The 141,396-nt window shown below is 32.1% G+C and overlaps 15 protein-coding genes, 2 long non-coding RNA genes, 4 other non-coding genes and 1 pseudogene across 27 annotated transcripts; 11 read left to right on the plus strand and 11 right to left on the minus strand.

Moving 5' to 3' along the window:
* Window positions 1–4,093: 4,093 nt before the first annotated feature.
* LOC121223350 (AP-2 complex subunit mu) lies at window positions 4,094–9,053 on the minus strand. Its single transcript, XM_041104634.1, has 13 exons — window positions 8,693–9,053; window positions 8,345–8,522; window positions 8,136–8,226; window positions 7,337–7,431; window positions 7,090–7,179; window positions 6,959–7,007; window positions 6,745–6,883; window positions 6,440–6,556; window positions 5,969–6,059; window positions 5,745–5,887; window positions 5,342–5,456; window positions 4,654–4,698; window positions 4,094–4,572 (listed from the first exon to the last, which is right to left on the minus strand). Exons 1-13 carry the CDS (start codon window positions 8,773–8,775, stop codon window positions 4,492–4,494), a joined length of 1,317 nt encoding a protein of 438 aa, XP_040960568.1. The 5' UTR covers window positions 8,776–9,053; the 3' UTR covers window positions 4,094–4,491.
* An 8,316-nt stretch (window positions 9,054–17,369) lies between these two features.
* Window positions 17,370–20,509, minus strand: LOC121223352 (plant intracellular Ras-group-related LRR protein 5). The gene is made up of 3 exons (XM_041104643.1): window positions 19,953–20,509; window positions 17,802–18,718; window positions 17,370–17,722 (listed from the first exon to the last, which is right to left on the minus strand). The coding sequence occupies exons 1-3, from the start codon at window positions 20,419–20,421 to the stop codon at window positions 17,585–17,587; spliced, it is 1,524 nt and encodes a 507-aa protein (XP_040960577.1). The 5' UTR covers window positions 20,422–20,509; the 3' UTR covers window positions 17,370–17,584.
* Window positions 20,510–24,882: 4,373 nt separating this feature from the next.
* Window positions 24,883–28,280, plus strand: LOC107933729 (MND1-interacting protein 1). The gene is made up of 3 exons (XM_016866007.2): window positions 24,883–25,171; window positions 25,321–26,974; window positions 27,574–28,280. Exons 2-3 carry the CDS (start codon window positions 25,346–25,348, stop codon window positions 28,081–28,083), a joined length of 2,139 nt encoding a protein of 712 aa, XP_016721496.2. The 5' UTR covers window positions 24,883–25,171; window positions 25,321–25,345; the 3' UTR covers window positions 28,084–28,280.
* A 203-nt stretch (window positions 28,281–28,483) lies between these two features.
* On the minus strand, window positions 28,484–28,555 carry TRNAC-GCA (transfer RNA cysteine (anticodon GCA)). Its single transcript has one exon. It is a non-coding gene; the product is annotated as a tRNA-Cys (tRNA).
* A 1,006-nt stretch (window positions 28,556–29,561) lies between these two features.
* Window positions 29,562–32,746, minus strand: LOC121202828 (NAC domain-containing protein 71). 2 transcript variants are annotated; one of them, XM_041104648.1, is made up of 5 exons: window positions 32,671–32,746; window positions 32,067–32,198; window positions 31,160–31,431; window positions 30,210–30,530; window positions 29,562–30,121 (listed from the first exon to the last, which is right to left on the minus strand). In XM_041104648.1, exons 1-5 carry the CDS (start codon window positions 32,705–32,707, stop codon window positions 29,885–29,887), a joined length of 999 nt encoding a protein of 332 aa, XP_040960582.1. In that variant the 5' UTR covers window positions 32,708–32,746; the 3' UTR covers window positions 29,562–29,884. The 2 variants fall into 2 exon arrangements, with proteins under 2 accessions (XP_040960582.1, XP_040960583.1); XM_041104649.1 differs by lacking the exon at window positions 32,671–32,746 and having other exon boundaries at window positions 32,067–32,570.
* An 8,505-nt stretch (window positions 32,747–41,251) lies between these two features.
* On the minus strand, window positions 41,252–44,223 carry LOC121223356 (uncharacterized). Its single transcript, XM_041104650.1, has 7 exons — window positions 43,906–44,223; window positions 42,885–43,017; window positions 42,676–42,746; window positions 42,509–42,587; window positions 42,313–42,422; window positions 41,575–41,639; window positions 41,252–41,480 (listed from the first exon to the last, which is right to left on the minus strand). Exons 1-7 carry the CDS (start codon window positions 44,026–44,028, stop codon window positions 41,387–41,389), a joined length of 675 nt encoding a protein of 224 aa, XP_040960584.1. The 5' UTR covers window positions 44,029–44,223; the 3' UTR covers window positions 41,252–41,386.
* A 1,779-nt stretch (window positions 44,224–46,002) lies between these two features.
* On the plus strand, window positions 46,003–47,799 carry LOC121223358 (glycine cleavage system H protein, mitochondrial). Its single transcript, XM_041104657.1, has 4 exons — window positions 46,003–46,334; window positions 46,416–46,504; window positions 47,182–47,352; window positions 47,541–47,799. Exons 1-4 carry the CDS (start codon window positions 46,226–46,228, stop codon window positions 47,667–47,669), a joined length of 498 nt encoding a protein of 165 aa, XP_040960591.1. The 5' UTR covers window positions 46,003–46,225; the 3' UTR covers window positions 47,670–47,799.
* A 1,324-nt stretch (window positions 47,800–49,123) lies between these two features.
* LOC121223361 (uncharacterized) lies at window positions 49,124–50,192 on the minus strand. Its single transcript, XR_005920712.1, has 2 exons — window positions 50,074–50,192; window positions 49,124–49,573 (listed from the first exon to the last, which is right to left on the minus strand). It is a non-coding gene; the product is annotated as an uncharacterized lncRNA (long non-coding RNA).
* Window positions 50,193–52,429: 2,237 nt separating this feature from the next.
* LOC121223059 (uncharacterized) lies at window positions 52,430–53,883 on the minus strand. The gene is made up of 3 exons (XM_041103998.1): window positions 53,823–53,883; window positions 53,249–53,592; window positions 52,430–52,859 (listed from the first exon to the last, which is right to left on the minus strand). The coding sequence occupies exons 1-3, from the start codon at window positions 53,881–53,883 to the stop codon at window positions 52,770–52,772; spliced, it is 495 nt and encodes a 164-aa protein (XP_040959932.1). The 3' UTR covers window positions 52,430–52,769.
* Window positions 53,884–68,098: 14,215 nt separating this feature from the next.
* Window positions 68,099–71,950, plus strand: LOC121223362 (protein NRT1/ PTR FAMILY 7.3). Of its 3 annotated transcripts, none has more exons than XM_041104666.1 (5): window positions 68,099–68,178; window positions 68,317–68,434; window positions 69,047–69,264; window positions 69,896–70,458; window positions 71,015–71,950. In XM_041104666.1, the coding sequence occupies exons 1-5, from the start codon at window positions 68,164–68,166 to the stop codon at window positions 71,889–71,891; spliced, it is 1,791 nt and encodes a 596-aa protein (XP_040960600.1). In that variant the 5' UTR covers window positions 68,099–68,163; the 3' UTR covers window positions 71,892–71,950. The 3 variants fall into 3 exon arrangements, with proteins under 3 accessions (XP_040960600.1, XP_040960594.1, XP_040960596.1); XM_041104660.1 differs by having other exon boundaries at window positions 68,106–68,190; window positions 68,314–68,434; XM_041104662.1 differs by having other exon boundaries at window positions 68,106–68,190.
* A 3,548-nt stretch (window positions 71,951–75,498) lies between these two features.
* LOC121223372 (uncharacterized) lies at window positions 75,499–77,829 on the plus strand. Of its 2 annotated transcripts, none has more exons than XR_005920716.1 (2): window positions 75,499–75,612; window positions 77,429–77,829. It is a non-coding gene; the product is annotated as an uncharacterized lncRNA (long non-coding RNA). The 2 variants fall into 2 exon arrangements; XR_005920715.1 differs by having other exon boundaries at window positions 75,505–75,792.
* LOC121225482 (small nucleolar RNA U61) lies at window positions 75,564–75,644 on the plus strand. The gene has a single exon (XR_005923344.1). It is a non-coding gene; the product is annotated as a small nucleolar RNA U61 (small nucleolar RNA).
* On the plus strand, window positions 75,725–75,803 carry LOC121225487 (small nucleolar RNA snoR14). The gene has a single exon (XR_005923366.1). It is a non-coding gene; the product is annotated as a small nucleolar RNA snoR14 (small nucleolar RNA).
* LOC121225469 (small nucleolar RNA Z101) lies at window positions 75,862–75,958 on the plus strand. Its single transcript, XR_005923341.1, has one exon. It is a non-coding gene; the product is annotated as a small nucleolar RNA Z101 (small nucleolar RNA).
* Window positions 77,830–78,623: 794 nt separating the features above from the next.
* LOC121223366 (two-component response regulator-like APRR2) lies at window positions 78,624–83,711 on the minus strand. Of its 3 annotated transcripts, none has more exons than XM_041104682.1 (12): window positions 83,473–83,711; window positions 82,628–82,810; window positions 81,747–81,826; window positions 81,465–81,531; window positions 81,318–81,364; window positions 81,074–81,151; window positions 80,459–80,965; window positions 80,236–80,376; window positions 79,840–80,097; window positions 79,661–79,729; window positions 79,484–79,558; window positions 78,624–79,011 (listed from the first exon to the last, which is right to left on the minus strand). In XM_041104682.1, the coding sequence occupies exons 2-12, from the start codon at window positions 82,755–82,757 to the stop codon at window positions 78,850–78,852; spliced, it is 1,614 nt and encodes a 537-aa protein (XP_040960616.1). In that variant the 5' UTR covers window positions 82,758–82,810; window positions 83,473–83,711; the 3' UTR covers window positions 78,624–78,849. The 3 variants fall into 3 exon arrangements, with proteins under 3 accessions (XP_040960616.1, XP_040960606.1, XP_040960613.1); XM_041104672.1 differs by having other exon boundaries at window positions 81,747–81,829; window positions 83,473–83,663; XM_041104679.1 differs by having other exon boundaries at window positions 83,394–83,636.
* Window positions 83,712–89,067: 5,356 nt separating this feature from the next.
* LOC121223060 (uncharacterized) lies at window positions 89,068–89,858 on the plus strand. The gene is made up of 2 exons (XM_041104007.1): window positions 89,068–89,285; window positions 89,348–89,858. Exons 1-2 carry the CDS (start codon window positions 89,068–89,070, stop codon window positions 89,856–89,858), a joined length of 729 nt encoding a protein of 242 aa, XP_040959941.1.
* Window positions 89,859–98,701: 8,843 nt separating this feature from the next.
* LOC107933734 (probable methyltransferase PMT2) lies at window positions 98,702–105,662 on the minus strand (annotated as a pseudogene).
* Window positions 105,663–106,717: 1,055 nt separating this feature from the next.
* Window positions 106,718–109,652, plus strand: LOC121223376 (vacuolar protein sorting-associated protein 55 homolog). The gene is made up of 5 exons (XM_041104698.1): window positions 106,718–106,869; window positions 107,315–107,445; window positions 107,988–108,027; window positions 109,110–109,194; window positions 109,281–109,652. The coding sequence occupies exons 2-5, from the start codon at window positions 107,347–107,349 to the stop codon at window positions 109,471–109,473; spliced, it is 417 nt and encodes a 138-aa protein (XP_040960632.1). The 5' UTR covers window positions 106,718–106,869; window positions 107,315–107,346; the 3' UTR covers window positions 109,474–109,652.
* Window positions 109,653–110,477: 825 nt separating this feature from the next.
* LOC121223375 (transcription factor MAMYB) lies at window positions 110,478–111,718 on the minus strand. Its single transcript, XM_041104692.1, has one exon. The coding sequence runs from the start codon at window positions 111,604–111,606 to the stop codon at window positions 110,680–110,682; it is 927 nt and encodes a 308-aa protein (XP_040960626.1). The 5' UTR covers window positions 111,607–111,718; the 3' UTR covers window positions 110,478–110,679.
* A 1,468-nt stretch (window positions 111,719–113,186) lies between these two features.
* LOC121223377 (nuclear intron maturase 2, mitochondrial) lies at window positions 113,187–115,459 on the plus strand. Its single transcript, XM_041104705.1, has one exon. The coding sequence runs from the start codon at window positions 113,187–113,189 to the stop codon at window positions 115,362–115,364; it is 2,178 nt and encodes a 725-aa protein (XP_040960639.1). The 3' UTR covers window positions 115,365–115,459.
* A 686-nt stretch (window positions 115,460–116,145) lies between these two features.
* LOC107933694 (putative invertase inhibitor) lies at window positions 116,146–116,980 on the minus strand. Its single transcript, XM_016865972.2, has one exon. The coding sequence runs from the start codon at window positions 116,808–116,810 to the stop codon at window positions 116,274–116,276; it is 537 nt and encodes a 178-aa protein (XP_016721461.2). The 5' UTR covers window positions 116,811–116,980; the 3' UTR covers window positions 116,146–116,273.
* A 12,002-nt stretch (window positions 116,981–128,982) lies between these two features.
* On the plus strand, window positions 128,983–138,802 carry LOC107933728 (regulator of nonsense transcripts 1 homolog). Its single transcript, XM_016866006.2, has 29 exons — window positions 128,983–129,692; window positions 130,876–131,127; window positions 131,200–131,370; window positions 131,480–131,530; window positions 131,655–131,747; window positions 131,890–131,985; window positions 132,166–132,216; window positions 132,294–132,412; window positions 132,967–133,075; window positions 133,181–133,303; window positions 133,382–133,453; window positions 133,561–133,632; window positions 133,718–133,784; window positions 134,007–134,149; window positions 134,228–134,299; window positions 134,393–134,521; window positions 134,622–134,777; window positions 134,942–135,055; window positions 135,156–135,254; window positions 135,352–135,429; window positions 135,708–135,842; window positions 135,973–136,047; window positions 136,194–136,311; window positions 136,498–136,859; window positions 136,953–137,009; window positions 137,092–137,163; window positions 137,529–137,660; window positions 137,741–137,860; window positions 138,073–138,802. The coding sequence occupies exons 1-29, from the start codon at window positions 129,174–129,176 to the stop codon at window positions 138,202–138,204; spliced, it is 3,789 nt and encodes a 1,262-aa protein (XP_016721495.2). The 5' UTR covers window positions 128,983–129,173; the 3' UTR covers window positions 138,205–138,802.
* The last annotated feature ends 2,594 nt before the right edge of the window (window positions 138,803–141,396 follow it).

Below are 141,396 nucleotides of genomic sequence, written 5' to 3' on the forward strand. Positions count from 1 at the left end.
CGGGCAACACCAAGCAATCCATCATCAGTTATTAATTACTCAAAATTTTCTCGAAAATAGATGGTACATATATGATGTTATGGATTTGATGTTGTGTTATGGCTAGATAAATGAACCATTTATATAATTGTGAAAATGGGGATTTTGAGGTTTAGATAAAAATATGATAATTGGGAGTGAAAGTGAAAGATTTAGTGTTTGACAAGTTCCGGTTGAATAGGCGAAGCAACGGCTAGAGAGAGGGAACAAACGAGGGAATTTTTACAAGCAAAGCAAAGGGGAAAAGGTAGATTAAATAAGATCAAAATGTGCCATTAAGTCTTATACTTTGGGATAATTTTCGATTTAGTCCCCATACTTAAAAAGTCTTGACTTTTCCGTTTAAAAAACCTAATCACCGATAGTACGAAGCAGCGCTTAAGCCCCCTATTGCTATCTCAAAAACAGGGCTCAATCCCTGCGGTTGTCATTCCCTTTCCTCATTTGTAATTTGTACCAAAAAAACCTAGTTTAATCATTAAGACCTTTAGTATTTTCAATCAAAATTTACCTATTTGGTATGTTGATCAGGTTACTTTCATATAGCGTGACATATAATTGATGAAAAATAAATACTTAAATTAATAAATTTTGAAAAAAAAATACTAATAATATTAATGATTAGGCTAAGATTTTTAAATAAGAAATAATAGTATTTAATTTTTAACTTTTTGAGGATTAAATCTTAAAATTTGTTAAAATACAAGGACTAATGACAATTTTTAACCATTAAAGAATTGTACTTATGTACCTTGTATTTTATTGGTTTTTAGGTATTAGATTTGAATGATTGAATTCGGATAAAGGAATTGGAATGTGACCCGTCGTTTAGACCAAATGTCACACTCAATTACCGATTAGTGTGGAATGGCCCTGAAGTTAGAATGTAGTACGTGGAAATAATTATGCTTAGACATGTGCATTCATGGGTCTGTTTTGATTTTGAATTGAATTAATTTGTGTGGATTACGTTAAATTTTTTAAATCATTTTAAGTTTATTTTGGATTTAAGTAATTTTAGGTTTGATAAATTTGTGAATTTGTTTTTTTATCAAATTATTTCAGAGTTAGATTATTTTAGGTTACTTATTTTAAGTAATTTTGGTTTTGGATATTTTTGTGTTTAATTTTTTTTTAATAATCGAATTGAGTTGAAATATACCATAATTAATTATATCGAATTTTTAAATTCGGATCAAAATTAACAAATCTACTTGTGGGGAATGAGCAGTAGGATTAGAACTTAAAACACCCAAAATATGGAAAGAATTTTATTTTTCAATTGAAAACCATATGAAGCCGATGATGAAACATAGGTCAAAGACCTCAAATGTTGTTGATGGAGAACAGTATGTGTTGTATAGCCTACCTTCAAGTTTGAGGTTTTAACCTAAACATCATCATTCACTTAAGCATGAGGATTATAACCCAAAAATCTTTAAACTTTCATATATGTATTGTATCAATTCTATGTACTTTGTTAGGTTTAAATTTGTTGGCTTTGCCTAAAGGATGGAAATTGAAAAAGTCGTATACAGATTGCATTGCGCATTTGGACTTGGTGGCACGAGACCGAATTTGATTTCAGCATTGTAGTGTGGGATTAATCCATTTCTTATAGTGAATCTTAATGTCATTGGAGAGGGGTCATGAATTTCAAAATTGATAGTGTGTTGCAATTGGTTTTGAGACATAAATGTTTACTGTAAGGTGGAACAAGTTCAAATCTTGTTGTTCAGATTAGCTAAAATGTCAACATGACATGGATAAAGGTATGAAATGTGTGAAGGATTCATTGGACAATGCCTTTTGTAACTAATAGGAGAAGGAAAGTAGAGACGAAAACAAAAACGTGATTTAATATGTAAAATGTAAAATGGATTCCTGCATTTCTAGGATTCTTTCGTACATTTAAATATAAAATCCGCACAATTTATGATTTAAGTGGATAATACCTTTCAAGTGAATCACAACATTTGATATTAGACTAATTCTAATGTACTAGCAATGTACCATTAAAGATGGTAACCCTCAATCATTGGATTGGAGAGAATATTATGATCCTAGAGAAGAATTATGAATCTCATTTTAATCGCATATTAAAATTGATCTTTGTTGTACCCTTACCCCTTAGAAACACTCCTTGGTACAACATAAATGAAAGTCCCCACTTGTCCCTTTGGGACATTCCCTTAAAAACGCTCTTCGACTTAATATTCATGTGGGCCCCACTCATTAATTTGTATCTCTAACTCTAAGTACCATGTCCCATTTGAAGTGATTAGCACATTCATTCATCACTTTACCTAAACTTATAATGTCAAACCACTTGATCACTTGCTTCTCACTCACTAATAAGAACTTAACACGTGACACCTCAATATTGCAACTAAGAGTATTAATTCACATTCTTGAAAAAGAGAGACTAGTCTCTCTTTTCTCTCTCCTTAGACGTCATCCTTCTTCAACCTCCTCCAATAACCGCCTTCGCCTTGTCCTAAATTAAGTGAATCACCCATCCTCACCTTCTTTTCTGCCTCGTTAGATTCACACATCAACAATCTTATCATAATTCTATCCAATGAACTAAAATGATGAGATTTAGTAAATTAAAACAGAGAATACTTAAAGAATCAACGGACTGTTCAACAACCCACATCTGTCATGGAACAGTAATTAGTAAGCAATATGTATGTTATCGAATGGTGGCTTCCGAAATGGTGGTGCTGTTGACACCTTTCTCCCGAACACTAATCACATTCAAAGTGCTTATTGGAGTCACATAGATATGAATGAAAATTAAAGAGTTACTCGGCCTGCAATACAAGACTTGTTTTAACTCAAAACAGCTAAAATTGTGTGGACCATTCTGTTTTAATAAATATTATCGAAGTCTTTAAAACCAAGTAGAAGGAAACAAGCCAAAACACAGCAATGGGAACAACCCAGCGGGCCACCGCCCGTACTCGACCAAGACCCACTTCACCACATACTTTTGCACGGCACGAAGCCAGACGAACAGCCGTACCCAATTAGCAGTGCCTAACCAAGCCACAGCTATTTACACGCACACTAACAACAGATCGGAGGCCCTGTAATTAGATTTAAAGTATTTTTGTTGAATAATGTGATGTACTTAGAGTGATATTTAATTATTGTCACTAGACTGACTTCTTTTGGATTATAATTTTTCCTTATTGAACTTCCAGTCCGGTGATCAAGGGATTTTCACCTCATAAAACTCATCCGGATAAAGGTCTAGACTGTTAAGCTCAAGTTTGAGCTCAATACTTTGCTCAAGCTCGATTAAATTTGTTTACTAATTTTTATACTTAAAGCTTGAACTTGATCTCAACTCGATAATCTTAGAGTTTATAATGTATATTAACAGAAATAGCAAAATTTAATAGGATAAAAATATGAAAAACTTGATAAGGCTCGTAAGTCGTTCGAGTCAAGTATTACTAAGCTCGAATTCAGCTGAATCAATAACTCAAGCTCAACTCAATAATTACTAAATCAAGTTCAAAATTTTCCGAGTCAAATTCGAGTAGCTTACGAGGACTAATATCTCATTAACATCCCTTCACCAGGTTCGAGTATCCAAGAAAGTAGTTGGAAGCAAAGTTGTTGGCTGATCGAGCCGAGAACCAACCAAAGTACCAATCTGAAAAAAATCAAACCAGTTGACTTGCAAACCGATTAAACTGATGATTAAACTAATTTTTTATTTTTATGAATATTTTAATGATTCATTTAAAAAAAAATATTTCTCCATTATGCTGGATCGTAACGGTATGTAAAGATTATTCCTTTTAACTGTGCCTTTTTATATTATTTACTATAATAATTCAAATCACATGAACTAAACACAAAATCACCTAAAATTCTAAAAACTAGAATTTAACTCCACCCAAATTAACCCAATCTGACCTACCAAAAATTCAGTGTGATAGATGTGATGGTTGTGTCATCTTTGACACTTAGAAACAATACTTGAGGGCTACTTGCCTGACTTCCTGAAATACAGATGCAAATATCATAACAATAAACCTTAAAAGTCAAAACCAATTTCAACAAGGTTTCCAATAGCAAATATGCCATTTAAAAACAATGACGTATCATTTAGAACAAAATGTGTGTTCCAATATGCAAACAATAAAGCATTGTACTATAATGGCACATTTTGTTCTAAATAAGGTTAGCCTTTACAAGAAAACAACATAAACCAAATAGTCACTTGAAATAAACATATTAACAAAAACACTACAAGGCGAAAAAATTGCCAAATAATTCAAGAAACCAGAGCAAAAGGATGGCTGCATGCTTTAAGTTGGAAATTGAGGCTTATTCACCTTACCATCACGGAAAAATACATGCAATTGGTAGCAAGTGAACACACTCTTCACTATTCAAGTTCGCTGATACGAGCCAATGGTGAATCCCGTGTTTCTAGCTCCTGATCTCATATGAGCCAGCCTTGGTAATATAGCGAACCCACTCGACTGTGTTATACCCCCTCTTCTCCCACACCTGCAAAACAAGGATAATTTCAACATCAAAAGACTGCCTAAAAGAATCACATATGCATTCAGAATACATAAGAATGCTTACTTTAAGAAACCGGACCCGTAAACCAGAGGCTGTAAACATCGGAACCTGAGACAAGAATGCAAATACATTACAGATGTATTTTGCTTTTCTATATGCATGCTAACGTGTCAATAAACCATTGCTTAAGTTACCCGAAACTAATATTCTTTGCCATTTTCGTGAAATACAAACAACAAATAGAACCTTAAATTGATTCTTTACGCATATAGATCATCCAACTATATTCCAAGTGCGAATCTCACACCCCCCCCCCCCCTTTCAAAATTCTCAATTTTCTGCACATCTAGAATATCATGAAATTCAAAGCACCAACCAAGTAATATTTTTTTTTGGGTAAACTACATTAGTAGTCACCCAACTACGGCTTTTTTTTTCTTTTTTGGTCACCCAACTATAAAAAATTATAAAATGGTCACTTAACTATTCAATTTTGTCCTTGGATTTTTGGGTGTTTCCATTTTTACTTTAGCCAGCTGGTGACCAGAAAAGACAAAATTGAATAGTTGGATGACTATTTTGTAACTTTACAAGGTTGGGTGACCAAAAAAGAAATTTACTAATAGTTGGGTGACCCCTACCATAGTTTACCCTATTTTTTCTACATTTTCAAAGAAAAGATATTGTGATGAAACAGAGCAAAAGTGACTTAAAAAATATTAATTAGTAAAATGGTATTTAATTGAGGCACCTGAAATTCCATCTGAATTGGTGGCTTTGTCCAAGACTTCTTTTCTGCCATGGTGGAAATTAACTCAACTTCTGCACTCAAGGTTGGCTCTGTTTGTCCGGGGAATTTTCTTATCCTAAAAAGTCGGATGAAAATGACATTAAACAATTACTGAACTTAATCTAAAGATAAACCAAAAGTAGAGTGAATCTACGACTACAAAGGATAAATTCATTGGGCTATATTGTCAATCAGATAGGTGCAGGGTCCAAGATCAGAGTTGTGGATAGTGGCATAGTGCTGCAACACAAACAAAGCTTTTGGTTCATCCATCTTAGGATGAGAAGAAAAGCCAGCAACCAGATTCTTGATATTAATGTAGCATTTGGAAAACATGCACCAGTTAACAAACTAGAATACTTACTTCCATACCAAGCAATCAATAGCCGCATTGTACTTTGCTCGACCTGATGTTACTTGGAAACTTGTCTTTGCTGTTTGTTTAGGGACAGGAATTTTGACAACAACTCCAAGAGCAAACATTTTTGCTCCAAAGACACTTTTAACCTGAAATATTCTAAGAAATAAGCCAATAACAGAATCATGAACTTCCAAGTATAGCCAATATCAAAATGTATGATTACAAACCTTAACATTTACTTCCATCCGTGTTCGACCAAGTTCCTTGATTGTTGGTAATACCCGAAAAGGAAGATTAACTCCCTCAGTGATACGGTACCTATGCATTCATCAATTCAAAAGAAAATTGAACAAGCATATACAAACAAATAATATATTGTAGAATCATTGGAAAACTGAGACAGTTCATCACCATAAAGCATTAAGTCATTCATTTTCACAATATATCTCCCAGTTTCTAGGTTCTAACGGCACCTATGGGTAACAGAAGCATTCTAACAACACAATCAGAATGCAGATTGGTAGTCTAAGAAGCAAGAAATAAAATAAAATTTTAGCTATAACAGAAGTTGCATACTATATAACATAAACCACAAAATAAAGTAACAAAACTTGGCTACAACTGAAGTTGCATACCATATAAGTGAACTTAAACCTCAAAGTAAATAAGTAAATAAAGGAAAAGACTCCTAAGCTTACTTCATTAATTCAAATTCACCATCTGGTGGCACAAAACTAACAGTCTTTTCAGAGTTGAATCTTGTAAGATTCACACATTGATGGAAAGTAACATCGTCCAGCTCAATAGTCTTGCCACTGCAATATGTAGCATTGTTAGATATGGAAATTATTAACAAACTTACATGCAAATGCAATATAAGCTCACATGAAAGATCAAAACTTCATCACAAAAATTGCAAAATGGGCCAGAAAGAAGACAATAAGATGGTATATTAACAAAGTAAGGAAGCATAAGATGCAATGTTAATGCAAGTAGAAGTCACCTTTTAGCAGGACGGGATTTCATTTGTGATTCTTTCTCAAGCCCAATTTTATCATTCAAGCCCAATTTCAGATCAGGCATTCCAGAGAGGAAGCACTTCATAAGAATCTTGCCAGTAACATCACAACGGAGAACGCTGCCTGGAATCACCAAATGGTTAATTTTCAGCAAAACAGACACCAACAAACAGAACCAGTTTCAAAACTATTACCAACCTTTTGAAGACATAAGTAGGTTTACACTTTCCACAATGTCTAGAAACACCTGAAACAAACAGATGTTAAACTATAGGAACCACCACATCCTAGAGAAAAAGGAATTTGACAGAACTCAGAAGCAAGATTACCTCATTCTTTTTATAAACAAGTCCCTCTCTTCGCCAGCCAACAGCTCCTGTAACTTGTAATGTTGCATTCGGGATAGGCTTATCTGAAGCCTATTAATTTGTTACACATGGAAAATCAAACGGTAAGAGAATGCAACTTTTCATTAAAATTAAAGCACAAAAAAAACCCTACAGCTGGAAAACAAGTATTGTTTACATACACCAAACCTCAACAAAAATAATCTGTAATGCATTAAATACAACAAACCTTGGATGAAAAGGGGGACCGCACTCCTTCTTGAGTAATGTAAAGCTTTAAAATTTCAGGAGAAAGATTTTGAGGGTAGCCAAAGTCCATAATTTCTGCAAAAAAATTACAGAAATCAAACATTTTATCATTCAAATAACATTTGAACCCTAAGTTAACTATTTTCTTCATCCTCCCTCTTTGCAGATGAAATGCCTAAAAATGAATGCCCGGTATAGAAGTTAAGAAACAAACTATATCACTTATTAATTGCCAGTTAATTAATCAGTTGAGCCTGCAAGGAATCAGACGCGGACAGTAATGGAGGCCTCAGGAGGCCCTCCCCCCCCCCCAAAAAAAAAATTTGGAAAATTTCATTTTTCCCTTGAAAATTTTAATTTGGCCCCCAATTTTATTCTTTAAATTTTCATTATGCCTTTTTTTTTGAAAATTTTAATTAAACTCTTATAATTTTTTCTGAAATTCTCATTGATCTCACAAAATTTTAATTAGACCCCAAAATTTTTTTGAAAAAAATATCTCATTGAACTCCTAAAATTTTTGAAAATTTTAGTTACCCCCACCCCTAAACTTAGTCCCAAGATCTGCCATTGCAAGGAATACTCATGTTTCAGTTGCTACCACTAGTATTATGTCAATTCAGCTTCCTATCACAGTCCCTAACACCAGGAATCAAGAATAAAAGGTAAGTAGCGAATGCCAATACAGCACTGCAATAGAACATTAACTGAACACAGAAGTAAACAAACAAGAAGATGAATGTGAAATGAATAAAATTCAGCTTTTAATGAATACATACCATCCAACAATTCATAAATCAGAACGAAATTATTTCGAATAGCATCTTCATCGAAGGCACCACCAAAATAAGATTTGAACATAGAAACAGCCTGCAAAAGGAGCAAAAATACCGGCATCAACTACGAATTGAACATTTTGAAAGCGGAATATAAGGTAAATCTGTTGTATATAAATAAAAAGGAACAATATGAATGACTCTTTGACTACCTCAACAACAAATTTGAAAGCACAAGCCACATTAGCATTACTGCTAACAACAATTACGACGTATACATTGCTGATTCTCATGTAAAAGAACGAGCAACCTCCAATCTGTCGCACAGGACATGTACCGAGTTCTTTCGTTTGCATAATATGCATCCGAAAAGCATCAACCATATTTCCTCTACATGAAGTAAATTACACGAATCAAACACAAAAAAAGAAACCTACAAAGCTCACTCAAACATCGTAAATACGGAAATTTAAAAACACAGCTAAAATAATTCTATCTACAGAAAGCTTATAGTAGCTCGAACTGAAGGAAAAGAGACAGAGGCAGAGAGATAGTGTTACCCGACATCGTCACGATAGAGACGATTAATGAGGACATCACCGCGGAGATTCAAGAAGTAGATGGCGGAAGCAGCCACCGGCATCTTCGATCCAGCGGATCGCCGCCGCACGTTAAATGAGATGAAATGGATCGACGGTGGTGGAAACAGGTGGCGGAGACGGATCTGGAGAAATAAGGACGCTGGCGTTCAAATTTTTTTGGTTTGGTGATTCAAAGCATTGGTGAATCAGAGAATTACAGAGATTGAGTTTTTTCAGATTTTAAAGAGAAAAAAAAGTTAAGTTCGCTGTTTGAGAGATTGATAATTTTGATATTTGATTTTGGCACTGTTTTGCTAACCCGATTAGATGGACCGGAAATGGATTAAGATATTAGTTTAGAATAAAGAGTTAGATAAGTTGATTTAAGAATTGGTTGAACCTTTATATTTTAATGTTTTTAATTTTTTTAAATAATTTATTTAATTGAATTAGATGAACCAATCGAATTATCAATCAGTCAATTAATGGTCTAACCGGTTTAGTCACTGATTCGATTTTGAAAACTTTGAATGTTTTCGTAAATTTTTCTATATAGTTTTTTTAGGAAACCTCCGCATCCAATGTATTGCTAAATTTCGATATTTATAATTGTCGAGTTCCATTTAAAATATATAAATTGTAAATTGTAACAATATAATTTAATTTTCTAATGGTTGTGGATAATCTAATTAAACTTTTTAGTTTTTCATAAAAATCAGAACAAAACTCCATTTGATTTATAGATTCTGTAAAAGCTCAAATTTGACCGAGCTGAAAACTAAATAAATAAATAAATAAATTGTTTATTTAACAGTCCAAGTCCATGTTACAAAGCCCAAACAGTGGGCCCAAAATCAAATATTTCAGACCCATTAACCCGGTTACTACCCAGCAGACCTAAAACTACCCAACAGACCCATTTACACCCTTAACCCAAACAAAATACCAATAAACCAAACCCAAATCAGAAATGGCCCAAAAGCCCAAGTAACTTTAAGGAAACAGGAAACCCTAGGGTTTCCTGAGGATTACAGCGCCGCAGCAGCTTCTAGAAGCCTTGGGGAGTGTCTGTTGAATTCCCCAAAATCGAGGCCATTAATGAGCCTTCTCAGCACAGTCTGGACGACTCCTCAGCTACCAATCAGCGCCTCACCGACACCACCGCCAGACTTCAGGCCTCCATCAACGCCAGCGACCCTTCCATTACCGGATTTTTCGCGAGCACCTGCAAAGAAAGGAAAGAAACACAGCAGATACGAAAAACAAAAAAAGGAAACTAAAATAAAAAGATTTCAGTAGATCACAGACAAGAAATGGAAAGAAAATTTCTTTCCCAGATTATTTAATAACAGTAGTGGCTATAAAAGTCCGAAATCAAACAGTGTAAAGAAGGGACCGAATTTTTTTTACAGAATAAAAATATACTTACAGATATTCATTCAGAGAAATACAAACAGTTTCTAAGAGGTGATTTAATCGTGTACCTTGTTCTTATTTTAGCATGCATATATAAATTGTTTTAAGCATAAATCGTTGAGGTTTTAAAAAGGAAAGAAAGTTACCTGTATTACGCTTGAAGAGGGGAGAGTTTTTAACCCTCCGATCACCGGGCGTGGCGGCGCGTAGGCGCGTGGGAACTGATGGACGAAGATTCCACAGAGCCCCGATCACCGGCCTCTAGTCCCCTTCAGAGGATTCTTTGTTTTTTTTCGTAAAAAGATATTCCAAATGATTTTTAGGCTTTAGTTTTGGCTTATATAGCCTTAACAAAACGACACCGTTTTAGCTTAGTCTGATAAGCTTAAAACGACGACGTTTTGAAGCCTCAAGATCCGCGTGTTGACCCGATTACCCGGGGAGGATCCGCGTGTTTTTAAGAATTGGGCTAATTGCTCATTTGGTCCACCTGTTTTTTATTATTCATAATTTCATTAATATTTATTTATAATTTATCCCTACTGTTTCAATTTCGTTTCAATTTAACCCTCACAGTGTTTTAAAACCACATTGAGGAAACGATGTCGTTTTGGGAATAGGGAAATTTTCCCAATAAGTCCCTTTTGTTTTGCGCGCGTTTTAATTAAGGCCTTAATCCATTTTTATTTCTTTTAAATTTGCCCGATAATTTTACTGAACTTTCAATTTAGCCCTATATTATATATATATATATATGTTTTTTTTACCTTATTTTTATATTGTACATTATAAAATTATTTTACTATATATATTATTATTATTTATTATATCTTATTGTTCACAAACTATTATTATTATTTTACATTATTATTTTATATTATTATTATTATATCTTACTTGTATTATATATTTATTAATTATCTATATACATTGTTCTTACATATATATTTTCGTTATTTTATATTATATCAATTATATTTCTTATTTCCTATATATATATTTCTTATATTTTATTATACGACATTTGTTGTATTTTTATTCTATATTACTTTTTTTTGGCTTATATATCATATATTATCTATTATATTATTTATGTTATTCATTATATTATTTAAAATTTTAAAATTTGTAAATTAAATTATATTTTTAGCTCATATTATACACATATTAAATTATTAGTTATTTATTTATTATGTATTATTTTAAAATGATATTTTCATGTCATGTGTTATTTTATAAATTCTTTTACATACTTTTATTATATATATATTTTTAAACCCAATATATTTATTATTCTTTTATAAATATTTTGTTATTATGCTTTATATATTGTATAGCAAATACTATTTTAAGATTATTATTAAATATTATGTCTTTATTTATGTACACTTTGTTAATAATAACTCATTTCATTTTATATATATATATTGCATATATCATGTGTTATATATTATCTTATCTTTATTATTTGACCTTACCTTTCATGAACATGTACATTAATATTGTAGTACTCTTTTTTGTATGTCATGCATTATTTTATTATTTTTTGTATATCATGCATTATTTAATTATTACTTTGTATATATATATATCTTTGTATGCATATTGTTAATATTTGCTATGAATATATGATTTTTATATATATGTATCTAACGCACGATCTTTATATTATTGTCACCATTCTGTTTAAATGCATGTATTATTTACCTACAACAATAATATGTTATTATGTATGATTTATAATATAATACAATTCATAACACATCATTTTTTTAAAAATAAGGCCCCAAAGTTTAAAAAAAAACATAAAGGCAATGCTTTGTGTTCGGAAATTTCGAGAAAGTAGTGCCCTAACTTATTGGGTTGCAACTTTTCTCGTTAAGTTCGAATAATCTAGTACCCTTCTTAGTTTTTAAATGTTTGCAAAATGTGAGCAACTGTCTTGGGATTGCAAAGCAATATGTCCTAACTTATTGGATATAGCGTTTTGTTGTTTCGAGATAGGGATTTCTAAAAAGCTAACTTAGTATCAATACGTTGATACAAGTGAACTCTAATTTTCAAAAAAAAATTAAAAACATTCTAAAAAGGATTGCATTTTAAAATTTTTGAATCTCCGACATTAAAGACACTTGATAATTAATTGGGTACCAATCTTTGGGCATTACGAGGGTGCTAACCCTTCCTCGTACGTAACTGACTCCCGAACCCGTTTTCTGATTCCGTAGACCAAAACTAATGATTTTAAAACAAAATGTTTTAAAGGTGATCCAATCACACCTAAAAAGATTGGTGGCGACTCCTGTTTTCGTTTTTAAAGTCGATCCCCATTTTCCAAAACTCGATTTAAAGATGGTTTCGACAGATTCAATCATTGATGTAAAGATCATTTCAATATTTTTTATAAATTAGTTCTAGTTGCAGACTCAACTTCGGGCAACTAATCTCTCCTTACTTGTTCGGTAATCAAGAGGCAACTCATTTAAAATTACTTCTCTAATTGATAAATAATCTCGTAACACAACGCTCAAGATTTAATTTACCGACAACATTAAAAATTAGAAAGACCTAATTTTAACCAATAAACTCAGCTCAACAGGGTTCATTGAAGCTAGATCATACACCCACACAACATAAACGTAAACTATAATATAAACTAGTTATGTAGTTTGTCACTAGTATTAAAATAAATTAAAAAATTACAGATTTAATTATCCTAATTGACTCGGCAACCACTCTAAGCAATTGAGCACTAGTCACATATTCAATAAACTTGAGCAGTTGTAATTAAAACAGAATATGCATGAATACCAAAGAACAAAATAAATTTCATGAATTTATTAAATCAAATTTCGATAAAACCTTTGATTAGATAATAGAATTTAGAAGCCCATAAAATAAAGAAAACAAAATAAAACTAAAAATGACTATGTCTAAGTCTCCCCTAATTTTAACCTAACAATGTCAAACTTCCATGCCATTTTCGATGTCTTCCTGACAATTTTTGGGCCCAAGCCATGAAATAAATTTGGTTAGATCGTTTAATTCCTTTCCAATCAATATATTATGGGCCTAAAAAAGGGGTTTGTGGCTCAAGTTAAGGTCAAAATACTGAAGTTAACACACTTATCATCTTCTCTTGTGGCTCAAGCTCGCAATAATATGAGAATAAATGTGTATGATGATGGAACAATTCATCAGTTAACGCAAGTTGGTTTCTATTACACTAGCTAAATTATGAAAGTTATTTTCGTGTTGTCATTCAAATTCGCTCTAATTGAATGACAGAGATTCGAGATTTAAATGTTTATCTCCAATGCAGCAAAGTGACGATGGCATTTGAAGATGTAGCATAGTTGATGGGGCTTTCAATGGGTTGGTGTTTAGTATCAGAATGTTTTAAGCACAATCTAATCAAGTTCTTTATCAAGTGTTTGAGACATATACCAACATTATGTTTGATTTCTAAAGGCTTCAAACTAAGTTAAAATGGTTCAAGATCCCTTCGAGCATCTCTCACATAATCCAACATCCAAAGATATTGAACATCATGCTAGAGCGTATACTATTCAGTTGATTGAAAGTGTGTTGGTGTTAGAAAAGTTTGAAAACTTAGTTCATACTATATATATCTCATTGTTATCTAATTTCCAGACGACTAATACATACAATTGAGAATTTTGTCATTTTAGCCTTCTTATACACGATGCTATATAAGGCGTGTAGAGTAGGAAATGAAGAAGTAAATGACTACTTTGTAATTCCACAATTGTGAAGATGGTTTCGACTTTCGTGATTTAAATTTATTTCTTCAGAGAACTTAAGTTTTCCTTGTGTCAAAAAGGTTTAGAAACATATGTTATAAAATCTATTACATTCTAAACATTTTATATTTATACTAACATTTTATATTTTAATAGGTGGTCCAAGTATTGTGACCATACAATTTACTAGAAAGACAATTTCTTACCGATACAAATATCTATTATGAACAAAAAAAAATACAAACAACAATATTGCAGCCATAATATTGCTGAAGGCAAGTGCACATAGGCATGTTTTTAACGTATATGCAACTTGCTTATATGTTTTTCCTGCATCAAGTGGCATCAAGTTGATCAAGTATCCCAACAATTTGGGATGGTCTATTCCTGTAGATCAGAGAATAACTAAATATCATTTCATAGATTTGTGTTCAAGGTCGCAGCATAATTAGGCCATTAGATTTATTGTGCACATCACATGTTGGGTTAATCATCTCCAAAATAGGCCGTAGGCTACATAGATTAGGGATGGTAATTTTGAAACATCCATTATTTATATTGAATAGTCTAAGGCTGACAGTAAACCATATATATCTATCGAGACAGGCTCATGTACATCAAATTCAATGTCTAATTTCACACGTCAAAGGAGGAACATGGAAGCGCAAGCTCAAATGCCACGGGAGGAAAAATTGGAGGAGGGGAGAATCAACAACCGCATTGTGACATAGGTGTGCCCATTAAATTTTCTATTGAAGTTGGAGAACATAGGCATGGTCGAGGCATAGGCGTGTTTATGCTGAAGTTGCACCAACTATCGTACCGTACCAGATGAATGTCTCAACTTTGTGAGTCTACAAGTTAATCTTGAATTTGTTCAAATCATGGATGAAGATTCGATACACCAACTAGATAAACAATGATATTTTTATTATTATGTTGTATTACTTCAACTAGATAATTTTATATATGAATATTACTTTGATTAAATTATTATCTAATGCACTAATAGTGGAAAGAAAAATTTTCTACTAATTTTTTTTAAATATAACTCAAAGGATTTGGATGCAAATCAACTGTTCTTTTAGTAATAAATATTATTAAGCCAAAATAGTTAAATTACATGTTTCTTAATCAAGTAAAACAAACCAAAATCATAGAAAAAGATGAACATTGGTGCTTTTTCAAATCCATGACCAATCAATAAGATTAGAGATTTTTGCGTACGTTGTCTTGAGTATTCCATGCTCCCAATAAACATGCTTTGCTTGATTTGATATTTCATAATTAAAAATAACAATAATTTGACTAGTCATGGAAAATATGATTTAAAAAATGCATGCACTTTAAGATCGTTTTGTTGTATTATATATATAATAGAACCGAATTACAAAAATAAATTAAAATTGATAAAAAAAATCTGCATTTTCATGATTTTGGAAAAATAATTACTTTCGTATTTGATCCATCAAGTTAAAAAAATTTAGTGGTCGGACGTAAAAAAAGATCGATAAGCCTAGTTTAAGTAGTTCGAGATGTGACCAAAAACTCTAACAAGCATAGTAGTTTTTTGTGCCTATCGAACGGAATGAGTGGCTATATAAAATGAAACATGAGGAGATGGTAAGGATGTTGGAGGTTAGAGGAATCAAGTTGCTGAACTAAGCTTATGAATTTTCAGGTCTCGCTGGGGTGAATTATACGAGTGACTAAAAGATTTTTCATGTCGGTGTTCCTTTTCAAAGCTATGTTTCATTTGCCTCTCCATTCGTTCTTTTGTAAGCCCTTGAAGGAAAATGGGATATGGTGGGCTTCTTATGCTGGATCCCCGTTTGCTTCTTTATTGGTTGTTGCGAGTAAGGCGAGCCTCCAACACTTTACGTCTGTCGCAACATTTATGAGCGCTCCATATCAAACATAGTAGACTCGTGAGACTTTTGAAGTGTTGACTCTGTCGAGAGCTCAAGCTAGAAGTAAGCTTCCCTCAACAGAGTTCATTATAATTTAGTAATTTACTACTGATGATAGTATAACTGCATTGGCATATTTACAGTAATTTTTCACAAAAAAAATTAATGATGTCAACTATTATCTTACGACCTTTTTAATCGAAAAAATAGAAGGATTTAATTTTTAACTTTTTTTTAAACATAAAGACTAAATTTCAAACTTAATTGAGGTCGAAGGGCAGATGAAAAAATTTGACATTTTTTTAATAAAGTTGAATAAATGGATATTTAAGTTAAATTTAGACCCGAGAAATGGTGGCTTATGCTTGAATGCTTCATGTTCTATAATTTCTAAAGTCAACTTTTTCATTAATATTAATTAATAAAGTTGGATTCCATATTTAATTAGGGCCTGAAAATTAAGTTTATACTTAATTCCAAAAATTAGGCACCAATTTAAAATTATTTAATTTAATTGTCATTATAAGGTTATTTTTTTACTAAATTCGAAGACAAAAATCATACATGATTTAGAGCATATTTTTTTTATTTTCTTTTTTTATGATAAATTTTAATATGGATAAATTAATTCAGATTGTAAAAATTTCAAGAAATTTTAGTTTGAGTCAATTTAAATTCAGATTATTTTAATTTCAAGTTCGACGTTCAAATTTAAAGTTCGATTTTTTAAATTGAATCATTAATCTGTTTAAATTTTATACTTTTCCGAAATATTTTAAATTAAATCATTCAACTTTATATCAATTCCAAATCCTATGAATTTTTTTGAGTTTAACAATAATGAAAAAAAAAAGGAGAGGAAAAGGGGTTTATCCACAAAATTCTAGCTCAAATTCCACATTTGAGAAACCAGCTAAATTGTTGAAATCAACTTGATTAATTAAAACCGACAGTTTTTTTTCCCTTGAGAAAACAACAAAGCTATTTAATTAGTCAACTTTTGATTTTGATTAAATTAACATAATCTTCATAAGATATTGTTGCCAAATAATATTGTTTATACACTATATTATGTATATGGCAATTGTTTTGAAGTTCTTTTCATGCTGTTCTGGGATTTTTTTTTAATCACAGTGTAGAAGTATATGAAAATGAAGTGTGTTTTAATTATTAATTTAATTGCATTATAGAATCTGTCAATTCTTATCCGAAATTGAAAAGTCCATTGTATCAATCTAAATTTAAAATATGACATAACTCGTTTGATCATAAAAAGTTATCAACTCAAACTTGTTTAATTATTATTTGAATAAGAAATTACGTGAATCCAAAATTACTCGAATCTTCAAAGGACTTGAATCTAGAGGTGAATCTAAAAAAGATAATTATAAATTTTGGAGAGATCAAAATATGATTTTATCATTTATTAATTTATAATTCATCATTTTAAGGGACTAAAAAGATGTTATCGTATTAGTCCACTTAAATTCATATCTATCCGAATAAAAAATGATCTGATTAACAATTTTGAATGACATGCATTTGAAATAACTCGGAAAAAAGTAATGCTTTCTAACTTTGAGTTGAATTATAACAAAATAAATTACAAAGTCTACACAAAGATTTGAAATCATCCCACAAATAATATACAAGTAATATATCTCATGTTGTAAGCAAATCTTAGAAAAGAAATCGAACACCTTGAGCTAGAGCTATGTAGAGCACATATACATATACATATATATAAATTGATAAAATGTTTTATAGTAAGAATTCACTTGCTACATGTCCTCGGTATTCACAGTCCGAGATCGTCGAAAAATTGACCGGAACCCGAAATAAAAACTCTTCTTTTTCTTTGATGATGGAGATTTGATATCTCTTTTAGCAACAAGGTCACCCATGAATTCAACAACAGCCTAAAATGTACAAAAGAAGTTGAATGAGTTTAAACTAGCAAGATCAATTCAAGATTATATAGTAATGAAATTAGCATACCTTAGCACCTAATTTGATTACTTCTCTTGATGGAACTTCCAATGGAGTCTCATCGGCATGAAGAACTCTCAATTTCGATAAGAATCGGAAAGAATCGGGTAAAACTCTGATCTGATTGTCACTTATATCTAACTCTTCGAGCATCTCGAGGTTTCCAATCGATCTCGGCAAGGCTCTAAGGTCCGCAAAGTTCTTCCCAACTTTCAATTTTCTTAGACTTATTGCAAAACAAAGGGTCTCAGGGATGGATTCAATCTCATTGAAGCCAACATCAAGCTCTTTTAAATTTGAAAGGTTTCCCATTGTTGTTGGCAACCCTTTGATCCTATTATAGTGTGCTGTAAGTATCTCCAAGCATTCAAGCTTTCCGATCGCCTCAGGCAACGCCTTTATCCTATTAAAATCCAACCTCAACACCAATAATGATGAGCAATTTCCAATTGTGTATGGAAGTTCTTCAAGTTCATTTGTTTCAACAATTAGTCTCATCAAAGAAGTCAAGTCACCAATTGTATCTGGCAAATGAGTGAAGTTGTTTGAACTCAAATCGAGATTCATGAGGTTCTTCAAGTTCCCGAACGAAGCAGGTAATGAACTTAATCGATTTGCATGGAGATCAAGCTCTAGCAGGTTGACAAGTTCCCCAATTCCATCAGGAAGGTTTATGAGTTGGTTTGAGTGAAGATCGAGCTTTTTCAATGCTCGAAGCCCTTCGATAGAAGGTGGCAACGCCATTATTCGATTTTCGGATAAATCTAGTTCGGCCACACCGTTTAATTTCCCAATTGAAACAGGTAACCATTCCATTTGGTCCATCAACTTGGCCTTAAGATCAAGAACTATTGCTCCCATTTTTGCAGTGTTTTCAATAAGGGTTGCTGTCTTCATTAGGTTTAGTTTTTCACTACTATCTTCACCTACAAAAATACACCAAAAGCATTTGCTTAGGACTACATTACACTTTCCTATTTCTTATCGTATTGGAGATCATAAAATCCAATAAAGTGACAAATGACTTGAGTTGCTTGAGTTCTTATTGACATGATATTACTATAGATTCATAATAAGTAATAACTCCTTTGATTTCATCATCTAATAACATGAGGCCAAGATTTTTAGAACAAGACTAGTGGTTGAATTGGTCAGACCACCAATTCACTGGTTCGATCAATTTATACAGTTTAATTAAATAAATTTATAAAAATTTATAAAAATAAAAATATATTAAAAAATTAGTTGAATCAATTTTTAGCCCAATTCAATTGTTCTTTACCAATTTGTGAATCAATCGGTTTAATACCTCTTTCCAAACCAGTACCCCGCCTAATTCTCAATCCGGTCCAATTCAAACAACCATGCATGTAACAATAAAAAGAAGAAAAGAAACTTGTTACACCTCATTAAGTCCCCCCAAGAGTCACACCTCGAATAGTCAGAGAGGATTCTCACTGAAGATCCCTTGTGAAGACCCTCCTCAATTAGCAACTTGACCGGCAAGCAAACGCATTCATTAACTACCATATCAAGTCTCAACCATCATGTTCTATCCGAGATGACTCAAATTACATCATATCGTCACCTTACCTAGACCTATAGAGTTGTGCCACTTGATTTTGATCTATCAATATTGATTTGCCACATGACACCTCGGGACAATGGACAATCAACATAAATAAGATTGAGAGCCTAACATGGGTGAATTTAAGGGAGACAAGCAGTAGGGTCTTTGCCTCCTTCAAATAGAAAATTACTATCTAAAATCCTGATAAAAATAATTAAATTAAAAATTAAATTCTAATAAATTACACTTTAACCTCTAAAAAAAAGTTATATTTAATATTTTTTAAAATAATCATAAATTAATACGTTATAAAATTATATTTTAATTTCTCAAAATTTTATTATTCCATTTTAACCCAAAAAGATTTCTAAATTCGCTCATGGAGCCTAAGGAAAGGATCAAGAAATTATCTACTTCAATCCTTTCTCAACCTTCCTTTACAGCTCCAACCACCTCCTTCATCAGACAGAGTGAACTGACCATCGTCACCATCATCAGACAGAGTGAACTGACCATCGTCACCACCCTCTCTTCCGTGTATCAACAAAATTAATTTCCACATCAAACAAACAAAAAAAAAAAGACTTTACCTGAGTTGCAAGAAGCCTTTGTAGAAGAACTTGTAACCAAACTATCATCACTAATCACAGTTTCTCCATCAAATCCCCACACTTTCTCTTCCAAGTTATCCCCAGAAACCAATAAAGAAGCCCTTTGAAGCAACCCATCAAAGGTCTCAAACATGTCATCAACTTCAACCAAGTAAAGGGCTTCTTTCTTTTGTTCATGGCTTTGAAACAACACCATGGTTTTCCTCACTTGTTGTAGAATAGACAAGAGTTCATCAGGGACACCTTCAAGGGGTTGGTGGTGGTGTTGGTCTTTAGAGATAGCTTCAAGCTTGGTTTTTTCTTCATTATCTGCAGTTTGTAGAACAGTCTTGGCTGCTTCAACTTCTTCAATGGAAGGTCTTGGTGGAAGTGATTTGTAAAGTCTCATGATTTCTTGTATTGTTTCTATGAAAGCTGGTGATGGGTCTTGTTTTGACTTCAAAGCCATGGCTATGGTGGGTTTTTTTCCTGGGGGTGACAAGGAAATGGTTTGTTTAGAAAAGATTTTGAAGTTTCAACAAGGGACAAAGCAATTTGTTTTTGGCCTATGAGATTTGTAATATATATTTTTAATTTCACCCGATTTTTTATTTCGTCACACTTTTTTTTAACAAGTCACTTTGAAATTAATCACCTTTATCACCTGAAATTTAAAAAAAAAAATAGTTGACACAATATGGATAAAAAATATTATATAATATATATTTATAAAAACATTATATTAAAAATAAATTAAAGTCTCACTTGATTTAAATTGATTTTATGTAAAACATAAATTGATTTTATGTAAAAGATAAAAAATAGTTTTTAAAAATATTTATTAATTTTTACTAATAATATTTAATTTGATTCTTATAATTGTTGTAACACCCCAAACCCGGCCTGAAAGTTTAAGCCGAACTTGGATGAGTTACACTAACGCATTGAAAACTGATTCCTTTTCGGAATTTTAACTTTGAAAACCAGAAATTTGTTTTTGTCGGTTCAGGTGATTTTATAGTTTCATGTTAAAAATTGACTGATACGGACGGAATTATCAAAAGGAAAGCAAGGCAAATCCAAAGACAATTTACAAACCCAAATGATCAATTCACAGTTATTACAGTGTAAGACAATCTGAGCTCCCGTATGCCGTCTGATCCTAAATTCGATGTTTTCCTAAACAGATGAAGGTAAGACAAATGGTGAGTTGCCAATCACCGCGTATAACCAAACTCAATACAATTAAGCAGAGCATACTATATAAATTGTAGTAACGCAAAGAACTTAAGAGCAGTTGTATAACTAGTACGGACAAATCTAGAGTATCACAGAGATTGATCAAATGTGGTACAACAATACAAAGCAAAAACATAATAGAACAGAACAAAATAAATCATACAGTACAAAATCGAATATAGCATAATAGATCTTATTCACTTAGATTCAAACATAGCAGACATACGTACAGGTCACAAATAGTCCATCATCAGGCCATCAGATAGTCCTCATACAATCAAATTCAGAACATAAATACACTGTGGAGGTTAGTGCTCGTGTTGGGCAACACTCACCACCTCAAAAATAACATTTGGATTCTATTCATATGCCACACGGCCTGGACATGCCCATGTCCTTGCCTGTGTGGCTCACACGGCCTGACACACGCACATGTTGTCTGCTCGTGTGGTTCTAAATCGTAAACAGTGAGTTACACGGCCTGGGCACACGCCAATATCCTTACCCGTGTGGCTCACACGGCCTGGGCACACGTCCATGTCTTTGGCCGTGTGGTTCTAAAGCGTAAACAATGAGTTACACGGCCTGGACACACACCCATTTCCTTGCCTGTGTGGCATACACTGCCTGGGTGCCCATTTCCTTGCCCGTGTGGCTCACACGGCCTGGGTACACGCCCATGTCCCTGATCGTGTGGTTCTAAAGTGTAAACAGTGAGTTACACGACTTAGACACACGTCCATGTCCTTGCCCGTGTAGGTCACACAGCCTAGGCACACGCCCATTTGCTAAAACTCCACCGACCACCAGTAGTTTTTCTTGGAAAGATGACGATGTTTGTCATTTGCTAAAACTCCACCGGTCACCAGTAGTTTTTCTTGGAAAGTGGGTGGCTCTTCGTCAACTTCTTAATTTGTTTTTATTTTGAGAATATTTCAGAATAATAAATAATTTCACGAGTCAATTTGGACATGTGTTGTCTTAAGTTTTATATGTTTTTTTGTTTTTTTTTCTATTATTTAATAAGTCTTCAATTTTAGAAATTTTTTCTGCTCTTGTAGCACAGTTTTCAGTCTTACTTATGTATGTAATATTAGTTTTACAAGTGATTTTAGGAATGGTTTTGTTGTCATCCTCTATAGTTTGGTGAGTACTCGATTCTTTTGTCGATTTTTACTCTCTGCTTTGGACCATCCGAGGCTGATTTCCTTATCGTGTTAAGTGCTTGTAATCACTTCAGATATGTCGTGCTTGAGTTGTGATAAAGCCAATTGTCAACGTGTCATAATGTTCCATTGATGCTAAGATTAAAGCCTTTACTATGTTGATGGAGCTTGTCATTCTCCATCTACGACAAGTGTTTGCTATTTTTCCCCCTAAATTGTATGGTTCTATTTATTGAATGAATTAATGAATTTACCTTTCAAAACAAAAAAAAAACAAAACCATCCATCCTATCAAAGTAATTTATTTTATTTTTCACCGCATAGTGTGTTAAGATCTAGTATGCTATATATAAGTGATGGATATCAATACCAACTTTTTGAAAAACAAGTGTAAAGTGTTTTGTTAGTAGGCCACATTGCCTAGAAACAAAAGACAAAGCACTTATGAGTTTATATAAAACCCGTATTCCACATTGCTTAGAAAAACAACAATAGTAGGACCTTAGGTCTATATAAAGACCTATGTTATAGGTATTATTTGCACTAAACTAAATATTAAATTTTTTATTTGGTTCTTTAAATTCATCATTTATTTTTATTTGGTTCTTTAAATTAGTTTAGTGGTGTCAAAAACCTGAGTGTTCTAAATAAGTCAATTTCATTTCGATCTCCAATCTATTCAACCCCAACTCAAAAATGACTAGAACTTGAATTTTTCCCTTATATTGAAACAATTGGAGCGCGAAATAATCGAAACAAGTAACTTGAAATGATTCAAACTCAAAATGATTAAAAACTAAAATAGCCTAAATCGATAATAAATCTACTTAAAAAGCTTAAGTCTCGAACTCAAAATAACATGAACTCAAAATGATCAAATCTTGAAATGATCTGAATGCAATGATACGGGTTGCGCGCGGACCAAGATCGAGTTGCCAAGTCACGAGAAACTTCTACGAAAGATCCTAGACGAACAGATCTGAAATCAAAAACAAAGATTAAGATTAAACCGAATCAGATTTGAATTTAAAATTCCCAAATTCAATTAAAAGAGCAGCAAGAAGAAAAGAAATAGAATCAATGAATCAAACGAAATTGAGAAGAAAGAAAAGATGCGAATCTGCCAAGGAATTGATTCGGCCAAGAATGCCCAATTTCCAGCAAACAATTGATTCCCAAATTGAAAGAAATCCAATCGGCCAAACCCTAGGAATTGGGGATTTTTTGGTTCGAATGGGTGCTGCCAATAGGAGAACAACTTAAACGATGAGATCTTGAGTTTAATCAATGCTGGAAAACAAACAAGAACAGCAAAATATTAGATGAGAAATCGGCACAAGTATAAGCAAAGAAAAGTAAAGAAAGAAATCGAAAACAGCAAGAATTAAAGGATAAGTCCTAAAGATCCTTGAAATCCATAAAGATTTCACAAATCTCTTCAAACGGCTCTAATCTCCCCTCCAAAGAATATAGATGGCAAGAAGAAGGTTGAAGATGGCTCCCACAATCAAAAGATTGTTAAAACAACTTCTAAAGAAAGCTCAAGAGAGAATTCTTGGAGAAAACCCCAAAGAAAATTCTGCACTCTAACAAACTGAAATTTAATGTATTGAATGATAATAAGATCTTTTTACAAAGGGTGGCTGGCCAATGCTTATATAGGCCTCCAACAAATCCTAATCTCACAAGTAACTAATAAAAATTAAACCTAATTAATAAAATAACAAGGTAAATTCGGCCATGCACTTATATGGGCTTTGGGCCGAATTTTACATGTAATGCTCCTAAAGATTAAAAATTAAATTAAACAAGTAAGATGTTTACAAATTGGGCCCTTTGACATTTTGGCCTGATTTTCAACTAAGTATGAAGAAATTTCTTGATTGGGTTGGATTTTGGTTATTGGGCCTCGCCTTCAAGAATTTGGGCTCGTGATCCATCTCCTACCAAAATTGGGTCGTTGACGCTCGTAATGGAGATCCAATGCGTTTTGGCTGCAAGATTTGGTTTCTTGGACCAAGATTTCCAAGATTTGAAATCTTGATTTTCTTGATTCTTAAAATCTCTTCGAACAGCAAAATTGGGCCAAGATTCGGTTTCTTGATTTTCTTGAAAACAAGAAAGTGAATCTTGATTTTCTTGTTCTCTCGTGTATGCATCTAAGGCCTTGCTAACAAGCTCTTGAATGGTCCCATTTAGTTTGGACCGCATTTGTCGGGCCTTTGATCTCGTTATTGGGCCTTGTGGCAATGTGAGCCCATCACGTTCTTGAACTTGGATTGGGTCTTTATGACTCGTATCACATACTAACTTAAAAGATTCCATCCCAAAACAAAATGAAACTAGATTAATCTAATCCAAAACTAACTCAATCCATCCAATTAATAGTACTGCTACAGGCTTATTACTAAATGTATATATGTAGGCTTTATTAAGTTTAGGGTTTTAGGCTTAACCCCTCCTAGTTAGGAAAATTATCCCCCAAAGGAAGTCAAATAACAAAGAATGCAAAAAGGCCACATCTTTGAGCACACCCCAAAAGGCCGAAATTGCAAAAACAATTGGCCCAAACCTTACATCCCCAACCACAAATGTCTCGCAATTTTTCCATTGTCACACCCACACAAAGAAAAGGCTAAACAAAATATCAGAACGTTGGTGCTGCCGATTATATACTAATACCATCATCCCTTACATAAATTTTACTACTAATAAGCGTTGCAGATATCATTCTTCCCCAAATTCCCCTTTTCCTCTCTTTCTCTTCAACACTGAAACAAAAAACAAAACAAACCCGTCTTTCACCAAATCCCTGTAAGTCTCTTCTTAATTTCCCTTTTGATTCTTGCATTTGATTTTTGCTCTCATTTTGATCTTTCTGTCATAATTAATTCTGGGTTTTGATTATTTTTTCTGTTTTGGTTTTCTTTTGTTAAATTCTTAATTTTCTTTTTATTGAATAGGCCAAAGAGGCAAAAACATAAACAGATGGGGTGCACTGTAAGAGAAAAACATAGGTCTACCCGGAGGACCCGATCGGTGAAACCCGATACCGATCATCCTTGTTGTGTTATTGATAAAGACTCAGTGTCTAAATCCATACTTGAATCGGGTCTCAAGTCGTTGAGTTACCATCTGAGTCTAAACGATTCAACCCAAAGCCCTAATCCTAATCATAATAATAGCAATACCAATTTTGACGATCATGGTTTGGGGTATTGTACTGAGGAGCAATTAGAGGAATTTTTATTGAAAAACCTGGAATTTTTATATAATGAAGCTATATCTAAGCTTGTATCGTTAGGTTATGATGAGGATGTAGCTTTAAAGGCGATTTTGAGAAATGGGCATTGTTATGGTGGAATGGATGTGTTGACTAATATATTGCATAATTCATTGGCTTATTTGAATAGTAGTTGTGGTAGTAGTAAAGGGAGTAATTCGGAGGAAGCTGAGCTCGGGTTTCCAGATTTAAGGCAATTGCAGGAGTATTCGCTTGCCGGTATGGTTTGTTTGTTGCAACAAGTTAGGCCACATTTAAGTAAAGGTGATGCTATGTGGTGTTTACTTATGAGTGATCTTCATGTTGGTAAGGCTAGTACTATGGAAATTCCGTCACTTCCTCCACCTGCAAATGGGTGTAGTCCGGTTTCGACCAACATGGATAGCGTTGGTAATAATGGGGTTAGTGTTGTGTCACCGGCATTATGTAGGTTTCATGGTGGTTGGGGGTTTGGGAACGGAGGGGCAGAGTTCCCAGTAAATGGGTTCTTTTCCAATGGCACAGAAATGACTTTGCAAAGGGAAATTGAGTGTCCCGAGAGGTTTAATCTTTCACCTTCGATGAAGTCTTTGTTGAAAAGGAATGTTGCAATGTTTGCTGCTAGTTTTAGGGCTAACTCAAAACAATTGCAAGCACAAAATCATGCGTTGCCTAGTGGGGATGCCCCTTTGGCTGTTGCTGGGAGTGAAGTTCCAGCTGAGAAAGCTGAAGAATCACAAAATTTGAAGAGCCAAGATGGGGTTAATTCGGTATTGAGTAAATTTCTTGATTTGAATATCGATGAGAATTGGGAACATGTTGGGGAAGATAAAAAAGGCGAAATGATAATTTCTTTGCTTCATCAGATTAAGGATCTCGAGAAGCAAGTGAAAGAGAGGAAGGAATGGGCTCACCAGAAGGCAATGCAAGCTGCAAGAAAGCTTAGTAGTGATCTTACAGAGCTTAAAATGCTGAGAATGGAGAGGGAGGAGATGATGCAGAAGAAGAAAGGGAAACACACAATAGAGGACTCGACCATGAAGAGACTGTCGGAGATGGAGAATGCTTTGAAGAAAGCTAGTGGACAGGTGGACCGGGCAAATGCTGCTGTGAGACGGCTTGAGACAGAGAATGCGGAAATCAGAGCTGAGATGGAAGCTTCTAAATTAAGTGCATCTGAATCAGTCACAACCTGTCTCGAGGTTGCAAAAAGGGAGAAAAAATGCCTGAAGAAGCTTTTAGCTTGGGAGAAACAGAAAACTAAGTTGCAGGAAGAGATTGCTGATGAAAAGGAGAAGATTAAAGAACTGCAACGATGCTTAGCTCGAGTAGAACAAGATCAGAAAGAAACCGAGGTACATAAGCTGTCTTCTTTTGGCACTGTTTATAAATTATTTAACTGCATTAGTTTATCGAAAGGTCATATACTCATAGTTTAGGTAACAAGCAAATGATACTGTTAGAAGCTAGAATTCACATTCTGTTGTTCTGTCTCCCTCGTATTCCTTTTGTTTTAGCTCTTCTATATGGAGCATTTCCACATTCTGGATGCTCACTTGAAAATTTGAAGTGGAATATGAGTTTAACTGTGATGTTAATCTGTTGGAAAGAACAAGACTCGATATTTTGGGTCGAAAAAATTTCCAAACCAAGAAGGTACCTTACCTTAAAAGCACTCAAGGCATGCTTAATTTGTAGAGGCACTATCTGATTGTGGACCTACCAAGATATATTTATGATTCACCTTTTATTTCGCCTTGGATTTTTGGGTTTTCGTTTTTTTATTTGTATGGGGCAGTCATTTTATGTTAAAATTTTTGTCCCATGTTTTTCTCAACTCCGGTGGTAAGCCGGTCTGTGCTTATAATCTCATTATATTTAATGTGTTTGTGTGTTCTGCATCTCCCAATTTCGAGAATGTAGCAATTATGTTGTGCAATCTTCTTTTTTTCAGTCAAAGTGGAAAGAGGAGCTAAAGGCCAAAGAACTAGCCTTAGCTCAATTAGAGCAAGAACGACGCTCCAAAGAAGCAGCTGAAGCAAGCAATAAAAGAAAGCTTGAGGCTTTACGTTTGAAGATAGAGATAGACTTTCAGCGCCATAAAGACGATCATCAACGACTCGAGCAAGAGCTTTCCCGTCTGAAACAATCAACCGACTTAAATCATCAATCAGATAATTTACTCACAGGAAAATCAGAGGGAGCAAAACCGCAAGGAGAAACAATCGCTAGGTTACTTCACGAATTAGATAAACAACAAGATTCTTCCGAGAACAATGTCAATGGTGATAGAGAATGCATAATATGTTCAAAAGATGAAGTCTCTGTTGTTTTCCTTCCTTGTGCACATCAGGTTCTATGTGCTAATTGCAACAATGATTACGGGAAGAAAGGCAAAGCTACTTGTCCTTGTTGCCGAGTGCCGATTGAACAAAGAATTCGGGTTTTTGGTGCTACTTCATAGTTGCAGTTTGATTTAAAGAAAAAAAAAAGACACTATGCTGCAAACTTTCAGCATTAGTATTTATGCAGTTTTCTTCATCTAAGCAAACCAGCTAGACTGCTGCTGGCTTTTTTACATATATACTTGCCTTAAAAACTAAACATTGCCACTGGTAATTCCAATGGTATGTATTTAAATAAAATATCAATCTTGTCTCATTTGTCTCATGCTTTTCGGCCTTAAAAATAAGTTTAAAAAAACTCATATTTCTTATCGTTGCCATCACGTTGAAACCATGAATCAAGCGAGGGGTTTCTCATGTCTTCTTGTATATACTTTCTTTGCTCTAAAATCCCAAGTCCTTAAGTGATGAAAATCATCTCTATGTCTGCAATAACACGTAAATGGAATAACCATTAAAAGGGCCCAACCGGGTTCGAACCGGTGACCTCTTGATCTGCAGTCAAATGCTCTACCACTGAGCTATGGACCCTTTTGTTTATAGGAGCTTTAAATAATTTGTTTATACAAGTTTCTAAAAGTGAAATTTCATGAACCACAAAATCAAGTGTTATTTGGTGATAGCTAGTGGCCAAGGGACAACTAAAGCTATAGGGGGAAGGGAATCTAACTATAGAGAATATTTGCTTTCTGCTTCATAAAAAGAGTTTAGGGATATATTATTAGGCCTTCTAAGAAAGGATTCTGGTGTTGGTCTTTTTGTTAGATAATTAACCCAAATTTTAATTAGTTTTTAATTTAGATTTTTGGAATAATTTGTATTCATTAAATATTATTTGTTGATTAAGTTTATATTAGATAAGAAATTTTATTTCGTGGTCAAGTAATTGATTTTATAAATAGAGCTGTTGCAACACAAATGTTGGGGTGGTTTGTTGTGGCAGTTCACATCATAAGGGTGTGGAAAGACATTGAAAATGATGATTTTAAGGGTCTAGTAAGCTTGGAAAGCTCTTTATGAAAGATTTGGCAGAGCTACAACATAAGTCATAGAGCTTCTCTTTCTTTTTTTGATGGAAATGACTTTTATAAAGAAGAGAACATTTGACGTAAGTCTCACTAGAATGATGCCTTATTATATATAAGGTGGTTGTAGAAGCATTGGTGCTTCATTAGGATATGATGAAGTGATTGATGTTACGCAGTACATGGGAATGGGCTGAAATACGAGTTTTTATGGGAAAGATTTTGTAAGGATGTGAAAAAGGGTTTGGTAAAACACCGGAGTATTGAAATTAATGGGTATTCCATTTGTTTTTAGCGCTATGAGCGTAGAAACTATCTAGGGCTTGAATTACGTTTTTGTTTATTGAGTGTTTGAATTACAATAGATTTTTCTTCATCTCTAGTTTTGAGCAACCAAAATCAAATCACGTTAAATACTGTCTCTTGTGTCTAATATATTTCATGTTACTCTCGCATTGATTACGATTTTTATTATTGGTTATAAAAGAAAAATAACTTAATTCTTTGTAATTAAAAAGAGCAAAATGTTGAAGAGATTTCTTGCTTCAACTATATTATTGCTTGAAGTATTAAATTGGAAGATGATCATAAGACAAAACAAACCCATGGTGGACAATCTTTAGAAGTGATTACCACCATGAGTTCATTTAAAAACCAAAGACACAACAATCTTAATGGAGCATAATGGCAATACAAGGGGTTGTTGCCCAAGAACCAACATTAAAAAGGCTGTTGTCTTAAGAGTCCCCTTCTAACATTAAGACAAAACAGGTACTCTCATTAGCTTGAAAACAAGAGCTACTATGGTCATTTGCTTCCTTTTCTCAAAATGGGCTCATATGTTTAATGAACCAATTTGGCCATACCCTTCGTTATCATAGAAGTCCATGTTATTTGCATGTCCTGAGTACAGACCAAGATCATCGACGTCGTGCTCGATTTCCCCAAAATTCGAGTACAATGTACTAGGGGAGAAATTGCTGTGTTCATATTGTTGCCGTGGGGTCAATGTGCTTGGAAACTCATATTGTGGGAAGTATTGAGCTGCTGTTTCACATATTTGTGGGTAATCCTAACCATAAGCCAATGGGAATTGTTAGATAAAGAGAAAGAAATTTCAGTTCCATTTTATTTCTTTCTTCAGAATAAATTATGTCTACCTTTGAAGAATCAAGAATTAGATCAGGAGAGAGCCAAACATTGGCTACATCGATATTGACTGAAATGGGTTCGAATGGTTGTAATTGTGTGACTTCATGAGGGGGAGAAGTGATAGGGCTTGAATAATGACTCTCACTGTTGGGGTAACATGTTTGACACGAAATGTCACCAGAAGTGCTTAAAGGCTCGTTGCAGGTCCAGGTCGACGTGAGTTCCGTATTTATTGACCTGGTTTTGACCCTTCTGGCTCTCAATTCTCCATTAGTGTCAGTCGCCTTTGATTCGTTCCTTTTCATGACACGGCACAAGGCATAAGCACCCTGAAGAGGAATATCAAAATGATTGCTTATAAACATTTTAATTCTAGCCTAAATTCAAGAATTTGACTTAAATAATTAGAATCTAAATCCGACCCAAGTTGCTTTTATCATAAAAAGCCAATAATGTCATGTCCCACCTTAACCCCAATTGACCTTAACCCAAAGTTGATCAAAACAAAAAATAATCTAAATTTGGAGTAACTCAAACTCAAATGATCATAACACAAAGTGACTTGAATTTAAAATGATCCAAACTCATAATGAACCGATCTGAAAAAAACTCAAATTGACCTATACCCAAAACTTATCCAAACCCAAAATGACATGAACCTAATTAACTTTAATTCAAAATAACTAGAAAAGTTTAAAAATCCAAACTAATTCCATCCAATTGAATAATCTAAAAACCCAAAAATAACTTAAACTTGAAATACTTCGAATCTGAGATAAACTTAAATCTAAAATTTGACTCGAATTTAAAATTGACCCAAACACAAAATGGTCCAAACTAACATGATTTAGATTGACATGACCGAAAAAAAATAGTCCAATTAACACAAGTCTAATTGATTATATATAATTGTTGTAATGTACAGAAATGCAAAGGCAAACAATCATGGAAAACCAACCTGATTAGCTGATGTTTCAGGCTGATCAGAGAGTCGATACTCATGCATAACCCAATCAGTTCGATCCCCTAAAGGGGCACGTCCCTGGTAGAAAACCAGTGTCTTACGGTACCCGCTTACTGCCGATTGGCACACTACGTTCCTGTCCTTCCCCGTCGCTTTCCAATATCCGGCCTTGGTGGCACGGTTTGTTCTCGACCCGTTCGGGTACTTTCGATCCCTGGGGCAGAAAAAAAACCATTCCAAGTCTCGTTTTGGAAGGAACGACTTCTCTGCAAACCAAATACCAAAATGGCAGCAATATCAATTTAGATGTTAAAACTTTTGTAATCGCCCTTTTATTATAGTAAAATTATCACTTTCCCGCATTTGATTGGCCTAAACCGCATTTAATAGAAATAGTCAAGGGACTAATGTGATAGATAAAATGACTGAAAAATAATTAAAAGACTAAATTGAGAATTTCACTATAATACAAGTGGCAAAACATGTATTAAACATTTCAAATATTATAAAAAATCCATGTAGCCTAGAACTTATTGAAAAATATAACCCATCCCGTGGATAGTAGAATTTGAAATCAATTATATAACCAATCCCGATTTAATTATAAAAAAGTTTAATAATCTAAGCTTGAAAATCTAAGCTTGAAATAACCAAACTTACAATGATAAAAAATTATAATGACCCAAAATCCTGAAATTCAAATTTTCAAATTTAGAAAAGCTTGAACTTCAAATTAATTAAAATTTAAAATGACTCGAATCTTAACATTTATACGAAGTTAAAATTAATTTGAATTTTTCTTTTTAAACTTTAATTGATTCAATTTAAGTTAACTCGACTCAATGACTCAATACCAATCTGACTCGATAAGTCTAAAATAAAATAGTGATTAAAAAAGTACCTGGTAAGTCCCAAGGATCAAACTTATACAGATCAATAACGGGAATGACTTCGAGCTCAATTTCAAGCCCTTCAGTTTTTCTTTTGAGGTAATATCCAATCAATTCTTCATCAGTAGGATGAAAACGAAAACCTGGTGGCAATGATGGCCCTCCCATTATCTCAATGTTACTTAAATTTCTTTATCTAATTACACAATCGCAATGAAACAAGAAAATAATGAAATTTGGTTCTTAAGTTTCAATCCTATAAGTATTAAAAATCTGGAAAATCCAGAAGTAATAGCTTTTAACAACACTAGTTCCTTTGTCATACAATTTCAACAATGGCAAAATCATTGTCTTTGAAAAATAAAAGATTAATAATTTGAAGCTATACCCAGAAACCAAAAATAATTGATACCCTTCGAAGGAAAATTCATGGTTTTTTTTTTCTTTCTTTCTTTCTTTTTTACTATGAATTCAAGAAAAAATTGATAAAAAAAAACTGATGAAGAAGTGAAAGTAAAGTAGAAATCGAGGTTTATGGGATGTGTATTATATAGTGATTAAATGAAGTTATAAGTCAACAAGTCCAAGAACAAAAAGAAAAGAAAAACAACACACCGAAAGTTGCAGAGGTTGCTTGTCTGAAGCTGACCATGAAATTCCACAGGTTTTGGACCCACCAACACGAAACTCATTCACACTTAACCAGTAACTTCCTGCGATGTTAAATTGTGAACCTTTGCCATGATTGTTTGTAAATATCAAATCTCACCATTTTCAAAATAGATAATCTACACTTAATATCACTAAATTATTAATAAGTTTACATTTTAATCACTCAGTTTTTAAAAAGTTACAAAATAGTCATTAAATTATTTGAAAATTTTTGTTTAAATCACCGTGGTATTAAAATCGTTGTTATATGGCCTTCTCTGTTCGCACCACTTATAAAAATTGAAAGTTCCATTTTTTTGTTTTCTACAATTGAAAGTTCCATTTTTTTCTTCTCTTCTACAATTGAAAGTTTTTTTTAAGAAACGGTTTTGAATATCACGAATCTTCGAATCAAAACCCAAACAATTTTCTTGTCTAATCTCCAACATTGATCGTTAGGTTGACCTGAATCTAAGGTATATTATTCTACTTGTCAATGAGTATTAATTTACCATACCAATTATCGAATTGTCACTTAAAGTTCGATAGTCACATTAAAAAGAAAACTTAATAACCGAGTGACATAGATAAAAGCTTTTAAGTTATTCAGTAACTTAAATAAAAATTTTTAAATAATTCAATGATTATTTTATAATTTTTGAAGATATAGGAGTGTAACTTACCCTTTATTTAAAGAAAATAAATTATTTGTAAAAGAAAAAAGAAAATAAATGGAGAATAGTAGTCAGAGGAAAGGAGCGTAGAGGGGGGGAATTTGGGTTTTCTTGGGCTAAGCTCCTTCCATTGCATCTTGAGTCAGACAAAACACTTTTTGCTTTTGTTTTATGTGGTTGTTTATGTCATCTAGACATGTAATGCCCCACTTCTATAAAGAAAACATTAATAATAATAAAAGAAACTCTCAAAAGAGCTTACCAAGTTTTTTGCAACTTTTTTTGGGATGTCCAAATACACTTTTAGTGGAAGCTCAATTATTTTTTGATTGAATGTCCCAATTTGCAAAATTACCCATTGAGAGTTGAAAATATGTAAAGGGCACTAACTTAATTCCCAACTTAATGGGGGCCAACTAATTGAATTTACTTTAGCCATATGGTTGATGTATAACTTTTCTAAATTAAAAAAAAATTATCAATTGTTTTAAAATTAAAATATCTTCCTTGTATTTTATTTTTTATGAAGATCAATTCTTTCAAAATTTCTTAGTTATTTTTATCATTTTTAATGTTGGAATCTAAGTTCGTGTGAGCATACAATATATCTTATCATTATACTCAATATTTATTAGTAGTAAAGATATTTTTAAAAATTAATTGTTATATTAAATGATATAATTGATAAATTTATCTATTATTTATAACGGTTAAATATTCTCATTTGCATTTTGCCTTTGTATTTTAATTTGTATAATGTAGTTTTCTTACTATTATGTATTAATTCAAATTACTAAAAAAGTTAAAAAGAAATTCATGAGTAAATTGATGTGAAACTTTTTTAAAATGTCAAATCATGAGGTTAAGCTGATTTTTTTAATGAAACATTAGTGAAAATAATTATTTTAGTATAAAAGGATGTGGGTAAGGACATTGTTGTCAATATAAGAGGATGTGGTTCAGGTGTATTAAAGCACATTATTCTCTTATTTATGGGTTGGGAGGAGCCATAGGTAGTTCTAGGCATTGTGTCAAAAAAAACAAATACGGTCAAAACCTATAAAGTAAATATTCAAAAAAAATAACTTTTAATAATCATAATTTTACCTTTTAAATGACACAAGAAATCTTGGGTTACGACTTTTTTAAATCATATTAGCTGACTAACCTAATTTTTAAATAATATTAGTAATTTGGATTAATTCATAGCATCAATAATAGGATGAATAAATTATACTGAATAAAATATAAATATTAAATTTATATTTATATTTAAATCGAATATAGTATAAAGAAGGAAATTATAATTTGATTGTCCTTTAGCCCTTTTTGTGAACAGTGTGGTAAGTCACATGAGTCTGCCATACATGTTGTGAGGGATTGTGATCTTGCTCAATTGGTGTGGAAACACGTGTTACCAAGGAATGTTTGGAATGTTTTTTTCAATCTTGATATTAGGAAATAGGTACATTGGAATGTCTTGAATAAAGGGCAGATTATTGTTGATGGTGGGGATTGGGAGGCTCTCTTCTCGATAGTAACTTGGTTCATTTGGAAGAACCGTAATGAGTTTATTTTTACAAGTGCTAGTAGGAGCAGCCATGAACTCGTCACATTGGCACTTGCTTCGACAAAATCGTGTGAGTATAGTACTAAGTTGACTCAATTAGTTTGCTCGTCTAGAACTGATCAAAAATGGCAGCGTCCCGAGGTAGGTTGGGTCAAGATTAATGTTGATGGCTCTGTTATGACAAGTTATACCAAAGCAGCGTTAGGAGGTACTGTTTGAGACTGGAATAGGAAGTGGCTGATGGGGTTTAACATGGTAACAGGGATGGATGAAATATTCATGAGTGAGGCACGAGCGATTGTTGAAGGGATGAAACTGGCTTGGTTGAATGGGTACAAACAGGTGGAGATTAATTGTGATAATGATTAATTGTGATAATGCGATGCTTGCTGAGACTATTTGTAATGGATTCGCATCAATTAGCAATATTGAAGAAGTCCGGTTAATTCATGAATGGTATAAGAAGGATTGGAAAGTGAAGTTTAGGCATGTAGGGCGAGAGAGTAATAAGGTCGCTGATTGGCTGGCAAAGGCGGCAATAGGGAGAATTAACCAGCTAGTCCGGTTTCCAAATCCACCAAATTTCGTAATTCAACTACTTGAAAGGATAGTAATGTTCACTCATATGAAGGAAGCTCGTCCGTTGTTTCTTCCTAGTTAATAGGAATGTCTTCTTTTTACCAAAAAAAAATTATAATTTGATTTTTACAATACATCACATGAAAATAAATTTAAAAATACACTTTAATAAAGGAAGTAGTTAGTAGGACATTTTGCTTTTCATATTGAGGGAAAAGAATGAAACGAACACAAAGTTGAGTTCATACTTTTCTAATCCATACTTGAACTTGAAGTAGTGTTTTCTATTTTTCTTAATTTTTTAAGAGAAATTGGGGATTTGGAGGGGCATAACGATTAATTAATTAAATGTTATAGATTATTAGTCTTTTTTGTGTTGTAAACTTTGAACTATTTTTTATTGCTTTTATAAAAGAGTTAACTAACAAGTATTGCACTTCTACGATGAAGTTTCTAAAGGTAATATTATAAGTGTTTGTTTAAGAAGTATGCAATTGATAAGCCGGAGGAGCCCTTCTCTTGGATGGTACAAGTTGAATATTGATGACGCGCATAAACCAATAATGGGTATGATCGCTTGTGGAGGAGTTATACGAGATTGAAATGAAAATTGGATTATCGGATTTTCGAGATTCATTAGATCCTATTTGGCATTGGAAGTGAAACTTTAGGGTGTTGCTGCAGGCCTTTGGCTTGCTTGGTGGAATGGCCAAAGGAGAGTTATTATTGAATTGGATAATATTGACGTTGTTAATGTGTTGATCAGTAGTGCTAAGGTTGGGGAGCATAACTTGGGTCAGGAAGCTCATATGTACATGAAGAAGGAATGAGAGGTGATTATACAACACGTATATAGGGAAGGCAATAAGCTTGTTGATGGCTTAGCTTCGATGGCTTGAGGTCAACCGTTGCAATGTTTCATCTTTTACTTTCCACTTGATGCAGTTTTTTATTTACTATATGTTGTTGCTCATGATTTTGTAACACCAAGAATGGTGTCTGCTTAATATTTGTTTTATTTTCTCTTTGATGAAAAAAAAAATCTAACAAGTATTGCGAACTCCTACGATTGATTGATCTGGTTGTTAAGAGTAAGTGATGTGATGCATTTGGGCATCTCCCTTTTGACGTAATATGTGCGTGTGGGTATGGTCCTACTAGGGATGTGTGGGTACTAACTCTTTAATTGTACATTATCAAAAAAAAAATATTACTTATTATGATAAGGCACATTACACTTTTAAGAAAATAATGTAAGTCCAAACTTTGAAAATGAGAAGCAACCATAAACCTTGAATATAGATTGCAAAACCAACATAAACTATACTAAAAATAAGAAATAAACAATTGAAAAAAAAAAGAGAAAGGTTAAGCTTTCACATTTTTAATGGTTGGTGAAGGAAATAAAAGGCTACTTTGTTACTCGCAATAATGACTAAAACAAACAACCCAAAAGAGAGAGTTGCAAGTTAAGAATACCATTCACTTTGTCAAATTAATCAGCATGCAAAGGTTTAATTATCCTAATCTTGTAATCTGATAAACATTATATAACACAATTTAAGGCTAAAATATAGTGGTTATTGTGTGTAGTACAATGATTGGTAAACGCTATAAAATTTCAAGATTATAATCTTTAATTGATATACAATTAAATCATCAAATTATTATTTCTTAGAAAGATATTTCTTAGAAAGATGAAAACGAATATGTAAAGACGTGGGGGACATGCATTATGTTGATAGGGAATCAACTTAGCCTTGATTTCCTCCGTGCTCGACTTTAGATTTATTGACACAACGCATATTCTTTTTAAGAAAATTTTCAAAAGGTTATTTATTTAAAGTTGATAGACATTTTAATGGGTTGGTATTATTCTCTGTTAAGATTTTGTTTTTCGATTTTGTGAAAAGTATGAGTATTTAAGGTGACAAGTTCAACATAGCACTTGATCAAGTGGTAGTATACTTGTCCGTTAATGCCATTTAAGAGCATGGACGTAAATCCTACAAAGCTTGGAAACTCACATCTCCTTGGTAAGTTGCCATAAAATGTTTGTTTTAGGTAATCCTACGTGTCGTCTACCTTTTTCTAATAATCAATCATTAAAAGAAGAAGCAAATTTGATAAGGGTAATTTAGTAAAATGTATTTTTAAGTAATCTTACGTGTTGTAATCAAATAAAATAATTTTATATTTCAGCCAAATGAACCATATAAGGTAATGTAACATACCCAATAATATATTAAATAATCTTACATTTCGATAATACTATTACCAAAAGTAATCATTCCTTGGATCAAATGTCATGTTAATTCTCGCGGTTTTATTTTAGCATTGTATTCAGTAAATGTGTATATACAATAAACCTCAATGATACTGCGAAACTTAGTAATCAACTATATTTTGTATTAACGAGACTAATTTATTGATGATTTATAAATATAAATTTTGATTTTGATTTAATTATACATATTTTAAAAAAATTAATTAATCTACATCTCAAGTAATATAATTATTTATATATTTAAATAATGTCATGTAAGTAATAATATTGGTGATTTTATGAAACTTTAATTAAAATTTCATTTATTCAATTTTGCAATACACTAGAACCAAGAGAAGACAGAAAAAAAGCAGATCCTCGCCTAGTAGTAATGATTTCAAAACCATGAACACAAAGTTTGTGGGCGTAAATGAATTCTAAAGCTAAATTGACCTAAGGAAAAAAGGAAGACAATGTATTGATGTTAATTGCAATTTGACCCTAATTATTTATGATGAGTTTCGATCTCCTTAAAATAATTTTTTAAATTAGATAGAGAGTTTACACGTTTATATATGGTAAAACTCAAATTTAAGATTTCAAAATTCACAATACTTTAATCGAGTCAAAATCACGTCCTATCAAATATAAATTTAAAATTATAGGAAATTGGAAAGGTAATGTGAGAAGAGACTCACTTTTTTAGCCTTTTGTCTTTTGCTTTCGGCTCTTCCCAAAATCAACATTTCTAATGTGTTGTTGTGACACAATGCCTTTGTTTGTATCTTTGAGCCAAACACAAAGCAAAAACATTGAAAGAGAGTTTGTATGACTTTGATGAATGGAAACAAGATTTCCAAATATCTTGTGTTCAATTCATACATTATCACTAATCATCATGTCTTCCAATAATACCATGGTGATTGCTCCCTATATTGACATATCGATTGTATTTATATATATATAAATGACAAATTGAATTAGTTGGAATCTTTTGTAGTTATCGAAAATTGTTTATAAGATTTTGGTCAAAATATGCATGCAGGTTCTATATTTGAACGAGGAAAATTATGCTCAAAATCATTAAATTATTAGTAAGTCTATATTTTGATAATTCAACTTCAAAAAGTTATAAAAATGGTTATTAAATTATTCGAAATTTTTTTATTTAAGTCATTGTACTTTTAGAATCGTTGCTCTATGACTTTAAACAAAAGTTATAAAAATGCTTATACTAATCAAAAGCCCTCCTTCCCTTCTCTTTTACAATTCAATTGGTTTTCATGAAATAACTTTAAACATCACGAATCTGCGAATCAAAATTTAAACAACTTTCTTCTCTAATTTTCGACACTAACTATCAGATCGACTTGGGTCTAAGGCATGTTCTTCTACTAATTGATGGGTATTGATCCACTATATCGATCGTCGAATCATCGCTTGGTGCTACCTAGCCAAACTTGAAAAAAATTAACACCCTAGTAACTTAAATAAAAACTTTCAAATAGTTCAGTGACTTAAATGAAAACTTTCGAATAATTCAATGACCATTTTGTAACTTTTTGAAGTTAATTAACTAAAACATAAATTTATTGATAGTTTTGTGAATTAGGCATAATTTACTCAAAATATTAAAACTCTAAATTCTCATGCTTTTTCTATTAAAAAAAATTAGTTTAACCTTGGATATTGAAATTATGATTCAATATGAGATGACTTGCGAAACATGATGTAATAGTTACTTGAGGCGGAATGATTAATTATTGTACTAACCAAGTAAAAAGTTATCAAGTCAATGTCTTTATGAAAAGATGAAAAGACATAAACATCTTTGCATATCTCATTAATAGTTCTAAAATTGTGGTTTGGATTTTAATTCAATTATATTATTGATATTATAATAATTTTAAAAATATAAGTTTAAATGTATTTATGTATATAATTTCTGTTTCTTTAAAAATTAAAAAATTATCAATTGAGTTTTAGTTTGATTGGTATAAGTATTGTTATTAATGCAGGTATGCGTGGGTTCGAATGTGTTAAAACTCATTATCCTTCTCCATTGTGTCAAAAAGAACCAGATATAATCAAATCTTATAATGAGATTGTTCAAAATTTTTTTACGTAGTTTAGATATTATATAAAGCCATAATGATAAATTTAGCTCCTAAACGTTTATATCCATTATCAATTTGGCCCTTATTCTTTTTTTTGAACTAAATTTGACCATTAACTTTTTAAAAAATAAATAAATTTTGCCATCAACCTTTAAGAAAAAAGTCAATAAAACGTTAAAATTTTAAATATGGCTGCTTGTATAGCTATTCACATTTACTTCATTCTAGTTTTATGTACTTTTTATATTTTTTAAATTTTAAATATTTTATAATTATTAAATTGTTTGTTGATGTGATATATAAGATAAATAATATCATGTCAGTATAAAATATACGTAGACCGTCACACGAGTTGTCGTGTCAACATTGTTAAAAAATTAATATTTTCGTTAAAAAAATAATCTAACTCTTTTTAACCTCCACCAAATACTATTCCCCAATTAAGGCTCATAAGATAAACAAGTCTAACTTTGAACTCTTTTCCAAATTAAGACATAACCTCTCACCAATTCACCATTATCAAATATGTTTTCTAAATTAAATAATTAAATAAAATTGAATATTTTGAATATTCTAACTAAAATATCTGGATTATACCAATTAAGTTCTTCTATAGTCCTAGTAATTAATTTAGGTGTTAAATGCTAGTTCCAGCATATTTAAAACATGTGAATTAAATTATAAACACATGAGTACCTTTCACATGAACAATTTTAGTCTCACGTGCTAAAAGAAATTGGGTAAAAGACTAATTTTTTAAACAACAAATTGGATTCAAATTGTCAAAGTAGCAAGTATACATATATTTATAATTTAATTCACGTGTTTAAAAATGCTCCACTTCAGATTTAATTTAATATTTAATGTTAAATTGATGATTAGGCTAACGAAAATACTTGATTTGGTTTATAATTTAATGTGTGATTTGGTTTATAATTTAATGTGTGTATGTTTATCTAAGATGATATATTTTACAAAAATGTGTAAATATTTTGAGTTGGAATAATTACAATGTATTAAGAATTTTAAGAATTAATATATTGTTTTCAACGGTGCTAGAATCAAATCAAATTGATTGATTGGATAGAATCAAATTAATTGATTAGATTAAATTGATTGATCGATTCTTCGCCTAATTATTTTGATTTTAGCCCAAATAAAAAATTTTAAAAAAAATTAAAATTAAATTAATTGATTGAATTGAAAATAGATAGATTTAGATTTAGATTTTTTTAATTTCTTGTTTTTACCCGTCATAGATTCTTGTACCATCTACAAATTTAAAATTTAATCTCTATACTTTTATTTTAGAAATTCAATCTCTATTTTTCAGATCTAATTGATAACATTGTTAAATTCTTTTCATCATACCAAACACTCTTTAAAGAACAATGTTGAATTTTTTACAATTTCGTGTTGTCGAAGGAGGACAAGACATATTTACGACGTAATCGTTTTGATAATCGATACATACTCAAAATTGACCTGTCCTTATGTCCCTATCTATTGCATCTGCATTGAGTGTACCAGGAAGCTCCCTAAAATCTTCATTGAAGATGGAATATGCACTGCAAATATAATTGGAAGGGAAACCATTAGTTGCCATACAAAAAATCATTATATACTTTTACATACCTTAATTGATAGAATCGAGACGATTACCTGACATCACCAGGTTGTCGCCGTCCTAGATTTAGGAAAATTAAACAAAAGCCGGTACCGAGTATCTGACCAAACAAGAGGTAAACGAAAATATGAACATCTTTCGTAACAAAAATCATCTTTGATGCTCAAAGCATATTTTACATGTGAATATGTGATAAATTGCTAGATAAAAGCATCATGGAAGTCGAGTTGGATTGCATTTTACCTCATTTATTCAAAAAATGGACAAATTAATCCATGTATGTTAGATCAAATAGCGAATTGATCATTTTTGTTAAAAATTTCATCTATTTCTATTGTTAAAAACTAACACAGTTGACGGAATAACTAAATAGTTACACGTAGAATGTTACTGTACCTTATGCTGACATACAAGGATCATTTTCTAATAGTAGAACCTATTTGCTATTTGATATAAAGTACAGGAACTAATTTGCCAATTTTTTTAGAAGAAGGGGGCAAAATACAATCTGACTGCCAGTACAACTACTTCCATGATACTTTTACCTAAATTGCCTATGTCTTCCAACAATCTTAGCCCTCATCTCCGATTTCACATTGCTACTCGTTTCATATAAAGTACGGACTGAAAATAATATAATCTTCTAATACCGAAAAATTAAAAGATATCAACGAAAAGCTCTATTTCCATACCAGCCCCACTTCCCGACACGAAAAAGAGTATACTTCCAACATGCATAAACAATAGTACTGAAGAACCAAAAGCCAACTTACATATAATGGTCCAAGATCCAATTTATGAGCAATAGGTGCTAGTGTAAACCATAATATAATAAGAGCCCACGCCTTAAGACCAAGAGAAAATATTGCCATCAAAACGATATCTATAAAACAACATATAAGACACGGTCAACAAGTGAACTTGTTATTTGGAAAACAGAACAACAGCTCGATTTAAGTTGATGCTTACCGTGAAGCTTCATTCTGTTACGTAAAAAAGAGTAAAGCTTCTTCTTCCACTGGCTTGTTGATTGTGGGAGCTGAAATTTCTGTTCAAGAATTGAGGAAAAACAAAATTACCGGTTTATCGAAGTGGTATCCAAGATCAGGTTAAAGATGATGCTGATTCAGTCATACCAAATCTTCATCATCGTCATCAATATCAAGTCCAACTGGTGCTTTTGGCTTGACAGCAACGATGAGGTAATCTAGAAAATTGGTACATAATGCCCTATATATCAATTGCTAAACACTAAATCGGACCATTAGACAGAAATATATAGAGCCGTGGACAATAATAACAGAGATAAATAGTTGCAATAGAAATGAAATGAAGAAATTTATACCACCATCATTGAATCGCACATAAATGTCATCTTCATCTTCATGATCATGTAATACCATTCCTTGTAAGATAAGCTTCAAATTCTCAACCGGTAAATGATTCTTTCGAGCTATCAATTTTCTCAAATCAAGAACCTACTTGATAGAAATACAAGCACATCATATACGCATAGTGGTACTAAAATTTTTTATCAATTTTATTTTATAGAGAGAAAAGTCAAGTTTGAACCCTAGAGATGACATTATTTGGAGAGGCAACTATAGACCTTAAAACAGATATAAAGGATAACAGTTCTTTATAAACGTGAAGCAAAGAAATCACTTCACAATCTATGATGGAAAATTAAAATTACAATCAAATTCTGTGTAGGGCTGGTAAAAGTACCATGGAGTCCCTGTATTAGAAATCAAATAGCATTTTGCTCCCTTTACTAAAAAAAGAAGCAAATTAGCCCCTGTAAGTTAGATTAAAAAGCAAATTGGTCATTTTTGTTAAAACTTTCATCCATACGTAGTTGATGGAATAACTGGATAGTCACACCTGATGTGCTACACATACCTCATGCTGATATACATGGACCAATTTTTAACAAAACAGAAGAACCAGTTTATTCATTGATCTAACTTATGCGGACTAATTTGCCCATTTCCTTCGGTAAAGGGGAAAAATGCAATTAGACTAGTACCTTAATTTCCGAGCTGCATCCACAAGAACTCAAAATACATAGAGGTACATGTAAAGTTCCTATTCATTCTATAACTACACATTGTAAGATTACAATCATATAAACAAATCGCAAGAACTATAAACAAAGATCAAAGGCTACAATAGTTCAATCAACCACAGAAATCACTCAAATTCTTATCTTAGCCATGATTCTCTACACTGACACTTACAATTTTGTTCACAAACAAAAGTACATACTTTGAGTATACATAAAAACACAATCAAAACAACATGCAAAAGATTTAAACATGGAAAGAAAAAACACAAAAGGCAAAAATTAATAGAAGGAAACATACTTTGATGGAAGAAGGGACATGAAGGCGAGAAGGACGAGCAGGACCAATGGTTTTAACAGTAATTTCCACCATATTTTCATGTTTTCCACTGGTTTCTTCTTCTACAATCTCTTCCATCTCCATATCATTAGCTGATCTGTGATGGGTATGAATAAATTTAAAAAAGAGTCAAAGACCCATTTTTTTTTTCCTCTCTGAGGCTCACAGCTTTGACCTTTTTTGCTAATGTTTTTTTTTTCCCTTAAAAGTTTTGGTCGCCTCTGCGATAAAGAGTGAAAGCCTGAAACTTGAAAACTTCCCCAAATACCTGATCTGTACACCGAATTTGACCCACCCGACCCGTATCATATGTACGGGTTTCTAACCCAAAAGGACAATTACATGGTAAAAGTACTATATTAGTACCTGTACTATATATTGGATTTCACTTTGGTCCATTTACTAAAAAAAATAGACAAATTAGTCCTTGTATATTTGATGAAAGAGAAAAATAATCCCTCTCTTAAAATTGTATTTTTAGATATTTATTTTGGTATTTTATATGTAAAGCATAATAATAAATTTAGCCCTTAACCGTTATTATATTTATTTATTTTGGCTCTTACTCTTTTTATTTGAAGCAAATTGATCATCAACATTGTACTTTACAACATATAAAATCTAAAAACACATAAAAAATTTTAAAACCATAAATAAAAATTATAATTCCAAAAATTATAAAATATAAATAAATCTATAAAATTAAAACGAACAGAATCCTAAACATTTAAATCAAAATTTTAATAATTTTTTTAATTCAAACACATTTAAAAATATAAAAGACAACTCATGCTTGAATATCATGAACCCAATGTGAATAGAATAAAAAATTATCCGAGCCCGTAATGACTCTACTTGAAAAATTCAAGTCTAAAACTTAAATCACTTAAACCTAATACAATTTATATCTAAACATAACCCGAGCTTGAAATAATTAAAACTTAAAATTAACTTCAAATGTAAAATGATCAAACTCGAAAAATCTAAATAACTTAGAAATTTTTAAAACTCAAAACTAACTTGGTTGCTGTAAAAAAATTCTAAGTATAAGCATCTATAAGATTATATTTTTCATTAAAAATCAGAACTAAGTTGGGTATGAATAATTTGAGTTCAAATATTTGTTCTACAAAAAATAATTTTAATTAATTAATTTAATTAAATTGTCATAATAGCATAAGGAAAAAGTGTAGTGGCGTATATAATTCAAAGAATTTTTAATAATGAATGGAACACAATTACATATACAGATATCCATGATTCGAGTCGAATTGAATTGATACTCGGTTTTAAAAAAATTTCTAAATCTACGTCTAAGCTTAACTTAACTTGACTTATCAAAAAACTTATATTATTGTTAAAAAATTAATAAATATATTTTTATAATTAAATTTAAATATAAAATATTTTAAAAAATCATTTTATTTACAGTTGGGTTGGCTTATAGATATATAATTTTTGTTTAAGTCCGACCCAAATTAATTTGAATCAACCGACTCATAAAAATCTCTAATTTACATTTTTTGGATTTATTTGATTTTTTAAAAAAACCTTATTCAATTATGTGCAGTTCACAGGTTAAGTTTTAAAAACTATTATTGTTTTTAATTAGGAAAAATCAATATTTAAGTTCTAAATTTAGCAATAACTTTTATATTGGGTTTAAATTTTTTTTGGTCTAAATTAATTTATAAATTTAATAATGGTTCTCATATTGGAGTCTGAACTAACATAATTATTCTTACATTGGTTTTAAATTTTTTATTCAAATCAGTCCCTAAACTTAGCAATTGCTCCTATATTATAGCTTAAACTTTAAGATTTTTAAGAAAATATAAAGAACTAACTTGATAAAAAAAATTCAAACTCAATATGGGAACAGAGACAAAATTCAAACCCAAAAATGATTTAACCCTTTAAATTAATATCTATAAAAAAATATTATCATTAACCGTAAATTTTTTTTAACTTCACAAACAGAATTAACAAATGGTATTCTTAATTATTTTTTAAATCCGTTTATGTAATTAAAAATATACCGCAAGTATAACAAAAAGTAATCCATATATATGTGTGTATAATATATGATATTATATCTTTTTGTAAGAAATGGCCTTGGGATGAGGCTTTCGTTGCCCACCATTCATTCAAGATAATACCTGCAGTGTAACCAGAAACCATAAACAAAAGCACTATCACTCTCTTTATTTCATTGCCCCCCCCCCCCTTACAGATTCGCAGCCCATAAACAAAGAAATCAAAAGACAAATAGCCAATAACAATGGCACTCAGAATGTGGGCTTCTTCCACAGCCAATGCACTCAAAATCTCTTGTTCCTCCAAACCTAATGTTTCCCTTGCTTTTTCACTCTCTAGATGCTTTTCCACTGGTACTTACTTGTACCACTCTTTTTGTTTACTGTTTTTATATAAGGACTGTGATGTGGATAAAATTTGTTGAATTTTTGCAGTTTTGGATGGGCTGAAGTATGCTAATTCACATGAATGGGTGAAGCATGAAGGTCCTGTGGCTACCATTGGCATCACTGACCATGCTCAGGTATATTTGGATATCATATCCTTTTCTCCTTATCCGAAACGATATCTCTTTTATATAATTCCCTGTGTGGCACATTTAATGCAGCATACGGTCGAGTTGGTTTTAAATCAAGTTAATTTGGATATAGTAAATTTTTAGTTCAGCTAAGGTTTGAATCTTCTAGTTCCACTTATTTTGGGTTTAGGTAACTTTTTAGAGATTAATATCTATTTTATCATATACTAATTTATGATTTTATATTTTTAAAGTATTTTCATTTTAAAGGATTAAAATATAATTTTACCGCATATAAAATTTTAATTTCATATGAGATTAAAAAGTAATTTTTATTTATTTTGAAGAGGCCACCGTCCCTGCCTGCACATTGTATTCATCTTTGGTTTTAAATCAAATTAATTTGGATATAGTAAAATTTTGGGTCAGCTAAGGTCGGAATTATTAGAATCTATAGAGTAAGTTTCTAGTTTGGTTTATTTCGGATTTAGGACATTTTGAATATTGGTCATTCATGTTTTTCAGTAAAATTTTTTATATTATTCTGAATTTGAATTATTTTTTATTTGGATTATTTTTAAACTCGAATTGAATTGATTCAAAATACATTAAATTTAAATTTGAATTAATCAAACCGAATTTTCAAGTTATTAACATAAGATTATTTTTTTGTGCTCTAAAAGGACCATCTTGGAGAAGTAGTGTTTGTGGAGTTGCCTGAACCAGGTGGCTCAGTGAGCCAAGGAAAAGGGTTTGGAGCAGTGGAAAGTGTTAAAGCAACAAGTGATGTCAATTCCCCAATCTCCGGCGAAGTCGTGGAGGTTAACTCCAAACTGTCCGAAACTCCGGGCCTGGTATAATTAAACTCTCTCATTTCTACTATAAGTGCTTTCCTCTTAACCCCAACTCTTGACCTAGTATCACTAGGTGTTCATTCCAAAACTTTTTTTGGGGTTCGAATTACATGATAATTCTATGTGTGTGAGTTGACAATAATTTATTATTTTATAAACTCAATTTTAACTTCTTTTTTATGTTGAAGATCAACTCGAGCCCATATGAAGATGGATGGATGATCAAAGTGAAGCCAAGCAGTCCATCAGAGTTAGAATCATTGATGGGTCCAAAGGAATACACCAAATTCTGTGAGGAAGAAGATGCTTCACACTAAGAAACCATTGTACCCTTATTTTCAAACCTTGTGTTCAAGAAATAAGGTTTATTGCAATCTTAATTTTATGTCTATTTATCATAACATCTTCCTTCCCCTCTTTCTAGTAATGAAATCTTTGTTTCACTTATTTTATAGTAACACTAAAATGAACAAGAAGATGATTGTTTATTTTGTGGTTAGAACTTGCAATTCGGCGGGTCAATTGATCTTGGATTGAGTTAGATAGGTTCAAAAATTGACTTTGTATGATTAAATCCAGTTGAATTGGGGTTAGGTTTAAGTTGATCTCTAAGAATTTAATTTTGCTTTTAGGATACAACAAGTCTTGACGTCTTCACATGATACTAGAAGTGTTTTTGAGTTGAGCTGACCTAAACAATGGGGTTTCTAGACATTGTATTTGCCCAAGCCCAACTGAAAACATGGACTTATCTTTTTGTCCAAGCTTGGACCTATATAAAATAGGGTAATTTGAGCTTAGGATCGGGTTAGGTTTAAAAAATTCAACCCAAAGCTAGATGTAAATTGAAAATAAGCCTACATTTTTACCCAAATCTATGCATAGTACACTAAAATAAACAAGAAGAAGATTGTTTGCTTTGTAGTTACAACTCCCAACTGGACATGTCGGTATGAATTTTAAATGTTAACTTTTTATAATTAAATTAGGTTAAATTAGGGCTAAGTTTGAATTGATCGAGTTGAACTATAAAAATTAATAAACAAGAAGCGTGAAACAAATTTTTTTTTTGAAATTTTAATATAACAAGTCATAAACGGTACATGTTTTTTTTTTTTTGCAATAGTGTCTGTGTCTCTATCTTTGGATATATAAATAACCATGGGCTAATCATGGAAACTCAATTGATTTAAATTCAAACATCTAACATATATAAACTTTTTAACAAAATGTCTAGTATATTTCCTCTTGCTTAAATAGGTAAGTCCAAGCTCGAAACTTATTTAACTCGGTTCAAGTAATCACTTTTAAACATAATTAAAAAAAAATCAACACAATCACAATTGGAATGACAAAGTTATATGTTGATATCGAAGATTATGGTTCAAACCTTGTTAACCTTGTCTCAAGGTTGGACTTATATTTTTAGTTAAACTAAGTATGAAAATGAACCGAAACTATAATAAAAAAGAGTCTGATTTTTTGTTAATAAATCAAAATTTCATAAAAAAATCTGATTTTTTTTTCATTCTTAATTTTTTATCGATTTCAACTAATTCTTTTCCAATTATACTTATGCACGATTGAATCATCAAACCAACTAATTTCCAATCCAAATCTAATCTGATTTTTTTAAATACATATTTTTGGGGTTCCAATTTAGTTTCACATTTGCTTAAATGGAACAAATCAATCTCAGCTCTTACAACCTATCAAACAAATTCAGGAACATTACTGTCACCTTGCAATAAGAACCAAGTGACTAGGAAAGTACAAACAAAGAAAATTATATATCTTTCACTTCAATCACAACATGGTTTGTACAAAAAATGTGTTTACTTATTTACACTTACATGGAAAGAATTATTGCAAAACATACCAACAATAGGCATGTTAATGTTATAAAATTTGTCCCATTACAATTTGAGTCTTCATTGACCAACATGGGTACCAAGCAGGATTGGGGGCTCTTGAACATCAGGAGAATGGTCATAGGATATAGAAATCAATTCAGACCTACACTTTTCAGTTCCATCAGTCTTTGCACCATCTATGTTTCGAGATGCATGATCCGTATTTGGGGACATATCTGGTGCCGTATACGATATAGCGATAAGTGACTCGCGAGTTTGCTCGATGGGAACCTCGTTAGACGGTCCTTTACTATCCATATTGGCATCAATTTGTCTCCTCCAATACAAGACCCAGAGTTTAATCTGAGCTGAAGAATCATCCACCATTACCATTAAATTGTTTTGAATAAAAATGTACCAACACATAATAAAACAAATGGTGAATATAATTGATCAAATTAGTCTCTCTACTATTAAAAGAATCAATTTAGTCCCTATACTACTAAAAAGAATCAATTAAAACTAAATTGAAATTGAGTCAACATTTACTATTTAAAAAATTATCATTTACTGTTTATAAGAGTTAATATTTTAAAAGTTTTTATTGTTCTATAAATGAAATTTTTTATTTGGAATTGAATTACAATTGAAAAAAGTAATTTTCAAGACTTATTTAACTCTTTCTAATAATATAAAAACTAGATTGATTTATTAAATAATAGATGAGTTAATTTGATCTAGTCCTGTAATATACAAACTTCCTAGAGCAAAATTTGTAAAAAAATCCAGCTATATTGAAAAAAAGAAGATAAAATTGAAATATATTGAAAAAAGGAACATGGGTTTAAATGGAAGGAAATGGCCATACCTAAAATCCCGTCAAGGTTTCAAATTTGTAGTAAGCAAGACATCACCTCCATCCCTAATTGCTTAATTTTATTTTCCAATCCCATAGCCTAAAATATAGATTTTCGATTGGCTAAAATTGTCATGAATTGTATAAAGAAAAAGAGGCTCAAAGGATTTAGGAAGAAAATTGAGAGAAAGAGAACGAAAGAATGCTTTTTTTTGCCGATTCCTTAGGATTTTCCGATTAACCATAGATAAAAGACAATTAAAGGATTAATCAATAACACAAATTTTTTTTTTACAAAGAGTAAAGCAAGGTTGAAAACGAGCAAATAAAAACCAAAAGATTAAATAAAGAAACAATGGATTAAGATGTTTATAGGCGTGCCTATTTGCAGGTTTTAACTTTTTAGAAATCTTCTCATGTCGTAGGTTTTAATTTCTCAGAAATCTTCTCATGTTTTAAGTAACTATTTCACATTTACGTAATTTTTTACATAACTTAATTTCTCTATTTTAAGTAATTCAATAGGTTAATCAGTCAAGTATGTCCTTGTGAATTGTAATTTGTATTTCTTTCTCAATGGTTTAGATTAATTACTTTTTTATCAAACGGTTCATGTTCTTCTAACTGCATGGCAAGCAGGGGTGAAACTAAAAAAAAAAATTTGGGGTCGGAATTAAATTGTCTATTTTACGATAGTGAAAATATAATTTTACCATCTTAATAGCCTATATATTTAAAATTTTTAAAGGATTAAATCAAATTTTTACCATTTTTTGGAAAGACAAAGTACAATTTTATCATTATTAATTTAAATTTTTATAATCTATAAAGGACCCAAATAGAATTTTTTTTCATTTTAGGAGGATTCAAGACCCCTACCAACCTTCTAAATTTGCCACGGATGGAAAGCTCATTTTAATGAGCTCTTTTCAAAATTTCCTATGATATAAATATCATCAAAACTTATATAACATAAATTATTAATATATTAAAATTCATATGAATGTACCAATAAGTAGTTGAGTAGGGAAAATGCATATTTGAACTTTGAAAATAACATTATTAAAAGGAATAATCACGAATTTCGAATATAAACAATAAAATAAAAATAGAGAATATAAAAAAAACAAATTCATATGAATATACAACACCATAAATATAATTATAAAAAAAGCATAAGAATAAAGAAATTAACATGTCTAGATGTTCATGAGTATGATGATGAACCATTCAAATTAACGGCCATGGCCATGACTTGCTTGTGCAGCATCTGGAGGTGGTTTAACGTGGATTAGGTTTCTTCGAATCTCTTCATTGACTTTCGTTCCTACAATTATACTCAAAAAAACAAGATCATTGAAGAACCCAAAACAGAAATATTTTTGAAGTTATAAGTATCTATAGTTGTTTTAGTGAATTAGTATTATGGGTTAATTAGACATCAATTCAGTTATTAAATTATTAAATTGTCCTCTCTTATTAGCATATGTGTTCACTTAATTCGGGTCCAACACTTAAAATATCCTTTCATATATAGATTAATTTTTATTTTTATGAGAGTGTTTTTATCTTTTTATAAAAAATGTCAATAAAAATTTAATCATAATGGGATTAATTTGGACTACAACACCATAACTAAAGCATTCATTGATTTCTATATAAATTTTTAATAAATATATCTATTATATAAATATTTTTCATTCAAGTCGTGACTATACTAGAAATCTAATAATTATATATATAATTACAATTACAATTGATATCAAAACATATTCAAATCTAAACTGAACAAAAATTAAATAAAAATAAATTTGAAGAGAATCCAAAAATGATTTACGTGCTATTCAACAAGTTTCAACTTTATTATTAAACAAGACTTCATTGGGAAAAAGAAAAAACTACTAATAGTAATTAAGAAGGAGGTTTCGTATACACTTACCGAATAAACGACTGTTTGTGGTTGAAATTGGAGGCGATAGTAGTGAAAATGATAGGAAGAAAACAAGTATAGAAAGCACAAGTGATTTCATAAAGGGCATGTTTGGTTGCCGAGAAACTGATTTCTAGGCAGAAGCAAATGGCAGCTTTGAACAAATGGGGTTGTGGTTTTGGTACTAAGTTTGGTAATGGTTATAAATAGCTGCTTATCATGTAAGAATTTTTGTTCTTGGGTTTCACATGTTATCGTCGAAGATCCACTTAAGTTTTTCTTTTCGTTAAAATGTGTTATAAATTTATGTTATTTTCTAAATTTAAATTTAAACTTTTGTAATTTTATTTTTAAGGATTTAGTTTTTTTTATATTTTAAATTTTAATATTTAAGTTTATTATAACATTAAATTATCTCATATGGGTCGTTTTTATTTTAGTTAGTTCAAAATAGAAATTCATCAGATTGGTCTAGACACTCCACGGTTAAATAGTAACGAAAGACTAACGGTGCTTTTTCACATTAGTCATTCTAAAATTAGGATAAACTACCTATTAGTCACTCTAAATACGGGTCATTCCTATTATTTAACGATGTAGTTGTAGAACCCATATTTTGCCCAGGCCTTAAAATAAATAAACCAAATTTTGAAAAAAAAATAAAAAAAATCAAAATGCCCATTAAAAGTCCATTTACAAACAAAGCTACCAACCCAATTACAACCCAAAAATTAAAACCTAAAAGAAGCCCAAAAGCTTAGAAACCCTAGCCCACAACCTATTTTCGGAAATTAGAAACTCTAGCCGCAAGCCTCAACCACCCACTTCCAACCACTACCAAGTGGCACATACCTCCACCACCGTTTGCCTGCCATACAAGAAGAAGAAAAGATAACAAATATATATAATAAAGTTTGTACATGGCTATAATGGCCATCCTAGAACCGATAGTACATGGCTATAATGGAACCGATAGTACATGGCTATAATGGCCATACTAGAACCGATAGTAGGGGGGATCGATGGTATTTTGAGGAAGAATCGATTGATTTTTGGAGAGAAGAGATTGTATTAAGGGGGGTTGTATTACGGAGATTTTCGGGAGAAATCAAAAGGAGAAAACAAGTTCAAAAGGTGTTTGTCCTTATTTTTATTTTTGATCTTCTTTCTATTCGTTCATTTTATCTATTTTACAAATATTTTGACACAAAAAAAAACTTGAAAAATAAAAAAAAGGAAAAGAGGGAAGGAACTTACCGGTGTTCGGTTTTCCAACATTGTGGACGACCGAGGAAGCCACCGCCAAGGATCGGTGGCCGGAATCCGAATGGATTCTTGAATTTTATGGTGTTTCTCATTAATTTTTGAAGGTTTTTGGGTTGTTTTAACCCCAAATCCGGGCTCTACTCGAGAAGAGAATCGAAAAAGGGCCTCGGAAGATTTTTCGCCCACCGTGGACGGCGGCGCCGCCGTCGGTGGCCGGTGACCGGCGTGACGGTTGATGGCCGGTCCGATGACCGGAGGAGGGGAAGGGTTGAGAGAGTCGAGAGCCTTCTCTTTATTTTGAAAAATGAATGTAGGATGGAAAGGTGGTGTTTTAACTCTTTTTTTGTTGTTTTTTTTTTCTTAAAAAAGAAAGGATTTTTTTATGATAAAAAAAAAGAGAAAATAAAGTATGGTTTTAATTAATAATAAAAATAAAATAGTATGGGGGAATGGTTTTAATTAATAATGAAAACAAAATAGTATGGGGAATAGTTTTAATTAATAATAAAACAAAGTAGCATGGGGGGAGTGGAATCAACTTTTTGCTTGGGACCATGCATGTTACCTTTAATTGGGTAATTTGCGCAATTGGTCCCCTCTTTTGTGTTAGCCTTCAATCGGGCCATATTTAAGTTTTATATTATTTTAAATTGGCCCTGCAGTCTGTGTGCTATTACAATTTGCCCCTTTTGCGCGGTATTTTAAGATTTGGGGCATTTTTAATTTTAGATCTCGGACATTTATACGCAATTAATTTTAGCCCAAAGTTCTGTTTCAATAATTTGTTTTACTTGTAAGTTATCTCTTGGATTTTGTTTCTTCTCTCAATTAAGTTTCAGTTATTCTTTTTAGAATAAACATGTTTCTACATATTATTTTGATTTCATACTTTTGTAATTATTATTTTTCTCTTTTCTTTTTTTCACGTGCATACCTGTTTATATGAAATACCTTTATATTATTATTACTACTATATGTATATATTTATAATATTACTAACAGTTTATTTTTTACATTATTATGTATATACCATGTAAATATTTTAATATTATATTATGTATACATTATATATATCTTTTAATATTGTATTTTTATTGTTTTGCATATGCCCTAATATTATATCGTTTATATATTTTTTCTATTTCCCATATTATCTTACTTTATATATTTTTTAACTATATCATGTATATGCTACTACTATATATCTATTTATGTAGTATTATTAATAGTTGTTTCTAATATTATGATTATTTCTAATATGTATATATTATGTATTTACCTTCAATATTATATATCGTATATTTCTAATACTATTACGTTATTACTACTATTACACTATTATTATATTTTTACCCATTACTCTTTAAATACACTTGTTTTACCTTTTACTCTTCACTCACTCTATATATTGTTTACTTATCTATATATTCACATACATATATATAATTTCACACATCATTCCAAAATTTTTATTTGTATTATTACTATTAATATTATTATTATCTTCACTATACTATCATTCTTTAGTCTTACATAATGATTGTTTATTTATTACTAGTTTTTTTTTAATCTCGAATATTTCCTAGCTTATTTGTTATTATCTTTTTATTCGTTTTATTCATTTATTTGTTACCTCGAAATAAGATTTTTTGCAAATAAGACAATGCTTGGTGTTTGGAAATTTCGAGAAAGCAGTGCCCTAACTTATTGGGTTGCCACTTTTCTCGTTGAATTCGAATAATTAAGTACCCTTCTAAGTTTTTTTAGAGGTTTTCTAAATGCAAGCCACTATCTTGGAATTTCAAAGCAATATGTCCTAACTTATTGGATATAGCGTTTTGCTGTTTCGAGATAAGAATTTCAAAAAAGGGATAACTTAATGTCAATACTTTGACGCTAGTGAATCCCAATTTTCAAAGTTAAAATATTTTAAAGAGGACTACATCTTAAATTTTTTTTCTTTCGACATCAAAGACATTTGATAATCAATTAGGTACCAATTTTTGGGCGTTACGAGGGTGCTAATCCTTCCTCGTACGTAACCGACTCCCGAACCCGTTCTTTTATTTCGTGGACCAAAACTAATGATTTTAAAACAAAATGTTTTAAAGGTGATCCAATCACACCTAAAAAGATTGGTGGCGACTCCCGTTTTTGTTTTTTAAAATCGATTCCCATTTTCCAAAACTCAATTTGAAAATGGTTTTGACAATAGTGATCTATTTGATCAATTTCTTTAACATCACGAAGAAGGGTGAATATTTTTTCAAAAACTGTGTTTTTTAAGTCAACTATTTTCTTCTTCCACTTGCATTTATTAGGTATGGTAGCATATCATATTTAATTCCACCAATTACGGCTCCCTTTGAATTGTATTGAATAATTCAATTCAATGTATTTCACAATTTTTATGCTGAATTGTACCATGATTTGTTGTTTGGGAAAAAACATCAATGCTGTTTGTTTACCTAACTGATGTCTTATTTCCACTTATGGTACAAGGCTCTAGTTGGTTCACTAAGTCATCAATTTGTCAAATTCATCATTTATTTTTAATTGCGTGTATTGATTTTTTTCATAATAATAAATGTCTTAAATGAATAATATTTTCATATTACAGTAAAGTCAATTTTGATATCTTAAAATTTTAATTGATATATTTTAATTGTTATTTTTTTGTTAAGTGTCTCTTACTATTGAGTTATGTTTGTTGGTATAATAAGTCGTAAAAAGTCTTCATGTTTGCGCTTCGTTCCACCTATGATATTTAAACTAATGGTGGAGCAAAAAAACTTAGTTTACAACCATTTAAAATAATAGTTTCGTTTTAACTTTTGTTAAAATAGAAGCTTGGCAGAACTAGAGAGTTTGCACAATCGGTCAAAAACCGTGAATTAAATAGATAATAAAGAGAGAATCAACACAGTATATTTGTTAACACCATTCAGAGTCTCCAATTCTACTCTCTGGAGCATTGCTCAAAGAATAGTTTTATTTAACAATCCATCCAGTACAACTCTTAATTTAAGCAAATATAATCATAGCCCTAAAATTAAACTCAAATTATTACAAATCACTCTCCCTAAATACCTCATGTTACATATAATATCTCTCCATAAAGAACCTCTAAACAAGGAGTGTCTAAAACACCCAAAATGGTTGAAAGAAAAAAGTCGATCAATCAACCTATTTATAAGCTATTCTCCAACGTGATAAGCGGCCAAGAGATAAGAACTTATTACTAACTTAAATGCTGATAATTATCTTCATAAATTAGCTGAAAAATATTCAAATAAATCTCTTTATAGAACAACTTACATCAACTCCAAAACTCTTAAAACATAAGGATAGGATAAAGATAAACATAAGTATATTTATCACTTCAAACTTCCTTTGTCCTCCAAGTCAATCGAATGATTAAACATGATATTTGGCACAAAATGCTTCTTAATTTGAGGAAAGACCATGATCTTTTAAGCCCAAGTTCTTGGTACTGAATATGGCCCAAAAGCTGTATCAACTTTGAGTAGAGCCTTTGAAGTAGAATGTCAATTGGACAAGTTAAATTTCAGATAAAAATTTGAATTTTTGGTTGTTTTAAGTTTGGATTGTTTCTAATTTGGATTATTTGAAGCTTAGGTCATTTAGTTTCAAGGTTCGAGCATTTCATGTTAGATCATTTCGAATTATTTTTTTTGATATTGCATAATTAGAAGGTTGGTACTTACATATACATATGGTAAGGACATACACCACTAACACACATTACTTCCAAAGGAAGCTGCTCAAATAAAGGTCTATCTCTTGCCCCTTCAAAGGCTCAAACTCGGATGGGTTCTATTAGTGAATATCTCTTAACCATCAGACCAAACACGAAAGTTCATTTCAAATTATTTTAAATTTTGATCATTTTAAAATTTCGATCAATTCAAATTTAAATTAAACATGTCTAGATTATTAATTTTTTTTATTATAATAAATCAAATTGATTCAAAATCCAAAGTTCAAAGTTAAACTTCTTCGAATATTCTTGAAAGAACTATTTGAAAGGAAACAACTTGGAACACAAACTAATTAATTTTCATAGGTAGGACATAGATTCTATATTTTTTATTTTCTGTTTGTTTGATTTAAGATTCCAATTCTTACATTAATTAAAAAAAACCATGTTTTTACTTCTTATAATAAATAAAACTCAGATTCCTGCTGCTAGACAAAGTCTGCATATTTACCCGAATATATAAGATTCCCAACAACAATTAATTCCCTTTCCAATAATAACATCATTTAACATAAAGGTTTTTTTGATAATTTATGACACCCAATGGAGGTTGGCTCAGTGCTTATATCATATAAGTTGGTGGATATCGAGTCAGCTACTTATTTGTAATGTTGTTTTATGATAATATGCCATTGTTCTTACATCAACGGCAGGACTGTTTGGGTCACCACTGCCTTCTGTTTTTTTTTTTTAATTATTACAGGGAGGATCAGGCTTAAATAATCAAAGGTGACTTGGCACACAGTCAATTTTGTTTCATTGTCCCATTACACTGTACTATTTTGCTTGGAGGGCACAGTATTGAACCTATTATGAACCTTCAAGGAAATTAGCTGTTTCACCCCATTGTTCTGAATTTTAAAACTTGATATAATCAATTTGAATACGAATTCAATTCATATTTTTACCATTAAAAGTTAATAATTCCAACATGTCTAGCTTTGATATAAAAATGATTTGAATTTGAAATGATCTAAATCTAAAATATTTAAATTTAAAATGACTCAATCAAGTAATTTAAAATGATCCTAATTTGAGTGTCAAATTGAATGAAAACACGCAAAATGATCCTACTAAACTTTGATGGGTACTCAGATAGTTTGAATTCAAAATGGTTTAAACTCGAGATGATCCAAACTTGAAATAACACGAAATAACCCAAAATGACCACAACTTGAGTGCCAAATAAAATGAAAAAACTGAAATGACCCCACTGAACTCCGAATGGCACTTAGATTACCTAAATCCAAAATGTTTTGATCTTGAAATGACATGAACCCAAAATAATCCAAACTCGAAATGACTTGAACAAGTAACCCAAATGACCCCTACTACAGTGCCAAATTGAATGACAAAACTTGAAATGACCTATTGAATTTCGACTGGCACACGGATGATCACTTGGGTCCAAAATGGTCTAAACTTGAAATGACATGAACCCAAAATGATTCAATCTCAAAATGACTCGAATAAGCAACCCAAAATAACCCCAAATCAAGTGCTAAATTAAATGACAAAACTCGAAAGACCTCATTCAACTTCGACTGGCACCCAAATGAACTACATCCAAAATTATTTGAATTCAAAAAAATACAAACACAAAATAATCCTCACTAAAACTAACCCAAATTAATATTTTTCAAAAAAGTTAAAATCGAATTCACCCAACTCAACGCCTCAATTCACTATAATATATGTAGAACACATGATTTCTCTCATGTTTTGTCCATTTGTTATAGGCCTGCTTTTGGCAATTTCTAGGGATTGGTCTAAAACCCTAAGTTTTAATTTAACTTCATTGTGGTTTTCTTCATCACCACAATTACTTAAAGTGAATGAACCAAAAAAAAAAAACTTAAAAGTGGAATGTGAAAGTGAAAAGTTAGTATATACAAAAGAAAAGAATATATGGATGAATGTAGACGATTTGATTGATCATATTAATGAAACCCACTTAAATTAAATATAATGAATTAAGATGTTAATTAGCCACTTTGTCTTCTTCAATAGTCTACTTCACCTCCACATATTTTGATCGTTTTCTGTAGGTAATTGGGAAGGTGATTGTCTATAATAAAGTGAAGAGATAAAAGTAAGAGATAGAAAAGTTATGAGAAGTGTTTTTTTTTTCTTAATTTTCTCTGATGTATATGCTTTGCATTAACATTGACTTGCCACACTAAACATAATATTTTATATTATATAAATTTTAGAGTTATTTTTTTCCTCTTAAATGATGAGAAATTATGAGTACTTTAATTAAGTTTTAAGTACATAGTTTTTTTTATTAATGGATATAGATTTTTTTAGCGCAAAAATTTCACTGGCATGATCAAACATTTAAAAAGTGTTTGGTATGATTGAAAAGTTTTAACTTTTTAAGGAATTAATGTTTGGTATATAAAAAAAGTGTTTATTTTACTTGGAATGTAATATTCGCTTGAGAGTTATTTTTCCACGAATAATAGAAAGTGGTTCCTTGATAATTGGTGGGAAAGTTAATTTTCTATATAGATAGAAAGTTAAAAAAAATAATATAGTAAGATAAAATTACCCTTATTTTGACTTGAGATATTAATTTCTTCAAGTTAAAAAAATAATGATTATCTTTGTTAATGCACTTTTGAATTAGGAGCTTGGAAGATGAGTGTATCTGTAAGAAGGGCAAAAGGTGAGTTGTGAGGAAGTCGAAGTTGGCAATCTGATTGCTCTCTGATGCACTTAAGCCAGTGAATGATTCATGGTTATGGAATGATTGCTATTTGATAGGTGGTGCGTTTATTTCCGGTTAGTATAAAAATAATAGTGACGGTGAGATTAAATATCCTAACAATATTGTAACGTGAGACAAAAAATAAGCTAAACGTACCGCACCTAATCGTTCATCCAAAGCCACCCTTAATTGATGAGAATGTTGATTGTACATTGATATCTACAAAATCCTTCCAAATCTTAAGGACACGGGTATGTTTATTGTCTGAGTTACAATTGGAGATTCATATGTTGGAAAGCTTCATGTGATTTAGAGGCTAGAATTAATCTTATTCCGCTATCTATATAACATAAGCTAGGTATGGATAATTGTAAGCCTACTCTCATTACTCTTCAGTTAACTTATCAAACTTTAGTCTATCCAATCGGAGTAATTGACAATGTTTTAGTAAAGGTCGAAAAATTTATTTTGCCTACTAACTTTGTAGTTTTAGACTATGAAGCTAACCCTAATATGCCTTTGAGCATAGGATGAATATTTTAGCAACTTCTAAAACTCAAATTGATGTCGAGAAAGGTGAGCTTAGAATGCAAATTGAGAATGAAGTTGAGTGTTAATGAACGGGGTTTTTAAGCTAATAACATTTTAGTTTGTGATGAGCACGATACTTTGGATATATACTTATTGACGAAGTTATTCGGTGAGCACTTTAGATGATAATTAATCTTTCTCGACTAATGAAATTTTTGAGCTCCAATTGTAGGAAAAAGAAGCAGTCAAAAAGAGACTTGATGTTTTGGTTGAAGAATAAGAGACGCGTGGAAATTTAGCCTAACTTCAACGAAGGAGAATTTTGGTGGTGTTACTTATGAGCCACCTTGTTGAAAAAATTAAGGTCATCGAGCGACAACGTTAAAACTAGTGCTTCCAACTAGGCAATTTCAGAATTAAATTTGTTATTACAAGGATTTTACTTCTGATTTGTTTTTATTTAACCATTTTGTGTGTTTAGTTTTAATTTTTGTTTTTATTCTATATTTGAATTTGATGGGTGTAAAGATGAGAGCATTGATGCTAAGCAGACTAAAAGAGGTGAATTTAGACTCATCATAAGTTCGCGACTTGGCCAAAATGTGAAAATGAAAAAAAATTGGCCTAAGGTCGTTGCATTATTAGGTGGTATCTTGGCATGAATTCCAAGGTCGTGGCATGGAAACAGGAGGTAGGGGCAAAGGGACGCCGTGACATCAAGGCGCCATCAACAACCCCTTGGGTTAGAAGACTGCGATGCCAAATATAAATGTTGCAACTTAGATGTAATTTTGTAAATTGAGTTTTAGTTCAATTAATAATAATATTATTATAATAATTAAAAGAATGTAGTTTAGAGTAACTTTTTCGTTTCACCTTTGATTTAAGCTGCTTCCACTTATTACTAATAAATAATTTTTTCCTAAAAAACTATGATTGTTTTAACCATAATTATCGAACAATATTATTAGGATAGGTAATTATTTTAGTGATTGAAAAACTGTTTAGTAATTGAATTTGAGTGTAATTATTTAAAATTACATAAGTTGACATGTTTGAATAAACATTGTAATTAATAGATCTTAAGTGTAATTAGAATACTTCATGATACATAATACATATGACGATTTGATTTTAATTTTTGTTACTTGTTTAAAAATTATTTTTATCAAACTAATAATTTTTATAGTAATTAGTATTTTTTTTAAAATATAAATTATGTAGCTATGTAATTACAATTTATATTACTAAATATAACATAGGAAATTACGATGTAATTACACTTTGTTAGTCAAACACATCTAAAAAATTACAATCTTTTATAATTAAAAAAAATGCAATTACTACTCTAAGAATTACAATATAATATCAATCATGTCTATTTGTTTATAGTGTGGTATGAGCTAAATAATAATAGTAATACATTTCAAGCCTAAAATCATGCATACTAAACCTCCATCCAAGTGGCTAAGTCAAGTCAGCTATATTATTTGTTAACTTTAAAGCAAAAATAGGAATCATATTCATACTTATATTATAATATATGCGTATATAACAGTGATAATTTTATAGCTTTATGGTGCAAGCTGTATTCAAATAAACGATATTGCATGCGCTCACTTTAGTGGTCGAAATATTTTAATTCAATCTTTAAAATATTAATCTCGTATCATTAATTTTTTTTTCAATTTAATTATTAATTTAGATGTTAATTGTCAATTCAAATTTGATACAAATTATTTTTAAAACATGTAAATTAAACCGTGAACATATATGAGCCTATTGACTGACCAACTTTGATAAGAATTTTGACTGTTATAACATCAATCACAACATCATTCTTATGAGTGAGAAAAGAGAAAAAATAAGGAAGATTGTCAAAATCCGCAGTTATATGATTTGCCATTTCCTTCTCTAATTTATCAAGTAATGGGAAGCCAAAAGAAAGTCACAACTATTAAATACTATTTGACGGCAGATGAGCTGAAATATTTTGTCAAGTTCTTTGTTGGAAGTCATGTTAATGACGTACTACCACCATTTGCACTAGCGAAACCAAGTGAGAATCATGAGAAATTTGAGTTACATGATGTGCTCACAACTGCTGCAATATAGTCTCTGAATGCTATTCAAGAGGCACACTCTTGCTCATCTTCAAAAGGAGCTTAATTTCTTGAATACTTAGCATCATCACATCAAATAGTAGAACCTTGAAGTCTTTTACTATATACAAGACCTTCGAAAGGAGTTTCCATAAATAAAAGGGGAGTAGATATATGTTGTTGGTAAGGGGAGTTGTTGCTTAGGACTTGATAAACGGCATAATAGTTTTTAATTAATTTGTTCAAATTCGATCTGAATATGAATTATTTAGATTATCTATTAATATAAATTGTTTTCTTGCATTATGATTCAACTATATAACGTAACTTAATATTAGTTAAATATTAGATAATCAATAAGTTAATTTTTTCTTACTTTTTACTTTGCATGTAAAAATCATTGATATTATATAAAAAATATTAATGTAAATAATAAAATTTTATTGAATCAATCTTTTTGCAAAATTATTAATATATTTGATGATATCACTACACTAAAGATATTAGATCCTAACAAATAGAATAAAGGTTAATTATGAGTCTTGTGAATGGAAAATATTGTACTGATAAAGGGTGGACTTGGATGAGCAATGGTGTACTTTTAGCTTACTTTTTCTCTTTTGCTATAGTATCGCTATAGTATCTAATCTTATCGTCACAGTTGTTTTTACACTAACTGTAAGTAAATGAATTGCCCATCAAAATTCAACCTAAGATACATATGATGAACTGATAAATTTTCGATTTAGCGACTTTTAGCTTGAGCATGCAACATTACAATTATTGAAAAAGGACCCAATAGGTTAGGCCATTGTTCCCGGCTAGTGGCAAAGAGACATGATCTATCTTGAGGAAGATTATAATATTAGTGATTCGTTTTTTGTTTATAAATACCCCACCATCATGATCTAATTTCCATCATACAAATGAAATCAAATATTATTATCGCCCACAAATTCAACAAAGTTTTTTTCCTTTATGTTCATGGATATCAATGACATAATCCCACTATAAAAAAAAACAAAAAACAACACATATCAAAAAAGAAAATATGATTGAATTTTAAGACCCAAAACTCTCTCTCTATATATATAATCTCATATAAAATAATGGATGACTTTTGGTTGTGGTTAAATAAAGGGAAGATTTTCCTTTCCATAAAAGCTGAAGATTAAAGATAATTTAGAAAAATGGTGATAAGCATACATGGACTAAATCAGGTAACTGTCTGCCTCAAAATACCAACTTATGATGAATCATTAAAATCCCTAATATGAAATGGGTATTATTATTCCTATAAATTTGGTACTGAAGTTGATGGGTTTTTTGAAAATTTTAAAAGAATATAAGTGGAATCTGACTCTTGTGTTGGAAGGGAAGTAGATCACTTAATTTGACTTTTTTTAAGGATAATTTGAAGTTGTTTTAAAGGTATAGTATTAAATTTAGTTCTTTATATTTGTATTTTTTTGTAAATTTAGTTCATATTCTTTTCTTGAGCTATATTTGGCCATTCGCCTTTCAAAATGAGTCAAATCGTTCTTTTAACGAAATGATTACTAAAACATTAATTATTTTCAACAATGCTGGCATAGCAACTAGTGTAACAACTCACGTACGATTCAGGCTGAAATGGCACTATTTGTTTTATATGACACGTCAACAAATAATTTTAAAAAAAAAATTAGAAAAGAAAAGTTATAAAAGGTTCATAAAAATTCAAAAAACCATGGAGTAGATGAGAATTGTCATATGGGTTGCAATTTTTAAAAATCTAATATTTTAGTCAGTATTTCTGCTAAAAGAACAATAATACAACTCTTTTGAAAAGGTTGGATGTTAAATTTAGCTCAAAATAAGAATAAGGGTCAAATTGACAAAAGATGTAAATGTTAAAGGTTAAATTTGATATTACGTTTTTTTAATTATGTAAGTTTAATCGAGGGGCGAAGCCAGAAAATTTTTTTAGGGGGGCCGGATGAAATTTAAATTTTCTATAGTTTAGATCTTTATAATTTGTAAAGGATTAAATCAAATTTTTATAATTTTAGGGGGGGCAAAGTAAAATTTTACCTTTACTAATTTAAAATTTTTAAAAAATTTAAAGGGCAAAAAATATAATTTTACATTTTAAGGGGGCCGGGGCCCATGCCAGCCCCCTATCTATGCCCCTGGTTTAATCCCCATTACAATTACAAACAACGCAATTGAATAATTATAATCAAAATCAATATTACAAAATACAACCGAATTCATAATTAAAACATATTCATATTTATATTAGAACAAATCCCGATATACCTCACACATTATGTAACTTAAAGCATAATAAATCTAAATTGGGAATCCACTAATAATTTACAAGATGAAATCAAAATATAATATCTCGTATTTCCAAGAACCTCAATCTTACTATTAAAATATTGTCTCATTGGCAATAATTTAGACTTAAATATATTTTTAAATAGATTTAATACATGTTTTGACATTTGTATTATAGTAAAATTTTCGTTTTGGTCCTCCGTCAATCATATTAGGTCCTTAAATTGGCTTAATATATATTTTGGTCCTTGTATATTATAATGAAATTTTCATTTTGGCCCTTTTACTATTGTCTTTGGGTTTTCATTTATTGGCTTAAACAATCACACGGGCACGGGATTTTTTTTAACAAAAACGATCAATGGGTTAACATGATGGACAAAATGAAAATAAAGTATACAAAAATATTTTTAAAAAAAATAGTAAAAGGATCTAAGTGGAAACTTCACTATAATACAAAAGCCAAAACAAGTATTAAGCTTCTTAAATCTATTAATTTCTAATTGGAATTCTCCATGTTTATTTTACGATTTATATTTGAGATTCGTGATTATTCTTTCCTATAATGTCATCTTCAAAGGTAAACTTGTATTTTCCTTGAAGAATACAATGAATCTTACTATTGTATAGAATGTTGCAATTTAAAATATATTAATATTATAAAACTAAGGTGAAGATATGGGGTATGAGCATGGATGAGGATGATAAGCCACTCTTTGTATACATATTATTAATGATTTATTATTACAAAAATTAGAACAAATCTATTGTATCTACGAGGATTTTAGGTTTGGACGTCATTGATAAGTTAGTGCCATTGGGACACAAGTCAGAGAATACGAGCTATTGCATTTCACTATCATAAAATTCCTTTTTGCCTTTTGCCATATCAACTCTCCTAGGGAAAATAACTTATTATTATTATTATATTTTTTACCTACCATGAAGGTGGATTGGTGTTTCAACTTTGAGAACAAAAAAAAAATATTTATTTATTTATTTATTTTTACAAATTAATTAACAATGAGATATAAATAATGGGACTACCATGGCCTCAATTATGACATATTTTTTAATGCTGATAATGGTGCCCCCCACGCATTAATTTGAACAAATTTATCACTAAAATAATTTTGTCTCTTTTCTATTTTCTTTTTATGTTGATAGATGTGGAAAATTAGGGATGTTAGGTCTTGGTGTAATAATTTTTGCAAAAATATTAGATGAGAATTTTGTGTTTTTGTTATTCAAAAAATAGATAAATTAGTCTCTGAATATTAGATCAAAAAATTTTATTCATTTTTACTATTGAAAACTGACATGATTAATAAAATAATCAAAAAACGACACTTGTTTTAATAATAAATAAGGATAGATTTTTTAACGGAATGATCAATTTACTATCTAATCTAACATATATGAAAAATATAATCTAGCTTTTAGTACAAAAACAAAATCAACATGGAATTTAGTTCGGAATAAATTGTTTTTTTCTTTATTTTAATATGCAATATCCAAAGAGGGGAAGTGGAAGATTTAAAACCTAATTATAATCGTACAAAATCTAAATAAACTTATTTCTTTTAATTCTTCCAATGTTGATGTGGTATATAATTTTTAAAGGACTAGCCACGAGGGTTTATTTATAAATTTTATTTTTATAAGTGAACTTTAAGCAAAAACCGACATAATTAATGTCTTTTTGTTGTTCTTCATCTTACAACGTACGTGCATGTGGGTGACAGTGTCCACAAATATCAATGTCGAATAAAACATGTAAAAACTAGCTAGCAACGTATAATTAATTAAGTTAATGTAGCCTAGTTTTCAATCTTAACCTTACATTATTACATCATATTTTTATTTAAATACTTAATGCTTTTTTTTATATCTATGAAAATCAGAATTATTATAGGTTTTGACATAGTTGGGAAAAGTAGAGATCTTGCATCTAGAGTACCTAGGTTTGAGACCTACAATGTATAGTCCCTATTATGAGTTGTTGGGTAAAAGTATTATAGAGGTCCTTGTAGTAGGAGTCAGATTGAATTTTGCCATTACTACTTAAAAAATAGGCAAATTAGTCTATGTACACTAGATTAAAGAGCAAATTGATCCTTTCTGTTAAAATTTTTATCTATTTGTACTATTAAAAACTTGTGTAGTTGATAGAACAACCAAAAAGTGTCATGTGGCATGCTACTTATACCTCATGCTGACATACAATAACCAATTTTTAACCCTAAATTTGGATGTGATTTTAACAGAATAACTAATTTGCTCTTTGATCTAGCGTATAACGACTATTTTACCCAATTTTTGTATAAATGGGGCAAAATGTAATTTAACTCCTAATATAAAGTCCTCAATGATACTATTACTTGAGGTGTTGTCATACATGCATTTTAATCCATTAAAGACTTACCTGGCAATAAAGATGTTCATGGGTCGGGTCAGGGCAGGTTCGGACTTAGCCTATACATGATATTAACACACTTTATGCTTGTCGAAACTCGGCCTGGCCAAAATATGAGCCTAAAATTTTGCCCAAATTTATCCATATTTGTAAATGGCTAACCCAAGCCCATTTTAGGTCTGCATATTATTTTTTAAAAATTTTAAATATATATTTATATTATTTTTAATTTAATATTTTTCTTTATTAAAATTTTATATATAGTCACATTGACCGTTTTAAATGTTTACATCATAGTAATAGTATTATATACTACTATATATTTAATTTTTATGTGTCATGAATTACATAATATATAAAAATAATATAACATAAAACAGGTCAAACTCAAACCTTGAATATCCAAACTTGAATCCGATCTATATTTTAAACGGGTTTAATTTTTTTCTTTTTACCTAAACTTATTTTTCTAATTTAATATTTTTACTCAAATATTCTTATATTTCAGATTAACTTTCGTTGGATGGATATACTAAATATAAACAGTTATACCTAGCAAGCTACCCAAGGAATTTACTAGTAAACCAATTAAATTCTTGGAAACAAGGAAGAATTTCAAGTGTCTCAAATCTGTTGTCAATATCAAATAAAACCCAACGAGAGACACATCATGGATATTGGAGAGGGACCCCAAAAGAAATCCCATATTCTTCATCAATCCAAACAACTAGACATTAAAAAAAAATAAAAAATAAACATGTTAAAACATCCCCTACACCACCCCAAAACCCATCACTTTCTCAATCCAAACATGTTGCATATAATCTTATAAAATATAATATAGTATAATATATATTTTTCTCTTTGTTGATTTGGCCATGTGGGCATTCCCCTTTTTGTTTTTTCCACGCAAAATCTCCACCGTTGAAATCACCTTCACCACTTCTATTTATTCACCTCCCTCTCTTCTCCTTCTTCTCCAAAACTCTCTCCTCCCTTAGTGATCATATTGGCTTTCATCTTCTACATTACACCACAAAAATGGCTTGCTCAGAGGTTTGTAAAGAGGTCAGTATAACCTCAGCCTTATATACTTTTTTTTTCTTACCATATATCATTACTAGCTTATACAAAAGACATGGTGGATAGATTTACATGCAAATGTTAATCAATATCATTTTAACAATAAAGCAGGTGGAGTTGAAACAGGAACAAGAAGAAGCATGCACTAAAGATGGAACTATTGATTGGCATGGCCAACCTGCTATAAAAGCAAAATCTGGACAATGGACTGCTGGAATTATCATTCTCTGTAAGCTCTTCATATATATATATATATACACAAAATATATATATCCTTAGATTAGCTTTAGCATTTTTCATTGTACTTAATACCAGTAAATAACAGTAAGGCAGTGTCTCACTATCCAAAGATCATATAGAACAGCTTCTGATCTCATAAACTTGGATACATGGGTCCAGAATCCATATATATCACCATCTATACTTCTATACACACACACACACACACACACACACACACACATATATATATATCATTTACTGAGTTTTTTCATTATATTCAAATCTTCAGTTGGTGCAAATCTCTGAGTTTAGTAGAAAGGAAAAGGAAATGAACAGAAATAATGAGAGGAGAGAACTTTCTATTAAGGGAAAAAAGACATTCATAACACGTAAACAACACTCCTTTGTGATTTTGCATGACTTGGGTTCTTGCCACGTGTCCTCCTCCATTATTCCTTTTCTGCAGAGTGCAGAGAATAATTTGCATGTTCTTTTTCAGTTGCTAAACGTGATCTTAACGTGAAAGCCAATGGAAAAATCTTCTATTTTATCATCTTTTTTTTTCTTTTTCTCTTGCACATATGGTTTATTGATGTTTTTGGATTAATAAATTGAGCAGTGAACCAAGGGCTAGCAACCCTAGCTTTCTTTGGAGTAGGGGTGAATTTGGTGCTGTTCCTCACAAGAGTGTTGGGCCAAAACAATGCTGATGCTGCTAACAATGTCAGCAAATGGACAGGCACTGTCTACATTTTCTCTCTTGTTGGTGCTTTCCTCAGTGATTCCTATTGGGGAAGATACAAAACTTGTGCCATCTTTCAAGTCATCTTTGTCATTGTAAGTTAACTCTTCTTATTCTAAAAAAATGGGATATTTGCATAAATTTGACAAGAGTTTATTCCACCTATAATCTAAATTTGAAAATGATATTTTGTGTTCTTTTGTCAGTTTAGTCATTAGCTGATATAAAATATTAGCTTAAATATGAGGTAAAAATTCCTTAAAACACAAATAGGGTTAAAGTTGGAAATTGCTTTAGGAGATAGAATTGAATTATATTTTTTTGTGAGATAAAATTGTAACTTTTGGAGACTAAAATACAAGCCTGCTGCCTATCCATTTGGATTCTGACTTTGAACAGATTATATTATAAGCATGTGTATTTACTACAAGAACAACTTAGATATAAAATGTTAAGAAAGATAAAAAAAATTTAATCTTTCATTAATTATGTTTTTAACGTATCAGATTAAATATGTTTATACAATAATTACACAATGTTTATAATTTGATCTATATTTTACACATATTCCACATAATACCGACATTTAATACTTAAATTACCATCTAAGCTGACAAAAAGACTAATTAATATAATATGTGTGAAAATGGAATTATCCAAATATTGCACCTACATGATTCCTAAATATGTATATAAATATATTCCTTGAAAAACCTCAAATGGCAGGGATTGGTGTCACTATCACTATCATCATACCTTTTCTTGATTAAACCAAAAGGGTGTGGAGATGAAGAAACAAAATGTGGGTCACATTCAGGCTTTGAGATAGCTCTGTTTTACCTCTCAATCTACTTAGTTGCACTAGGGAATGGAGGGTATCAACCAAACATTGCTACATTTGGGGCTGATCAATTCGATAAAAACGACCTTAAAGAAGGTCACTCCAAGGTTGCCTTTTTTAGCTACTTTTACTTAGCTTTGAACCTTGGGTCACTTTTCTCCAACACCATCCTGGGGTATTTTGAAGATGAAGGGATGTGGGCACTTGGATTTTGGGTGTCAAGTGGTTCTGCCTTGGCTGCACTTGTTTTGTTCCTAGCTGGAACCACCAGGTACAGGCATTTCAAGCCAAGTGGGAACCCACTATCAAGGTTCAGTCAAGTCCTTGTGGCTGCAACAAAGAAATGCAACATTGATATGCCACTTGATGCTGATAGCTTGTTTGATGTGGATCGAAATGATTCTTCTATCAATGGCAATAGAAAGATTCTCCACACCAATGAATTCAAGTAACTATCTAACCATAATCCAATCTTCAAATTCTAACTGTTTTTGGGTTACGATTTTGAGTTTATAAGTGTTTTTTGAGTTGAATCTTTTTGGGTTTTTTTTTTTAAAATTCGAGTTATTTTAAGTTTTATTGTGGATATTTTTTTCTTCATGTTTGACACTCGAGTTCGAGTAATTTTTATTTAGAATTTGGATTTTTCAAATTGAGTCATTTCAAATTTAGATCATTTGTATTTGACAATTGATTTCAAATGATCACTTCCAATTACTTATTTGATCATTTTGTGTTTAGGTTATTTTTTCTTCAAGTTAGGTTACTTGGCCAATCATTTTGAGTTTAGGTTTTTAATTTAGGTCATTTCGGTTTTGAATCATTTGTGTTTGACACTCAAATTCAAATCATTTCAGGTTACTTATTTGATCATTGGTGTTTAAATTACTTTTGCTTCAGGTTAAGTGTTAGGAACAAATAAAGTAGAGTTGAGTTTGAATTCATTGACCGGGTATTTAAGTTCGGGTCATATTTGACTGCTCAAATTTTGATCTTGTGTATAGGTTCTTGGACAAAGCAGCATACATAAGTACAAGGGATATAGATGATCAAAAGAAGGGAATTTATACACCATGGCGTCTTTGCCCTGTTACACAAGTTGAAGAAGTTAAATGCATACTAAGATTACTCCCAATATGGCTTTGCACCATAATCTACTCTGTTGTCTTCACACAAATGGCCTCACTCTTCGTGGAGCAAGGCGCTGCAATGAAAGTCATTGTCTTGAACTTCCGTATCCCACCCGCCAGCATGTCTAGCTTCGACATTCTCAGCGTCGCGTTGTTCATATTCCTTTACCGACGAATCCTCGATCCACTTGTAAGCCAGTTACGAAAAAAGAGTTCCCGAGGACTCACTGAGCTTCAAAGGATGGGAATCGGACTCATCATAGCAATACTAGCAATGGTTTCAGCTGGAATTGTAGAATGCTATAGATTAAAGTATGCTAACAAAGACTGTATCCATTGTGAAGGCTCAAGTTCCTTGAGTATATTTTGGCAAGTCCCTCAATACGCATTTATTGGCGCATCGGAGGTATTCATGTACGTCGGCCAGCTCGAGTTCTTCAACGCACAGACACCCGACGGGTTAAAAAGCTTCGGAAGTGCACTATGTATGACATCAATATCATTAGGGAACTATGTTAGTAGCTTGCTCGTGACAATGGTGATGAAGATTTCAACTGAAGATCATATGCCTGGTTGGATACCAGGGAATCTCAATAAGGGTCATTTAGATAGATTTTATTTTCTATTGGCTGGTTTAACAACCATCGATTTGGTTGTTTATATAGCATGTGCTAGATGGTATAAATGTATTAAGCTTGAAGGAAAAGGTGATGAAAATGATGATGAGAGAGGTAGCTTTAATAAAGTGTGATGATATGTACTATGTATATTCCCCATTTACAAAGAAATTCTATATGTGTTTGAATGAAATTTATGAGCTTTGGCAAGGCTTTTGTTGTATGTATTAAGCATTTAAATTAGATCTATGTATAAAGTTGAACTACTCATCAAGTTCGAAGATCTATCTAAAATTTGAGTAGATTTAGTTAAAAACATTAGACTCAGAAAATGAGCTTAGAAAAAAATAAGTTTGTTTAAAATATGAGTTCAACTTGAACATTCAAGACCCAAAACTTAAAAATAATATGAACAAGTTTAAAATGGATTTGGATTAACTATTGACAAATATGGATGGGTTTGGACAAAACTTATATTTAAAGACGGGCTAAATTTAAGAATGTATAAAATGTATTAATATCATCCTTAAAGTCGACTCAACCCAACCTGTAAATATTTCTAATTCAGATTATTACATGTTAAGTTATTTAGAGTTCGAAATTACTTTAGTGAGCCTCAAAAGCCCATAAAATTACATGTTGATTGGATTAAATTGAATGCTTGAGCACATTTAGTTAGTGGCCTATTTTATCGATTTTAAACATTTTGGGCTTTTAATTTGATTTTTTTTTTGGTTAAACCCGTTTATGGTGAGTTACAACATGATGTTGGGGCTTTTTTTAATCTCAATTTTAGCTAAAACCCATTTTGTGTAAAATATTTTGGGTCTTCAAAAATATTTGGGCTTAATGATTAATAAAGTTTTAATTTTTATTTTAATTTTATTTTATTTACACTTGCATTTGAATTAAAGAGTACACGTGACATATCGTGTGTAACTATTTGATTATTTTGCTAAAAATTTTATTCATTTTTACAATTAAAATTGGTCTTTGTATGTCAAAATGATGAGCATGTGACATGCCACATGTAACTATTTAGTTATTTTGTTAACAACACCAAATTTTAACAGTAGGAATTGATGAAATTTTTAATACTTTGCTTTTTGTTCTAACGTATAGGGACTAATTTGCTTATTTTTTTAATAATAGAGACAAAATATAATCTAATTCTTAATACAGTAACCTCCATGACACTTTTACCGTCAAATTAGCAAGCTTTATGGTTAGTATAAATTCTTGGAACAAGGTTATTTCATGACATTAGAATAATCTTGACTAGATATCTACAACACTTACACTTTGATGTAATTGTTGTTGCCTTACCATGAGTTGTGACTTAATGAAATAACTTACAACTAAAAAAAAGTAAACAATGAATATAGTCAACTGGTTAATCTAGATTCAATCTTACGTTTACAAGATTCACTTAAAGAGTAATTTATTATAATTTTTACAGTATAAGAGATTATTTAAGCTCAATTTCCCTGATGCTTGTTGCAACTTCACTCCCATACAATTGCAATGAAAGAGCTTTTCCGACTACGATTTTCCTCAATAAAAATTTAGTACAGACTATTAAAACAATTTGATTACACAATAATTTTCTCTACATAGGTTCCTCTCAATAGATGGATAAGTACTCACTTAATTCCTCACAATCATACGGTTTTTAAATAGATAAATTTATGCTTTTCACCTCTCTTCGAATAATGGTTTAGAGGTGGGGTAGTGTGATTTATTCGAATTATTCGAATTTGAAAACTCAACTCGATTCAAACTCAAAATTTTAAAAAAAAATTGAGTTAATTCGATTAACTTGATTCTAATAATTCAAATTTTGAATTTTTTTTCGAGTCGAAATGAATTTTACTCACCCCTATGAGTTATGGGTAGTTCTAAACATTGTATTATGGAATTGGGACAATCTATATCTTGAACTTTGAAGAGCACATGGAAGAAGAATATATTGATAATCTTAATGATACAGATTCAGATGATAGCAAACTTGGTCAATGACTAGCATATGATTATATGGAGTATGCCAAATGTTAGAGAGGGAAATATCCCAATAAATATAGAATACTAGAACAATTAGATAAAATTGCATAAGCTGTTTGTTTTTCTTATTTTTTTATTAGTAACCGTATTGTCGACTACTTTAATATATTATATATGATGAACTCTAAAGTATTATTGATAATTTTTAATAATAATTAATACTTTTTAGAACAGATATTCTAAAGTCTACACAATTAGAGAATCAACTCTCACTTAATAGTGTCTCCGATGTGAGAGATTTACCATTATATAATTCTTAAATAAGGTAATTGGATTTATGTACCAGTGTAATTACAATATATACTACCCATTGCGACCTAATAAATTAAAATTTAATATGTCAGCCAAACATGTCTAGGTAGTTGAAATTATATTTATAAGTGGATATAATTACTATCATAGTAATTTTCATTTATTATGAGTTGTCGTTGATGATATGGCTCTGAGCAAGGGCGAAACCAGAACAATTTTTTAGGGGGCGAATGGAATTTTTATTTTTTATAGTTTATATCTTTATAATTTTTAAAGGATTAAATCAAATTTTTATAATTTTAGGGGGCAAAGAGCAATTTTACTTTTACTAATTTAAAATTTTAAAATAAAACTTAGAGGGCCTAAATAGCAAATTTTTATTTTAGGGGGTTGGGGCCCATGTTAGCCCCCCTAGATTCTCCTCTATCTCTAAGATGATATTTTAGACACGTAACAAATTTTTATTAACTCTTTATTACTACATAAATATTTTAACAAAAAATGGGTTTGGGTAACATTATAAACCAAATGAAAATATAAGTACCAAATTGAAATATTCTCAAGTGCTAAAATTAATAACAATTTATGTATTATATAAGGACCAAACCAGGTATCAAGCAAAACTAAAATGAACATAGGTAAATGTTGTTTAGATATCCAACGTTAATATCAACTAAATAATTGAAATTTTTTACTTTTTTTTTTATTTACAAAAGATGGATATAGTGAAACTAAACTAGACCGGTTCAAGCTTTTCCAGAATAATCATCATGTAATAGTTGAAATTTTCCATTTGGTTGTTGCATGAATATAAAATTACCCAAAGGTCTCGAGAATGCCAATGTTGCCAAACCATTAGTACCTTGTTGTCTTCTCTGAAGATATGTGAAATTCGAACCATCCAAGGATGTTAAAGTAGATCCTTAATTGCTCGTGTCACAGTTGAATAATGTTGCTCACCTCCATTTACTTGGATCACTTGAATAGCTTCAGTACTATCCATCTCAAGTATTACTTGCTTTAGGTTGAGATTCCACACTATTTGAAGTCGTTGTAGTGCACCGTAAAATTCAACCATAATCACCAAACAATAACTAATATTTTTTGAGAAATCAGCAATCCAAAATCCATATTAATCCGCTTTACCATTTCAACATTGATATAACTAATATTAGTAAGATTAGATATTGATATTTTTGAACCCCATAAATTTACTTATCTAAAAAAGGTTTTCTTTGTAAATTGACCCTTAAATTATACCTTAATTTTTCAAATTCATCCTTAAATTTTGTCTTAATTTACTCCAAAAATAATGCCAACTAATTAAAAAAAATGATAATTTAGGGACCAATGTACTAATTTACTAAAAGGAGTCTGCTAGGGTTTCTCTCTGCATCTATAAATACTCATTTCACTCATCAGCTTATCAGATCTTCACGCGATTCATTTATTTTTTCTCAATAATTATCTTCCTCTTTGTTTGGTAGAACTAATTGCAGTGATGAACAATTATTCTGTGTACCAGAGGATTCATCTATGACGGTAACACAATCCCTCTAAGAAGTTCTGAGCTCACAAAAATCCGATTCTTCCTTTAAAATTTTTAAAAAATGTCTTCTTTTTTAATTTTTTTAAAAGAAAGGGAGAATCAAAAGCGATGAGATGATAGAAACTCGTAATTCACTGATCTAATAATTTGATGTTACATTGAAGTTCCGACAGGTTCTGATCGCTTTTTATTTCCCCTCTTTTTTTTTTTGAAAATTTAGGGTTTTTTAACTTGAAATATATTCTGGGTGTCTGATGAATCTCAATTGTTTAATGGGTAATTTGGGTCTGAATTAGTATTTCTTTGATGGTAAATCAGCTTGGAGACATGATACCCGCTTCTTTTCTTTTTTTTTTTTACTGTTTTTTAGAAATATTATTAGCTAAATAATACCAAATCTTTTGTTTAGTTCATAGAGCCGTTTATCAAATTTAATGATGGCTATGCATGTATTAATCATGTTTTAGATGCTTTCATTGAATTGCATGCTATTAATTAGAACATTATTATATCTCTGCTCAGCTATTCAATGCTTTGATTCTCTTTAATTTGGTTTTAGGTTAAATTCTGTTATTAGTCTCCACTTTGAGAAAGTTGTGTATTTTGTATTTAGTCTTTGTACCTTTCGAATTGGTCAATTTTAACAGTTATTATTTGTTGAGGATTGAAATTTTAAATTTTGAAAAGTAGAAAGATTAAATCTATAATTTCTCAAAGCAGAGGGATTAAAAGTAGAATTTAGCCTTGTTTGTTTATCAAACCAATTAATTTTTCAGATAAAAGTACAAGGACTAAATCCACAACTTTGGCAAAGCATTTTGTAGTAATAACAAGTTCCTTTCTTTTTTAAGTATTATATATGCTTTGGTGTTTTCTAGTTGAACTGTTTTTCAGATTGCTCATTAGGCTAACTTGTTAACATACTGAATATTATTTTTAAGTTTTGATTAATAAAATTTGCATTACCATTAGTTTTTTACATTGTGGCTGTGTTGCTGCTTGAGTTAAAACTATTGAAAGTTCGGTTGAACTCTGTTTAGATGAGTTTTGTTTAATTCTTACTCAAAAAGAAGAAAAAAATGCTCAATGAGGTAGTGGTGGAGGTATCAAATTGTCATTGTTTTTGAATGTATGGTCTCATTTGCAAGGGCTTTTTTGAAGAAATTAGGATTTTATTAGGCTTATTTAATAATGGTGTTTAGATAAAAACTAGTGTATGGTTGTTTAGTTCTTACTCAAATTGTCATTGCATTGAAACTATGCTTTCATTGTTTGAAGAATTAGAATTTTAGTATGTTTCTTTGCTAAGTGGTTGTAGGCTTTAATAGCTGATTATAGGTCTTTCATTTAAAGTTTAGCATATCCTAAGTAGTAATTTACTTAGGTCATGCTAAATTTTGAATGAAAGTCCTATTGTTTAGTTATTATTAGTCTTATGCCATATTTTAAATCACTAATTATTACTTTAAGCACTTAGATATTTATGTCACTTTAAACTTTGAATGGAAGTTCTATTCTTTAGTTACTATTGTTCTTATGCCATGTCATAAATGAGTAACTATTATTAGTATTATGTCATGCTCTCAATGATTTGAGCTTGTAGCTCTCTAAACATGATGGCTACATCATTATTTGGAAGGGTCACAATGCTTTAAAACCATTTGGGGCAAGAAAATAACAAATTGACTAATCATGAGCATTACTTTTATATTTTGAATTGGGGAAATTTATTAAAATAAGTTAAAATGATGATGTGGTAGTAAGAATATACGACACTTTCTAAACACCTATAAGAATTTTTTTATTTAGGTTCCACAACCATATGAGATTTCTCTTGGAACGGTTTGGAGGGTGTCGCCTGTTTTCTTCCGACATCGGTAATGGTCTTTGCACTCTTTCTTTAAAAACTTATATAAATCTTAACCTTGTTTGCTAATAAGATTTTTATGATTTGCACACTTGTTTTGCATATCCATTGTACACCTAAGGTGCAGGAGAGAAGATGATACATTTTGTCTATTTTCTTATTTAGGATGAACAAAAGGTATGCATAGGAGTGAGCACATAATTTGTGGAGGGAATCTGAACAAGTTTTTGTAGTTTGTACATGATAGATTTCTTTATTATATTGTCTTTTTGAGAAAGATCTCTCACCTTGCTATATGGTGTACAATGTTTTGAAGAATGCATACATGTAATTAAGATTTTGATATGCTGGTTCAGTATATTCTTATGTGGATGTTTTGTGTTATCACTAGATGAGCCCAAGGTTTCCTTTTTTGTTTCAACTATAAAATGCAAAATTGTATCTAGTCTAAAATGTATTAGTTCAAGCCCATTTTAATAGATATTATTTTAATTTAATATTTACTCTGACTAAAATTGTTTTTAAATTTATTGTAAATTAATTCAAATTTCCCTTTTTATCTTTTAATAATGTGATCGAGTTCGATTTTTGCTTGTAAAATCAATAATTGAAAAAAAAAAATGGAAATTCTATCTTAATCAAGATGATCAAAATGCAAGTTTTTGAAGATTATTTTTTATTTAATAATAATTAAGGCTTAAACTTAAAATAATTGAAAATTTAATTTAAAGTCAGAAACAAAATTTATTTAATCAGAGTAAGTTTATAAGAATCCAAAAGATAAAAAAAAAATCACTAAATTTTATTCTATAGAAATAATTTCAGCACTCTCGAAGTTTCCATTTTTATTATTACAAATAGACGTATTAACCCTACCACTGTCCAAATCCAATCTCTTCTTCCGCTAATTCATCAACATTAAATGACCCACATGTGCGGTCCAAATTGCATCTATGTGGCCCTTTCTACGCCCTCCATTTTCTTGTCACTATGAAACCCACTACACGCTGTCTTTTTCACTCTTGCAAATGCAATAGACATCGGTTTTGTCTTTTTTTGTTAAAAACCCCCTCTACTATTCAAAATTTTAAATTTTATTCCTTGTAATTTCTTATTATCAAGAATTTAATCCCAGTGTAAAACAGAACTAATTCTTAAAAATAAATTTACAACAAGTATGGGGACTTATGACATAGTTTAACAAACTTCTTTTTCCTACTTCGTGTCCACCTGTGAAATGATGCTATCAACAAAAGAAAGAAAAACATTGAACCACGCGCTCCAAAGGCACGTGCTTTCCTTCTGAAAGAGTTCTAAAATTTGGGAAAAAAATCTCAAAGCTATAGTTTCATGTCAACATGAACTAACGGCCGGAAGCATTGATGTGAGGAGGGACGGTGGAGATGCCTTGTCTATAAAGTTCAGCAAGAACACTATCAGTGGAAGGAGGCTTTAGACCTAATGGCAATGGTAGCCATGGTTTGTTTATTGCTTCTTTCACCATCTTGTCAATCACCTCCTCTTCCTGGCATTCAAACAAAACACAAATTAGGGGATAAACCAGGGCGAGTCATTCAGGTTCGAATTATTCGATGAGGATTCAAATAGTTTGATAGTTTAGTTTTTTTGGGTAGGGTCATTCGAGTTTAAGGTTTGAAGTCTAAATTCGAATTCAAAGATCCGAGTTATTTCAAGTTCAATTTCGAAGTGACTCAAAGTTTGGTTTAGGGTCAAACTCAAGAGATAATGATTTTTACCTACTCAATCGCCTCATTTCTAATCACACTTGCAATCACGATAACCGAGTAAAATAACGTTCTCATAAGTCGCTATGTAACTACAAAAATGACGTTTTAATGAACCTAAATTTCACAAAATAATTTAAACATTATTAATAATTGGACTTGAATTTTAGAATTTGAAAAGTATGACTAAATTCCAAATTTGTGAATAGTACAACCTTATGGTACTGAAACAAAAAATGGCGGAATACATACCAGATGATGTTCAACTAAGGTTTGTGGCATGCCATTTCTTTTGTCCACATTGCACGGTTGAAACCCGGACGCATTCTACATATTCATTCATGCACTTCAATCATATAAAAACACCAGATTTTTGTTTTTCCAGATAATCTAAACAAGTATCATTAAACTAGGTAGCTAAATACTCACTTGAGGGAATGTAGAGAAATATCCTTGAGGTGGCAGCATAACCGGGCAACCCCATGCATCGGCATGCACCTGAAACCAAAAAAATCGATCATGCATATAATATATATATATAGCTGCATTTCACGATTTCATAGCTTGGACTATTGAAAAGATGGAATTGTAGACGATAATAAACTCACCCCAGGATAAGGCTTCCAATGCCAACTTTCCGTTGGTTGCCATGGGGGGTAACCTTGGGTGCCCCACATCTGGATGGTGGGTGGATGAGAAGGTGCTCCCCACATGGGATAGACTGGACCAACTGGGACATGGTGATATGGAGGGAAGGCCATGATCGGTTTATGCGGATAATTACAAATTCTTTGCATTTGAGGTCTTTGTAGCCATCTTCGATCATCCTCCTTAGGTAACATGTGTCTCCTCTGCATTCGATATTTCTGTTCCGCAAACAAACGGGAGGCTCATTACCCGTATCTAACACTAGAACCGTAATCCAAGTAATATAGAATATATATATTACCAGTCCGAGTATATATATATTTCTGTTCCACAAACAAATAATATATATTACCAACCTGGAGATGACTTGCCACATTATGCCTCGTCAAGCCTTCTACTTTCATTAGCTCTAGTATTCGAGACGGGATAGCTTGATCGATACCAAGTTGGTCCACTGCTTGAACAAATTTCTTATGCAGTTCGGGTGTCCAATATACCTGATAATACAAACAACGAGAACAAAAAAAAGTACAAATCAACATCTACAATCACATGCAATTGTATGTAAATCAGCATTACCTTCAATTTTTTCCGATTAGCTTTATCAGGACATGAACTTGGCTTTTCAGCAACAACATCAGAACCTTTGCTATCTACTCGGTTTTGCGGACTCTCGCCCATGGTACCATCAACTGAGTCATCCTCCTCTTTTACATTGGTCTCACTCGGTCCCTGAGGTTGGCCACCTGTTGCAGTTGTATTGCCACTGGTAGTTTCGACTGATTCGGTTTCTCCATCTTGCTCCCCGCTCTCTTTTTCTATCGAGCAATGAGTATGATCTTGGCAATCTCTATCGTCTAACAATCTTCCTCCCTGTTCTAATTGTGGTGTTGAAGGAGCCGGGTACTTATCATTACCTGCAGGTGGTTCACTGTCATTTTCATGAATCATAGATGCATCTTCTGTTTTTTCCGAGTCTTCGTTTTTAGGTTTTAGATTTTCCGGTTGTTGTTGTAACATCGAAACCACGGATTCTTTAACGGGTTTTAGTGATTCAGTAAGGTCATTCCCTCCTGTATTGAATGCCTGTAAATGGACTAATAAAAAATGAGAATTCCCGTATTGTAGTACCTTGATTGCACCTTACATATAAATTTGAGAGAAATTCAAGCGGCATCGGGATTCCACACCAACCTTATGAACCACATGCTGCCATATATTCCTTAGTTTATCCTCAGAAAGTGGTTTCTTAAGGAATTCAACCGCACCAAGCTGTAAAAAATGTTTTCAAAACATTCCACTCGTATTTAGCAATAATGATATGTAGAATCAAATTTAGGGTCTACGGTTGACAACATTGATGCACACATATGCGCACGGTGCACCTGAAAATACACGTAAAACTGTTCAGTAAATGGTAGGCGAGAATAAAACTTACCGCTATGCACTTCATCATGGTGCTAATACAATGAATGTTCGAAGTCACTGAAACAAAAAAAAAAAAGGAGTTACAAATGCATTAGTAACTCAATGAACTTGACAATATGTTCAACAACCGGGATTGGTGTATAGTTTCTGAACTTACTAATGGTAGGCAAGTCCTTTGCCGTTTCAAGAAACTTGAAACTCCCATTGTTATTGTCCGTACTAACCTGTGAAGAGATCAGATACATATTCAAACTAAATGGTATTCTAATGAAGCAAGTGATGGCTCAGCCTTGTTGAATTTATCTCGAGCATAACAAAACAAGAATGGCAAAAATATTTCCAAAACACATGTGCTTACGAGTTACGACAAATCATCAACATTTGAACCATGCTTCGTGTTAACCAGAAATTGTTGTAGAAACTAAAGTTCATTTATTACCTCTACAATGGCTACATGGAAGCTTTCAGGTCTACTCGAAACTGCCAAAATAGCTTCATTTTCGTCATGGAAAGCATAAACTGCTAAAGGCACAGTAAATCAATAACTTTTATCATACATTAAAAGAGATACAAAAGCAGGTAATATAAACAAATGTCACATTAAAGACTTAATTGCCATTTGCTATGTATGGAACTATACCAAGAACATAATATATATATTAATAGTATAAGAAAAGTTTGAACTTTTTTAAAAGCCACCCCACCACTTAAAAGAGAAAGCTTATACATTTTTCATCAAATTAAGTTTTAAAACATTAATACTACCAAAAAGAGAAAAAAGCAATTACTTTTGTTGGTTTGGTTCAACATGTGGAGATCTATTTATAGCATATTCTAAGTAAATGCAATAAATTTGATTCCTTTTGTTTTTTTTCAAGTGTAAAAAATAAAGTCCAATCTCACATGATAAGTCTTGGAACCTATGTATATAATTGTGCATGGTAGATCTCAAACTTGGGTACTCAGGATCCACCTTTGCCAACTGAGCCAAGGCCTCATTGGCAAATTTTATTCCTTTTTATATAGCTTGTGATTGCAAAATTTCCAAGTTTCATGTATGATTACATCTTAGCCCCCCCAAAAATAGTAGATTTTTCATTTAAACCCTTAAAGTTTTTATAAAATTACATGTTAATATAATGGTAAAATTGCATTTGACAATAATTTATAATTCATCTTTGGCCCCTTATCCATGGTTACATCCTAAACCAAACTTCCAAAGAACCCAAAAAAAACTCCCAATCTAAAGCAATGGAACAATAGTAGATGCATTGAGGACAATATAAAATGAATTCAACTAACAAAAGGGGAGATTCTGACCAATATAGTCCATAGCTTCAAGCTTTGATTTTAGCTCATTTGCAGAATTGGTGTCTCCATCAAGAAGAAGGATTTTAAGACCTTTTGGGAAATCCTTCCATGTTGATAAATCGTTAGCAGTGCAAACCATAGCTGGTTTGTGGCATCCTTTCTTAAGCAACCACCAACAAGTACTGCAAATCACTGTTAATAAAAAAATCTGATTATTTCAAAAAAAAAACAGAAAGGTTGAATCTTTGATCTAATGATCAAATCAAAGAGAACAAAAATCATAAAGCAAGATCCAATTTTTACACAAATTCAACCAAATTAAACAACTTTTAGTGTTGATGACCCCATTACAAATGCAAAGGTTGCAAATGAAAGACTAAATTTTGACTCATAAAAGGACTTTATTGAACAAAAATACATTATTTTAAAGGCTAATGCATGATAGATTTTGTTATATGCATGCAGCATCAAGTACTTGATGATTTGCCAAATAAAGAATTAAAAAAAGAAAAGACCTTTTTGTTGATTACTAATTAAAGGAATGATGATGATAATTAGTTACATAGTAGCAAAGAATAATAGAATTAGAGAAAGAACCCATTTAAGATCTCCTTAAAATGCATAAGAACACATGTATATTCAAAGGAACTAACCATTTAAAAAAATCAAAATCATACTAAAACCCCATTTCATGCAAAAAAATTTAGAAAAAAAAGGACCCTTTTTTTCTAGTTTCCAGAAAAAACTCAATTGCATGCAACAAAATATAAATTACCAAAAAAAAAACCCAGAAAGAACTTGGAACTGACTGCAATGGAAGACAAATGGGTTTTTTTAAAAAAAATATATTTCACCTCATAAAGCTCTTGCTTTTGGTTATGGCTACAGCATCAGCATGCAATGAAAGCTTTAAGAAAGGTAAAAAAAAAAGTATTTTTTTAAGTGCGGTGCTTGTGTGAGAGAGACGATGTCAATTTTTGTGTACTGTTGTTATCAATTCCCTATAGGCCACAGAATATGCAAATAAAGAAAAATCATTAAACTTTTTCATTTTCACCCCCCCCCCTTCGGCTTTTTAGGAGAATAGTGTTCCTCCTAATCTACAAGGGTCCATGATTTTATCTTGTTCAAAAAAAATTTAAAAATAAATTAATTAATGTATGTAAGATAAAAAAATAAATTAATCATTTTATTAAAGAATTTATTTATTTTTATTCTTAAAAATTAAGTCACGTGCATCAGAATAAGGTCCATATTTTGGTTATTCTATTATTCAACTGTAGAAATAAACATAATTTTTAATAAAATAATTAATTTTCTCTTTAATCTAATGTGTAGGGACTCATTCGTTATTTTTTTTAGTAAAAAGACAAATGAATCTAATTTTTAATGTAGGGACCTGTACGATACTTTCACCAATTTCTTGTCAAGTTGTAAGTATCGGAACTATTATTGAATAAAAAAGATAAAAACAGAATCTAAGATGCTAGGAACAACTTTTAATGTTTTGCATACTTTATTTTATATATTTATAAAATTGTCCACATCAAATTCACCTAATAAATTGATATAAACCTTTATGTGTTTATCAGCATAGTATATAATTTGTGGTTAATGTTTTTGTCAACCATCTGGTTGGTCTATTGATTCAAATTGGGTATTGAACTACTCTAGGACTAAATTTCTGTTCGGGCCCAATCAAACCAGTTCAAATTAAATACTCCACTAAACTGACCATTAACTCCATCATCCTACTAAACCATCCACTACCTCCATCACCGCCACACCTACTAAACCATCCACTACCTCCATCACTCCCACTAACTCCATCACCCTACTTGTTATAAGTTGTAAAATTTAGTTATAAAAGCCATGGAAAAACTATTGTAATGGGGGAGGAATTTTTTTAGAGAATACACATACGAAATCAAAGAGAATATAAATCAGATTTTTAAGGTAACTTTTTATATTATTCAATTTTGTTTACTTTGGTGTTCACATTTTTTTCTTTACACAAACGAAAGAAGGGAAAAGAGGGGGAGTTTACCTCTGATTTTATTTCCTTTCTGATTTAGCCCTAAAGTTTTCATTTTTAATTCAATTTAACCCCTTTTTTATTTTTGTTATTTTACTGTTAAATTAATTAATTTGAGCTTTATTCTCATTATTTTTATATATTTTTTTATTTTCTATTAATTTAATTAATTTGAGTTATGTTTCATATTATTATATTATTTATTTATTATATATTTATTATGTAAATATATATATATTTTTAAGCAAAGTTAATTATTTTAAATATAAATTTCTATTATACATAGACTTATCATATTATTTTTTTATACCATTGTTTATTATCGGTTACCATTTTTATATCAAATTATTATTTACTATTTCTCATTATTATTAATTTAACATTGTTATTCCAAATTTTTTTTTTACTATTATCCCTCATATTTAATGTTATCGTCAACATATTTTTTGTTATTATCATCATGTTTTTAATATTATTATTAATACTATTAGCACAATGTTTATTACATTATTGTATTTATTATTACTGTTGTTTTATTAATTATTTCTATTAATTACTATTATTATTATTTTTTATTATTTATATATGGTTAGCATTATTCTCATATTATTATTTTCATGTTGTCTATTATCATCATTTTTAAAAAAATCTATGTCCTTAATTCATTTATCCATTGATCTTCTCTCAAAATTTTTCAAAATAAAGGCAATGTTCGGTATTTAAAGAATTCGAAGAATCGTGCCCTAACGTACTGGGTTTCGCTTTCTTTTTTTGTCTTGAATAATCGAATATCCTCTTACCAGTTCACTCTAAAAAATTTTCAAAATAAAGGCAATGTTCGGTATTTAAAGAATTCGAAGAATCATGCCCTAATATACTGGGTTTCGCTTTCTTTTTTGTTTTGAATATTCGAATATCCTCTTAAGACTAAAACGCACGTTTTAAAGGCAAGCTCACAATTGAGGGTAAAAAATGTTGTGTCCTAATGTACTGGATGTAATGTTTTACCTTGAGGTGAGATGGTCTTTAATGCACATTTGACTTACCTAAATGTTTTAAAAGCCAATAAAATGAGGATCGCGTTTTGAACTCTGTCCAAATCTTTAATTTTCGACATTAAGACACTAAATAATCAATCAAGTACCAATTTTGGGCGTGTCGAGGGTGCTAATCCTTCCTCGTACGTAACTGACTCCGGAACTGGTTTTCTATTTTCGCAGACCAAAATCGTCGTTTTGAAAAATTTATTTATTTATTAAAAATGACCGTGTTTTGAGGTGATCAAATCACACCCTATTAAAAACGATTGGTGGCGACTCCCAACTTTTCGTTTTCAAAAGTCGATTTCTCGTTTTCAAAAAAATGGTTTCGACAGCTTGGTGACTCCACTGGGGACCAATAAGAGAGTCAAGCTGTAAATTGATTATTTTCTGTCCTCTTGTCGAAATTTAGAAATTCGGTTTTTCTAAAAAACATGATCCTCGCTTTGCATTTTCTGTGTCCTTGTTGAGTTTGTTTTTTCGTTGAATTTCTTTATATACTTTCGCATCATATCGCATGACCGTTGTGGTCACACCTTTTAAGTGGGAGTGAGAAACTATGCTTTCGTGAGGTTTTCACCTCCGCATGGGCTAGGGGATCGCTTTCGGAATACATCCGTACTTATGTCTTCGTGAGGTTTTCACCTCCGCACGGGCATAAGGAAATGTATTCCCCTGAACCGAACTTGATCCATATGAACCTATAATGGGCGAAGGTTAAGGAATCTACTGGTTCAGGTACTTTTACTCTAGAACTAAACCACATATAGTGAGCTGTAGGAACCCGCTTTAGGTAGAATTACACCTAGCCCTAGTGGTTTCCCGAATAGGCGTTTGATAATTTCTTGATTGCTTTGATTTCTATTCTTATGCATGATTCTGACTTGTGTTCTTCCTTCTTTCTTTAATAGTGATTGCATAACATTTTCATCATAAAAGGGGAGTGTCGATATACGGTTCGGTTACTAATAGAAAGTTTTACCATGAAAAACGAATTCCTTGATAAAGTGAAAGACAACGCGTTTGTCCAAAGATGGTCGGAGAATACACAATTAGAGAAAGGTGACAGCTTGATAAAGGAGTACACGTCAGAGTTATGGGAATTTACCCGTATTAATGTGGTTCAGAATGATCTTCAAGAGTTGAAAGAATTATGGAGCCGTTGGGATGAGGAGATGAAGCAGCTACTCTACTGTAGTTATGGCGATATTCCTTATCTCCTCGATGTTAAGGTAGATAGGTATTTGTTCCGCGCCATGGCTCAATTTTGGAATTCCGCCTACAGTTGTTTTACTTTCGAAAAGGTGGATCTAGCACCTACTGTCGAGGAATATACAGCCTTGCTTCGTTGTCCGAGGTTTCAAATTGATAAGATTTATTCTAGAGCTGTTAATACCCAACCTTTGTAAAGAGGTTGATGAACATCACTGGGATAAGTGAGCAGTGGGTTGCAGCTCAAGTCCAGCAGAAAGGCAATGGAAAGTGCATCCCTTGGGAAAATTTGAGAGATCTAATCCTGGCACACCCTGATATGAAGAAAAGAGTTGATGTTTTCGCCTTGAGCGTTTATGGTTTGGTTATTTTCCCTAAGGCTTTAAGGTATGTAGATGAAGCAGTCGCTGATCTATTTGACCGGTTTGGTAAAGGAGTCACTCCTGTTACTGTAATCTTGGCCAAGACTTTCAGATCTTTGAGTGCATGTCGGAGGGCAGGTGAAGGTAGATTTATTGGGTGTGCACAACTCTTGTTAGTATGGTTTCATAGCCACTTTTGGAGGGTAGAAAAGACCTCTTACCGACCTTTTCTCGGAGATTACTCACCTTTGAAGGAGATAGTGACCATATCGAGAAGAGATGACATAACAGAGGAAAAATGGATGACGATACTTCAAAATCTCCAAGAGGAGGATATAGAATGGAAAGCCCCTTTGATGGTTTCTGATGACATTCTCTACCGATGTGGGAGTTATGATTGGGTCCCTTTGTTGGGGATTTGGGGAGCCATTGGATACGCCCCTCTGTTTATATTGAGACAATATAGATCGAGACAATTTATACCAATGACGCATGGGCTAGCTCAGAGTGGGTTCTCGTATAGGGAGAAAGACTCCAAAAAAAAGAGCCGCGAGATTTATAATGCCTGGAACCAAACCTGCTGGATAAAAGGAGTTGCTATGAATCCAATGGTAACTCCTGGGTATAATGAATGGTGGAGTAGAAGGGTTAACGACAATATCCCGAGGCCAAATTTAGACGAAGCTCGACTGATAGAGGAATATCTGCGAGTGGTCCCCTCCGAATTGGAAATCATAAAGCAAGACTTCGAAAAGAGGACCTCAAAGTTAGAAAAGAAAATAGAGCAGTTGGAGGAGGAAAAAGTGTACTTGAAGCTGGATGTTGATGTTCAAAAATTCAAGGTTGAGAATTTGAGAAAGAGAAAGAGAGAGGTTGAGGAAGACCTGGACAGTCTGAAGACTGATTACAAGCAGCTGCATAAGTCAATGAGAAATGCTGGCTTGGGTAAAACGTCTGAACAGTGGAGGTAAGAAATTCAAGAGGAAAAGGCTAGGGCTGATTGGTGGGAGGAAAAGTTCCATGATGCTCAAGCTCGAGAAGTCACTTGTAAAAAGAGTTTGAATGATAGCCAGAATGAAAAACAGATGTTAAGAGCTCAAGTGGCAGAGTTAGAAACAGTACTACAGCAACATCGGAGTCGTAACTCAGTGATTGAATTAAGGGCTAGCCTAAGTAAGATAGAGAATTTGAAAGAGAAAGTAGAAGAACTTGAGACTACACTTCAGAACTGTGAGAATCAAATTGAATTATTGGAAGCAAATAATTAGCAACTAAGGGAGCAACTTCACCGATCTCAGGATCAGGTCCGAGATAGAGATTACCTCATGGGCGAAGCTATAGCTCAGATGCAAGAGGTGGCTGATCATTTGCAGACTTTGGCGGTCCAAGCAGATGTGCTAGGAGTTAAATATAAGTTAGAGTCAGATCGAGGGCGAGAGTTAGCCTGCCTTCTTAGGAACATAAAAGCTTTGGGTGTTAGGGCAAGACCGTATATATAATTCATTTTATGTAAAAGATTTTGTTTTTCAGTTAAGTTTTCTAAATGGAATTGAATTCGAATCGATGTCTCCTTTTTGCATCCGTCATGCATTTGCATTGCATAGTATCATAAACATTAAGTTGCACAAAAGAACCCTATTAATTAGAGATTTTTAAGTTACCCTGGAACATCGTTACTATACACGGAGGAAAACAAGGGATATGGATCAGAGGTTAGAGAAATTAGAACAAATGCAAAAGGAGATACAGGAGCAACTACAAGCTCAAATGCAAGAACAGCTGGCTAGGATCCAGTAGGAAATGAGGGATCAAATGCTGGAGTCCCAGAAAAACATGCTGGAGTCACAGAACAACATGATGAACCAGCTGACACAGCTGCTGAAGGGAGGGTCTGACAAAGGAAAGGGCCCTATGGGTGATACTAGAAATGATAACGATGACTCTGCATGTCCTACAAGCTTTTCCCCAGTAAACATTCAAACACAGCCACCAAGGGTGTCTGTTAATGTTAAACCTCTGTATCAAGCCGACACTTCGGCACCGATAAACTTTCCAACGGGCTCGTGCTCTAACCTTGGAGACAATATGACAAACCCACGATCCTTGATTTCGATGAAGTTGAAGGGGAAAAAGTAAAGGTGAAGCTCCCAAAGCAGCTCGAGGATCAATGCAAAGGGATAGAAGAGAAGTTCAAGGAGTTAGAAAGTGCTGATCATTATTGCGGAGTTGACGCAAAGGAACTCAGTTTGGTCCCGGACTTAGTACTTCCTCCGAAGTTCAAGATACCAGAATTTGAAAGATATAATGGAACCAGCTGCCCTGAGGCTCACATTACAATGTTCTACCGGAAAATGACAGGATGTGTCAACAACGAACAATTGTTGATTCACTGTTTTCAATATAGTTTGACTGGGGCCGCGGCTAAATGGTACAATCAGTTAAGTCGGGCTCCAGTCAAATCATGGAAGGACTTAGCACAGGCCTTCATGAAGCAGTATGGTCATCTAACGGATATAGCGCTCGACCGGATTACACTCCAGAATATGGAGAAGAAGTCAAGCGAAAGTTTTCGGCAGTACGCTCAGAGGTGAAGGGAGGTCGCTACGCAAGTCCAACCACCATTGCTGGAAAAAGAAACGATTATGTTGTTTATTAATACCTTGAAGCACCTTTCATTAATCATATGTTGGGGAGTGCGACTAAGAGTTTCGCAGACATAGTGATGTCTAGTGAAATGATAGAAAATGCAATAAGGTGCGGGAAGATAGAAACGGGGGAAAGCACGAGAAGGTCAGCCCTAAAGGAAAAGGAAAGCGAGGTAAGCAATGTGAGCTCAGGCTATTCAAAACCTGTCACCGTTAATCAATCGAGAACTGTAGTCACAGGCCAACAAGTTGCACCAAGGCAAGAGCCTAGCATAAAGAGAAATACAGAGATGATACAGTTTACCCCTATCCTAGTGACATATAAAGAGCTATACAAAAGATTATTTGATGCACATGTTGTAGCACCGTTCTACTCAAAACCCGTTGCAGTCGATAGAAAATTGCATCCCTTTTAAAAAGTTAGTCGAAAAACTTGTTGAAATGGGTATTGTGAAGTTCGACAATAGGTCTGGCGTAGAAAATCTGTTACCCAACCATGCTGATGAGAGGGTAAACGTAATAATCAATGATGCGAAGAAAAGAATTTGACAGGCATTCACCTTTGCATACTTGGGAGTGTTTTAAACAATTGGACGGTGGAAGAGATTCCTGTATTTTTTAGGGCTAATCTAGAGTCATATTCAAAACACACTTGTTGCTTTAAGCCTAGAGGAAATAAGAATCCTTTTGTAAATAGGCTTATGTCTAGCGTCTTTATTTCAATGAAATATATTCTTTTGTTCCTTATTTCAAACATCTGTTCTTTACCATTTCATTCATGATCATACCACACGAGTAAATATTCTTGGTTTCTCTTGTTCTTCAAATTTTCTTTCATCCTTATAACATGTCTCCAGATATCAATGATATGAGTGACACTGTTGCTAACTTAGAATCTCCTTTTGAGCGAAATATGTGTTTAGTGAGACCTTAAGACTTTGAAGATGACTAAGATTGTAGCTTATCTCCTAATCTGTTGATGACGGTGAACAAGATGAGAAGCAAAACTCATGTTGCAAAGAATCAGTGAAACCCATAATCTTCTTCTATATAGGGCATGTGTGTCGTCAGGCTGATTTCGCCAAAAGCCTCTGACGAGTACCGATTCTTTTTGTGGTCGTCGATTATGTTGCCAAGTGGAAAGAAGCTGCCTCATATGTCAATGATGTGAGGTCAATAGCCAGCATTTTCTATGTTAGTATGGAGTACCGAAAGGGATCATATCTGAAAATGTACTAAATTTAAATAGAAGTACGATATTTGAAGCATCCGGGCTGTTCAATGTTAAATGCCATATAGCCCGAAAATGAACGGTGCAAAAAAAATCATGGGAGCCTCTATCAGAACCTCCACCGGGGCAACGTTTTTTGCTGATTTATGGAATAAATGCAATTTTGGCAAGGTCTCTTCTCCATGAGTTTCGTCAGAGTTGAGTAAATCCAATTTCAATGATCAAGTGAACCTGATTGAAAAAAGAGGTCGAAAATTATCCGTTACGGTCAAATGATACGAAGTGATGACGAAAAGATCATTCCAGAAAATTTCATCAAGGAAACTTAGTTTTGAGAAGGATCCTTCCCATACAAAAGGATCTCAGTGAAAATGGATGTCAAATTGGGAATGACCTTATCCCTGGTGGGGGCATTGATGTTGATTAAGATAAATGGTAAGAACTTGCCTGACCCTGTAAACTTGGATTTAATCGAAGAATACTTCACTTTCAAAAAAAAAAGAGAAAAAGGAAAGAGAAAAAATGAAAAATAAAAAGAAGAGAGAAACAAAAAAGAGAAAGAAAAAAAAGCAAAGGAGGGGCCAAGGCGAAAACCCGCAAAGAGCGCTTTGAGACCAAAGGGGATTTGAGTTGAAAACCCGAAAAGGACGGCTCAAATTTGGATCGAAAGTGGGGCATACAGTAGTCTTACTATGCCTGAGTTAACAATGAGAAAGTGTACTACATCTTGGGGCATTGACAAAGTACTTCGGATCACCTAAACACATGTTGGGCTCAAATGGTCATCAAGAAGTTTGTGCAGAGAAGCTCAGGCTGCGATATCTGAGGCACTTTATTTTCTATCTTACCCATGTTTACTATCCTTGGTTGTCTTATTCTTTTCGAGATACGCCCCAATCATTTTTATTTTATTACCTTGGATATCTCCGATTACTTTAATTGTTGTGAGTTATGCTCTTAATTAATTTCATTCTTATCCCTTGCCATGATCTCTTTCAAGCATTTCGCATATTTCTACAAAGGAGATTCTGCTTATGACTCTAGAAGTTTCTAAATAATACGGGAACCTGAAACAGGACTGTTGTTTAGAATTTACTGAGCCTAAGGGTTGGAATTGTCTGAGAGACTACCCCTTAAGATTTTCTGTCAAATATATCAGAGACAAATATTGCATCGAATGTACAATCTTGACGAATAGCAAGCAATGTCAACCCAAGCTTTAAAAGGGGATCATTCTCGAGAGAAATATGGCATTTTGCATCCATGCAAATATCAAGCATATACATTTGGTCATGACACCCAAGGAATGGTGTAACAGACCAAATTAATGGAAGAAGAGTCAAATCATGTACCCTTAAAATTGCGGAGGGAATGAATTGAAGAGGAATCAGATTATATTCCCCCGAGTTGCAGTAGGAGATTTTGAAGATGGTGCAAGCCTTATATCCCATGAAGTACAGTGGACTGGACCTTGAAATTATAGTGGGGCAAACCAGTTGAACAAAATGGATTATTTCTATGAGTTTTCTGTCGGAAAGTAGCAGCTGAACAAGAAAGACTCATGTCAGTGAAGCGATAGCCTTAACAGACAGCGAGTAATGGTAGCCCAAGCATTAAAATGGGATTATTTTCATGACATTCTGCATTCGTATAAATGTCATTCATAATACATTTAGTTAGGGGCATTTGATTCATGTTGATCATAGCATCCTAATCATTTAGCATAAGCATAAACCACAGGAAATCACTTCTACAGATGGATTCCCAGTGGACAGTGTAGCAAGATTGATTAAAATTATAGATTTTGGCAAGCCTTATCCCACTGACCAGGAGTGGAACAGGTTAAATATAGCAGATCTTATCCCACTAGCAGGAGTGGAATAGATCAAATTTCAACAGATCTTATCTTCACTGAGCAGGAGCGAAGCAGATCAAATTTTGGCGAATTTTATCTCCACGTACCGGCGATGGAGCAGATTCCAATCACCAGCCTTATCTTCATTGAGCAGGAGTGGAGCAGGCTAAACATACTAGATCTTATCTTCACTGAGCAGAAGTGAAGCAGATCAAATTTTGGCAAGTCTTATCTCCATGTATCGGCAATGGAGCAGATTTCTGCCACCAGCCTTATCTTTACTGAGTAGGAGTGAAGCAGGCTAAACATACTAGATCTTATCTTCACTGAGCAGGAGTGAAGCAGATTAAATTTTGGCAAATCTTATTTCCATGTATCGGCAATGGAGCAGATTTCAACCACCAGCCTTATCTTCAGTGAGCAGGAGTGGAGCAGGCTAAGTACTAGATCTTATCTTCGCTGAGCATGAGTGAAGCAGATCAAATTTTGGCAAGTCTTATTTCCATGTATCGGCAATGGAGCAGATTTCAGCCACCAGCCTTATCTTCACTGAGTAAGAGTGGAGCAGGCTAAATACTAGTTCTTATATTCGCTGAGCAGGAGCAGAGCAGATCAAGTTTTGGTGAATCTTATCTCCATGTATCGGCAATGGAGCAGATTTCAGCCACCAGCCTTATCTTCACTGAGCAGGAGTGGAGCAGGTTATATACTAGATCTTATCTTCGCTGAGCAGGAGTAAAGCAGATCAAATTTTGATGAATCTTATCTCCATGTATCGGCAATGGAGCAGATTCCAATCATCAGCCTTATCTTCACTGAGCAGGAGTGGAGTAGGCTAAACATACCAGATCTTATCTTTACTGAGCAGGAGTAAAACAGATCAAATTACAGCAGATCACATCTTTGTGAAGTAGCAATGGAGCATTTTGAAGCAATAAGGTGCGATGGGTTGCGGCAAAGAAGACAAGACTCAGCCAGCCCAGGCAAATTTAGCCCTTCTAAAATCTTTGCTCTATTCTCGTTACACGACAATGAGCAAAGAGGGGCAGCTGTAGGACCAAACTTCTGCCCGGGCTCAATCAAACCAGCCCAAATTAAACACCCCACTAAACCGACCACTAACTCCATCACCCTACTAAACCATCCACTACCTCCATCACCCCCACACCCTACTAAACCATCCACTACCTCCATCACCCCCACTAACTCCATCACCCTACTTGTTATAAGTTGTAAAATTTGGCTATAAAAGCCATGGAAAAACTATTGTAATGGGGGAGGAATTTTTTTAGAGAATACACATACGAAATCAAAGAGAATACAAATCAGATTTTTAAGGTAACTTTTTATATTATTCAATTTTGTTTACTTTGGCATTCACATTTTTTTCTTTACACAAATGAAAGAAGGGAAAAGAGAGGGAGTTTACCTCTGATTTTCTTTCCTTTCTGATTAGCCCCAAAGTTTTCATTTTTAATTCAATTTAACCCTTTTTTTATTTTTGTTATTTTACTGTTAAATTAATTAATTTGAGCTTTATTCTCATTATTTTTATATATATTTTTTATTTTCTATTAATTTAATTAATTTGAGTTATGTTTCATATTATTATATTATTTATTTATTATTATATATTTATTATGTAAATATATATATTTTTAAGCGAAGTTAATTATTTTAAATATAAATTTCTATTATACATAGACTTATTATATTATTTTTTTATACCATTGTTTATTATCGGTTACCATTTTTATATCAAATTATTATTTACTATTTCTCACTATTACTAATTTAACATTGTTATTCCAATTTTTTTTACTATTATCCCCCATATTTAATATTATCGTCAATATATTTTTTGTTATTATCATCATGTTTTTAATATTATTATTAATACTATTAGCACAATGGTTATTACATTATTGTATTTATTATTACTGTTGTTTTATTAATTTTCTATTAATTACTATTATTATTTTTTATTATTTATATATGGTTAGCATTATTCTCATATTATTATTTTCATGTTGTCTATTATCATCATTTTTAAAAAAAATCTATGTCCTTAATTCATTTATCCATTGATCTTCTCTCAAAATTTTTCAAAATAAAGGCAATGTTCGGTATTTAAAGAATTCGAAGAATCGTGCCCTAACGTACTGGGTTTCGCTTTCTTTGTTTGTCTTGAATATTCGAATATCCTCTTACCAGTTCACTATAAAAAAATTTCAAAATAAAGGCAATGTTCGGTATTTAAAGAATTCGAATAATCGTGCCCTAACGTACTGGGTTTCACTTTCTTTGTTTGTTTTGAATATTCGAATATCCTCTTAAGGCTAAAACGCACGTTTTAAAGGCAAGCTCACAATTGAGGGTAAAAAAGTTGTGTGCTAACGTACTGGATGTAATGTTTTACCTTGAGGTGAGATGGTCTTTAATGCACATTTAACTTACCTAAATGTTTTAAAAGCCAATAAAAGGAGGATCGCGTTTTGACCTCTGTCCAAATCTTTAATTTTTGACATTAAGACACTAAATAATCAATCACGTACCAATTTTGGGCGTGTCGAGGGTGCTAATCCTTCCTCGTACGTAACTGACTCCCGAACCGATTTTCTATTTTCGCAGACCAAAATCGTCGATTTGAAAAAATTATTTATTTATTAAAAACGACCGTGTTTTGAGGTGATCCAATCACACCCTATTAAAAATGATTGGTGGCGACTCCCAACTTTTCCTTTCCAAAAGTTGATTTCCCGTTTTCAAAAAAATGGTTTCGACAACGACTTTTTAAGTGGGTCGTTGGGAACAGTTTTTAAATTTGGAATCGATTGAACAGATTAAAAAATATTAAAAAAACAATTTTGGAGTAATTTTGCTCTTCTTTTTAAGAGTCTAATTCATTTCGGGTCTTAATTTAATCTAAGCTTTATTTGATTAGACCTGATTATGGATTCAGGTCGATTTGATGTAATTTTTTAAGCATGCTTTTTAGGTTTAGGTTTGACTCTACTTAAAAAATAAGCCTAAAATTCTTTCTAAACTTGGCTTAAATTAAAAATGTTAAACTCGAGTTCGACCCGACTTGTCCGTATTAAAAAAATTAGATTATTCTTTCATATAAAAGAATTGTAAAACTATATACTAAAAATATTAAAACAAATATAAAAAAGTAATACAAAAATGTTACAATTTAACAAACAAATGTTGCTAAAACAATAGTAAAAAATAAAGTTCATACCGATTTGGATCAAGCTGAGATCGAGTAAAAAATTTCTACACGAGGCTTAACTTGTATAAAAAAATATTTAAAATTTCACATCAACGAATTTTAAAAAAAATATTATTAATGATATTAGACATAAACTTTTAAATTTAAAAAAAAATTGTTGTGATTTTTATAAAAACGTAATTAGAATATATGTTTTTTTCTGACATTGATATGTTTTAAATTTTCGAATGTTTCGTAAAAATTTGAATTTGTTTTTCTAGAAAAATAGAGACATTTAAAAATTATTGATAGTTAGATATAGACAGAATGTCGCGGTTGAAAATTTATAGTTTTGGTCCTTATATATACAAAAATTTACGATTTAATCTTTTATTTTAATTTGGTATAATTTAAATTTTATTAGATTTAAAAAAAAAATCTTAAAGTGTAAGTTTATTGGATTAAATTGTTTGAAGCATTCGGTTAATATGTAATTTAAAAAAAAAAAGTATACATCAACGCTGTAAAACGAGTATAGGTAAAATTATATTAAATTAAAGTATTTTCTATTATAAGGGAACTATTTATATTTCCAAACGCTCAACGAGTAAGATACATTGCACTTCGGATTAGAGAACTTTAAATTTTAAAAACGACATTATTAAAAAGAACAACCACCAATCTCTAATATGAATCGTAAAACAAACATAAAGAAATTGGATGTTTATGTTTTTCGGCATTGAATCAAACTAATTAGATTTAAAATAATTACAGGTAAATTCTAAATAGAATAAGTTATATAAATGTTGTAATTATCCAACCTTATTTATCAAGTTGATTTTGTTATATATAAAAAGATGATATTTTATACGTTATTTTTAATTTTTTTTTTATTTTTTATATCCGTTTTATTAGTTATGTTCGGAATTTGTGGCTATATTGCTTTGACAAGTTTATTAGAGTTAAGAGAGGATCATTGTTTATTGGGAAAAGTTAAAAATTCGATATTGAGATTTGGGACATTTTAAAAATGTTTAAAATGAATACTTCATAATTGAGAGAGATTAAAATTGACATTGTTCTATTTAATTGAAGGGGTTAAGGCCATATCTGCTACTAATTACGGAATTGATCGTCGAGAAATATTCACCTAATTCATTGTATCAAATTAATAAGAGCTTTAAGGTTCATTAAATTTGACGGGGTGAGTGAAAAAAAAATTAAGATACACAATGAAAGTAAAAATAGAAAATTTATGGCTAAATACTTAAACTAATATCGAACTTTTTACGAGTTATTTATATAAAAAGTCAAATATTTTAAGATAATTATATAAAAATTAAACATATATAAAAATACTCAAACAAAAACTATTTAAACAATTCCTAAAAAGTTTAGCTCTAATTTTAGCATTTACCCATAGTGGTAATCATCAAAAGCCTTTGACGACCTAAATTCACCACAATATGTAGGCCATTTGGTCTGTTGCCGTGGGTCATTGGATACCGGTGAACCTAGCTAGATTAGCTGGCCACAAGGGACAAACATGTTTAAACAAAACTATCCAAAATTTCAATGTCTTGTCTAAGATTAAAGAGGGTTTTTTTTTTCGATGATTATTTTTGGATTTCAACAAAAATTTGGGGTCAAATTAAGTTAAACCTTTAAATAAGAGAGAAACTTTGTCATTTTCGTTTTTTTTTATTTACAAAATTTAAATTTAAAATTTTAATTAAAAGATATCAAAGTTACAAATGTAGATATTATTAGAAGGGTTATAAATATGGAATGCGTTAGAAAATTGAATTTATTTTGAAATTGAGTAATTTGATCGATCTCAAAAAATTTCGGAGTAATTTAATTTCTGTCAATTTTTAAAGAGGGTAACTAAAAACAATTAATAACAATGTTAATGTCTTCTGTCAATTATACATAATTTTTTATTGGTATAATAACAAATTTAGTTTTCGATGTTGATAAATTTTGTCAATTTGGTTTTAATTTTTAAAAAAATCAATAAATTTATCCTCAATATTTATACATTTGCATAAATGTTGGCAGATTAAAATTGTTAAATCAAGACAAAATTATCAGAATGTGTAAATTTAAAATACTAAATTTATAATTATATCAATTAAAATTATATTCAATTGACGAAAAATATAAATAATGTAATTTATTATATTTAATTACTCATTTTTGAAATTAATGACAATTAAATTACTTTTATTCTTTAAAAAAAATCAATTTACTTAAAATGGAAATTGAGAAACTTATGAAAACTTTTTTACCTGGACATGAAATGGCCTACCCCTACCATAGCCATGGTGCAACCATAGACAATGAAAGTGACCTACCATTCACCAAATGGCACCTGAGATAATCCATTTTTGCTTATGAATCAATCAGTTGTTAGCCACCAATCGGGCCAACCATTATATTTTGCTTTTGGATAGTATCATAATATTTTTCATATTCGTTTTTCATACTCGTTTTTCAGCTTCTGTTTAAGGTTTATAATTACCTTCTCAATAATATCATCTTCAAAATTTGAGTTACCTTCTCAATAATATCATCTTCAAAATTTGAGTGTTATATTATACTAATTCAATCTAAAATCACATCCCTTTAACCAAAGCTCTGAGTCACTTTCCCACCTTAATCACCGGTTGATATCTTGGTCTGGATTTTGTAATTTCCTTCGAAATAAATAATATAACTTGTTGAAACGGTTTATTCGTCATTGACAGTACTGTTTCCTCCGTTGCTACCGACCCAGTATTGTTCAACCGCAACTAGTATTTTCTCTGTTACAAGGGGACCACCTTCATCTTCATCATCCACCATCTTTATATTCCATCTCATGCCTTTAGCAATTGAGCTAACCTTGTTTATAACATCGACATCGTCCCGGAAGATTACAGCACCTTCAGACCGCAAAGTCTGGTCCATTTCCAAAAGCATGTCTTCAAATTTACACCTATATGTATAATTATTTATGTATAAACTTGTTCAGAGATATAGATAATGGAACACTTTCATGGAAGATGATTAAAGCCGACTTACTTGTTTTCGTACAAGCTAAAAACACCATTAGCATGAATAAGGTCATATATTCCCGAGTATGTTGAGAAACCTTCGCACCTTTAACAAACGAGAAACCAAAAATGTCATTAAAAGAATTTGTGAGGGTTCATTATCGAAGTTTTTACTAGTAATATTCCAATGCCCTTAAAAGGTCACTAGCTCTACCGTAGGTAAAAGTATATGGAGGTCATTATATTATGAATTAAATTGTATTTTGTTTCTTTTACTTAAAAAATTAGTAAATTAATCATTATACGTTAAATCAAAGAACAAATCGGTTCTTTCTATTAAAAATTTTATTCATTTCTACTATGCTCCTGTACATTAATATGAGATACATGTGAAGGACTAGTTTTTAACAGTACAAATAGATGGATGAAATTTTTAACAGAATGTCTAATTTGTTTTTTAATCTAATCTATAAGAACAAATCTGTCTATTTTTCTAATAGAGAAGGTAAAATACAATCCGATTCCTAATATAGGAACATCTATGGTACTTTTACCCTCTACAGTATCAACATGCATGTTTGTTGAGTTTTAGAGAAAATTTACTAAGAGCCATACCAGTCATGATATATTCCGATTAGACCTCTCTCGTAAACATCTTAGCAATTGTGGGCACGACATCCATCACCCACTGTTTCGGTGATTCGGGTGTTGCTGCAAATCCTCCGAGGCCTGCATTCATGTCCATCACATTTCTATATCTCGTAGTACCGATCAATTTATCTATCCATTTGTAAGCGTTCACGTGTTTCTTCGAAAGTTTATTGTCTTCTTGGTAAGATTCAACAAGTCCTTCGGTTATCCAAGAAGGAACAGCAAAAGGCCTAGCAGGGAACTTCTCCAACTTCCCGCACGCCACTTTGCTCGCGCTACTAACCTTAGGGAACGGGGTTATGCACGTTTCCATTTTCGTGTACCTAAATGCCAAATATGAAAGAATTACAATGACAATACTAAACTCACCATGCATCATCTTCTGCGTCCTCGGTTTACACATATTGATAGACTTCCTACGACAAGATTTATAGTTAAACTCTTTTTCGCCAAATAGCAATATATCCCTTCTCGTATTTTTTCTCCCAACAAACAAGTTCAGCTAACTCTTCCATCTTTCTCTGTTCCGCGTTGAGATCTTCCTTAGATCGTTTCCAAGTTTTATAGTAGGTCTTCCAATTAATCGAACCCAGTTCTGTCGACTTCCATTTAAACAAGTACACATGTAGAAAGCTCATCAATTTCCGGATTGTTTTGAAGCTCAACATCCTTCTAGATAATTACCACTTACCATTTGAAGTCCACGGTACTAGGCACCGAGAACGTCGAGGCATATCCAATGCTCTAGATGATCCAAGAACACCAATAACGGCAGGCACACGTCGTTCCAGTGCAAACTGCACTTGTGCTTCGTGATTATCCCAAGGCGCAAATGACATAGCCAGAATGTTTCTCTTCAGCATATAAGCACCCCAACTTGCTACCTACATTATCATCGGTTCTATTATTAAGGGTAATACGATGGAGACAGACGATAGAATATAAGAGAATGAAGGTTCATGACACACAAACACTATGTATAAAACCAAGACAACATGTATTCTATCATAAGCTCAGGATCGGCACAAGATAAACAGAGAAAATGACACTAACAAGCGAGCTGCATTGAAAATGACTAAACAACTATCTAGCCCTCAACTCCGACCCCAAAAGAAAGCAAATGCGTAAAAACATACCCCGCAGCCGGTGTCCAATGCTGTTCGGACAGGACCATCTACAATCAGGATGACTGAGGCATCAATTATAATTAATTAAAAAAATTCACTTATTTTTTACAATATTTTATAGATCTGTGCATTGCACAAATACAGACACTAATATATTATAAAAAGGAATTTAACTCTAGACGAAATTGGGTCGTTGGCTCATATTGTTTCATTGATCACACTATTAATCTGGTGGTCAAATTTTGGGGTTTTAGAGATGGACTTGCTTTTGCCAAGCCCACGAAATTTTTAGATTTGATTATTACTAATCCCGCCACCATGAAATCCATTTAAATCAGAAATTTATTTTAACCTTAGCATTTGACCAATTTTGGCCTATTGGTCGCGGATATTCACCACAATCCCAATCTCCACAGATTGTGCCTGTATGGTATAGTTTAGGTGGATGCGTGCTTAGGTTTGAGACAGAAAAAACAAAAAAGAAATTTATTGACTGAAATGAGAAAAAAAAAATCCAATCTTTAACTATAGACTCAATATCTCTGATTTTGAGTGTCTAAAACAAGAATGAAAGGGAAGAGAAATAGATTACAACATAGACAAGAACACACCAAAATCCCTTGATTTGGATATGCCTATTTGTTGTATGATGCATCAGATGAGCCAAAAAAAGCTATGCTATGTATGCTGCATACTGTTCAATGGTTTACAATTACAAAAGCCTGGTGGGTCTGCAGCTGCTGCTAAGGGACACAATCTCCCAATGCTTGTAGATCCACTGTCAAATAGTTTATCATTGTCTTTTAGACCTTTGATTAGTCTGCCAAAAACCCTGTTCTTAAAACCTATAATGAATGTCATCAAAGGCTTCTGCTTTGCCAGGCTCTAGACTTGTTTTTTCAGACCATAGGGGTTCAAAAGAGGCTGTTCTAATAATTTTTCCAGGACATTCCCATGTCAGAAGATCAATGTTTTAGGTTCTGCAATGAACATTTTGGTTGTGTATATATATACATTAGATGTTAAAAGTACCATGAAAGCCCCAGTACGAATTAGATTGCATTTTGCCTCCATTTACTCAAAAAATAGGCAAATTTATCTTTATATGTTAGATCAAAGAGTAAACTAATCATTTTTGTTAAAAATTCCATCTATTTCTACTGTTAAAAACTGGCATAGCTGACACAATAACCAGATAGTAACACGTGGTGTGCCACTTGTACATCATGTTGATGTACAAAAGCCAGTTTTTAACGGTAGAAATGAATCAATCTTTTAATAGGACCAGTTTACTCTTTAATTTAACATACAGGACTAATTTGCTCATTTTTTTAGTAGAGGCAAAATACAATCCGACTCTTAGTAAAAGAGTCTCTATGGTACTTTTACCACATTAGACAAATATGAAACCAAATTGAAAAGAGAACATGAAGCATAATGGACAATATGTGCTAAAAGCGCACCGGTCTTCAATGTGCGGCTGGATTGGTTTATGTTTGTGTTGATGCCTTCATTTGATTTTAGTTCGATTCCCTCCCCCTTTTTTCTCCTCCCCGAAGAGCTCAAAGAACCTTCAACTACAAAGAAATTAAAAAGAATGTGTTAGGATCAGAAAAAGTCACTCCAAAGATGCTAGTACCAACACTGAGCTAGCATCAAGTAAAATATCAGATGGTAGGTTTATTGTTCTCAAGAAGCTCCTCCGACTAACAGTTAAACATAAAATGACAACAGACATGAGTTTTGGCAATTTTGAAGCTTCTCGAATAAAAATTTTCGAACCTTGCCATTCCCACACCACTTTTGATTCACCCTTAACGAGCTTGGGGTAACGATCTACTCGAGAATCATCCTGTACTAATTCCTCAACCTGAAAAGAAAAGTTGAAAGCTGATATCAACATTAAAGAAGAAATTGTTTCTTAAAACCTTACAGATTACTTGACTACAAGTCTACAATCTACCGGCAGTTCAAACTTCAATATGGAAAAATAAAATAAAATCAAGTAAGAAAAAACACCTTTTTCCATAACTGAGGATCCTTTCTTTCCCTAGGCAAAAGAAGATGATCTCGTAACCATGAGGCAACAACCCATGATTCACCTTCACCATCGACATTCTTTGACCCCAATGCATTCTCCTCGAGCATGTCGCAGACCTAACAAGTAGAAAACTTCATTACCAATTTTTTTCTCTCTGTTTATATGAAAAGCATCCAAGACCATTTTTCACCTGACTTTTCAGAATCACATTAAAATGGTTTAACTCGAGATTTAGGGATGAAAGCGGGAAATGTTTTTAACCAATCATTTCCTACATATAACAATGAGGACGGTTATCTAACTACATCCATTTGGAATCTATCTCAGCAAAGTGTCCATGAGCACTAGGTAAAATAATGCCGAGAATTTTGATTAACATATTAAACCAAAATACAAAAGACCATATCCAAAACAGTCTGACATGCAGCATGTACAGAAAATAAACCGTTAATTGACTATAACTGTACATAGAAAAATTTGTGCACCTGATTGTAAAGCTCCTCTGCTCTAGCCGAAATATACATTCTTTGACGGACTTTCAAGAACAATACTGCACACCCTATAAGCTATAAAGCTAAATATCGTTAACAACTTTCAAAATTTTGATACTATAACTAAAGCATTCAAAGAATAGCTTTTAGAAGGGACTACCCCAGCACAAATAAGCATGATAATAAGAGAATGCTTGGAGACCAATTCACGAAAACGACAGGTCAAAGGTTTGTAATGCTCTGCCAGAGCATCTGGACACTTGAATTCATGTAACCTGTAAAAAGAAAACAAGAGAAATGTAAATTATCTCAAAATGCCGAAGCATAAAAAAGAAACGTTGATAAGCATACCCATGTAGATTTGCTCTTGTCTCCAATAGTTTAGCTATTGTCTCCATTGCCCTTCTTTTCATATACACATATGTGGTATGGTCTGAACCAACATTTTGCATCAAGTTGTGTCTGTCTAAATCATTCCAAATATCATTTTCTCGAACCTGAAACATATACATATTTAGAACAATAGACATCAGTAATTTACAGTTTCTAGGATACATAATTTCCTGTATTATACATCTGATATTATATGGAATCGAATATCATGAGATACCCAAACTGTCCCAGTCCCATAGCACAAAACTTGAGCATAAGCTTCACAAAGGCCAGCTTCTACAGATTCAGACTGTAACACATAAATGATAATCAGAAGACAAAAAATTGCATATAATATTCTAAAACGAGTAAGATATTAATAACACACAAGTTTCTTAGCTGTTTCATCGATATCTCGGTCTTCTATACACAGCTTTCCATGTCTTCTATAACCATAAATACATTCCAATTTGCCTTCATAACATTTCCCATTACTTGGACAAGGCTCACAAGAATCTGTAGCAATACACATTTGTGAGTGGGAATCTATCACTTTGGAGCAGCAAATTTAAAACTAAAACTACATAGTGTTTGAGGAGGGCTGACTTCTTTGAGAGAAGTCTTCAGAGTGTTGTCCGCTGAGCAGCCAGTCGGACACCAACAATGATAGGTATTGTTCCTGAGTTGTGCCATGATTTTGTCTCCCGCCCCTACTGAGAGCCGTGTACAGTTTACATCCCCTTGGTGGGTGGCTGTGTGCCCACGCATGAAACGTTGCCTTGAGGCACTCCCCCTCTATGAACAATACACAGCTCTCGGCAAAGACAACCCAAAGACTATACCTGCCATTGATGAGGATCCGACCGGCTGTAACAATAGTTCAAAGATTATGGTAGGTATTGTTCTCGGGTTGTGCCAAGATTTTGTCTCCCGCCTCTACCGAGGGGCGTGTATGGTTCACGTACCCATGGTGAGTAGTCGTGTGCCGCGTATAACCCGTTTCCTAGAGGCACTCTCCATCCATGAACCATACACAGGTCTCAGCAAAGACGACCCAGAGACAATACCTGCCATTGTTGAAGATCCGGCCAGCTGCAACAACACTTCGAAGACTTTTGCCATCATATAAGAAATATACAAGAGGAACATTGATTCACACATTATGAGCAAAAAAAAATTGAAAATCTCAAGTTACACACAAATTCATATCAACCAATAAACCCAATAAAAAGTTCCCATAGCTAAAACTACAAACAAAACTCAAATTAAACAAACAGGATGAGTACAAAATCATAATAAAAGATGCCCAGAAAGCAAAGTTAAACAAAAACAAAGAAATACCCAGAAAAGAAGGGGGGATAAAAGAATTATACCTGAGAATGAATCGATGGGGTCTAAGTTACTATCACAAAAGGGTTTAGAGGTGGAGGTAAATAAGGTAAGGAAGTAATTACAGGAGAGAGCTACAGCGGATGCGATTGCAAGTACGGTAATGAGACGCAAGAACTCGCCTTTTGAAGGGAATAAGCTTTGGGGTGGTTCGAGTATGGAGTTCAGTGAAGAATTTTTTGAATATGAATTATGCTTGGATTTTGGACGCTTTTTGGGTGTTGAAGACATTTTCTTTTTTCTTTTTTTGAAGGTTAGATCGATATCAAATGATGTTAATTTTTTCCTTTGAAATTTTTCACTGCTAAAAACAGAAAGGGAGGGAATGAATGAATGAAAACTAAGAAAAACAAAGCCTCTCTAATTCCTTTATTTGACTTTGGTTAAATTAGACCCAATATCACTAAACTATTACTAACTTTATATTTTTGTTATTTAACTTTAAAAAGTTACAAAATGATCACTAAACTGTTTAAAAGTTTTCGATTAAGTCATTGAATTATTTGAAAGATTTTGTTTAAGCCAGTAGGCTGCTAAGTTTTTTATTTAAAGAATTTTGGCTATCGAGGTTCAAGCGACGGTTCGATGATCAGTATGGTGAATCAATACTTATCGACTAGTATAAGAATATACATTAGATCCAAGTCTATCTGACAATCAATGCTGGAGATCGAATAAAAACTTGTTTAGATTTTAGTTCACAAATTTATGTCGTTCAAAGTTGTTTCATGAAAAACCTGAACTATAGAAGAGAAGGACAATGAGAGCTTTTAATTGGTGCAGACGGTGCGAATAGAGAAAGCCATATAACAACGATTTTAACAGTCAAGGGGCTTAAATGAAATTTTTTTGAATAATTCAATGATCATTTTATAACTTTTTAAAGTTGAGTAGCCAAAACATATATTTACTAATAGTTTAGTGACATTGAATGTAGTTTACCCTAATAATTTAATATTATTATCTTATATATATGATTTTATTATTTCATTATTTATTATTTTATTATAATTTGATATTGAATATCTTTTTTAAATATTTTATATTTTTAATTGTGTAAAATAATGAAAGAAAAATGGAATAAATAACAAATTTGAAACATGAATTTTAATTTAGTGCAATTATATGTATGTAACTTGAATTTAGTTCATATATATACATAAAATTTTAATTTTGATTCAATTATATACATTTAAAGAAATGAATACATACATTTATTTTCATATTGGATTAATATAATTGTTGTATATGCAATATATCGATATAAAATAATGCTAGGTGTTAGTGATTTATAAAAATTTTATGTACAAAAAAATTCATGTATTACATTGCACATTGGACCAAAATTTGTGTTAGGGACTAATCTGTATATTTAGCCTTTTTTATACAACTGTGATCAAGTTAACACAAAACTAGTTTACTCTGTGCTGTAGGTGCTTTAAAGAAAAACCATCCAATTTCTCTGCTAAGATATTCCTAATGGGTACACTGCAGAATCGAATTCAATCAAAACCCTAATTTCCCTCAAATTTTCATCATATACTCCCGGTAAAGTATTCAATCTAATTCCTTTTTCCCCTGAATTCATTATATTTGCATACTTCATTGCTCCTTTACATTAACCAACTAATTTTGGAAAATTGTGAACTTTTTGGGGGGTTTATAGTAGATTCCTGGTTTTGGGTATTTTAAGTTTCATGTTTATATATATTTCCTTTCTTGGGTTTTAATGGAATTTAACAAATGAGTGTTTTTTTTAAATCTTGTAAAGGGTGTGGCTTCAAAAGAAATTAACGTAAGATGAGAAAATCAACTTCTTTAAGCTCTTAAGTATTAAGAAATGAAAAAAGGACTTACACTGATATATGAAATCAACTTCATGGGTAAAAAACTTTGATGGGTATACCGAGAAATGCCATAATCAGCATTCTTTTTAGGTTCTAAATTTGCTGGTAGCTTTTGAATTTTCTGCTGATAATACATACATTTTCAGGTAATTCTATAGGAGGTGAGACGAGTTCAATTATGGCCGATTTACCGGGTTATTTACACAACTGCTTACAGACCGGAAAACTTGTGGTTTTGGCGATTTTAGTTTCGGGCGGAATCATATTGCAAATCTTGGTTAGCAGTTTTATCTGTTGATTATTGTTGAGGGGAGGTGTCGGACTTTCTTTTGGGAGAAGTCCTCGAAGTGTTGTCCGCTTGGGAGCCTACGGACCCCTCAACGAAAGGTATTGTCCCCAGTCTCCATGGAGAGCCGCTGTATGGTTCACAGAGTAGGCGACTCGGTTAGTGGAGATATGACCTACAAGCTCACCGAAGAGGTGTTAGTATTGAGCATGTGAATTATTATGGAGAATGTGCCTGTGGGGATTCATACTCCCATTACAAACTCCTTTCTCGTGAGCTTGCAGGTCGTATCTCTGTCAACCAAGACGCCCCCTTCCGCCAACCGTACAGCAGCTCTCCGCAGAGGCTGGGGACAAAACCCCGACACGAGGACAATACCTTCCGTTGAGGGGTCCGTAGGCTCCCAAGCGGACGACAGTTCAAGGACTTCTTTCAAGAGAGAGTCCGACCTCCCTTCAATAATTATTAACTACCTTTTGCATTGTTTTATATATGTTTCTTCTGATTTGATTCCTTGTGTATGAATGTGTTAGGCATGTGCTTTGTACAATAATTGGTGGCCGATGTTGACTGGTAAGTGAATTTGTGAAGCTTATGATCATGCTTTTATGTTACTAGTCATTGAAAATTTAGTTTTGCTCAAATGAATTTTGTTCTTTTTCCGAGTTTAAGATTTTAAAATTTCGACTTTGTAACTTTTTCCATGGTTGCCCATGATTGATGCTTGTTTTTCAATCTATGAAGTAATGTATAACATGCATTATGCATGTAGAAATCTATCATCCACACAGTTCTTTCAGGTTAATTTCTTTCTTGTTGTGTGACTTTACCCTGTAATTTGTTAAAATTTCATAGTGCTCATTGGTTTATTGCTTAAATGCATGATAGAGATGATGTTTATGTGGTCAAATTATGGTTTTTGTCCCTCTACTGAAATCTGGACTCAGTCCCTATACTTTAATTTAGAATAATTTGACTCTACTTTTATATTATTATTAATTTATTCCAAATAGTTGATATTGTTAACTATTTTGGTTAAAATGTTGACATGGATTTTTCTTAAAAGCACTCCTTCCAGTCAAAAAATTCATATGAATGATGAGCTAGAAGGGATGCTTTTAAGAAAAGATCCAAATAAGTATTTTAACCAGCAATGTTAACGTTGTTAGCTCTTCGGATTAACTGACGACATTATAAAAGTAAATGGACCAAATTATGCCAAATTAAAGTCCATGGCAATGAGGCCTTGGCAGTTGGCATAGATGACAAAAGCTGAGGCCCAAGCCTTGCCCGGGTTCAAGTACCACCTTGTGTAAATTATGTGTAGGCATTGTCTAGATTTATTCTGGCTCCAGATTTATTCTGGTTCGAGTAGGTTATGTCCGGTTTGTGCTTTGTCATGTTTGATTTTGCTTGTGAGTGGTTCGGATGTAATATCTTTGTCATTGTCAATTGATATGATTGCAGTTGTACTCCATCGGAAAAAAGTCTATGGATTAAATCTGAAATTTGAGCATAATAAAGGGACCAAAACTTGAATTTGACCATTTATGTGCAAGGGTGTGTGTATAAGCAGGGATTTTCATGTCAATCTTCAAGTGGTTGATCATATTACTTCATTTAAGCATATGCTAACATGCTGCAATGCTTTGCAGTAATAATGTATGTTCTTCTTCCAATGCCATTGATGTTCTTTGCTGGCTCTGACGGTTATTCCCTTTTATCTGAATCTGGCAACAGGTAACTTCTTTTACCCTAAGATTTTTATCCTCTTTTCCGGTTAGCTTGTTATCGCTATTGTTATTTGCAACGAACACATGTAACAGTTGGGTGAATGCAACAAAGTTCTTGGCCGGAGCTTCTGCAATAGGAAGCATTGCTATACCAGCTATCTTAAAACATGCCGGAGTTATCAGTTGGGGCGCATTGGCAATGGAACTTTCATCGTTTTTCGTTTTTGTACTGGCCATAATGTTTTATATTCGAATGAACAATGATGATGATTACAGTTTCTTCTGAAAAATCATTACAGTTTCTTCTGAAAAATCATGTTGAAAGCACTGTAAAAGTTTGTTCATAGGATGCTATACCTTTTCCGTTTTGACAAGCTTCATTCATGTTTGTTCTTTGTATAATGTGTGCCATTATTGTCTTTGAACATTTATTACACCAAAAAAAATGAGAAACCCACTTTATTATTGATCCTCTATATATATATGCTTGTTGTCTTTAAGAAAACCTAGTTTGAGTTCCTAGAATTACAATCATCTCTATAAAGTAATCTTTATATGGACAAAGCTCTAGCTCGCAGGACGTGGGGCAGAATCTGGCTACGGTTATCTTATCTGCCCGAACTTGAAGCCTGTGACATTCCCAGCGCTTGTTCTGGGGTGTCGTTGGGTTTTGGTAGTGTTCAGGTTTGAGGTTTCAAGTCACCGAGCTCATCGGACAAAAGGAAGAATCTGACTACGGTTATCTTATCTGCTCGAACTTGAACACCGTGATATTCCCATAACTGTTTTGGGGTGTCGTTGGGCTTTGATAGTTTTAGGGTTGGGGATTTCAAGTAGCCAATGAACCGAGAGAAAACCTATGGTTGGATTTGCGAGCTTTTTGAGGGTTATACTTCAAACCCTTAAATCAAGGTATAGTTCATGCTTAAACACTTGAACACACATCTTTTTAATTGTTGAATTGAAAACAATGCAAACTGAGCTAAAGCTCAGCAATTCATTAATGATCTTGTATGGCATATAAATGATAATCTATATTTGGTAAAAATAACATGAAAGTACTTATATTAGAAATTAGATTATATTTTATCTTTTTCTAAAAAATGAGCAAATTAATCATTACATCTTTAATCAGTAAATTATTTTTTTTTTAAATTCATAGTAACAAAAATAATCAGAAATTGAAAGATCAATTTATTCTTTCATGTAAGGACGAGAGCTTTTATCTCTATAATCATAACACAATGCCAATAGAACTGAAGACAGAAATCAAATTGACACATTTCCAAATACCAAAAGCTAATGCCATAAATTAATTTTCATATAATAGTGAAAAGCTTAAAGCCTTATAACACATTCACCAATGAAATTAAAATCCCATATAAAATACATGCAAGTGAAATATAAATTCTCTCAATAACATGAAATAATTAGCAGAAACATTCAATTTACCTCCAAAAATTCTTCAAAAAAAAAGCTCCAAAACCCTATTTTAATTCCCACCATTACTAGCTTTAGAGCTCCTAAAATCCTTTTTCAGTTCAGCAACTCTTTTCATACAAGCAGCTTTTGATTTCCCAGGTACAGCAGCAGAAATCTTTTCCCATCTCATTGTTACATCTTTAGGAAAAGTTTTCAAAGCATTGAGTAAAGCAACATCTTCCCCTGAATTCCAATTAGCCTTTATCACTGCTTCATTTTCATCATTGATCCTCGTATCAACTGGTTTCCTATTCTTCAAAAACTGAGCATATGAATCACTATCATCTATTTTTTTCTCACCTAGCTCCTTTGCTTTTTTAATCACACTATCTGTTTTATATTTCCCTTTAAATGCTGAAGCTATAGCTTCCCATCTACCTGGTTTCCCCACTGGGTTTTTCACCATTTGTTTCTTCAAAATCTCAATTTCAGTTTCACTCCATTCCTTACCTTCTCCATCGAAATTGCTCCCCAGATCTTCTTTTTTCTTCGACTCTTTGCTTTTCACCTTTGAATCTGAAAACCCATTTCCGTTTCCAGCTAACTCCCCAGGATTTCCAATTGGTTCATCGATTTTATCAGGCTTTGAACGTTTTTGAGATGATTTTTTCTTAGATTCAGTCTCGGGTTGTGGGTCTTGTTCGATGGGATCAGGGATGGTGGGGCCAACGCCGACACGGATGTCACCGCCGGTGAGGGAAGGAGGGGCGAATGGGCCGAGGAAAAGGGAGAAAGAGAGCCAAAAGAGGAGAGATTTGAAGGGTTCGGATTCAATGGAGAAGAGGGCAAGGGAGAGGATAATGGAAGAGATTGAAAGGGAAATGAAAAGGAATGGTTTTGAGGGTTTTTGTGGGGAGGGTCGCTCGGAGGAAGAAGAAGATTGAGGCTTTGATTGGAAGAGGAATCTGGGTCTAGCGTCTTCGTCCAAAAACTCCATGATTTTTTCACAGAGAAAATAAAGGGATGACGATGGTTTAATGGAAGAAAGGTAATGTTTATTGACTTTCTCTATTTATATCCTTTTCTTTTCTTTTTTTTTTTAACAATTTTACCCGAACCGAACTAGATTATTTAGTAAATAAATCAAAATTCGATCCATACATTGATCAAGACAAAAAAATTAATTGATTTTTGAGCAAATTATATAAAATCAGTTAAAAATATTACTAAAAGTAACATCAGAGTCGAAACCAAAAAAAATTTAGAGATCAAAATTAAATTATATATTTTTTGAAAATTAAAATACGTTTCAAATTGTAAAGGGTCAAAAGTGAATTTTATATTTCAAGGTTAGATCTCTCTACCAGCTCACTCATACTTTCTCTAAGTTAGATTATATTTTACTTTCCCTAGTACAAACATGAGTAAATTGGTCTCTGTACATCAAATTAATAAATAAACTGATCATTTTTTTAAAAATTGCGCTAATTTTTATTATCAAAAACTAGTCTTTGTGCATTAGTATAATGTATATATGGTACATTGAGTGTAATTGTTTAGATATTTTGTCAGTTACGCCAATTTTTTAACATTAGAATTTGATGAAATTTTTAATATGAACAACCAGTTTGCTCTTTAATCTAACATGCAGAGATTAATTTAGTCATTTTTTAATAAATGAAGTAAAATGTAATTTAACCCTTAATAAAAATATCTTAAATTAGAGAAAAAATATTAATATTAATTAATATAGCAGTCGTGCCAAGGTGATCCATTGAAGATGCTTCATAAATAAGATTGATTTTAATATGCTTTGGTTTGACCTAATTTGAGTGTTTTATTTTTATAATATTATTAATTAATATATCTAAATCGATAATATCTTTAATTGTTACTTTTAAAATAGTAATCTGTACATTTATTATTAGTTGAATATAATTGATTAAATTTTTACGGAATTGTGACTAAATAATAATAAAAATTTTATGTTATATTTAATAGTAATATTGATTTATACATATTGATAATATTATAAAATAAATAGATTAAATTATATCAAATTAAAATAAATTTATTTAATTATAAATAAATCAAGATGCATGTGTCATATCATTACACGTTGAAAACAAATCATATCAAATTAACCCAAAAAAGTTGGGTTGTAAAATTGAAAATATACGTTTGGAATAGTAAAAAGATTGAATCTGAAAGATACACAAATACAAGGACCTTTTATAGAATTTAACCATTTATCCAAGCAAGGCCCAAGGGGTAGACAAATGTAATTACAGAAAAAAGCAAGGGGCACTATCGGTAAGGAAATATCCAAAGAAAAGCCAGCCAGGGTTTAGCAAGGGTTTACTCAATTTCAAAGCGCCTTTAGCTGCCAGGAGAGGAAAAAAAGGATGGGTTTTGTTTTAGGGTTCTTCAATTATTTCAAGTAAGGATTTTTCTTTTTGTAGTATCCGTTTCATTTTTCATTTCGATTTGTACCTTCAAATTTAGGGTTAATAGTTATTTAGTTATTAAATCCAAGAAATGGCATGAATTTGTAGTAGTTTAGTTCATAATCCCCAAATGCATCGAAGAATCACAGTTTTCACCTTTCAAGTTCTAAAAAGTCCCAGTATTATCCCTACCCAAGCCACCCAACTTTACTCCCAATTGAATCCCTTTGCCCGTGGAACAAATGGGTTTGCTTTGTTTCGATTGTTTTCGTTTACTCCGTTGCACCGGCGTGTGCCGGATCCCGATGACCCTATGAACCTAATGAAAGAAGATGGTGTATCGGTTTGTTCTCAAATGTGGGTTGAGAATTTTAGAGAACCTGATAGGTTGGTTTCCAATTTGATCTCGTACCTTCGTAGATTCGAATTATGGGTGTTGGCTTATCAGAAAGTTTGTGCTGATGAAATAGGATCGTATGTGCCTCGTAGTTCAATCACTAGGTCCGCGTTGGAAGATTTGTTAGCTTTGAGAAATGCTGTTCTTGATAATAGGTTTAAGTGGGGTGCTAGGTTAGAGTTCTTTATAAAATCACCTAAAGATAAGACGGATTACGAATCTTTATCGAAGAGGAAGATTAAGGCGATTTTAACGACTACGCAACCTGCTCCGTTTCAAGATAAGTTAGTGCAGGAGGTTTTGCTAATGATTTTAGAGCCAATATATGAGGCCCGCTTCTCACAGAAGTCATTTGCGTTTAGGCCTGGGAGGAATGCTCATACAGTATTGAGGGTGATTAGGAGAAATTTTGCCGGTTATTTATGGTATATAAAAGGCGATTTAAGTCCAATTTTAGATGGATTGAAAGTGGGGTTGGTGATAAGTGCTTTGATGAGGGATGTGAGGGATAAGAAGGTTATTGATTTAATCAAGCTTGCATTAGTTACACCGGTAATAACGAGTCCCATTGATGGGATGGAAAAGAAGAAAAAGACAAAGAGGAAGTATCAGAAGAAGAAAGTGTTGGCTGAGGATGAACCGAAACCCGATCCTTATTGGTTGGAGACATTTTTTGGTTTTGCACCCGAGGAGGCTGAGAAACTTCCTTCATGGGGGCATTGTGGAATTCTTAGTCCACTATTGGCTAATATATGTCTTGATGAATTGGACCGGTGGATGGAAGGTAAGATTAAGGATTTTTATCGTCCATCAAAGAGTGATGTTATATGGAATAGCCCTGAAGGAGAAGCAGAACAAGGGAATACATCTTGGCCAGAATTTGTACCAACAAGTGGACCGGATAAGACACGGAAGATGGATTATGTACGGTATGGAGGTCATATTTTGATTGGTATCCGTGGACCAAGAGCAGATGCAGCAACGCTGAGAAAACAGTTAATCGAGTTTTGTGATCAGAAATATATGATCAAGCTTGATAATGAGAGCCTCCCGATTGAACACATAACCAAAGGTATTATGTTTCTCGACCATGTACTTTGTCGGAGAGTGGTATATCCAACTCTTCGGTACACGGCAACCGGTGGTAAGATTATTAGTGAGAAAGGTGTTGGGACCCTTTTATCTGTCACGGCGAGCTTGAAACAATGCATCAAGCAATTTAGGAAGTTAAACTTTCTTAAGGGTGATAGGGAACCAGACCCACAACCATGTTTTAGAATGTTCCATGCAACTCAAGCTCACACCAATGCTCAAATGAACAAGTTCTTGTCAACAATGGTGGAGTGGTATAGATATGCCGACAACCGGAAAAAAGTTGTTAATTTTTGTTCCTATATCATTAGGGGTTCCCTAGCAAAGCTCTATGCTGCAAAGTACAAGCTTCGTTCACGAGCAAAGGTTTATAAAATTGGTGCAAGAAATCTGAGTCGTCCTTTGAAGGAGAGGAAAGGACAGTCACCCGAGTACCAGAATCTACTAAGAATGGGTCTTGCTGAGTCAATTGATGGCCTTCAGTATACAAGGATGTCTCTGATTCCCGAGACTGATTATACGCCTTTCCCTAGCAATTGGAGGCCTGATCATGAGAAGGCATTAATTGAATATATAAGGCTCGACGATCCAAAAACTCTGGAAGAGCAAAAAGGTTGCATTCAAGAGCAGGGACTTGTTTCACCGCAGGACTACATATCGATGCTAGTATGGAATTACAAAAGAAATGCAATTGTGATGGATCAACTTTCCCTAGTAAAAAGTGCTGGTTTGTTGTCGAGCTCATATCGTGAGAACGATGATCCGAAGAACAAGGAACAAGAGGAATCCGAAGAAAGGCTTCATGCTTCACAAATGTAAGATTTTATAACCAGTGATTAAAAATACTTTTTTGAGTTCCTTTGTTAGTGGAATATGTATTGGTTTTATTCATATATACACATGCTTATCAAATATATTGAAATGGTGGATCTTTTGACAAGTTTATCTTCTCCAAAGATGCATATGATTTGAATATGATCACTTTTCTTTGTTGGTAACACAATACATGCAAGTTGCATGCATCCAGCTATTGGTGTCTTTTGAACATATCCATTACTCGAATTCAAGTGTGAGTATCATAGCAACATAGAGTTATCAATCTAGTTATAAAAAGCATGGTTAAAGTACTTAGAAAGTCCCTATATTATAAGAACTAGATCAAATTAGTCTATTATTAAATGGATCAATTTAGTCCTTGTACTATTAAAAAAAATAAAATAAGTTCAAATTGTAGCAGACTTAACATTTACTATATAAAAAATATCTTGAAATTTATTTATTTTTTTCAATTGCTGTTCAACAAAACCATAAAAACTTTAAAAATGTTAACTCTGTTCCGATTTGGCCTTATTCAAGGGCGTAGCCCTCCCAAAAAATGGTAAATATGCCTTTTAGTCCATTTGAAGTTTATGAATTTCAAGTTAGTATAATGGTAAAATTGCAACCCCCCCCCCCGGGCAATTTTCTGGCTTTGCCCTTGCCCTTGGCCTTTTTCTAATTTGATCAAGTCCTAATAACAGAGGGACCTCTTAAGTAGATTCACCTAAAAAGCATCTTCAACTTAAGAGTTAAGAAACTCAAGAAAGAAGAAGAAAAACAATTTATAAACCCTTTTTCTTTCATTAAAAGAAAATACCCAAAAGGGAAATACAAGAACAAAGATGGCAAGTTGTGCTTAATTATTGATATGACATTCAGTATATGAGGATCATGTTAGTATATTGTTCATCATTTTGGTACCAGATTCATGAATGAAAGTACGATTGCAAGTAGCTGAAAGAAATTGTTGTTTTCCTTTGTCAATGGTGACACATACCCTTTCTTCTCTTTAAACTGCTCTTCACAAGTATCCGGTGCATCCATGGCTGAACTTATTTCTGCATTAGCTGTTCCATAATCTTTACCTTCAAAAGCTTTCCCACCACTTTGTATACTAGACCCTGCACCTGAATAAAGCTCAGAGCAATCTTCTAAGCAATTCCTTGCATATGTATCAAGGGTTTTGTTATCCAAAAGCTTAGATATTATCAAACCAGTGCTCGTCGCATTAGCCATGGCTGTTTCTATGGCTACTTTAACCAAATCTGCAACCCCGGTAGCCGTTTTAGCTTTGGGGTTCCCTTCAAAACTTGATACACAAAAGTCAAACTTGATATTGGGATCACCCTTTGCAGCTTTGTCACAAGAATCATGGATAACATCACAGCTCACTGAAACAAGCAGAAGGTAGAAGAAAACAAGAGAAAAAAGGTGGGATTTCTTCATATTTGGTGTTTATATATATGTATGTGTGTATGTGTGTGTTGAAATGAAAATGGATGTGGTGATGTTGAGAATTTATATGAATGGAAATTTTCATATAGTAAGGGATACAAGTAACGTATCATATTGTAGCTTTCTGTTGGGATTCTTGCATTGTTTTTTTAAAGATTGGTCAGTTAAAAGAATGGCTATGAGCAATTTCATATTTTAAGGCTAATTTGGCAAGCAATCTATCTGTATTTAAGGTTGGTCTCCATTTTCAGTAATATGAATAATATAATTGTTAAAAATATATATAGTAAAAGAATTATAATTAATGCATTATTATTTTTTGGGATTTCGTATAAGTAAATACTTTAAATGAAAAATTTTCTTTTTAATTTTATCATTAAATACTTTAATTAATATCATATCATGTGATATCCAGTTATATTTACGGGTACTGATTCATTTACATTAGTATAAAACTAAAATGATTTTACACATTTTTGTAATTTTTATACATTAATATTTTACCAATTCAATTGTATTATTTTACACCTTTTGTAATTTTTTATACGATTGATATGATAGAGATATTGGATCTCTCGTTTACATATACATGTATATAGGCATACTCGGAAAGTGGGTGAAAATAATTGTGCAATATATTTATTAAGAACTGATATAAAAATAAAATACTACTTCGGTTGAAATAATAAAGTTGGAATCGTGAATATTCGGTGTCTTAAAATTCTATCATAAGCATGTATTTTTTTTTCATGATTTTATATAAAAGGGATAATATGATTTTTGGTCCCTAAGCTTGACAACTTTTTGTCTACTTTGCCATTTGTATAAATTTTCAATTGAGGATGTGGTACAATTTTAGAGTTTCACATTCAGTATTTTAATAATTAGATGGCGATTGAACAGGTTAAACCATCAATTCTTAATTCAATTAGTTCAATTGGTTCAACTTTCGAATCAACAATAACTAAATAAATAATTAAACTTTATAAAAATATAAAAATAAAATAAAATAAACTGGTTCACCCTTTTCAATTATCAATTTTTGTCCCACTTTTTTTATTTTTACCTATTTCAAGTAATTTCCAAGTTAATCGATTCAACGCTTTTGTTCGAACGGTTATATCAATCAATTCTCGATCCATTCGATCCGATCGTATTCTAGTAACACTAATTACTTCATCAAATATTGACAAAATTCAAGTTCAATGACTAAAGTGGACAAAAAAAAATTCAGGTGTCAATGTGGACCTAATTGTAAAGTTTAGATATAAGCATATAAAAATACTTAAATAAATATAGATATATAATTTAAATGAATAATATTTTTTAAAAAACTATAAATTATAAAATAATTAAATAAAACAAACTAACTAAAATATATATATATATATTCAAGAAAAAAAATAGAAAGGTAAAAGAGAACTTCTATGTTCATTTCTTAGGTGAATTACAAGCTTCGTTTGTGCCATTATTTGTGGCATCTCGAAAGCACACAAAATAAATGATGGCATTCATTTATCAAATTAATCAACAAAATATATAATTCAATTGAGTTTTAGCTCAGTTGATATCGATTTTGTCATCAGTATTAGAGGACGTGAGTTTAAGTGCGTTGAAGCGCATTATTCTCTTATCTTCTTAGGCATTGTATAAAAAAAACAAAAATTAATAATCGTGATACTACACTCATATAAAAAAAAGTAAATAAAAAATATTATAATAAAAATTTACTTAAAAAAACTAACTTTTATATTATTGTTGTTTCGTAAATTATTTGACAACCATAAAATAAAATAATTTTTTTTATCAATGACATTTAATCTTTGTGTAATGTAATAAATGTCGTCACAAAATAATATTCGATAATAATTAAATATTGTTTGTGTAAAAGGTTTAGAATATAAATTTACATTGTTGCGAATTTATTTTTTCAATCGATTTTATGATAACTAAAATATATTTAGACAAACAAATTAAACCGTTGTAAAATATATATATTTGAAAACAAAAAAAAGTAGTTGTGTATACTTTAGACGACGAATGTATACGTAACAACTCGTAATGATTTTTATCATTAACTCGAAAAATTAAAAATAATTATGGGAAAATTAACCAACAATAAATTAGAGGTTACTCTTTTTTTAAGGTTATCATCTTTGCATTGATATAATAAATACTTTAAATATTATAGGAGTTATCAACATTCATAATTAATGTGTGAGTTATAACATAATTTAAATAAATAATGGGTTATTGAAATATAGTAGTATTTTAAAAAATAGTTTTTTAAAGAGGTTTTTTTTCAGCATATTTTGAGATAAATTAAAAGGCACAACTATTCTTTTATATATTAATTAATAATTTATGAGAATTTGCTTTTAAATGTTTTTTAATTGTACGGATTTAATTTATGTACTTTTTAAATTTTAGTTTTGGTCGAATAGTAGCTATTTAAATTTATTAAATTTTGTTATTTCTAAAATTTAATGCAACAAATATATTATCATATGTGTAATGTTATGTCAGTTTATTATTTTCATATATTACTTTCGAAACCAATTGATAGATTTAACATTGTTGTTTGCATTAATATCGAATTTTCAAGATTCAAAAAGCATAGAGAGTAAGAATAATCTAATTGGAGAACATAAACTAAATTTACAATCTTATGCATAGTACAAGACTATCAGAAGAATTTAACTAAACAAATTTAGCTACTACCGTTTGGATTAAGACTGGAATTTTAAAATTTGAAAAGTACATAAATTAAGATTAATTAAATTAAAGTATAAGAATTAAATTCATAACTTACACGGAGTATAAGGACCAACAGCAAAATTTGACTAAATATATATAAATCAATGGTAAAATTTTAAAACAAAATAGTAGTGTTTAAAAAAAAAAGAAGAGGGAAATAGGTTTTTTCTATAAACCTGATTTATTTTAGTTGTGGTGTGAATTGTTTTATTTAAAAATTTTATATAAAATAATTATAAATTTTTAAAAATAAATGTATAATTTTATCATGTATTAACTCATGATTTCATCATTTTTAATGGATTAAAAAGTAATTTTTCATTTTATGGGTGGAGCCAATACCCTGCCTGCCCCTTATATTCATCTCTGATAAAAATATATTTATAAAAATATTTGTTACATTTAAAAAAGGATAATTATAGATTACATGTGTCCTTAAGTTGTATTTTAAAAAAATAAATAAATAAAACACATGATAAAATCTCAATTCCACTTGTGGAATAAAAAACTTTTTGTACCCAGTACTTATATTTAAAGATTTTAAGTCTTTTATTAATGGAGTTGATACCCAGTTAACTCTCAAGACAAACTTTTACAATAACCTTTGATCAAAGTTCGAATTGAGTTTTGAATCAAACTTAAACTTCTCTCATTAATTGAGGTCTGCTCAAATCGATTAGGTCTAGGAAGATGTTAAATTAAATGGAGGTTATGAGAAAGTGATGGTTGAAGAGAAGTAAAAGGCTAAACAATCCCAGCAAAGAAGATGGAGACATTGCTTTGATTTCTTAAAGAACTTATAATCCTCTTTCATGTGCAAATTGTCCTAATTCCCATACAAGATTGTGCAATTTGGTTAGCTACCCAACATTGCATCCTGTTCCATTGTTCTTCACAAGTAGCAAACAAAATGATTATTGTTTTGGTAGACATCTTTAACTTTTTCTTCTTAAATATAAAACCTAATATTTATGTATTTCACAATTAGCTTACGCTATCACTAGGGATAAATATTAAAATCACATATGAATTTGTTGATTGAGTCTTAGCTTGATTGGTATTGTTGTTAGTGTAAGAGGATATGGGTTTGATTGCGTTGAAGCTCATTATCTTCCTACTTAAGGGTTGGAGAGGGGCTATAGGTAATTCTAGTCATTGTATAAAAAAGAGCAGATATGATATGAACTTGTAATGAGATCCATGTTTAAAAAAATTTATACATGAATCTTGATACAATTTGTAATGTTATACGTAATTTTGAAAGGATCTAAATGATTTTGGGATTTTCAATATGCAAAATTCTCTTAAACGTTTGTTATATAAAAAAAGAAGAAGAAGGAGAAATTGTTAGCTTTGATATCTCAAGCTTTTGATATAGCAACATTTAAGATCAATTTTATTACCAAGTCATTTAGTAATTAAACATTTTCAATACTTGCAAAATACTCAATAACATGTATTTCAACTTGTACCAAATGTTTTTGAGTTAATTCCAAATTGTTTCAATGTGTTTAAAATGTTTTTAATGCATCTTGGTAGCTAAATTTCGATACTAGAGGTCTAGGTATCGATACATTGAAAGTCGGTAACCTTACAGTCAAATTGAGAGGCTAGGTAATAATACATACCTAGTAGGTACTAATACCTACTCTATATGTATCGATATCTGCCCTTATGATGACTACTTTTACAAGAGGTATCGATACCCTATTGGTAAGTATCGATACTAGGATTGCAAGGCCATTTTTCAGCACGAACTTAATGGTTGCAACTGCTCAAGTTCATCTTCAATGGCTCCAAGCGATTAGATTTCACTTGCATGATATTTATGTGTATATGTCACGGGACTAGATCTTTTGTCTCGCAATCCGTACGGCCTTAGACAATCCGTTTGTTTCAAACTCGCTTAAGTCAACCTAACCACCACAAGTGAGGATTTCTTTAGAATTCCTCCAAGGCACTAATTTGTATAGCGGAAGCAATTATGCCAAAATAAGCTATAAAAGAACAATAGAAAGCCACAGAAAAAATGCACGAGAGGTGTTTGAGTAAATACTCTCCAAGAATTACGTTGCTCTTAAGAATTTAAGTTACAATGGATCAATGAAGTGATTTACAAGTGAGGGGAGACTCTCTATTTATAGTTGAGCTCCCCCAAAACCAACGGTCAAGATCAAATTACATTGACGGACGAAATTAACCTATCTCTTGATTTTAGGGGTTTACAATATTACAAAATATCAAATCTAATCTAATCTTTACAAGATATGATTCCTATCAATCTTCTAATATTAGTTCTCATATTTACCAATATAGCCTTATATTGCAATATCTTCATCATTTGTAATGACCTGAAATTTACGGGCACCGGAAAAGTGAGTTATAGGGCCTCCGTCTTAGTGAAATAAGTTCGAAAATAATTATTAAAAATATTTATGAGCCTAGTGGTGTGTCTAATTAGGATCTAATTAAGTGAATTTAGCTTAATTTAGAGTAAGTAATAAAAAGGATTAAATTGAATAAAGGGTAAAAGTTTAATTATAAAGCAATAGAAAATAAAAAGGATTAAAATGGAAATTAAGCCATTGACTACAAATGAGGTGGCATATTGGTGAAATAAAATCAAAGATTTTTTTAGGTTTATATATTATAATGATTATTATTATGGTTTTATATTAAATTGTTATGATTATTTAATTGATAATATATTATAAATAAATTAAATAAAAGACAATTGTATGGTAATAAAATATACATGTGTAAGAATTGTATTGGTACATTTGTAATTTAAATATTTAATTACTTATAATTTAAGTATAAAGATATTTTATAATTATTAATTGTATTAATTAAATCATGAGATTTTTATTTAATAAGCAAATTAGATAATGACATTTGTAATAATATAAATATGTACACTTGTTATATAATTATTAATTTACTTAATATTAAAGTAAAAGATATTTTAATATATGATATTAATATTATATTATGTTAATAAAATAATAAAGTATAAAAGAATTAAAGAAATAAAGAAACAAAAGGGAATAGAAACAGAATTGAAAACGGGAAGCAGGGGAGAAAAAGAGAAAGAAAGAGGGAAAGAAAAATAAAAGAGAAAACTAAGGATTTGAAGCTTGGAGTTAATTTAGTAAGTTAATTAAGTCCTTTTTAGTTAATTTTGATGTTTTAGAAGCTTTGAAACAAGATTTTGATGAAATTAAGTTGATAGTTCAAGAGTTCATATGTTTCCAAGTAGGGTTCATGTTGGAAAAATTATGGAATTAGGGATTTAATTGAATGAATTCTAAGTTAGAATTGATTAAGGGATTAAATTGTAAACTAGGCTATAAGTTTTATGTTGTAGGGACTAAATTGAAGAAATTTCGAAATTAGGGAAATATGCTGGAAATTTTATAGTTAAATATAAGTTTAGACAAAATTTGAATAGAAAAGAGAGTGAATTGGATTAAGAAAATAATTAAGTTTAGTTAGGATTAAATTGGGAATAAGGTAGGAGTTGTTTAGAAATTTAATTATTTATTATAATTAGTGCTGTAAATAATAATGTAAATTACTATTATTTTCGTAGCCAACAAAGAACCTGAAGCATCAGCATCGAAAGGAAAGGAGAAAGTCATTGAGGACTAAAACGAGAGAATTACGATGTGTATTACTACAATTCGAATTTTAATTATTATTGATTGCTGAAATTTTAATTGTTATGTATGGTAAATAAGACTTGAGGTAAGTATGTGAAATTGATATGAATATTGAGTGAAAATGAAAGTGATATAAATTGAATCAAATTGAATTGAATAAGTGAATTATAGAATATGTGATTATTTGAAAGTGTATTGATTGAAAATAAATAAATTGTGACAAATGTATGGTGTTGATGGTATACACTTGTGTGAAAATTAATTTGTATATGAATTAAGATAATAGATATTTGAATTGAATGACTATTGAAAATTTTTGTGTAAATGAAATTGAAATTAGAAAAAGTAAAATAATACCCTATTAACTTGTCGGACTAGATTCGATACAAATGGCATGCCATTGGATTTGTGATGTGATGAAGAGATTGTAGTTTGGCCGAGAATATGTTTCTGTTATTATATACTTCGGTTTATCCGAATAGGCATTTAATGCCTTATTGGTGTGTTGGGAGGATATATTATATCGGTGTGTTATGGAGGATTTACAATATTCCGAGTGTGTTTGGGTTGGATATTCTGGTGTGTTTGGGTGGAAATCCGCGTATCTGTCATAGTCCGAGCTTTGTTAATAGGGTAAATAATTGAAATGAAATTTTGAAAATGAGATTATTTGTTAATTGGGGGGGGGGTTGGATATTTTGGTGTGTTTGGGTGGAATTCCCATGTAATTTCTTCTTTCGGAACAACTGAAGCTTCAGTATTCCACCAATGGTAAGCTGTATCTTTTAGCAGTGAGACGGCACATTTCAGACATTCTTCTGGTGTACAAGATAATTCTTCCAGAACCCGAGTAGTGTTTTCTAACCAGAATTCAGCCCTTTCGGAATCATCATCAACTGCTGCTCGAAATTCTTCGGCCCCATATTTTCGAATTTTATCTACTAGAGCTTTCCCTTTTCTGACAGATTCAGTACCTGTACCTTGTGGGATCTCGGGAACCGGTGGAGGAGCAGGAGGGGGAGCTTGAACTTGGTTAGTTCTTAAGTATTGATTAAACCATACATTCATCATTTGAAAGAAGGCTGTTTTTGCCTCCTCCCCTCGACCTTCTGTCTCGGGCCTTCTACTGCTAGTTTCTTCTCTTTGTACTGAAGTCGGAGCATGACTCCCAGCTTCCTCAGATTGAGCTCGATCGGATGACATTACTATAAGAAAAACACATTTTAAATGGTCAGGAGATATCACACTATCAATAATAATTTAAATGGCATGTATAGCTAATCCCGTATTTGCTACATCGGTCCTAGAACCGGCTAAACCTTAGCTCTGATACTAATAAATGTAATACCCCTACCCGTATTCATTGTTGGAATAGGGTACGAGGCATTACCGGAGTTTACGAATTAAATTTTTTTTATATTCAATATAGCCCTTTTATAAATATCTAACCTTCCCTGTAATATTAAATCGAGACCAATCCACATTAATCAAATCAATTCAACATATTTTCATGATAGATTCATGCATTTATATAAGATAACGTCATCACATATCTATAACCAGGTTTGTTAACCATACTAATGGCTAACTTTACATTCATTTCACGTTAACATTTACTTTGTTAGCTTATACATGCCATTGATTTCCAAAATAAAGTTTCTTTATATACCGAAATCCTGAGGTTGACAGTGTGATGTGTCTCCGACCAAATCCGACCTCCGAGCTCTTAACACTACAAAACAGGGAAAAAGGAAATGGGGTAAGCACTTTGTGCTTAGTAAGCTCATGTAACAAGAATTATACTTACCTAATATTTTCAATACAATATAATAAACATTCATATATCCATTCAATGCATTATTACTCCAATATGCACAAACTCAACATTCAAGTTAGTACAATAATTTCCATGTATCAATAATATATATACCATGATTGATGAGCTCGTTAATACCATGATTTCCATTTCATTGTTATTTTTCCATATTTATCCCGTTGAATTTATCAAAATTTCGATGGATTTTCAGAGGTACACATTTATTGTACAATTCCGGGTCCATCAATTCATATTCATGTGCGCACATATCCATTTCAGAAAGCACACTCCCGCGAACCTCAACCTTGCAGCGGGATTACCAGTCCAGGCTAAATCCCCTGCAATATAAACTCATAAAGTATTGTCGGGATTACCAGTCCAGGCTAAATCCACTGCAACGACAATTACTCTAATGAGCTTGGATTTGAATTACCAGTCCAGGCTAAATTCAGACCCTAATTCGGATTACCCGTCAGGGCTAAATCCATTTTACACATATTCTTCGGGAGGGCTATATCAGGATAGGATCACCCATCCGGGCTAGATCCTTTTTACCGTCAATTCCTTTTCAGAGATCCATCGAATTTTCCTTTCATTCAAACGGGATTTCTTCCCATTTTATCAAATATATCAATGTTTCATTAATTTTCATACAATGAACACTCAAATCATATTCACATCAATAACATACAATCTCAAGCATTTCAGAATATAATTCAACCTTGATACTTGTTTGTAAACAGTAAAAATCTACTAATCTCGAACTTTTTCCTTTCCTCGATCTAGCTTCGTATTTGAATCTTCTGGATCTAAATAAATAAATTTAATTATCAATTTAATACATTTCATGTTCATATGCAACATTCTCTATAATTCAACTATTATTTATAGTTCATTCAAAACTGTCTACTTGAGTCATAGTCACTAAATTATTTATAACTTGAGTTACGGAACTCCAAATTAAGATCTGTTAATTTTCCCTGAAACTAGACTTATATATATTTTTACCATAAAAGTTTCATAATTTTTGGTTTAGCCAATCAGTACAGTTTATTCTTCAAAATCACCCCTGTTCTGTTGTCTAACAGTTCTGACCCTTCTTCACCAAAAATAAATTATCTCTTTATACAGAATTCAAATGATGTTCTCGTTTATTTCTATTAAAAATAGACTCATTCAGAATTCTATACATATAAATTTAAGTCCCTAATTATTTTTATTCAATGTTTTATAATTTTTCAAAGTCAGAATAGGGGAACCCGAATTCATTCTAACCTTGTCTCACAAAATTCATTATATCTCAAAATTTACAAATCCATTGCTTACAATATTTATTCTATGAGAAACTAGACTCAATAAGCTTTAATTTCATATTTTGTTCATCTTCTAATTCGATTCCTACAATTTTTGGTGATTTTTCAAAGTTAGTCTACCAAACTGTTTTAGTGCAAGCTGTTTATTACCATTATCGTCCCTACTCAATTAGCCTCTCAATTGAGCTGATTTTTCTCAATTAACATTTTATTCTATCACCTTAAACTATTTTACAACCTTTAGGAATCATAATTTCAGCAATATACTTTAATTCCAAACATTTTCACAATTAGGTCCTAAAAATCAATTTCCATTGAAATTGCCTAATAAAATCATCTCATAAACAAATTAAAGCTTTAATTTCATTCTATTTCATCATAAACTTACAGAACTCAACCACGGTGACTTTCAATTTCATCCATGAAATAAAAAACTAATGAATTTAATAGTAGGACCTAGTTGTAGAAGTCTTAGAAACACAAAAATTACAAGAAAAAGGCAAGGATTAACTCACTTGGTGCAAAAATTATGAAATACCAGCTTAGAGAACCCTCCTATGGCGTTTTTAGCTGCTGGAATTGAAGAGAAATGAAGAGAAATAACTTTTGGGTCTAATTCCTTTTAAATCCTTTCTCATTAGACTCTTAAGCTATTTAATCACTCTAGCAACTTTTACACCTATTACAATTTAGTCCTTTTCATTTAATTGACTACCCAAACATTAAAATTTCCTAATGAAATTTTAATACCACATTAATAACATTTCATAAATATTTATAAAATTATTTTCGACTCGGTTTTACGAGATAGAGGTCCCGATACATTATTTTACCCAATTTCTTCAATAATTTCTTTTTCTAACTAATCACTAAATCGATAAAATTTTCCTATCAATATTTTCATACGATTTTCCTATCATATAAATTTTCAAGCAAAAATATTGAAATAAATTTCTCTTTAAATCGGATCTATGGTTACGAAACCATTGTTCCGATAACCTTGAATTTAGGCCATTACACTATTTTTAATCTAGAGTAGACTTATTCTTGGATTGAGTTACCCACCTAAGCGTGAAGGGTCGCTCGAAAATTGAGCAGGTTTAGGCAAAAATATTACGCTAGAAAAATGAGTTTGGGGAAAAAAATTAGGCATGTTTAAAATACAAGTCGAGCTTAAGCTTGAACATTCAAAGTTCGAGCTTGACCTATTTTCTATATTTATAATATGATATATTATATTATTTTTATATATTATTACTTTATAACACGTAAAAAATTGAATCTATAGAAATACGTAATATTATAATGTAAATATTTAAAAAATCTTAAGATATCTATATAAAAATTTTTAAAACATGAAAAATAAAAATTAAATATTAAATTGAAAATAATATAAATATTTCGGGTTAGGTTTGAGCAAACATAAAGTATGTTACCCTACCCAATCTATGAACACCTTTAATCAAGGTTGTTTGAACTAGACTGTTTTGGACAAGGAACTAGTCCGAAAAAGGGTATTGAACTGGTTGGTTGAACCAAAATTTTAACATATATATTTTATAATTATTTTTAATAATTTATTTAATCGAACCGAATGAATCAATCAAACCAATTAAGCTGATGAATCCATGACCTGACTGATTTAACCATTGGTTCGATTCTATATACATTGCCTCTAATCCATAGATGGAGCCTAAACCTACTCATAAGTCGAGTCACCTACCCAGACCCGAAGGCCCACCAAAGAAATGGGAGGTTTTGGACAAAACATGAGGCCTGAAAAATGGGCTTGAGTAAAATTTAAAACATGTTTTCTATATGGATCGGGCCTTGGGCAAGATTTTGTTTTGCCCGAGTTTAGCCTGACCTGAATATATTATGTTATAAAACACATTATATTAATTATATATATGTTAAATAATAATTATATATATTTATATTTATATTAAGTCCCTAACCCAATAATAATTAAACCCATAACCCAAAACCTAATTTTTTTATCTAACTAAATAATCCACCTCAAAATATAAAATTTTAAAACTTATATATAATACAATAAAATATTTATTGTATTTATTTGTATTTTTAATATAATAAAACATTTATTATATTGAAGGTATTATATTGAAGGTAGTATTTTTTAATATAAATATTTTTAATGTGTTACAAAACTTTTATTTTAATATTTTTAATGTTAATGTATTATATTTTAAAAAAATTATCTTTAAATAAAAATTAATATAAAAAAATCAAATATGAATAGACTGAATTTATTTTTCTTAAATTGAGTCGGGTATAAGTAAAAAATAAATCTATACTTCAAGTTATATTAGATTTAAATTTAAAAAATTAATATAAATACTTTGTATGAACCCAACTAGATGAACCAACAACACAGTTACGCAAACTAACGAAACTGTTTTACATATTAGAGCTCCTCCATTATAAATTAAATTATATTAAATAATAAAGGTTAATTAATTTAATGATTTCAGCTGAATTTTCCCTCCACCACACAATAAAACCGCGCGTTATGTGTACGTGGATAACGTTTCCCCTACACCAGCGTTTTTCCTCCACGCGCTATTTATTCGCGCTTATACACAACTCTCTCTAAAGCACATTCCATATTTAACGCAAATTTCACCTTTTTCTTTTTCTTTCCCTTTCTCCCCCAGTTCGATTTTTTTTTTCAATTCATTCTTTCCCCCACCAAACCCTAACCCTAATTCAAGAAATAAAGCCAAAAATCCCATTAGTAATTATCAAACTTAACGAATTCGGAGCACTGAAACCTTTCCATTCAATGGATTCTCAATTCGATACGGCGTCGCAACCTGACCCTGCCACCGATGCTTATACCTTCCTCGAATTCAACACCCAAGGCGAGTCCGATTTCGAGTACGCCGACTTCCGTGATCCGATTCGTTCTTGGCCGACGCCTTCTGACGCTACTGTCGCTGATCGTTCAGCCTCCGACCACCATTCCGACACTCCCGCGTCCTCTTCTCCTTCTAGCGTTCCGAAAGGCGCTGGCCGTGGCGCGACGAGCAATAATAATAACAGCAATAGCAATAGTGTTAGCAATAGTGTGGCCGTGGTTGATTCGTTAGCGACGGGGATTAGTGGATTGAATTTTGAGGAGACGGTTGGGGAAGAGGATGGCGGTTATGAGTATGGGAAAGGGGATTTCGCGGAACACGCTTGTCGATATTGTGGGGTTTCTAATCCGGCTTGTGTGGTTCGTTGTAATGTTCCTTCATGTAGGAAATGGTTTTGTAATTCAAGAGGGAATACGTCGGGATCGCATATTGTTAATCATCTTGTGAGTTCTTTTTTTCCCCTTTTATTCATTGACATATATTGTTTGAGAACTAGTGTGCTGATTAAGTTTTAATGAACATATATTTTTTCCCCTTAAGTGGGAATGGTGCCTTTCTTTTAGGGTGTTTGCTTTGGATTTTGTTGAGTTTATTATAAATGTGTTCGTAGATTGATAAAGGAGATGATTGTTGGTACTTGTTACTGGTATCAAGTTAATAGATGCACTTTAAAGTTTAAACTAGGTAATTCTGCAACAAATTTTGATTCAATCACAAAATGCAAGATTCTTGGTCAGAAGTTATGTTTCAGTTACTTGGATACATGAAATTATGGCATCATGCGTGCCTCTTATAACTATTCTAAGATTAATGAAACTTACATTTGATTTATTGAAGACAATTTATTTCCATCTTTCCCTTTGAGATTGTTGGGAAGCGGTTACACACTTGAGATGAGATGCTAGTATTTAGAATTTTTCTTTTTCCCGCTTGAATAAAGAGTTTGCTTATAAGACCAAAAGAAGTTAGACATTCTCTAAAAATATTCAGACGTGTCTTTATGTTTGATTATGGCTTGTTTGTGATTAGGTCCTGATTTGATAGTTGTTGACAGAAAAGGATAATAGACGGTAATCAGAAGTCAGGCCTTTATTCTATACCATGAGACAAGACCTTTTTCTTGTTGGAATTGCAACATGATTACGATTATGCTTTGCTTTAGGAATAGTTTTTAAATACATTCACACATGCTGAGGACCACCATTCATTGTTGCTAATGTTAAGCAGGTCCATGCTGTAATCATTTCTTTCTTTAGCTTGGACTGTTTTTTCTGTATGCCGTCCTTGTTTGTTCTTTTTCCTCTTCTAGTATACCTTTCATTTGTGAACCCACAAAACCTAAATTTTTGTTGCTTGCTTGACTAAGTTTCGAAAATGTACTTTGCTACTCAAGCTTGCCAAGGCAAGCAATTTCATATAGCCATGGTGTTATTCAATTTGTAAAAGTTCCCTTTAGTTGTGTACATTCTATAGCTTGTTGTACATATATTTGCATACGAATTGCTTTTAGTAAATATATATGTTATTAACTGATAAATTGAGTATGAACTAGTGTTGTAGATTCTCCAGTTGGGGCTAGTCACCAGGTGCTGTTGATTAATGAGTTTGTTTTTTGTTGCTGTATAGGTACGAGCTAAACACAAGGAAGTTTGCCTCCATAAGGATAGTCCTTTGGGAGAAACAATTCTTGAATGCTACAACTGTGGATGCAGAAATGTCTTCCTTCTTGGTTTTATATCTGCTAAGACAGAGAGTGTTGTTGTTCTTCTTTGTAGAGAACCTTGTTTGAATGTAAATGCTTTGAAAGACATGAATTGGGACTTGAGTCAGTGGTGCCCCCTTATTGATGATAGGTGCTTTCTCCAGTGGCTGGTTAAGGTTAGTATTTCCCCAATCACATGAAAATAACCAATTCATTTAAGGGCTTTCTAATACATTTCAGTTATACAGATCCCATCTGAAAAAGAACAGCTACGGGCGCGGCAAATAAGTGCTCAACAAATAAACAAGGTAGAAGAGCTTTGGAAGACAAATCCTGATGCCTCCCTTGAAGATCTTGAGAAGCCTGGTGTTGATGATGAACCACAGCCTGTGGCCTTGAAGTATGAAGATGCTTATCAGGTTCCCAATTTGCAAAGATTGCATCATTTTTTCTGTGCTTTACTATTGTGGAAAGACAAGAAGTTTCTTGTTATAATGTAGTTTACTAATTAAGTTGGTGCCTTTGCAGTATCAAAATGTTTTTGCTCCACTTATCAAGCTTGAAGCTGATTATGACAAAGTATGTATATTGTGTTCACACTTCTTATCTCCATCTAAGTGCCCTTAGTTCAATTGTCTGTGCAATATCCTTTTTATCTTCTAAAAATGTACTCATGTCTAATTGAAAATTTTGTTTTCTGCAGATGATGAAAGAATCTCAAAGCAAGGATAATGTTACAGTTCGATGGGATATTGGGTTAAACAAGAAGCGTATTGCATATTTTGTCTTTCCAAAGGTGCTTTAATTGTTTTCTCTGAATTAATTCTATTACCCAAAGGTGTTCTTGGCTGATCATCACCACCTTTCCCTTTGAATTATGAGGTCTCTTTTAGTTTTAGAGTTTGATAAATGTTAAATCTGATTTTCTGGTTTTGTAGGAAGACAATGAGCTGCGTCTAGTACCTGGTGATGAGTTGCGTCTGCGTTATTCAGGAGATGCTGCTCATCCTGCATGGCAGTCTGTTGGGCATGTGGTATGTGTCCCCTTGAGCTTGCCCATTTAATTCTTGTGTTAATATATTCCTGTATATATGTGCCATTGATTCTATGTGTTATTTGTATAAAACATGATTTTGTGGTATTCCTGAATAAGATTTGTGCATCTGGTGTACTTATGAGAAATGTACGTATAGATGATCTTTCTGTTGTTTCAGATCAAGCTAACGGCACAAGAAGAGGTTGCGCTTGAGCTCCGTGCTAGTCAGGTAGTTTTGATCTCTATTTTGTTGGTTGATTTTGTCTTTTGGGAGGTATTTAAACATCGGTAATTATTTTGGTGCAGGGAGTTCCTGTTGATGTGAACCATGGGTTCAGTGTTGATTTTGTGTGGAAGAGTACAAGTTTTGACCGAATGCAAGGGGCAATGAAAACATTTGCAGTTGATGAAACTAGTGTTAGTGGGTAGGCTTGCTGATTTTGTTTTCTTTGTATTTGCTTGTATATATTGTTACGGTAACTAGCGGCTTATGTATAATTTTTCCAGTTTTCTGTTTGTATTTCTTTTGCTTCATGTACCGCAGTAGCATTTTTAATAAATCAATAGAGGAAATAAAAGATTTGTACTTTAGAAAAAAAGATGGTTCTGTTTAACTTGTTGACTTGTTATATTTACGACTTTGAGGGTTCATATTTAGTATATTTTCTGGGTATAGTTTCTTAAGCATGTTTTAAGTTTGGTTAGATATAGGTTTTTTTTTTTGACAGTTACGGTTGTTAGATATAGGTTAGGCATGGTTGAGATACTTTTTTGTATCACATAAAGTTTTGTCATAAAACATTTGTTCTGTTCAGTCAGATGCCGACGAGGTCTCTTTGATTTTATTCTCTTGTTATTCAAGGAAAAGTTGTCCACTTTAGTCTTAGCTTCTGTCTTGTTATTTATCCCAAAGGTCATGCATCTTCTGAACTTGAATTGTTAGTCCCTTCTATGTAAATTAATTGGTTTATTCTTGCAGATATATTTACCATCACCTGCTTGGTCACGAGGTTGAGGTGCAGATGGTTCGCAATGCACTGCCTCGTCGTTTTGGTGCCCCTGGTCTGCCTGAATTGAATGCATCCCAAGTATGGCACTTTTGTCATTTTCTTGGCTTCATATGTTGATTTGTGCTATATAACATTTTTCTTTGAATTTGTGTCAAGTTGTGTTGACCTTTCTTTGATGGACAGGTTTTTGCTGTGAAGAGTGTTCTTCAGAAGCCTATAAGCTTGATTCAAGGTCCCCCTGGAACTGGAAAAACTGTTACTTCTGCTGCCATTGTATATCACATGGCTAAACAGGGTCAGGGGCAGGTAGGAGCTTCAATGCAATTCTTCTTATAGTTCATCTTTTATTTTGTCTCTGTTTCTGATATTTCAGTCTCTTATCAGGTTCTGGTCTGCGCTCCAAGTAATGTTGCTGTTGATCAGCTAGCTGAAAAGATAAGTGCCACTGGGTTAAAGGTAGAGAAATTCTGCTGGTGGTCAAGTTAATTGCATTGACAATGTTTTGTCTTACTTTATTCGTATGTAAATTGATACTTGTTCCTAATTATGTCTTTTGTCTAAAGGTTGTAAGACTTTGTGCAAAATCAAGAGAAGCTGTAAGTTCTCCTGTTGAACATTTGACCCTGCATTATCAGGTTTGTGTTGTCTAAATTTTGTTATCTCTGCTGTTCCTTATTTGTTGTGCATAGCATTATTCAAGTTGGCAATTACTGCATGCAGGTTCAACATCTTGACACATCTGAGAAGAGTGAACTTCACAAGTTACAACAATTGAAAGATGAACAAGGTTGGGATAATTTTCCTGTTCTTAATGATGAGAAATGATCTATTTAGATGGATATTTTTTTGATGAAAATGTTCCAGTTAGAGTTACTGGGACATGGCCGTGGTTAGACTGTGATGAAAAGGAGGTTTTCAATTAACTTGTAAAGTGACAATGAATGTTCATGTCTTGCTTGAAAATTAAATCTTACTTATGCTGGATTTTGTTTAATTGCACTATTTACAGGTGAGTTGTCAAGCAGTGATGAGAAAAAATATAAAGCACTGAAGCGAGCAACTGAGAGGGAAATATCTCAAAGTGCTGATGTCATTTGTTGCACTTGTGTTGGGGCTGGAGATCCTAGATTGGCTAATTTTAGGTTCCGCCAGGTTGAATAAATGAGACATGTAATTTTTGATGATCTCTAAAAAAATAAAAGCTCTTATATCCTTTTTTCTCTTCATTAGGTACTTATTGATGAATCTACTCAGGCGACGGAACCTGAGTGTCTCATTCCTTTAGTTCTTGGTGCGAAGCAGGTAACAGATTGTCTAACTTATCAAGATATGATTTCTCTTGTTTCCCTTGAAATTTTCTTGTTTGGTTTTCTAACATTTGTATTTTTATTTTAGGTTGTTCTTGTTGGTGATCATTGCCAACTTGGTCCTGTTATTATGTGCAAGAAAGCTGCCCGTGCTGGATTAGCACAGTCTTTGTTTGAACGTCTAATTTTACTTGGTGTTAAGCCAATTAGATTGCAGGTGATGCCCTATATTTTTGTTGGTTTTGCCCTTCATTTGTATGTAATTGCTGATAGAAAACATGTCTGTCTTATAGTAAATGTTTCTGTTCTATTTTTAGGTTCAATATCGTATGCACCCATGTTTGTCAGAGTTTCCTTCTAACAGCTTCTATGAGGGCACCTTACAAAATGGAGTGACAATCAATGAAAGGCAATCTTCGGGCATTGATTTCCCTTGGCCTGTGCCCAATCGTCCCATGTTTTTTTATGTACAGGTATTGGAACTGTGTTTAGGTATTCATATTCTTTTTTATCCATAGCTGTGTGTTGGTTTGGAGGGATGAGGATGGAAAGGGCATCACATTTGATTTAATTTGCCTACAGTTGAGTTCTTTATATATCCCATGGTTTGTTTTGTAATTACATAATTTTGTTTTAGATGGGGCAAGAGGAGATTAGTGCTAGTGGAACATCATATCTAAATAGAACTGAGGCTGCAAATGTTGAAAAGATTGTTACCACATTCTTGAGGAGTGGGGTTGTTCCTAGTCAGGTGATTTTGTGGACTTCTTTCCTTTTTAATAAAGTTTTTTTACACATCTATATCGGTCAGCATTATAACTTTCGTTAACAACTATTTTAAAATATTATAGATTGGGGTCATAACACCTTATGAGGGACAAAGGGCGTATATTGTGAATTATATGTCAAGAAATGGTGCTTTGAGACAGCAGCTTTACAAGGAAATCGAGGTTATTTGTAGCTTTGAATTTAAAGAATAAATGCTGTTATGATGTTTTTCGTACTGTAATTAACTTTTTTTTTTGAAATTTTGGGGGTTTATATAAGGTTGCAAGTGTCGATTCTTTCCAAGGACGGGAAAAAGATTACATCATCTTGTCTTGTGTGAGAAGTAATGAGCATCAGGTTAGTCAACATATATGAGATATAGATATAACATTTGCAGCTTTGCTTTCTGACTGAATTTATCTGTCTTTTATGTCAAAGTAATTCTCAATTTTGAGCATCCATAAGTTCTGCTAAAAGCCTAAAACTGTTTCACCTGCTTTATAATTTCAGATCAGCCTCTGGTTATGGTGTTCATTCAATGTTTGATACTAATACTATAACCTTATCTGATTGTCTATTTATGCTTTAATATGAGAAAAACTATTGTTGCTTAACTGTTTTGTCCAATCTTTTAGGGTATCGGATTTCTAAATGATCCTCGCAGGCTTAATGTTGCCCTAACACGTGCTCGATATGGTATAGTAATTCTTGGAAATCCTAAAGTTCTTAGCAAACAAGCTTTGTGGAACGGTTTATTGACACATTACAAGGTATCTTTCTATTTGTCTTTGTAACAACGCTAGCACAGTATGTATGTGAATGTTAAGGTTGCCTGTTGTTAATTGTGCCCTGAGAATTTTACTATCTTTGTCTCTGATCCCTTTCTGTTAAAATTTGCAGGAACATGAGTGCCTGGTTGAAGGACCCCTCAATAACTTGAAGCAGAGTATGGTTCAATTCCAAAAGCCCAAAAAGGTTTGTGCATGGAATGAAAGGATGGTGCCTATTATCTGTTCAAGTTTCTAGCTTTTGCTTTTGTTAATTGCCGTTCTCATTTACCTTTAGTTATCAGAGGTTGTCAAGGATAATGTGAATTTAAATGATGTTTGTGTTTCTTGTAGATTTACAATGACCGGAGACTTTTCTTTGGAGGTGGACCTGGGATTGTGCCTAGTGATAATTTTGGGTCTGCTGCCTCACCGAGTCCAAATGCTGATAGAAGAGGCAGTCGTGCTCGGGGTAAGCTTTTGAGTATATTGAGTGTGCATGCTACATGTATTTCATTTTACCACTGTGGAGTTTGGACACCTGCAAGTGATGCGTCTTTTACTGACTTGCACAATAGCTGTAGAATATGCCTTGGGAACTTGTATTATTGTTAACGGATATAAATATCTGTGGACCTTCTTATGTTATCAATTACAGGTGCTTATATGCCTCCTGGTCCACCTAATGGTACTCACAAGCCTGGAGTGCACCCTTCTGGGTTCCCAATGCCTCGGGTTCCACTTCCACCTTTTCCTGGTCCTCAGCCTTACGCTATTCCTGCTCGTGGAGCTGTACATGGACCAGTGGGAGCTGTTCCTCAGGTACCTCAACCTGGAACTCGAGGCTTTGGGGCTGGGCGTGGTAATGGTGGTGCTCCTATCGGTAGTCATCTTCCACAGCAGCAAGGCACACAGCAAAACATTGGAACTATTGGATCTTCTTTCAACTTCCCTCTGGAGAATCCAAATAGCCAGCCATCCGTGGGTGGTCCATTATCTCAACCTGGATTTGTTAACAATGTTCGTACTTGATTGTTCCCTTCTATTTTTGTTTTAGTTCTTGTACCTTCTCTTTGACATTGTGGAACTAAGTGTGTTTATCATCTATAATAGGTCCAAGGGCCGAGTCAAGCTTTCCGTGATGGATTTTCAATGGGAGGAATGTCCCAGGTACTTATTCTTTTCTGGAATCTTCTGTTTTTTCTTCAATAATTGCAATTTATGTTCTTGATAACAACTTAGAATCACACAGGACTTCTTGGGTGAAGACTTCAAAAGCCAAGGCTCACATGTCCCTTATAACATTGCTGATTTTTCTACACAGGTATAGGCTCTTAACTAGTATTTTTATTAATAGTTCAGTATGACATAAATCAGTTAGCGGGGTTTGCTTGGTATCAACTTTGAACTTTATAAGAGATTGCATCAGTGGGTCATTGCTAACTTGCCGATCCTCAGTGTTATGGTCTTAAAATAAACAAGGGGATAGAAACATTTTAAAAAAGCAGTATCATGGCAATTAAACTGGATGTTTCCTGAGGGCATTGTAGGGGTATTGAATATGTTCAGAATAATCTGTTTTGCATAAATTTCTTTCTTCTCTTTGTTCTATAAATAGAACAAGAAAGCTTCTCTCTATGTTTCAATTTCTTGTTCTAAAATTTTGGTTGCTTATGTGTTTGTTTGTAGGCTTCTCAGAGTGGATATGCTGTTGATTACCTTACACAAGGAGCACAGAGCGGGTTTCCAGGGAACTTCCTAAACCAGAATTCTCAAGCTGGATATTCTCGTTTTGGTTCTGGAAATGATTTCATGTCTCAGGTTTGCCCAACATGCTGTGGTGTGATTAATTTATATTTTTTTCCCATTTTTCCTTCCTGACAAAATTCATAATTTTACAGGACTACATGAATCATGGATCACAAGGCCTGTTTACTCAGGCTGGCTTTAATGACCCTTCTCATGATGATGCATCTCAAAGCCACTTTGGCGTGTCTAATCCAAACCAGCTTCAGTCCCAGGTTGGTTCATATCTTCGTTTATTGATAGAGAATAATTGTCAACTAAATGTTCAAGTAGGCAATATTTAAAATCTGTGTCCTAATTAGGAAGTTGCCTTTTAATGCTTGTCCAGTTAGAGAACAGTAATATTGTGAGATCATTATGTTACATATGTGAGTTTTTTATCTTCGTTCCTGTATTAAACGGAGAGTATATGGCTATCTGTGTCCAGGGCTTGATGAATTCTCTCTACTCCCAGCCCTTTTCCCACTACAACACACAGCCACTGAACTTGCCTGCTCCTCAACAGCAGCCTCAGCAGGACCAGGGCTCCCAAAACCAGAAATTTCACTATAACGGTTAAGAATAAAGATGCATATTGCTTTGATGGGTTATAGTCTTTTGCAATCAGCAACTTGGTTTGTGCTGTCCTTGTTTGCCCAAAACATACAACTCCGAAGATGCTTAACCGTTTGCCTGTTTTGAGGTCAGTTAAATTTCTGTCCATAACCTGTAAGATACAATTCCTTATGGTGGGAATAAGTATAAATAGAAGTAAGAGTAAGATGGTTATGGGGACTATGTGCAAATACTGGGGAGTGCATCCAGGGCTGTGAAAAGAAAAGGATAACCCCCAAATACCTGTTTTGAAGAAATGTTATTGATTCAAAAGAGCATTACATGGTAGGTTTTGTCAAAAGGGTTCGATATTAAAGATGGCAGGCCGTTGGTTTAACTTATGGGATAAAAAACCCATTATAGATACAGAGAGGCAGTTACAGGTGAAGAAACATTTTGTATAGCGTGCTGCTGGGGAATATCGGCTGACCCTTTCAGCGCAACCTGAAATGTAATTATACTCTTTAACTACCGCTAGTAGACGAGGCCAATATGTTGGAAAGTGTTCTTGGTGTTTGTTGACACTTTACTTTGCATATAAAATGTTGTTGATGGCTTTGTTATGAGAAATTGTTTTTTTTTCCGTATATATACAATGAGTTCACACTATACAAACCACAAACAGGGTTTTTTTTGTGATTCGAACCCACGAAATGGGTGTTGGGGTGAACAGTTGGTGCCGTTAGGTTAAGAGCTGCGGTTCAGAAATTGGGTTTGTTTTGACTGTAGAGATGTCATAATGGCTCATAATGAGCCTGGTGTTCAATCTTTCTTTTAAAACTCAGACACAGGTGTTCTTGAGATTGCTGACTCTCTGCAAGTACCAATGTTTCTTTCCCCTTCTTTATTAGTACTCCTCAAGAAATCCAAATGATGAATTTTATTTTTTCATGATATCCTATCAAGCAAGTTAAATGGCAATGTATTGGAATCTGCAGTAAAAATTCAGCTAAGTTATTGGAATAATCAAATGACATTTATGTCTCATTGTTTGGTTATTTTGTATCTACACCAGTTTTTAATAATACAAATAGATGAAATTTTAACAGAATGGGTTAAAATTTTTTTGATTTAATGTTTATGAACTAATTTATCCATTTCTTGAGTGGAGAAAGTAAAATATAATTGACTTTTAATACAAGAGTTTTTATGGTAGATTTCTTTCCTAAAATGATTTGTGATCTCTTAACAATAAGTTCAACTTTATGCTGAACAAAAAGCTGAAAAAATCAAAAGGTTATACAGAACGTTATGTGATAACCCTACTTTCATGGGTAATCACTTCTCTGCATAAATTTCTCTCAAATATCTTTAACCCTTTGCCATAAGATTCACATCCGTGAATGTTCTTTAATTATAAGCCATGAAGGTGCAAAAAAAAAAAAAAGACATTGTCAAAAGTAAGTTTACGAAATGTTGAGGGCATCAATGCTCGATGTAGAGAACATTTTCGGCTACTTTGGTTCAAGCCATTAGAGTCCAATGAATGTCTAAACATTAATATTCACTTACTCGAACCTGCCCGTTTGCCACCTTAAGCACCATGGTTTAACAATGAGAGGGTTATCAACCCATGAAATTGTTTTCCCATCTTTGGATTTTAAAGCCCTAAAAATCAAGCCATGCTTCATTTTCAGTAAGCATGACGGCCCGAAGGTAATCACAAACATGAAAGTTGAAAGATCCATGTCATAAGATAATTTAGTTGGGTTGATTTACTATTTGGTATTTATATTTGATTTTAATGTTCAATTTGGCGTTTTAGTTTTTTGTCCCAATTTGATACTTAAGTTTAGTTTTAATGTTCAATTTGATAGACGGACTAAACATCATGTGGCCCAATAAAGTATTCGACATGTGTGCTCTAGTAAAAAATATAGGTACTTAATTAGGACAAAAGAAAAATTGAGGTACTGAATTGAACATTAAACCCAGACTTGAGTACCAAATTATGGCAAAAACAGTTAAATATAAAATTAAAAATTAAAGCCAAATATAGATACCAAGTAGTATATTAACCATGTTTTGGAATTAATGTATTTCACGTCTGTTTTATTGTTTATAAAGATTAATTATTTTGTGGTTCATGATTTCTTTTCCCAATAATATCATATTCAAAATTCGAATCTGAATTCTTCCATTTAGGGTGTAATATATCTTACCATTATATCAAATATTTACTTGTATAGAATTAGTATCAATATACATTTGATGTTTGATGTTTGACTTTCCAACCAAAAAATAAAATAAAGAAAAAAAAAACCCATGCTTATGGCAGCAGCACTCAACATTTTCTTTCTTTAGGCCAAGTAAAAGTTAGCCGACCACCTTAAAGTATATATATCATTCACTTTCTTCATATCTCATCTTTATACTTGTCAACCCCATTTGTTTATTGTTAACCCTAATATTATCTTATATTTAAGCCTAAATATTATGCTTAAACCTTTCAATAAAGAAGGTTTGAAATTTGTGATTTCCCAATAGTATCATGTCCTTAATTAATCTCGACACTTAATTCCATGGGGACAAAGCTTTTCTTTTGTTTTCTTTGGTTTTCTAAGTGTCTTGATTAGATAATACCTTTAACTTTGGTTTTCTAAGTGTCTTGATTAGATAATACCTATAACATCTTGTTAAAAAAAATTTAATATACTATTTGGTACTTGTGTTTAATCTTAATATTCAATTTAGTATTTGAGTTTTTTTTTTATCCTAATTTGGTACATGCATTTGGTTTCAATGTTCGGTTTGGTACCTAGACCAAACGACATAATGGATGTTTGGCATGTGTGCTTTAGTAAAAAATATAAGAGCTTAACTAGGATTAAAAAAAAAAAAAGAAGAAGAAGCTCAATACCAAATTGAACATTGAAGCTAAACTCAAGTATCTAATTGAAAATAATCAGTACCAAAAGTGAACATTGAAGACAAACTCAAGTACTAAATTAGGACAAAAAAATTTTTCAAGTACCAAATTGAATATTAAAACTAAATGTAGGTACCAAATAAGATATTAGCCCTAAAAACACAAAATGGCATGTTCAAGTTGAACAATAGGATATTTGATTGAATCACGAGTGAAATAACAAAGTACTAATATTAAGTTTTCAGTTGATATCAATCTCTGATTCGATCTTTTAAAAATCCCAAGCTT

Source organism: Gossypium hirsutum, chromosome A03 (assembly GCF_007990345.1).
Source record: "Gossypium hirsutum isolate 1008001.06 chromosome A03, Gossypium_hirsutum_v2.1, whole genome shotgun sequence".
NCBI lineage: Eukaryota > Viridiplantae > Streptophyta > Magnoliopsida > Malvales > Malvaceae > Gossypium > Gossypium hirsutum.

What these genes read in the sequence shown, in the direction of transcription:
- LOC107933694 (XM_016865972.2), bottom strand. Translation starts at nt 116,810, where the DNA reads ATGAAGAAATCCCACCTTTTTTCTCTTGTTTTCTTCTACCTTCTGCTT.
- LOC107933728 (XM_016866006.2), top strand. Translation starts at nt 129,174, where the DNA reads ATGGATTCTCAATTCGATACGGCGTCGCAACCTGACCCTGCCACCGAT. An exon ending in GGCAGTCTGTTGGGCATGTG is followed by an intron (nt 131,986 to 132,165) that starts GTATGTGTCCCC and finishes CTGTTGTTTCAG; the next exon opens with ATCAAGCTAACGGCACAAGA. An exon ending in AATTCCAAAAGCCCAAAAAG is followed by an intron (nt 136,048 to 136,193) that starts GTTTGTGCATGG and finishes TGTTTCTTGTAG; the next exon opens with ATTTACAATGACCGGAGACT.
- LOC121223375 (XM_041104692.1), bottom strand. Translation starts at nt 111,606, where the DNA reads ATGGAGTTTTTGGACGAAGACGCTAGACCCAGATTCCTCTTCCAATCA.
- LOC121223352 (XM_041104643.1), bottom strand. Translation starts at nt 20,421, where the DNA reads ATGGCTTTGAAGTCAAAACAAGACCCATCACCAGCTTTCATAGAAACA. An exon ending in AAAGGCTTCTTGCAACTCAG is followed by an intron (nt 18,719 to 19,952) that starts GTAAAGTCTTTT and finishes GTATTTTTGTAG; the next exon opens with GTGAAGATAGTAGTGAAAAA. An exon ending in TAATCAAATTAGGTGCTAAG is followed by an intron (nt 17,723 to 17,801) that starts GTATGCTAATTT and finishes TGTACATTTTAG; the next exon opens with GCTGTTGTTGAATTCATGGG.
- LOC121202828 (XM_041104648.1), bottom strand. Translation starts at nt 32,707, where the DNA reads ATGGTCAGCTTCAGACAAGCAACCTCTGCAACTTTCG. An exon ending in CTGAAACATCAGCTAATCAG is followed by an intron (nt 30,531 to 31,159) that starts GTTGGTTTTCCA and finishes ATTCCTCTTCAG; the next exon opens with GGTGCTTATGCCTTGTGCCG. An exon ending in TAATTCTTGATTCTTCAAAG is followed by an intron (nt 30,122 to 30,209) that starts GTAGACATAATT and finishes GCTTATGGTTAG; the next exon opens with GATTACCCACAAATATGTGA.
- LOC121223376 (XM_041104698.1), top strand. Translation starts at nt 107,347, where the DNA reads ATGGCCGATTTACCGGGTTATTTACACAACTGCTTACAGACCGGAAAA. An exon ending in TTGGTGGCCGATGTTGACTG is followed by an intron (nt 108,028 to 109,109) that starts GTAAGTGAATTT and finishes AATGCTTTGCAG; the next exon opens with TAATAATGTATGTTCTTCTT. An exon ending in TTATCTGAATCTGGCAACAG is followed by an intron (nt 109,195 to 109,280) that starts GTAACTTCTTTT and finishes CACATGTAACAG; the next exon opens with TTGGGTGAATGCAACAAAGT.
- LOC121223350 (XM_041104634.1), bottom strand. Translation starts at nt 8,775, where the DNA reads ATGCCGGTGGCTGCTTCCGCCATCTACTTCTTGAATCTCCGCGGTGAT. An exon ending in GATTTATGAATTGTTGGATG is followed by an intron (nt 7,432 to 8,135) that starts GTATGTATTCAT and finishes ATTTTTTTGCAG; the next exon opens with AAATTATGGACTTTGGCTAC. An exon ending in GGTGAATTTGAATTAATGAA is followed by an intron (nt 6,060 to 6,439) that starts GTAAGCTTAGGA and finishes ATGAATGCATAG; the next exon opens with GTACCGTATCACTGAGGGAG.
- LOC121223366 (XM_041104672.1), bottom strand. Translation starts at nt 82,757, where the DNA reads ATGGTTTGCACTGCTAACGATTTATCAACATGGAAGGATTTCCCAAAA. An exon ending in TGAAGCTATGGACTATATTG is followed by an intron (nt 81,830 to 82,627) that starts GTCAGAATCTCC and finishes CTGTGCCTTTAG; the next exon opens with CAGTTTATGCTTTCCATGAC. An exon ending in AAAGGACTTGCCTACCATTA is followed by an intron (nt 81,365 to 81,464) that starts GTAAGTTCAGAA and finishes TTTTTGTTTCAG; the next exon opens with TGACTTCGAACATTCATTGT.
- LOC121223059 (XM_041103998.1), bottom strand. Translation starts at nt 53,883, where the DNA reads ATGGCCCGATTGAAGGCTAACACAAAAGAGGGGACCAATTGCGCAAAT. An exon ending in CGCAAATTACCCAATTAAAG is followed by an intron (nt 53,593 to 53,822) that starts GTAACATGCATG and finishes ACAAAAAAAGAG; the next exon opens with TTAAAACACCACCTTTCCAT. An exon ending in TGTTGGAAAACCGAACACCG is followed by an intron (nt 52,860 to 53,248) that starts GTAAGTTCCTTC and finishes CTTGTATGGCAG; the next exon opens with GCAAACGGTGGTGGAGGTAT.
- LOC121223060 (XM_041104007.1), top strand. Translation starts at nt 89,068, where the DNA reads ATGAGGGATCAAATGCTGGAGTCCCAGAAAAACATGCTGGAGTCACAG. An exon ending in TCTGTTAATGTTAAACCTCT is followed by an intron (nt 89,286 to 89,347) that starts GTATCAAGCCGA and finishes CTAACCTTGGAG; the next exon opens with ACAATATGACAAACCCACGA.
- LOC121223358 (XM_041104657.1), top strand. Translation starts at nt 46,226, where the DNA reads ATGGCACTCAGAATGTGGGCTTCTTCCACAGCCAATGCACTCAAAATC. An exon ending in GCATCACTGACCATGCTCAG is followed by an intron (nt 46,505 to 47,181) that starts GTATATTTGGAT and finishes GTGCTCTAAAAG; the next exon opens with GACCATCTTGGAGAAGTAGT. An exon ending in TGTCCGAAACTCCGGGCCTG is followed by an intron (nt 47,353 to 47,540) that starts GTATAATTAAAC and finishes TTTATGTTGAAG; the next exon opens with ATCAACTCGAGCCCATATGA.
- LOC121223356 (XM_041104650.1), bottom strand. Translation starts at nt 44,028, where the DNA reads ATGGAGATGGAAGAGATTGTAGAAGAAGAAACCAGTGGAAAACATGAA. An exon ending in ATGTCCCTTCTTCCATCAAA is followed by an intron (nt 43,018 to 43,905) that starts GTATGTTTCCTT and finishes TCTATCAAGTAG; the next exon opens with GTTCTTGATTTGAGAAAATT. An exon ending in ATGACGATGATGAAGATTTG is followed by an intron (nt 42,588 to 42,675) that starts GTATGACTGAAT and finishes ATTCTTGAACAG; the next exon opens with AAATTTCAGCTCCCACAATC.
- LOC107933729 (XM_016866007.2), top strand. Translation starts at nt 25,346, where the DNA reads ATGGGGTGCACTGTAAGAGAAAAACATAGGTCTACCCGGAGGACCCGA. An exon ending in AAGATCAGAAAGAAACCGAG is followed by an intron (nt 26,975 to 27,573) that starts GTACATAAGCTG and finishes TCTTTTTTTCAG; the next exon opens with TCAAAGTGGAAAGAGGAGCT.
- LOC121223377 (XM_041104705.1), top strand. Translation starts at nt 113,187, where the DNA reads ATGCATCGAAGAATCACAGTTTTCACCTTTCAAGTTCTAAAAAGTCCC.
- LOC121223362 (XM_041104660.1), top strand. Translation starts at nt 68,164, where the DNA reads ATGGCTTGCTCAGAGGTTTGTAAAGAG. An exon ending in GCTCAGAGGTTTGTAAAGAG is followed by an intron (nt 68,191 to 68,313) that starts GTCAGTATAACC and finishes TTAACAATAAAG; the next exon opens with CAGGTGGAGTTGAAACAGGA. An exon ending in CTCCACACCAATGAATTCAA is followed by an intron (nt 70,459 to 71,014) that starts GTAACTATCTAA and finishes TCTTGTGTATAG; the next exon opens with GTTCTTGGACAAAGCAGCAT.